The sequence below is a fragment of the Telopea speciosissima genome, chromosome 4, assembly GCF_018873765.1.
Source record: "Telopea speciosissima isolate NSW1024214 ecotype Mountain lineage chromosome 4, Tspe_v1, whole genome shotgun sequence".
NCBI lineage: Eukaryota > Viridiplantae > Streptophyta > Magnoliopsida > Proteales > Proteaceae > Telopea > Telopea speciosissima.
Window position 1 is genome coordinate 49,736,666 of NC_057919.1, and position 144,179 is coordinate 49,880,844.

Sequence of the window (144,179 nt, forward strand, 5' to 3'; positions counted from 1 at the left end):
TATCCAGGAAGTAGGCGTACGCCAAGCCCCCCCAATTGTAGCTGCGGCCATGTCAAAATGCTCAAAGAAGCGAACATATGCGGCGTCGGCTGTCACCGTACCCGTCTATATCGCGAAGATCACCTCCGCCACGAAGAATAGGAGGAAGCATCGAGCCTGCGATCTGAAGGACGGACGGCGATTGGTCTATAACAACCCTCTCATCCCAGCTACCCCTCAGGACCGACGCGGGGATCTTTCTCCCTGTAACGGCAATCCCCAACTGCTGCCTGTAGTACTCCAGGCGCTCTGCCGAGGCTATAATCCTCTCCTCCGGAGTCAGTGTCACAGGTAATCCACCAAAGGGGAGTCCCATGATCATGTAGAAATCTAAGGGGGTGACCGTCGCCCCACCAAAGGGAAGGTGAAATGTATGGGTGCTCAGCCACCACCTCTCTATCAGAGCCCTCATAGTCGAACTGTCCAACTCGCGAGCCAGGGACGAGGCGATGTGCCCCAGCCCGGTCCGAACAACCCGCGACTGTACCGCTGGGCAAAGTGTGTGGTACCACTCTGAAACTGCCTCCAGCCCACAATATTTCTTGGGCGAAGGAAGGGAGCTGCCCTGCAAAGAAGAATAAGGCAAATGGTTAGTCGAGATAGTGAAGACAACAATTAAACAAAAAAAAAAAAAAAAGAGAGAAAGAGGGAGAGGCTGTAAAAGGGGGCGTCACCCAGATTTGCGTACCAAAGGACACTTAGGGTAGTGTCGGATGGCCTCGCTTTAATTTACATGCCACGGGGTGCCTAAGAGGGTATCTAGAGGAGTTACCTAGATTTACGTGACAAAGGACACTTAAGGTGGTGTCTGATGGTCTTACTTTGATTTGCGTGCCACTGAGTGCTTAGGAGGGTATTTAGAGGCGTTACCTTGATTTGCATGCCAAAAGACACTTCAGGTGGTATCTGATGGCCTTGCTTTGATTTACGTGCCATTGGGTGCCTAAGAGGGTATCTAGAGGTGTTACCTTGATTTGCATGCCAAAGGACACTTAGGGTAGTGTCTGATGGCCTCGCTTTGATTTACGTGCCACTGGGTGCCTAGGGGAGTATCTAGAGGCGTTACCTTGATTTACGTGCCAAAGGACCCTTAGGGTAGTGTCTGACGGCCTCGCTGTGATTTGTGTGCTACTAGGTGCCTAGGATGATATCTAGGGGCATTACTTGGATTTGCGCACCATTAGGAGCTTGGGGCAGAGTCTAGGGACCTTACCTCTAATCTATGAGGTAAGGTATGAAGCTAATATAAATGAATGCATAAATTGAAAGGAAAAGAGTAAGAATACTGACCTGGCCCCATATGGAGCGGCAACCATGGCGGGCCGTGTCGACCAGGGTGACCCCTGAAAGATACCATACAACCCGTGCATCGCGAGCAGTGGTACCGAGTACTGGTTCCCGGTGAGACTTGCGTCCTCGTCGGCGGAAAGACATGGTGTGAGCAAATAAAAAGGGTTTGGATTCAAAAATCAAAAACAGCAGAGCTTCGCAGCAGAAATGGGAGTGAAGGAATGAGGGAGGGAACCCTCTATTTATAAATTCTCTATCGTGCCCACGGCGCCGTGGAATTCTCCACGGTCCCGTGGAACAGCGGCCCATGGCGTCCTGGAGGATGGCCCATGGAGCCGTGAAGTTTGGCACAGAGTCGTGCACACGGGGGCGTGCAAGCACGGTGCCACCCATACACTGGGCTGTGCGGACCCGCACACGGCGCCGTGGACCATAAAAAAAAAAAAAATTAAAATAATAAATAAAAAATATATATATATATATATATATATATATATAAGATATCCCCAGTGAAATCTCTCAATACTAACTTTCGGTCGAGTGGAACCTTATAAACCATCCAAGTTTGACTTTTGGTTGAGTGGTGCCTTATCACCCTCAAATTGGATCTTTGGGCCGAGTGGTGCCTTATCTAGATCTTCGGTCGAGTGGTGCCTTGTCACCCTCCAAACTTGATGGTTTCGGTCGAGTGGAACCTTATAAACCATCCAAGTTTGACTTTTGGTCGAGTGGTGCCTTATCACCCTCAAATTGGATCTTCGGGCCGAGTGGTGCCTTATCTAGATCTTCGGTCGAGTGGTGCCTTGTCACCCTCCAAACTTGATGGTTTCGGTCGAGTGGAACCTTATAAATCATCCAAGTTTGACTTTTGGTCGAGTAGTGCCTTATCACCCTCAAATTGGATCTTCGGGCCGAGTGGTGCCTTATCTAGATCTTCGGTCGAGTGGTGCCTTATCACCCTCCAAACTTGATGGTTTCGGTCGAGTGGAACCTTATAACCATCCAAGTTTGACTTTTGGTCGAGTGGTGCCTTATCACCCTCAAATTGGATCTCCGGGCCGAGTGGTGCCTTATCTAGATCTTCGGTCGAGTGGTGCCTTATCACCCTCCAAACTTGATGGTTTCGGTCGAGTGGAACCTTGTAGCCATCCAAGTTTGACTTTTGGTCGAGTGGTGCCTTATCACCCTAAAAAATTGTTTGAGTAATGCTCACAAGATAAAGATTTGGTTCTTTCGAGTTTTTCTTTTGAGGATTATCGAAAGATTTCATCGCGATTAACCGCCTGTTTTTAGCAACCTTCGCGCCTTTGAGCAAAGCGTCAGATATATGCTCTTGGTGACAAAGTTAGTTGGTCTTTTGTCTTTACCCTTGTACTTTGGCACGGTCTCGGCCAAAGAGGGGCAAAGCGTAGACGCTGATTTTTGTCACCCCTAATTGGCGATGATGACAACGGGACATGGACGATGGATGACGCACCCCCCTCTTTTCAGACCCAAAGATACCTGACCCATAAGACCAAGAACCATGCTGAGCACAAAATGGCCCATTTTAGGCCTAAAAACAAGGAAAAATGGCACTGCGCGCCCACGGCGCCGTGGACTCTTCCCACGGCACCGTGGGTACCTTCCCACGGCACTGTGGGGAGGTGTACCGGATTTCCACGGCGCCATGAGGGGGTGTGACATCAGCCTGCTGACGTCACCCACGGAGCTGTGGAGGACTTTTTTGGCCAGGAGAGAGAAAAGGTCCCTCCCTATAAATAGGAGGGTCCCCTCCCACATTTCCCAAGGAATTTTGGGTAGAGAGACCCTCCCCAAGTGATTCCTAGTATCTTTGTCTCCCTTTTCACCATCATTTCTCCTCCATCTCTCATGAGTATGTGAGTATTTGAAGTTTTCTTGAGGTGGACAGATCCTTCGATTGTCCCTCTGAGTATAGAGCGCTTTGGCTCCTTAGCTTTGGTATCCCGTCTGTACACGGATAACCATCGAAACTCCCTTGTTACAGACGTTATTCTGTCTGTTTACTCTTTTCCAAATCACTCAAAAGAGCCGTTACTCTGCCAAGAAAGAAGTAGCGTCGGTCCATTTGTCCATCTCCCCTGAGCCAGGGGCATACAACCATACAGGTATAATTATTGCATTTTTGTTGATTCAATGTAGTCCTTTCATATTTTACCATTTTAGTCCGCATTTTTCACATATATAATGTAGTTTATTATACTTTAGTTCAATTTATAGCATCTGAATGTAGTTCATAATATCCCCCATCCCCGTAATAAGAGAGAAACAACATTCGTCCTTATGTAGCATCTAACACAGAGAGACCGGCTTCGGCCGGGCGAGGTGGGTGCCTAACACCTTCCCACACTCGTAACCTGACCCCTTACCCAAACCTTTGGTCAGACCATATGGAGTCACGTAGCCCGATTCTGCTCACCACGGGTAGGGCTACACTTAATGGGTCCTAGGCCCTAACCCTAGGTGGCGACTTCTCATTATGTTAACATTTTTAATGCATGATCCCAATCCCCTATTCATCATACATTGACAATGATATCCACATCCATACACACACACATGTATCTCCCAAAACCCTATGTCACTAATACACCTACAAAAAGGGCTGAGGAAACCTTCGTCCCGAAGGACCGCGGTACTTACAATATCCCTTAACAATTTCTTTAAGATCAAAACCCGATATCGAACATGGGATCAACCCCCACCAATTCCAATCCGAATCAGATCAACAATGGTTAGAATTGTCCCATAATTGGCCGGAATTGAGGGTGATAATCAGTTTGGTTTCATGTTAATTGATTCGGTTCAAGATGTTATGGACCTAAACCAATTAATAATCATTTTCAACTGACCAAACCAAAATTGATTACTAATTAATGGGGGAAATATCATCCTCCTCCCCTCTAAGTATCTATAATATCAACCAAAACTGATTACTAATTAATAGGTGATATTTTAACACTGTTAGCCACTTAGGGTACGATTGATAGAATCTTTCAAAAGTAGGGGAGGGCATTATTACCCTTTAATTGGCTAACCTAATACTTTTTTTCTTCTTCTTCTTCTTCTGGTCTTCTAACCTTTTTCTTTTGCTTTCAACACAGATCTCCTCTTCTTCCTCTTTGCATTTCTTCTTCTTCCTCTTCCGCTAGCACCACCATCATTGCCACCACTGCCGCCGTGGATCCTCTTCCACCGCCAACACCACCAGCACCACCCAAACCCATTCAACTCTTTTTTTATTTAGTTGTTTATTGTTTATTTTCCATCAACCAACCAACAAGATTCTCATTAGTGGTCCATTGGTCATCGTCGTACCTTCAATCTTTTTCTATGGTCTTTCCCAGTGGTATTGGAAGTTTGAATTATTTTTGTTGGGTTAATGAGATGTGGTTAGACATGTCAGGGGGAGAATTCAGCGATCACATGATTCTATTACTATCGAATTCATCGGCCTCTGATTCCGATTTGGAAACACAGGGCACAAAGAGGAAAGGAATTAGGGATCTACTAAAGCATTTGGATCGAGGATTATCTGGCTGACGGTTGAGTCACAAGCATTTAGATAGGGATCCATCCTCTTTATCTTTAGATCACTCCCACGATGCTTCTAGCGATGGCCCCTCTAGAATGGGCATTGCTACTTGTAGGTTGTTTTCTCGGCCTTACTATCGGTCTCTTTGTCGTCGCATTTTTTTTCCGTTTATTTCCGCCTGAAACCCTTTGATTCCGGCATGAAACCCCTTACCCTATTTTAGTTTCAGAAGTAGACCTTTCCCAACTCACCTCTCCTGTCTCCATCTAAAGACGCTCCTCCAAGCAACTAAAATGGCGAGGGTGGGTGCATGGAATAAACACAAAGCGAAATTAAAAGGTGGAGGTGGGGGCAAAGAAGGTTTTGCAGAGTGGGGGAAGGGCTGGGGGCAGGGATTGGGAAGGGAAGAAGTTACAGGTGAGTTAGGGGTTCTCAAGATTGGGATTTGGGAAGAATCAAGAGCTAATTCAAGAAATTCCTACACAGATTATGTATCTACTTTTCACTTCTTCGTTGAAACGCGATCGAAGAAGGAGACAAAGGAGATACTTTCTGTTCTAGAAGCTGCGACTCCTCTCCAGTCCCCCTTTTCCCAGTTGTCTCTTGAAACAATTGGAGAAAATCTTAGGCCCCAAACCACCCCTAGGAGGATTGGGCAAGTGACCCAGAATGTATAACAACATTCGTCAAATCCCCAGGATCCAGAAGCAGTTAATATAACTCATAAACACACACCCATAACAATGGATAATAACTTAATATAGAGTGATGCGGAAGCTAAAGCTTTACATTAAACATTTAAGTATATGCATGACATTGTTCTTGTTCCATACCACCACTTGTTCAAATAGTCAATACCTTTCTAACCAATAGCTCTACGAAAATACAAAAGAGGCTACAACATCAAGAGCTCAAGTAAGCTATACAGAAGAAAAGGAGTTAGTAGATCCTATCTACCCAAAAAGAATCCCTAAAAGGTTAGATTAGTATGCTATCCATCCCTCAAGGATCATCCTCAAGGGTCACCCTGATCACCCGTACAAGAGGGATAACCTCCCTCGAGGTCCACACCCAGATAGTCATAATCACCATCAGTCTTTGTTGTGAAAAGAGTCTCCCAGCCTTTGAGCTGTCCACCTGTAGTAATATCTAAAAGAAAATATGTACGAGTGTGAATGAAATATAAACCATGCATACACATACAAGCACAACCATGAGTCTATATGCATGAAATTCATTGATATTTATTAAGCCACCTAGCAACAACATTAAGGCAGGTAGAAGTACTACTACAATCCCCAATACATGTATCCCTGGTACGGGCTTTTAACCCCTTCCCGCGATACACCCATTGAGTTGTCGGAGAAGACTAGTCAGCTCCAACATCCCTTCTCAAGGTCAGCCCAACCAGCCCTCTATGATTAGCCTATGATACCATCTTTCTTGAAGATGGGTACCCAATCGAAAAATACATTTGGTATTAGTTCTCTCACAGACATCCAACACCTTAACCCCTATTGGCAAGAGTTCATAGTATAGGTGATGATACCCTAACCATATGCATTCTATATGACATAGTACGAGTCAGATGGTGCCCCGCATCCCATTCTATGGGTCACCACCAACCTCGTTTCCAAGCCGACTGCGGTATCTAAATTAACAGGTTATGTTACGCCCGTGCCCAAATCCGAGCGGTGTTGTTTCCCTAATGTAGTATGTTTGGAAGCTTCTAATAATTGTAAACAATCCCTATTAAAACCCCTCTCAATCCCTACCTAAATACACTTGAAGTAAGCGAGATCATCAGAGTCAATTCAAATTCTGGTCTGCTATCAATGCACTACAATCATCTTTGAACCCAATTTCGAGGACCTTCCCTTATGATTTGATCAATGGTTTCTTCATGAAAAATGTAGCCCTTTAAGTTTAGTTTACAATGCATTTTTAATCGCATCATTTTATTATGTATTGACCGAGTTATGGCCAAAATAGTGGGCAGAGCTCTGCTGTATTTTACCCCGGGGGCTCATACTTGGGAAACTGGAGGACGATGCACACAGTCCACCACTGCATCATCAGCCTGCTGTAAAAATGATGTTATTTCAGTTTAATTTCATATTACCTTCGCCCAGGGCTTAACCCTTGGTTATTTTAGACCATTTGTGGCTCATATGGCCTAACTAAACCCTAAGAACACTAACCTAAGACCTATTTGGATTCTATTACGTTTTAAAACCCATTTCGAGCTCCAAACTAAGCCCTAACCAAACACACCTTAGAATCCTTACCAAAATAGGTGGAAACCCCTGTCTCCCTCTCATATCTCCCATCTCCAGCACCTGAGAAAGAACGGGGAACGTGGGAAGCAAGAAGGAAAAAAAAGAGGAGGAAAAAGAAGAAGAAAAAAAGGAGAAAACCATTGTTGTCCCAACTTCATTTCTAAGCCAACCTTTGCTCTACTCTCATTCCAGCACCTTAGGAGCTCACCCCAGCCAAGGAGCTTGTGGAGAAGAAGAAGATTGAGCCTCTCCAAGCTTAAGAACACCTCATTCAGCCACTTCCATCGATCTCCATTGTAAGCAGCCCCTTCCTCCCTTTGATTCCATTGATTTTTACTAGATTTCTCTTGAAGATTTCTTAATTAGGTCCCAAACCAAGGGGCTTCTTGCTCTAAGTGCTTTATAAAGACATCAACTATTGACCTAGAATCACCCATCTACAACCTCATGGCTTAGAGGTCATGAAACCCTCTTGAAGAACCTCTAATTTGAGGATTCCTGATGTTGGAACCAATCCAATCTTTAGCCAAATCATAGGGCTTATTGTTCTAATGTATCTAAGCCTTCTTTTGGGTGTTATTTATGTTGGTTTATGACCCTAATCTATTGATTAACCATTCCATAGCCAAACCACCATGAAAGCCCCATTGTAGACCTCCATTTCTGAGAATTTTGGTGCTAGGAACCAAATCCACCCTTTGGGATCCTAATTGGATCAGATTCTTTGACTTGGTAGCTTCCTTGGAGGCTAATGGCACCCCACATTGACCCCCTTCTGGCCCCTTGACCATTGCCTAAGGTTTGGAGGCAACCCAAGCCATTTCTTGCATTTACGGGCTCTAACGGACAGCAGGTGGACGGTGCCATCGTCCACCAGGAATACAGAGCATTGTCCATTAGGAATACAGAGCATCATCCGCCATTTTCTTTGAGGCCACTGCTTGCACAATCCGCCTGACTAGTGGAGGATGCAGCATGATCCTCCAATACATTGTCCGCCAAGGCCATTTTAGTACTGAATTGGAGTTTGATTTCGGACATTGAACCCTGACACTCTCTCACCCCTTGTACATTTGTATGACGACATGTTAGGCTAGCGTATGCATACAGAAGAGTGTACATTGTACAGAAGCCGAGTTTACCTTCAATTCGACAATTGTGAGTGGATTAGATACTTGAACTTAATTTATGAAATATTTTTGTGATGACCTGCGTTGTATGTCATTCATGCATGTATGTGATAATTGATATGATGATCTATGTTGATTTCAATGCATGATACTAATGATGGATCATGGTAAGGATGGTTTAAGATTATTATGTTGAATGTTAGAGAAGTAGGACATACAATTGATTATAAAAATATTGTGAATCTTATGATGTGGATTATAGTGATATTGGTGACATGTGAATTGGTGAATTGTGATGTGTGTTGGTGGTGTGAATTTGGGTTGGGATGTGACCAGCCGTCCGTGTTTTCGGTATCACACCCAATCTACTTGTATGCTCATGTGTAAGCTAGAGTGGACGAGAGGATAGCTGGGCCGATCGTGATTTCAGTACTATGGACTCAACCTCTGGCTTAAATGTGAGAGTGCACCATTCTTTTAGATGCACGGTTAGGATTACATATTCCCTTGTGCAACACCCCTTACCAACAGGGGGAAAGGTGTTGGGTAACCAATGGTAGCTTCTGATGGACTGGGGTGCCATTCTCAACAGACCACTGTATTTGGGTGAGAGCTTGGGTTATCAGATTTGGATTACGTCCAGGTGGATTGTACATTCATGATTGTTTGTGTATGCTTATATGATCTAATTGCTTATTGGGCTTAGTTGGAAGCTTATTCCTCGAGGGACCTCTCTTTTTAGATGGTGATGTAGGTGATGCTGTGGCAATAGATGTGGATCCTCCCCACCTGTGAGTTGATAGACTTGATATTCGGGGTGTTCCCTGTGAGAAGGAACGCGGGCCGAGGTGCACGTGCAAGGCTTGTGCATACGGAGTGGTGATGCGGGCATGACCCCTTTGGGATATTTGGCACATGTTGTTCAACTGTTAAGTTGTAATTAAATACTCTTTAATTCTCTTTATTACTCTAGACTTATATACTTATATACTTTGTACCTTTGTTAAACAATGTTATGATGGAATAATATTCAACCTACTTATATGATATCATCCTATTAGATTCCATACTTTGATAATTATGATTATGTCATTATGCTTCCGTTGATACTCTGATCAAGATAGTGTTGTGGGATCAGTGACCTTGGTACTGCAAAGTGTAGATCCTTGGGATTAGTGTGGAATACCAAGGGTATTCCAATCACATGTCGGTGTAGGGATCGGGGTGTGACAGATTATATGTAAGCAGTTGCATCAACGGTTTTCAGTATCAATCAAACTATGTATCCTATAAAAGTACCTACTCCACATTTTTTGTCAAAATTTTCAACTGATAAAAATGCCCCTGATCCACTTCAAAACTCTTTGCCCTCTATGAGAGAAAGAATTTTGGCATAGACTTTCTACAATGGCACAATGGTCCATCAAATCTATCTTCAAACATCACCATCCCAATTCCTCTCATTAGTGTCCCTTTATGAAAAGCTACAATGCTTAGGTGCTTCATCAGTCTCTTTCCCGTCATGTATCTACCCCTCCTTGACACTTCCACTTTCGTCGCTCTATCTTTGAGTCTCCTCTCTCTCACGCATCCTATGCTCCCTGATCTTCATCTCTCTCCAATGGAACCTGGAAACCTTATTCCCCGCTCTCTCTCATATGAACCGTCGCCCTCTATACTCCTAGATTTCTTTTTCTTTGTCGCCTTGGACTTCGACTCTGCAATCAACTAAATACATTATTCCTCTTCCTATTGCATGGTTTTAAAACTCCAACTGAGACCAAACTCAAATCTCACAACACTTTCACACATAATAAATTCCTTGATCATGGCATGCATATACCTTCAATCCGTAACAAAAGTCTTTTAAATCTCATGATTACAAGTCTATAAATCCTTTCTCAGCTCACTCTCTCTCCATAGTCTCTTCTCACTCAAGCCTTGGTGAAATAAACAACATAAATTATGTTCTCCTTTACTTAGTTTCAAAATGCCATTGGCACAATTGGAGTTTTCTCTCATTTCATTTGAAGTTCTCAGCATAATCTTCAAGATTCCTCAATCACTATCAAATCAACTAATAGACACTCATGCAATGCTACCAACCTTTTTCACTTTCATAAATAACCTTGGCTAGGATCTCAATTCTCTAAATAACCTTGTGCCACTTAAATTAAACCAAACCATGGTTCAAACTGAACATCATATAAACCCATTCAAACTAAATCTCTCAAATTGACCCATTTTCATGAACCAAATTAAATCATATAACCATAGACCACATTAATCTCTTAATCCAACATCCACCATTGCCTATAAAATATAATCATGGGTCATAAAAATGATATAAATAATAAAATAATCAATCAACCTTAAATCATGCTCATTACCAATAAAATATTAAAATATTGGCATCATTGATCAAATAATGGCTATAAATAGTCCAATTACTTTATGAATCATCATAGGCATACAAAATAATTGTCAAAATCACATAAGCATCGTAACATCAAAATGGCTTCCTCCTTCATAGCTTAATCATTTTGTCAGTATCAAAATAAAATAACATTAAACCATGATTCTAAGTGTGGGGTATTATATTACTGACCCTCTTTTCTTATGCCATTAAATCACTAGTCTATAGAACCTATTTAAACCCTCTGCTCTGATACCAAGGTTTGTCACACCCCCAAATGCATAGACCTAGTGGGGCCCATGTCACCATATTAGGCTGAGGTCGCACAAGAAAAATCAAACTCTAACATCCTATAGTAGAAGATATAAGAATTCAAACAAAACAAACATCAGAGTAATAACAACTAAAAACAAAAGATTTGATCTGATGGCTCTAACCATTCATATGGACATCTCTGTTCATGAATGGCTTCACTAAGGTAAGCCCACAAATATCACATAATATTTAAAATAAGAACTAAATTGTATCGACATTATTTTACCAAAAAAATAAAAATAAAAAATTGTATCGACATTTAATTACATTCTTTCTTCGGGCATAAAGCCCTCCATTAAAAGATACACATTACAAAAGTTGACTAGAAAGCCTAGCATCAAAGATAAAAGAATGTCTTCTCTACGTCTCTTCAAAAATCGCAACACCTTTGCCTTTCTCATGCCATTCTTCATCTATATAATGTAAACATTGAGGAGTGAGCTTAAAAGCCCAATGAGTAATAAAACTTGGGTAAAGCTGTTTGTCATCAATCCGATTACAATAGATTTTGTAACTTCTTTTTTCTAACCCTTTCCTTCTTCTGTTGAACAATTTGAAATAGAGACAAACTAAGTAATTTCACTTTTGATTCATAAGACTTAGCTTAGATAAATGGTTCAACTTGAGCCAAAGCCACCGAAAACATGGATGGCTTGACTTAAGCCAAAACCCCATGTATTCTTCTATCGTTCATAATCTGCAACTCAGTGAAGTTTCAAAAGTTAAACAGAATAGTAGGCGCAACCCCTCTCCATTGCAAGGCTCTGTTAATTCCATAGAGCTGAAGGTTTCCAAGAACCCAAAGAACAATGAAAAGAGCAAACACTGATTTCCTTTTCAGGCAGCAAATGCAAATCTTGCTAATAAGAGCAAGAAGCTTTTGTTGAGAGGGGTTCAATATTTATGGGTATCATTATTACTGAAGCCATTGCTATGATAGCCTCTAAAAACTGACGATTATTGAATCATCGTTTCTTTCAAAATTTATGGTGAGAGAGAGAGAGAGAAAGAGATTGAACAAAGCAAGGTTCAGGACCTGTTTTTACAGTTCTAGCTCATTTTCGTTCTGTTCTTCACAGGGGAATCAGAAAGCCAACTTTCTCTGTCTTGTCGTCAGATAAAAGCATACTTGGTGTGGAATTGGAAGGCCACAACTTTCCTTAGTAATGAAAGCCTGAAGGATTTCGCATTTGGCGATTCCCATGCAGCTCAATCAATATAAAACTAGAGTTTCTAATTTCTATTTCTTTGAGCTCAATAATGATAATATAATAAGCCATGGAGAACGTAACAGCTAGTGCTTCTACGATTAATCAGATTCAACCTTGATTATTTCATTTGAAGAATAGGTCGAAGCCTCAAAATCTAGACTTCTCTCGTTGAGACTTGTATTGGCCGAAGCCTCAAAGAACTAGACTTCTCTTGATATACTCCACCTAGTTGTGTATTGGCCATATCTCTTTATCAGTTCCTTATTCAGTTCTCTTTTCATTACAATTGTACATGCATCAATCAATCAATTTCCTCTTCATTCTCTTTATTCTAGCAATTCATTCTTGTCATTTAATTATGAACATACAGTTCAACATATATAAAGTTAAAGCATAACATGGTTTGGACATAGTCATATGTTTCATTCATCATATAATCCATCATATTATACTATGATCAATAATCAATCAATAGTATCATTCAATCATACATTATATCCATTACGTAATGATTAAGTTAGACCATTCACCTGTCAAAGACCACACTATGCTTTTAATTCCAAATGACATTTAAAGCTTTTAATCACTTAATCTCTCTTGGAGTCCTATAGGGACCAATACATCAAATTAATGGGTGGTTTTTTGATATACAAAGATTGACCACCTTGCTAAACATATCCCCAAAGTAAAACCTACCAAAAAGTCAAGTTTGGTGTTTGATGGTCGATCATAGCATTAATTGTCAGTCACAAAATGTTTGTCGATCGATCTGTGGTCAACCGACAAATAACCATTATGTGCCAGTCGACCATCAAGTTGTGTCAATCGACTATCACAGTGAAAATCTCTACTCAACATAGTAGAACATCAATGGGGTTGAGAGCTATTCAGAGGGGTTTCAACCTAAATAAAAAATACACGAAAAGAAATTGCAATAGGGCTCCAATTATACATGTAGAACCATTCTTGGATCTACAGAACATCAATAAACATAAAATAGTACCTCAAATCTCTCAGTTGTTCTTGAAATACTGAGTTACTGAGATTAAAATCTCAAATCCTCTTTCTCTTAAGTGCAAGCCTCACATGCAAAATATGATTTAGTACACAAAACATCTATTTCATTATTCATTCATCACATCAAAAAAATATCACCCAACCACGAAACAAATCATAAAATAGGAAGAACTTAAAATTCCCTGCATTCCTTGGAGTCTCAAAATAATTGGAAATCTTGGATTGCAAAAGTCTAAAGCTTCAAAAAAACCTCAACTTCTCTCTTTAATCAAAAGATAACAACAAGAACATCACTCTTGAAGGTTCTCTAATTCTCTCTATATTTTCTTATGCTTGTGTACAAGAAAGACTCTATGTACATAGCTTCACAAAAGTAATGGCAAAACTGTGATTATTAAACCATGAACATATCCTTATTTTCCCTCTCAAGATTTCATGATCCACTAATGTCTCAGCCAATAGGAGCACATGCAAACTCACTAAACTCTTTTCTTTCCAATTCTATCATTGGTTAACACCTCAAATCAAAACATAAGGAACCACTTAAAATGAACCATCAATAACTCTAGGTTGAACCAAACCAAGGTTGAACCAACTCTTCTACTCAAACTAGCCTTGAATCAAACAAACCATTGTTGAATCATTGCTCTAAATTGAACCCAATCAAATGAGTCAAACCATGACTTGAGCTTGAGCTAATCTTCTAATTGAACCCATTCTCTAAAAACAAACCATAAATACTTTGAATCAAAATAAGATATCATCCTCAAATCAAGTATATCCCAAGATATAATTCATGTAACTAATATGAACATATTTAAATAATAAATACAAACAAGCATTCAACATTACATTAATATAATATCGAGCATAATAAAATAATAATAATAAACTATCAAATCACACTATTAACATAAATCAATGTTGTATACTTATAGTATACATCCGCCAAAACATGAATCTGCAGAAACTTTGGATTACCTTGTCAACACCATAATTAAAAATAATAAATTAATAGGATCCAGATGCGGGACATCTCGCATAGGCCTTTTAAAATTGGATTCTTCTTTTCGGACCCACTCAACCATTTTGTATAAAGAAAATTTAGCTAACCTCCCCTGAGTTTTATCGAAATATTAAGAATCTCCCCTCCTGTTTCAAATATTAACATCGTACTCTTTAGTCTAACGGTATTAAATCTGGAACTAAAATGTCTATCTTACTCTTTGCCACTAAATAACCCAACCCAACTTAAGAGTACAGTTTGGAACCGAAAGAATAGAGGGACTTCTTCATTTCTTTATCCCTGCGACTACCAAGGCATACAAGCTCTCCGGTCACCTGAGATTGGTGCATCCTTCCGGCCACTTATAGAACGTGCAACTTTCGACGAAGGTAAGTTGATCAGATCAACAGTTTTAAAACTTATCAACCCTATAGAATGTTTTAAAAGGGGAAAACAGTTTTTCAGAACAATAGAATAAAAAATTAAAAATAACAGAAAAAGATTTTAAGTCAAAACAAAAACTGGAGTTATAACCATAATATGAGTTAACTAGTTTTCAAACCACAAAACTTTATAGTCTTCAAGGTTCAAAAGAAACTCAAAAGATCTCTTGGTGACAACAAGTATCGTAACACATAAGAGATTACCATTTAAAACAATAATTCTTAGTTTTTTTTTTTTAACCCGAACTTATGTGGGACCCGGGGCAGCCCCTAGAATTTTATTAGATAATTCCAAAAAATAAAGAATACACCGGGGGGGGGGGGACATTCCACCTTACCCCTAACCCAAAGTGCAGCTGCACTAAAAAACTCAAAAAAAACCATCACCCCAACAGGCTTAAGCTCTTAGAACGGGCAGACTTGCCCTGTCCTCATGAAGAATAGTCTGGATCTCACCCTCTGGGATGCATCCTAGCTAAAAAATGGCAGATTCCCCTACATTACATGCTGGATTAGCAAACCAGTCCGCCGCCCTATTACTTTCCCTGAAAGCAAACGTCACAGAAGCCCGTAGGGACAAAATCAAAGCTATGACCTCGCTGAACCAATACCAACCTTACCATAAAGAACACCCCCTCTGGTTAACCATCCTGACCGTGGCAGCAGAATCTGAGTTGACAATAACATCTAGAACACCCAACCCTTGACACAAGAGCAGACCATCCTTTAGCGCCCGGAGCTCTGCAACCGAATTGGTGCAACCATCATAAAAGTTAGCAAAGGCCGCCAGCACCTCACCATTTAGGTTTCTAATGACTCCCCCACCCCCTCCAATCCTTGGGTTTCTCCTACACGCACCATCCACATTTAGTTTAACAGAGATAAAAGGGATGACACCAATATACAGGAAGAAGAGGATTCCGAACCGGTGCTGGTGGGGTTATGCCCAAGAACTGCAAAATAAGGTTGTCCCTCATAGACCTCGAGCGACCAATCTTAGGGGGAAGATGACACTCCCTCACCCACGCCTTTATTTTCTCTATTATTGACCAAGCCGTGTGCCTATTCTCCCCATGCCTTCTATTATTCCTCTCTTTCCATAGCTCCCAGACAATCAGAGAAGGAAGGATACCTATGATGAAAGTACTCATGCTGTTTTTGTTTGCTAAGTTCTGCCACAAGAGGATTCTACTCCTGACATTCTAGTGTGGAACATAAGAGATGTCAAAGAGTCTGACGAAATAATCCCAAACTTTAGAAGTCGTACCTCTAAATAACAAATAATGGTTCGTCGTCTCCTGCTGAGGCCTCCCACAACAGATGCATTTAGACGCCAGGGGAATGCCTATTGACATCAAGGCCTCATCAGTGGGAATCTTGCCATTGAGAAGCTGCCAAGAAAAGAAAGCCACCTTCAATGGAACAGCCTGATTCCAAATCCACTTCTCGTAAGAGATCATATGGGAAGAGCTCCGAATCTCCTTCCAAGTTGGTTTGGTGGAGAAGCGCCCATCACTAGAGGGTGTCCACACCAAGACATCCTCACCCTCTATTAGAGCCAAATCATCCTGAGTGATGCTGTCCCGAACTGCCTCCGAATCGATATGTCCTAGAATGTCCTGTCTCCCCCAACACATCTCTAACGCACTCTTCTGTGCCTACGATAAGTCCATTGTCAACATAATCAATTAGAGGGCCAGCCCCCGACCAGTTGTCAAGCCAGAATGAGATCCTGCCCTAACCAATCAGCCATCGAGACCTCTCCAGGAAGAATCCCTTAAAAGCAAGAGTATTACGCCAAGACTTAGAGGCCACACCATGCCGATCCACCAAAGAAACATGGAGATTCCTAAAGAACTTGGCCTTGAAAAAAGAACTCCAGAGGGACTGATCAAAGAGAACCCTCCAAAGTCCCTTGATCCTGAGAGAAAAACCCATGTCTTCAAGAAGCCTGATTCCCAACCCCCCTTCCGATTACGGCCTATAGACTTTCTCCCAACACACCCAGTGCCTCTGGTTGCCCCACTCCGAGCTGCCAGACAGAAAATCAGCAAAAATCCTTCGAATGATCGCCTTTGGTGGGTCCAACGTGGCAAGAACATGTATGGGAATAGAAGAAAGGACATGTTTTATGAGAGTTACACATCCCCCAAAAGATAGGAGCCGACCCTTCCAGCCTGCCACCTTTTTCCTTATTTTATCCATAAGCCCATCAAAGAAGCAAATTTTAAGTCTTTCAGAGTGAAGGGGAGCTCCAAGATAGGAGATTGGAAGAGATCTCCAGACAAACCCAGTAACAACCCCAACCATTTGGGCCCTAGCCATTGAGACCCTGTCTCCCAAAATAAAGCAACTCTTCTCCTTGTTGACCAACTGCCCTAAGAAGTCTTCATACCTGCCAATGAAACCCATCACTTGCTTAAGTAATCCCTTCAGGACCCTTGTAAAGATAATAGTGTCGTCCGCGAAAAGACAATGTGATATTCCTGGGCACCCCCTTGGGAGCTTGAAGAAGGAAGCGTGCCCCTCCTGAAAGAGATTCCTGATGCCCCTGCTCAACACCTCCTCAGCCAAGATGAAAAGAGGAGACAAAGGGTCCCCCTGCCTGACCCCCTGGTGGAATTGAAGAAACCGGACTGGCTGCCACCGATCACAATAGAGAACCAACAATTTTCCACTATTTTTCAGACTAAGGCGATCCATGCCTCACTAAACCCGAACCTGGAGAGGACTAACCAAAGGAACTTCCACTCCAGCTAGTCATAGGCTTTAGCCATATCCAGCTTGAGAATCACATTAGCCCCACGGGTTTTCCTGTTCAGGTCCTGTGCTACTTCCTGGACAATGGAGATATTATCATGTATGCACTTACCCTGCACAAAAGTCCCCTGCTCTTCTGCCACCAAGGAAGGGAGGAGGACTGCCAGCCTGGAAACAACAATCTTGGCAATAACCTTATAAGAGAAATTGCAAAGACTAATGGGGTAAAAATCAGCCATTACCTCAGGGTTGTCCTTTTTGAGGATGAGCACTAGGTTGGCAGAGGTGAAGCTTCTTGGCAAAACCCCGCCTTCAAAAAAATCCACCACTGTAGCCTAAACATCCTTACCGACCACCTCCCAGTAGGCCGTGAAGAAATAACCCGAGAAACCATCTGGGCCTGGAGCACTATCACTCGAAAAGTCGAAAACAACCCCCTTTACCTCTTCAAGGGAGGGAGGTGAAATAAGGGCTGAATTCTCAACATCTGAGACCACCTGGGGAATAACTGCCAGCAACTCCTCATCAATCGAACATCCTTGGGAAGTTAAAATACTGGAAAAGTGACGCACTGCCTCACTTAGAATGGAACAGAAGAGTACAAACCAATTACATCGTAAAACTCAGTCAACGGTAAAAGTCAAAGAATATTTGAGCAAAAAGTCACAAACATAGAAAGAGAGTATAGTCACCTCCTTGCAGTCTTCCGTGGATTTAGATCCCCGATCACTACAAAGTGTCTTCGAGGATTCGCTGGAGAACAATGAGCATGAATTTAGTAGCAACAAAGATAAGGTAAGAAGACAAAAGCACAGAGCTTTGCAAGTAAAGAAGAAAGTTGTGAAATGACAATTGATGACAGTTTGATCAAATTCGTGTGCTCTTCCTTCTCTCACACAATCTTACCTTTTCGTAATATAGGGTATATATATAGACAAGAAGTATTTTTTTCCTATAATTAATTGCAGGGTAATAGAACGCTACCCAGCCATGCACCTTGCGTTCCTATAGAGATTTTTGTTTACCAATTGCAATATAAACCCTAAAACCAAGATGTGCATGCCTCAAAGTTGCAAAAATTGATTTAGACCATTCGAATTTAGTAGAGAGAATGGAAGATGGCAAAGAAGGTTCACCACTTACATTCTCATGGATTTATGGTTTCTCGACTGTCATCGGAGTTCACTATGATTTATTTGGTATCGACTTTTGATAGGTTTAAACTAACAATTTTTTTAATTCATAATTGAATGGAATGAAGATTAATAGTCAAATTACAATGAACAAATTAATTTTGATTTGATTTGATTCAACTTTAAACAGTCGATTTTGATTATTCTTTTAAGTTAACTTCGGACCCCATTATATACTTGTAGGCTTGGCAACTTTTTCTTGTTTTTGGAACCAATACTTTGCTTGTAGACTAAGAAACTCTTTACTTTTGTTTTTTGTTATCTTATTCCCTTCTTTTTTCTCTTAACCAAATAAAAATTTCTTTTTCTTTTGGACAAAGTTTTCCTCTAACTATGATAAAGGAAAACCACACATTTAACCGTCCTCATTTCTTTCTTAAGTCAAATGATCGAAACTACCATTCATTACTCCTAATACCCATCCCCAAGACCATGAGATCTTAGGATGAAAGGATTCTCATGTTCCCTTTTTCATTTTACAATAATAATTTATGAGTATAATCACCAACTTTTCTTTGTTTTCTATTCTCTTATTCTCTTTTTCTTTCTGCACCAATACTTTACCTATAGAGTGGACAATTCTTTCCTTTGTTTCCTACTTTCCTTATCTTATATAAATGGTTATTGAAGTGATCTATGTTATCCACAGGCCACAATCACAAGGTTATAACACTCCTGATCTACTCATAGCAGAGAGGTACACTCCCACTTAATTTGGCTTCCTTTCAACCATTTTATTCTATGGACTCTATTATCTATTTATTCCGCTCAGTAGATTTCCTAGGGAAGTGTATTAAATGCTTTGATTTGTATATTGTATTTTATATGTTTATCTACAAAAATTTTGCTGTGGAAGAAGAATAGATTACCAACTGATAGTGTTGTCCTTATTGTATATGATCTAATTGCCTAATTTGTTTGTGCTGATATGGTCGTGTAATTTGCATCATGTTAGTGGTAAGTTGTAACCAATCCAAAGTTCCAAACTGCCTTGCCTCATGCCAATTAAAGTAAAGTAATCGAGAATCAGATTGTTGAATCCGCTGATTAATATCAGAGTCGATTGTGACCGGTCCAACATGACTAATTCACACTCAAACCCTAGAAATTTCCATGTTTTTTGGATCTAGAACAGATTCTAGGGTTCTTGAAGGTCGATTCTACATTTTAAAACCTTGGCTCTTGCACCTGACTGACGCCAAGAACAAGGGTTTCACCGATGCCATCATGTTTTTCGGTTTAAGCCCTCATTTACATTTTGTGTTTTCTCTGTAGGGCTTGAAGAGGATGGAGTGATGTAGATGAGTAAAAGGAAAACAAAAGGGCTAGGTGCGGTTTTAATTACTTTTCGAAAGGGCATCAAAAGGGCATTTTTGGGTAAAAAATTGGCACAACTGACATCACCATTTCACAGTTTTTCACTAATGGACTAGGTGCGGTGTTAATTACTTTTCGAAAATAGGAGAGGTGGAGGTGGTGTTAATTGTTGAAACGAGAGGGGAGGGTCTTAATATTTTGATAAAACTCTGGGGAGATGGTGTTAATTTTCCATTTTGTTATTCACTGGAGTAGGTGCTATCTCAGATGTAAAATATCAAATTTTCAAGTGCTATTACATGCCATAGACTGGCCATTTGGTTTACCAAATCATTGTCGAAGGACTCAGATAGATGTGGATTCTGTACTCAATATCACCTTATTGTAGTTAAAATCGACGTAATATGCAAATTGGTAAATAGATGGGAGTGTGCATTAACCCCATAATTCATACATGAGTATTATATTTTGGAGAGGATATAATGGGGCTATCATCCTCCCACCACTTATAACGTTATCTGATATCCAGGTAGTGGGATAATTTTGACAACCAATCAACTGAAATTTGAATACTGTAATTATCAACAATCGCCATATGGGCTCGAAAGTTCACAACTAAAAAATGTTCACCTTTTAACGGCTTAATGAGTTGTAAGCACTTGACTAAACAAATCTGGACAAAAATTGGAGTGATAAATAAATGCAAGAAGAGATCATAAATAAGGAGAAAGCCATACTTGTATGCAATGTGATATGAAAGTGAACGATATAGTGATGGCAAGTCCCTGAATCTCCTCCTCTGTAAGTGTCTCTGGTGTTCCTTCTCCTCGTGAGTGTCTTCCCTGCTTTTCCATCCAATCACTCCCTTTCATGGCCCCTTCGCGATCAAGGAATAGTCGTAATAATCACCCCTCGAATCACCCTCCCTAGCAATCACCTGATAAGGAACCTCTACTAAGGGATCCATCGCAAAGGGATCCGCCTGTGTGACAGTCGTCTATGCAAAAACTCCATCTGGAAAGTTCTAATGAAGATGATGAAGCGATGTTGGTCAACGATAATCCTGAAGAAGGCGGTGCTATCTCATGGAACACTAAACTGGTCAGAGGTCTCGGAAGAGTTAACAACAACATGGCATACGAAGCATCTTGTCGATATATCCCTGCTGTCGAACAACAAATATTGCTTTCATTTTCACCACTCCACCGGCCTATAGAATTTCGTTATTGAAGGATCCTGGACTGTCTACGATAAATTTCTCCTCCTTGAGCCTTGACGTGATGATGAACAATTGAATTTTATCAGAGCTAATTTTGGGTGCAACTACAAAACATTCTTTTTAATCTCTTATCCCTTGAACTTGCGCTCCAACAAGCAGTAAAGCTGGGTACATTAAGTGTGGCGATGATGATTCAAGGGAATCAATTCAGGAAGAAGGTTCAGTACATGAGTTGTCGCCCGCATCAGTGTTGATATAATAAAACCTCTAAAAGTGAGCCTTCCAATCAAGCGTAGATCAGGGGCTCAGAGCATGGTGAAGGTGAGGTATGAACGACTTCCTCTATTCTGTTACATATGTGGCTTGATAGGCCATGAAGAATCTCGTTCTGAGGTGTATTTTGATTATAGGGAGTCACTTATCAATGATGGGTATAGAACAACTCCTTTTGTTCCACCGGAGTTGAGAACCTTTGGCCCATCCTTAAGACGATCGACACCTGACAGTAAACTTTTAGAACAAGCCAGTGTTCTTCTATTTGAAGATTCTTAGATTGGTAGACAAAGCTCCAATGGGATAGGTGATGTACCAGAATCCAATATTCATGTTAACCAAGGCACCTGTGCCGACGCCGGAAAAGACACTCCTCTATCAGGTAACGAGAACTCCCTATCTGTAGTTCCGTTATCATGTGTATTCTCTCATCTGCATCATTCATTTTTGTCGTACCATAATGGCTTTGCACGTCCTGACAGCCAGCTTTCACCTTTTTTGTTTGGTAACCTCCCTCCCTCCCCTGCCCTAACCCATTGCATTAATCTCCCATACACATGCAATATTCTCCAAAATAACCACCAGTTTATCGATACCCCATCACTGATCATTATGACCTTTTCTGTTAACACCCCACATTGGATCGCCTCCCTACTCACACAACTTAACAACCCAACCGACCCCTCCATCACCTCAACTCTTCTACTACCTCAAAGTGATCTATCAAAACTTCTACTGGAAATCATTACCCACTTATCCAACATGTCTCTTGTGGGCCCAAATCACAATTTACTAAACCAAACTAAGACCATTGACCCTGGCCCTTACCCTAACAACTGAAATTTCTGACCTAATAACCGAAACCCATCCCTTCAACATATTACTAATGACCCACAATCCCCAAGTCTACCTTTTTTAAGCCCACTTCACCTTGCTGAACAACCCTTTTTTAAATCCCCATAGTCACAGAATCCAACTTCAGTTACCCGCAAGCAAATCTTTAACCACCCCCCCCAACCTCTTCTATCTCACTTTGCTGAAGATAATGAGGAGCTGAACACCCAAGAAAACCTCTCTCTTTTGTCACAACCAAACCCTCCAATAAAACCAAATCCCTAAGATAAAGGTTGGCTACTTCATCCTTCTAGATGAAAATAAAGAGGAAGAAGCAGAGGAGCATAGAGGAATTTCGTCAATCCCAAAATGTCCTGCAAATGGAAGAGGACCAATTTTTAAGGGCCACCTCCGTGGACGCTACCAACTCACTGCAGGCCAAACTACAGTCCAGGGATCAAACCATGGTTCCCTAGGGAAACCAAGTAACTGAAAATTAGGGTTTGCACACCCTGGGTTATCCCATGGTGTCCCATGGGTGCCCCATTTTAATTTTAGGGTTTCCCATGGTTGCCCATGGGAACCCTGGTGCATCCCTATCAGTGTTTCTCCTTCCCTCATGTGTCCCATGCAATTTTAGAACATATTAGGGACAGAGAAAAATACATCTCTAGTCATCACATGGCAAGAGGGATCCATCCCATACTCGAATGCGCAGCGAAAATAAATCGATTCGAGTTTCTTTCGCATCCCATAAATATTAATAATTAATAACTGAAGGAATTAAACAAGAATAGCTAACCTGGTGAGCCTCAAGTGTTGCTCCTCCAATAGACAATGGTTCTTCCTCCAGTGAGCGCTCCAAGTAAACAGATTTGAACCTCCAATGGTGCTACCAAGGTTCTTCAAGCCAATCCCAGATGCTCTCAAATTCTTTAGCACAGATCTAGGGTTTCTCAAACCCTAACTCTTAAACACAGATGAGAGAAGCAAGAAGAAGAAGAGAGATCACAAGAGGGAGAGAGAGAGAGACCAAAAACATAGGAGAGAGAGTGTCTGCCAAAAACGTGGAGAGCTAGCTCTCCCTTCTGCGTTTTGGTCCCCTATATATATAAGCCTAGGGTTTAATTAAAAAACCCTGATGGATTAATTAATCCCAGTGAGAGTCATACTCTCTCTCTCTCTCAGTCTGGCAGTTCTGTTTAAACTCAAAGTGCCACACAGGTGAAGAAGCAGAATCTAATAGGGAAAGTATTAATTAATTACTTTATTTAATATTTAATGGATAATTACAATTAGCACCATATCCATTAATTAAATAAAGTACTAATTAAATTAGCAAATTCTAAATAACTCCCTATATGATAACTATTTATCATATACAACTCCCCTACTAATCAACACCATCATTATGGAATCTAGGGCATGTACACATGTACTACCAAACCCCAATCCATAGTGCATGTCCATATACAAGCGTCTGTGCACCTGATCGGGTCCCATAAAACTCGATAAAATACTTTGTTCAAATAATTATAAATAATGTATCATTTTATGTAAAATAGATTTTTGCAAAACCATTTCCAAAACGGCATTGGATCTAGATTCTGATCCGACCATGCATAGATAGTCTCTATCTTGGTGTTCTCCAATCGGGTAGTGGTGACCGTGTTGGATAACTCCTTCACTCACAAAGTGTTCACGCATTCCGAGAACACCGGCTTTGACTTGCTTGAGTCTCAGTCATTGATGAACCAAAGAATGCGATCACACTTTGCAATGACAGGATTCCCTCAAGTATAGGGTGTTGGTGACACATGTCTATCCCTTCCTACATCTGGCAGTAATACATGAGAGAATCGACAAAGTAGATTCTTTGCCAATGCACACATCAAACATGTGAGTACTTGCATTTGTACCCTGACATCACATGTCTAGGCATACCCAATGCGACGACCATATGATAAGGATGCCCAGCCCAAACCCTAGTCGCGACTACCATTTTAAGTATAACTTACGAACACATAATGCTCAAAAAGTTTATATCGCATGTGACAATATTAAACTAAAATGTATAAATGTTCAATACAAAGGTGAATCGGGTTGAACCGGACCAAACCAGGTTTGATGGACACACACTTGTCCAACACTCACATCACCACGGGTAGAAATAAAAATTATGAGTTGTAACTATAGAGGCTTGGTGAAGCCTTTGACCGTTCGATCCTTGCAACACCTCTCCAAGATTGATTGTCCATATATTACTTTTTTAATGGAAACGAAATGTGGCAGTTCAAAATAGGAAAAAGTTCAAAGAAGACTCAGGTTTAATGGCCTTTTCTCTGTTCCATTGGTGGGAGCTTCAGGTGGTTTATGTCTTATGTGGAGAGACCATTCCATATTCAGGTTCTCAGGTTTGACTCTAGGATTATAGACTGCGTAGTCTCTTCTCCCAATAATCCTGATTTTTTCATGACATGCATGTATGAGGACCCAATAAGGAATCAGAGACAGCGGGTATGGGATGCTATTGTAGATATAAGCCAATGAAGGGATGAGAAATGGATTTGTTTTGGTGATTTCAATTCATTTTTGTCGTGGCATGAAAAAGATATTGGTAATTACAAAGGAAGCAGGGATATCTTCCATTTAGAAATATGGTGGAAATGAGCCATCTAATGGATCTTGGTACCTAAGGCCCGATTTTTACATGGAGCAATATGAGAAGGGGAAAAACAAATATTAGAACTCACCTTGATCGGGTATTTTCAAATTTGGGTTGGAGGGTGGGTTTCCCCGAGGCATTGGTGTTCACTAGAGCTGTTGTTGGCTTCGACCATTCACCTATATCGGTGACACGGAAGGTAAACCTTTTAAAGTTCTCCGTTCGTTTCACTTTCAATCCATGTGGATGAGGCACCCTGATTTTGAATGGGTGGTTTTGAAGAGATGGAATGTATCGTGCCATGGTGTGCCATCCTCTATCTTACAAAATAAGTTGTCCAGATGTAAAGAAAAATTGAGTGTTTGCAAAAAGAATATCTTTGGCAATATCCAATCCTCCATTCACAAATTGAATCTCGAGCTTACTAATCTGCAAAGTTTGCCAACCACAATTGCTTCTCATTCTAAAGAACTTGAGATTTCTAATTTTCTTGAAGAGGCTTTAGCTCGTGAGGAGTACTGGTGTAAAAAATCGAGGATTGACTGGCTTAATGGAGGAGATAGGAACACTGCCTTCTTCCATACATCAACCATGCAAAGAAGACAGTAGAACCGTATTCTCAAGATTAAGCTTCCCACAGGTGAATGGTCATCATCCGAGAGTATTCTTTACAAAAACTTTGTAGCTCATTATGAAAATATCTTTCAAGTTAGAAGGAATTGAGGAAGAGGCCATATCTGTTGTGCTCCATACTATCGAACCTTGTATCACCAAAGTTGATAATGATTGGCTGGGTGTTTCGCCTTCTCTGAAGGAAGTCAAGTGGGCCCTCTTCATTATGTCCCCATTGAAATCTCTAGGTGTGGATAATTTTTCCCATTTGTTCTTTCAAAAATTTTGGGACCTAATCCATGTGGACCTCTATGAATTTATTACTGGGTTTTTTTTCAACAAGTTCATTTCCCACCTGTTACAATGATACACTCATTTGTTTGATCCCAAAAATGGGTAAACTTAAGGAGATTGATCATTTCAGACCCATCAGCCTGTGCAGAGTAGTGATCAAGGTTATAACAAAGATTCTTGCTTCAATGCTCAAGACCATGCTGCCAAAAATGATATTAACCTTTAATCAGCTTTTGTGTCGGGTCGTCAGATCCCAGATAATGTTTTTTGAAGCTTATGAGGTCTTCCATTATGTTAATAAGAAGAAGGGGAAAAAAGAAGTTGATGATTCTTATGGTGGACATGCGTATGGCATATGAAAGAGTGGAGTGGCCATTCCTCCAAAGGCTTCTAGCTCGGTTTGATTTCATCTCAAAGTTCATAAATCTGAACATATCATGTGCTACAAATTTGTTCATTATTCCCTCCTTATTAATGGGGCAGTTAGGTGTGAGATAAAACCTTCAAGAGGTATCTGATAAGGGGATCCCCTTTCCCCTGCTCTTTTTGTGATTTGGGTTCATGCCTTGAGTAGTATGTTGAACCATGGAGAGAACTCTAGTAAGATTCATGGTATTCGAGTTAGAAACAAAGGCAAATTTCTCACTTCTTATTTGCAGATTGCCTTATCTTTTCAGAAGCCGAAATGCAGGAGATTCATAATGTGAAAGACATCATTGATATGTATTGTAAAGCAAGTGGCTAATCAATTAACTCCAAGAAATCATCCATGAGCTTCAGCCTCAACACTCCCAAAATAAAGAGACTGTTCTCCAGGATTCTCAAATGTCCTTGTGGTAGTGGCCCTTCCAAGTACTTTGGGATTCCATCAATTCTTGGGATGAAAAAAACTGACCTATTCCATTATCTGAATGACCGCATTAATGGGAGATTGGGGGGCTGATCCAAGCATTTTGTATCCCATGATGATAGGGAAACCTTACTAAAGGCGGCGAAAAATGCCAATCTCAAACTATGTAGCCTCACATTTTAAGCTACCGGATTCCCACCATGTTCGGATTGGGCAACTAGCTTCTAATTTCTTTTTGGGTGATATCGAAGATACCTCAAAAATCTATTGGTTATCATGGGATAAGCTATGCCACTCAAAACATCAAGGAGGCTTAGATTTCAGGGACCCATCATTGCAAAATAATTAAGGTCCTTCTTACTAAAGCAGCATGGAGAATTTGGTATGAGTCATAGTCTTCTTTTGGTCTCCTTATGAAGAACATGTATTTTCCAAACAATAGTTTTTATGGAGGCCAAGTTGGGGAACAACCCTTCATGGGCTTGGAGAAGCATTCCATAGGGGAGGAAAATTCTTGAAGAAGGCTTAAATTGGAGGACTGAAGCTGGAAATAATGTCAATATATGGAGGGATAGGTGGGTTCTTGATCTACCAAATTTCAAAATCTCAGCCCCAACTGACTCGAGCATCAATGTTCAATGGGTAGTAGATCTGATTTCTCAGGAGGATAAAAAATGGAATAAAGAGTTGCTGAACAATTTATTTAGTTCTGAAGTTACAGAGGCCATACTCCGAATTCAACTTCCTCTCTTTGCTTCGGAGGATAAGTTAGTTTGGGGTGTTGAGAGATGGCAGATTTATAGTGAAATCTGCGTATCACTTGCTTTGTAACAGAGAGGATATGTTAAGAAGCCAATTTCCAGCCTCATCAATAATTGGGAATTGGAAGTCCACACCTACAGAAGCGTGGAAACGTATGTGGCATTGTCATACAATTCCAAATGTGAGGTCTTTCCTTTGGAAAGCTTCCATAGATGGTTTAGCTTCGGGGGAGAGTTTTAAGAAAAGAAGGCTTAATATAGACTCTCAATGCATGAGATGTAGAGAGCCAAATGAGTCTACTAACCACATTCTTCTACATTGTCCATTTGCTCAATGCATCTGGTTCGGCTGCCCTTTATCTCTAAAACCACTGTGTCAATCCTTGAGCCTCACAATGGATTTTCCAGTGGAAGAACTTCTACAGAGAAGAATCTGATGGGAAAAGGCATAAATGCTTCGTGGCTTTTATTTCTTGGTTTCTTTGGAAGGCCGCAACGACCTTGTTTTTGGTCGAAGGAATTGGAGTCTTGGGGAGGTCATTGAGGCAGCTATTTGTGCCAGCTTTGAGTTCTTGGATAGTTTTGGGCTAAATTATAATTTGCTGCGTAATCCTCTACAGTCAGATCACATAGGGTATCACTAGACTCCTCTTATCTCGTACCTAAAAATCAATTGTGATGCCTCTTATGTTGCAGGTAATAGTAAAGGAGGAGTTGAGTAATCATTTGTGACCAAAAAGGGAAATTCTTGCCTGGATAAATCTAAGGTGATCACTTTCAATAGCATAGCTGAAGGGGAAGCATGAGCAATTAGATATGGTCTCTTAGAAGGCATCACACTAGCTGCTAACTATCTACTGATGGAGCCAGATAAGCATGAGATTATTTCTTATGTCCAAGACCACGAGAAGTCAGTTCCTTTATCTCTGGAGGCTATTTTTGTGGATATTAAGTTTCTAAGCTCGTGTGTAATTTTTTGCTCTTTTTCTTATATTCCTAGAGAAGGCAATATGTTGGCTGATTCCCTAGCCCAGAAGGCACTGTCGTTATCGTGTTCGATAGTATGGCAAAACTCCACTCTGTGGCTAAAGGAAAGTTGTAATCCCTCAACCATGTGCCCTTCAAGTTTTAATCAATAGATATCCTTTTGCCAAAAAAAAGGGGAGGGGAGGGGAGAGGGGGGGGGGAGGGGGGGTTGCCACTGAAATCCTCACTATGTCCGGTATGGAGTAGATCAAGATCTTTTAGGGTTTCGACAAGAACAATGGGAACAAGATCAAGACCTCAATGATTTTTGGAAGAGCACCCCTCCTACCCAAACAAAGTAAGAAACGGGCTTTTCACCCAAAAAAAAAGAAGCAGGAAAAAACACAAAACACAAAGCGTTCTCACAGTTAACGTGATAGGCATTTTACCCTCATGTTGTCCTTCATAGGCATGAACAACAAACAAGATGTCAATACAATCTCTAATAAGGAGGTGTTGCAGTTGTCATCCCACGAAGCTCACGGTGTTGTGTATAATCACAATTCAAAGATGCTCAAATTATTGAAAGAAAAAAAAAATAACAAAAGATGGTCAAATTATCCCACCTTTTTATTTTTGGTAAAAAGAAATTCTATTCAAATAGAACATATGTGTTACACAAGGTTTCAAAAACATCTAGGTTTAGAAACCAAGGAGTGGAATATGGCTTGTCTTACATGTCATAGACGAGACCTTCCCGGTAGGGAATGAATACAACCATTAATACTCCTAGAAACGAAACTGGAAGTCCAGCTAACAAAACAAGAAGATATATTAAACATATCCTTCACATTTGGTAGAGCCACTGTGGGCATTGGAATGTCGAGTTTGACAATTTGGATCGACACATTTGCTTGATTGGGAATTTTGCTACCTTTTTATTCTTGCCAAGATAGATAAGAATTAAATTCACCTAAGATTTACCAATCAGAATCATAGGTTGTACTTAAAGCGACATTTGCTCCACTAGCCGTTGACCACAATGGTAATTGATAAGCACTAAATGTAGATGATTGTGGTGCACTAAATATAGACATTGGAGCTTTAAGCCGTAACTGACAAGAGATGGAGATTGATTACCACTAGGAGATGTGTAACCACTGCCTTATTGAACGGATTGATGAGCATTGATAGATGTAACCCCATTTTGTTATCCTGAAACGGATGAGGGGAAAAAAAATGCAATTCTTAAATTACTCATACATTGGACATACTTCAACATCTGCAAATCTAAAGACATGAAGCTTGGCAACAGGGCGAATCAGCTACCAGCAAGGTTCAACTTGTTGAGTCCACACACAGGTTGCAAGTTTGCCCCACCCAACACTTTGTTGTCTTCTTCCACCATGGAAGCAATTCATGAACTTAAAAGCTTTATCCATGGTTGAATCAAGGGGAAGGAAAGCAAGATAACAGAAGGCAATGTTTTCTAGAACCAAAAAAATAAGAAAAAGAAAGGTAAAGATTGTGTACTACAGAAAATAATCACCAATCAAGTATGAGAAATCAAAGAAAAAATAAGAACAACGAAAAAGACACCTTGGATTGATGTCATTGGAAGTAAAACTCCAAGTAAGAAAGAAAAACGAAGAGTTTAAGCCAAAAAAATATAATCCATAATAAAAGCAGGAAACAAATAACCGTTTCATTAGTTGATTGATGGCTTGTGGATTGTAGTGTATGCCTCCCAAGAGGTCAAGGGACCAACTCTCCTAGTTTGCATGTTGTGCCAAAATATAGCACCCCCATCCCCCTCCCCCCTCCCCCTCCCCCCTCCCCCAATTTGCCCCTTGGTAGTTGTAGGTTTCTGTTTGTCTTATCCTTCCCTTTTAGCTTAGATTAGAATCGACCCAAAAATAAATAAATAAATAAATAGAGTTGACTAGAGTCCAATTGGCTCTCACTCACCATTGACAAAAGCTCATCCATTGTTGACCAAAGAGCAACTAACATCCGATTTGAACCGCAGTCAACTGTCTTGAGAAGAATTCACCCGGTTTGACTCGGTTCAACCCGCTTGACTTTGTTAGCGGCATTTTTTTTTGCCATTCTTGAATCAAATCAGACTCGCTTCACAAAGAGTGCATATTTTGAAAAAATGTCATTTAGCGCAAGATTATCAAATTTCCTTACGGTAATCTACCTTTTGGTAAAATTGCTGAACTGAATTAGGCCAAGGAATTGGACAAAATTGAAAAGAAAGACGACTTCAAGCTTCTCATAAGGGCCGTATAACAGCTCTTCAGATTTGAGTCAGATTGGATTTGAAAAAACCCTGACAGTTCTTCAAGGTGGTTCGGGTTGGATTTATACTCCACAGCTCCTATCAAAACCCAAGTTTTAACCATATCTAAATCCACCACCCTAAACTGGCCAAAGCCGACTCCATATTCACCTCAATAATGTGCAACAGGTTACCATTTAATTCATCTCTTTTGCCATCCCTACTTGCTCCAAACTGGTCAAACTGACAAAGCATGGTTGAAATTGCTTGGATATAATATGATCATCTCAACTATGGGCAACCACATCTCTAGTGTGAAAATTACCAAAATCAAAACATTGGAAGGCAACAATGATGTTACGATTTGCTTGATTTAACAAAGTACAGAAACCACAAAGACCAGCAAAAAAAGTACAGAAAGCAACGACGATGGGACGAACAAAGGTTTTATGTTATTCTAGATGGTCAGTTGTATAAACACAACCAAGCAAGATGGAAGCTCCAACAAAAAAAACAAAGCAAAAAAGAAAAAAAACAGGGTGTAACATAAACATTCTACTACACTGATGATTTGCATTTGAATTCAAGCATGACAAGAAACACCATTCAACATCTTATGTATTGTGTATGACATTTATCATTGGTACAGATTCAAGATGGAGATGATTCCGCACCATCATGAAGTGCACAGCAAACAGTTGCCTTGTGATGCCCTTGGTATACTCTTATGGCTTCCCCAGTTGCCATAGTCCAAAGTCTTGCTGTTGTATCAGAGGATGCTGCAACAGTAGGGAAAATTTGAGACAACATATAGGATGCTGGAGTTAGGAGACCACAACGAATACAATCAGATCATATTTGGCCAGACTTTGGCAAGCTCAACAGGAAGCTGGGCCAATAATTAAATTGGGTACAATATGTCAGTGATGACCTTGGTACACTAATGGCTTCCCCATATGCCATTGACCAAAGTCATACAGTGGTATTAGAAGATGCTATGAGGGGGGGGGGGGGGAGGGAGGGGTAATTGAGATAAAACAAGATGCTGAGGCTTAAAGGCTCACAATTGGTTAGTCAAATGCAGATGGAATTGGGGAAAGCTCAAATTTAAGGTGACCAGAGTATTATTTTGGTAGAACAACCCATCCACCAGCTTGGGCATATGATCGTCATAGACTTCAGCATTTCTTTTGAACTATCAAGAAACATTCCCATCCAAGCATGTAAAAACTCCAAAAAAACTAAATTTACAAATTAGATGGTTAAAATCATCTGATCATGTAGGTTTTTGGCTTCGGCTATCTAATAGGTGGGTTACCTAAGCTGGGTTGAAGAGAGAGAGAGAGAGAGGGAGGGGGGAGACCACCAATTACCACCACTAGGAAATACATACTCTCTATTTCCCCATTTGCATTCTTTGGTTATATCCCTCACATAGTTTTGTTTCACTTCAATTCCCCACTACAATAAACAAAAAATAAATAAATAATATCATTTCTGTAACTGAAAGAGAAGAATTCCAAATAATTGTACTCTGAAAAACAGTGTAATTTCAAAGGATTTAGGGGAATGACACAAGTGTTTAACAAATTTAACATCCTTGAAAGTAGCCAATGAGAAAGGGTTTAACTGGAATGAAAATTTGAGATGTCAACTAATGCCCGGGGATATAAGTGATGTGAGAACAAAGGACCACAAAAATTAAATCAGAGAGCTACCCAAAAAAACGAATAAATTGAAATTGGTGGAACTACCTGTTATTAAATAGGCACCATCTACAGAGAACACACAGTCCCAAACCCAGCGCTGATGTCCTGGGAATACAAAATGGGAAATACCAAATAATAACAAGGTCAGTACAGAAAATACTAGTAATAGAACAGATGGTTATTCAGAGAGATATGGTGGCATTACAGATCCAAGAAAATACCAATTAGGGTTTTCTCTAAGGTGAAACCATCAACATTCCATATCTTGACAGTATGGTCAGATGATGCAGTGGCCAGATATCTAGAAGAAACAATTCCAGTGGATATAGATGTAAGATTTGACTTCAACAATAACCCTAAAAGTTACCTTTCATGCAAGCAAAAGAAAGAACAAAGACAGTAAGGAATTATACCTGTGAGGTTCACAGAACTCGGGTGACAGTAAACACTTCAGGATATAGCCATTGTGTGCTTGCAACTTATGAAGTGGTTCAAAGTTGGTCATTGTCTGAAGAACATCAAATTATGCAATTTGGTGACAAAAGATAAAGTTAGTACCAAAGAGTTGATTTAGGCCTAAGTAGTAACTTCAGGTATATGTCAGCATTAGATATGCATTTCTATTGTAACTCCAAAAAAAAAAAAAGGGGGTGGGGATAATATCGTCTTTTTTAATAGTTTTAGAACAAAAGGAGACTGGCCATTTGAACCAAACCAAGAGTTATGAGGCCCAAAAGGTCTTGGTGTCACTACAGGGGGCAGTCTGGGTATTGAATGAAGTTTTTCTAATCAGGAATTAGTTTTAAATGGGTCCACAGGAGCTGCCATTAGGTACTAGTTTGGTGATTTGTTTAGCATTAAAAATACGACTTCAAGTAAGTTTGGGATACTTTAGAAGCTGGTGGCAGGTTAGAAAGAGATTTGTTTTGAGGCTGATTAGTTATTTAAATTAAGTGACTAGGAGTCCTTATGAGAATCAAGTTCGAAATTTCAAAAGTCTATTTATATGTAATAATCTCCTCCCCCCCCCCCCCCATCGACCTGAGTTTTGAGTAATAAAATTTGAGTGCTCTTTAAAAGTTTACTGCTGTGCTGAGCATGTGTGTGAATAGTGATTAGTGAAGGCTTTCCTGCTGGCCGATATTCCGAGTTCATCACCTTCCTCTAGTTCTGGTTACTCCCTATGATACAGAAGCTAAGTACCAAGAGGAAGAAGAGGCTGAAATAAAGCCTGTGGTTCTAGATTCCTGACCTTACTAGGAATTCCAGTTCTGTTCTATAGTGGGGTTAATTAGTCAGCTCTATTTTTATTTTCTGGTCGCCATTAGTTAGCACCGTTCAGGGTGGAATAGGTTCTGTCATTACCAATCCTCATTCGCTTATGTCAGAGTCCTAGTCAGTTTAGGACACACTCCAATAGCTGGTCGATTGGAGGAGTTTGAATACTCGTTTTGTTTTTCTTTTCCCTTTCAGATCAGGTTTGAGTCCAGTCAGGAATTACTTAGTTGGTTTTTGGTGATAACTACAGTGTGTAAAGGGGTTTGCTTATCTTGGTATATCTAACCTTATCCAGTTTACTTATAAGTATGCAGCATGGTGTGTATGCAATAGCAAATGGCTGGTCAAGTACCTTGGCCTTCCATCAAAGGCTGACAACTCAACTAAAATCATGTGCCTTGTGTAAGATCAAGCAAATTGGAGATGTTCTGTGGATGAAGAGCTTCAGAGGGAGATTATTACTCATCAAGGACCACCAGAAAACATCTCTAGACTTAGGATTCTATCTTATATATGTATTATCATGCAAATCCTATGTAAGGTGATTCTCACATTAGACACTTAAGGACACTATACTCAAAAGACCTAAAAAGGCTAAAATGAACCTTATTGGCACTTGACTTGAGGATTCTTTTGGTACCTCGCCTCGGGAAGACCTTAACTTGATATGGTGGCTTATGACATAAATTAATTTGGAAAATTGCTACCTGAAGGAAGTTATCTTCTGGGCGACAGACTAATTGATGTTTTCTATGCCCTAGTTCTGCGTCACCACTTGGGATTTCTAATGCAAACTCGACCTCGAACTAGGGGAAAAACCAGTGGGAGATCGATTGCAGAAGGATCAATAAAATAAGGAAGAACAAAATTGAATAACTGAATTTTTTATCTCTTTTTCTTTTGCATATGAAAGAACATAAAATGGTATGGAAGAAGAAGGGGATATGCAAGGGGGATAGGGGACTGAGACCCCCGGCCCCTCATTGTTGTTGCATCCCACAGCCACTGCCTATCACAGCTTCAAGCCATAGCTCTCTATTTTCTTCAATCTTCAATCGTTGGAGGCCTCTTAGGGCCTTTAATGCAACCCTTACCTAGGCTACTTGAACAAAGGATCGGGAGAGTGAGCACAACTCAACTACAAACACGCTAATCTGGATAGATTCGCACTCTATCAGTAAAATGGTGATAAATCTCAACTCACAACTCAGTTTGGGGTGATTCAAAATGGAGATTTGAGATAGGAGAAAGGGTCCCAACTTTGATGAAGAAGGATTTCTCTGATTCTCAGTGTAGCTTATCTGAAATTGTTTTACAAGTAACAACAATTGCAAGGACATGAAAGTAACTTGGATGGAGTGAAAGGTAGAGTGACTTACTTCTCTTCTAGGATGCAAATAAACTCTAATGGTGGCCTACAACTCTTCTAGGATGTAGGTGAAGAACAAAACTCCTACTCTTCTAGGAAGGAAAGAAACTTCTTCAAGGGTTCTTGGTTGAACTCTTCAAGGTTCACAAAGAAGAACTCATCATGGTTCTTAACACATGCTCAAAGCAATTTCCATTCAAAACTCAAGCTCCATTACAAATAAGTTAAGTAGGTCTTTTATAGGCAAAGGAAAAGAAAACCTAAAAGTTCCTACGACATCTCAGCCGTTGAATTACATTGAGTTTCAAGGGTTGAAATTACATATTTATTTAGGAAAACTCTAAAGCTTCTTCTCCACTTTCTTGTTGGTTGTTCCAAGCATAAGTACAACGTATTGATTCTTGTATCAAGGTGCCTTGATTAATGTTTTGAGGAGTCTTGATGCTATCTTCAAGAGTCTTCATCTGTCTTCAAGAAAGTGGGTGTCACATCATCATCCACTAGGGTATATCAAGAGACATTGTCGAGATTCTCTAATAGCAAGGCTAATCTTAGACTGGTTCTGTTTTGGTCTAGTGTTCTTGGACTTGAGTTGGTCTTAACTAAGAACCAGTCTTGTTTGGGTTAGTTTTGTGATAGGGTCTTCAAAATGTGGGCTGGGCCAGAATCAGCCTTACATTATATAGACTCGAAGGCTGAGCCCAAAATAGAAAGTGTTTGCTACCAAGTAGCTTACAACCAAAATAAAAACTTTCTATAAATCTAGCAGCCATACATCAAAATAGAAACTCCTAAAAACAAAAATAGAAATAAACTGAAATTAGAAGCTACCTTAATGAAATAAAATATACTTTTTAAAACTGAAAAAAACTGAAAATAGAAACTGTTAGTGCTTGTGGCAGGGTTGTCATTGTTGGCAACAAGGTTTGGCAGCGGTGGTCATCAGTATATGGTTGTGGGTACAGTTTTCTGTTGGTCAGTCCAGAGGGGTATTTATTGGAAAGTATATATATTCCCTTAAAGTCACCGAAAACGCACTTTTTAGAGCCCGAGAGAAGAAGGAAGCCATGGAGAAGTAGTGTTCCATCGTTCTAGCGTGGTTCGAGAGCAGAGGCGCGAAGGAGATCATCTGAGAGCTTCGATCTGGTGTTGGCGATGGATTCGAGTGCTTGATTCGTGCTATTGAAGATCTCACAACACTCACTTGTTGTTGGAGGTTTGCCTTTGAGAAGGTAAACGTGATCACAAACTTCTCTGTTCTAGGTTTAGTTCCTGTTCTTGAATGTATTAGGTAGAACCTAGAGTGTAATCTGTTGTGCGTGGGGTTTGTGATTGAATCTGTTTATTTGGGTTGATTGATTGTAAGGCTAAGGCCATTATCTTATTGGGATTGAGGTCCTTGCCCTCACTGAGGTGAGAGGTTGAAGCAGGGTAAGGGGTATCCTGGCCGTAGGAGCGGCTTACTGTATTTTGAGTTGAGTATTGGGCATATACGAAACCCCGAGTGGTATTGCTCCATGGACGTAGCCTTCACATACTGTGAGGTGAACCACGTAAATCTTGTCTCGTTGCTTGCTGTTTTTGTTGGAGACTAATCCTTGTTTTGCAGAGTGGGTTTACAGTCTTGGTAGACCTGGCCATATTCTGGTGGTGCAAGGTGAGACTGTAAGCGACCGAGTTGTTTACAGGAAACGGAAAAAAGGGGAAACTGATTCACCCTCCTCTCAGTTTGATCCGGTACTTACAGAAACTAAACTGTGACAGCATGAGGATAGAATCTTTCTCCACTTGATGGGTCCAGAAGATCTTCTAAAAAGCATCCCCACACAAGGCAAATATGGCCGGTGACACTGTTCATGTGAACAGTGTTTTGGTCATGTTTTCTTCATATTTCAATGTACATCGATTTCATTGTGTTTTCTAGTCCACTTTGGTGGTGTTAGTGCCTGAGCTACCTTGTTTCAGGCCTAGTATGGGCTACCCAGGGAAAATTTTAAAAATAAGAAAGCAGCAAAACAACAAAAGAAATGGTGATTTGAAGAATGACAAGACGACATACCTGGTTACCACGCAACAAGCGCCATACATAACATGTTCCATGATTGTTTGCAGCAACAACCAAGCTCCCATCCCACATTACGGTGAGAGACCTGACAGCTGTATCAACTTCAGGAACCTGAATTAACACCAGGTTAGATGAGAAACAAAATATTATTACATACTCAAACAATAGTTGATCAAGTAAATGCGACAGTATAAAAGAAGGATTTTGATCTGGCAACACATATAGCAATGTTTCCATGCTTCTGGGATCACACATGAATGATACAGTTACACATAGGCATAGTTAGGGATTTTCTTTTTATGGAGGGTTATTTTGTCATTTGCTATTTATTATTAGTGTTTTTCCTGATAGCACCGTTGGGTTGAGTCAAGGAGTTGAGTTTGATTCAAACTCTATCTCCAAAAGAGAGTACAATTATGAATGGTTTAATTTCTTTAAATACATGTAAGTAGTCAATATAATCAGATTATTATTGGAATAGAATTGTTTTTCTAGTTGCTGATGTGGCTTGAATGTTGGTCGACCTTACTGAGCTCCTTCCTCTTCTTCATTCTCTGTTAAACCCATATTCTCAGGTTGGATTTCTTTTCTTCTGTTATACTATTTCTTCTATATTACCCTTATCGATTTTCTTCATCTATTCTAGTTGTTCCTTCAAGATTTCAAGACAGAAGTCTAACCTGTTGTGCAACTGGGTGGTACCCTGTTTTCAAGACAACTTTCCGCTAGAATAACACCTCCATATCTGATTATATACTGATCGGGCTGGCCCCAAATCTCATATCTGATATTTATTTGTCTTATTTCTCTTAAATTCTGGAGGAATCTCCAGTTTTTAAGCCAAAATAGTGCAATCTATTGTTGAGACTTTGTTTCTAGATTTTTTATTGCAACTACTAATCGCACCTTGATATCCTAATTAAAAGATTGTTCGCTGACCTGGAATATACCAAGTTTGAAACTGATTTGGGAAGTTACAGTTAATATTTATAAGTTCTTGTTTACCGTCTACTTATCTTTCTTATTTTTCTGAAGTTCAAAAATTATTTACTCATAACTACATCCCCAGCGTAAGGTTTGGTAAATACCTCAATAACTTAGTTTTTCCGCTCAAATTGCATTAATTTCTAAATACTACCAGTGGTTTCTATTTTTTCCATCAAGACATCACGTCATATTTTGTTTGTTAATCCAAAGGCCCAAGGGTTCTCAGAAATTACAGAGCTGACACTACTCATTTAAACTGAGGTATTTATCAGTTCAATGGGCCCATAATGATCCACATTTAAGGGTTCAGTACCCAGGATTGAATCAACGATACTGATTTTTCTTTTAGTGAAAACCTAAAACATTGCTGGTAAACAAGAAAAATTTTTACGGAGAACTCCACCTCATAGCCCTGTCATGAGAAGGCTCTCAAGATGCCTGACCACCAGTCCACTACTAGCCCAAATGGATGGTGGGACTTGGGGAACCCACTATTGGATGGGTTGGATACATTGCAAAAAAGCAATATGAGTCCCATCTGATGCAGTCGCATTAGACATTAATCCCGTAAGGAGATCTATGCACAAGCTTGGGAGGCCCCAAAGGCGTTGGTGGTAGTCCAAGGAGGTGAAATTGACCTTTGGGTAGTTATATTATAGGTTGGCGTACAAATCCCAATTTCTTCTCTTCTTCTCTCTTCTTCCTCCCAAGCAAATCGATCTCATCTCTTTTCCCTCTCCTTCCATTGATCTGATTTCGTCACTTAACAATAAAGTTGCTTCCTTTATCTTAGATCTGATCTGAGCATAAATTTGATTATTGAGCCTACTTGCATCTGAGATGCATAATCTTGATTTTTATATAGCATTATTTGGAATCAAAGTCCAACCTGGACATGGAACCTTACATTCTCAAGATTAGGGTTCATTTGCCTAACAGGAAAACTGCTATTTTATTCATCGATGAGGGGCAAAGCAACAATTTCACCTCACGGTCCGTGGAGTAGATGTTATCAGAGACCAACGAGTTCATCATCGAGTCTGAGGAGGATGTCTTCGTCGAATTTTTCATTTCCCAACATTATGATGTTGCTTATTGAGAAGTGTTTGATTCTTCTAAGTGTATAATTAAGGTGGGTTGAAAATGGTTGGAAGCATTAAAGAACGTTTTTGATCGCGATAGTTAGTTGTGCATCCTAAAGCCTTCTCATCTACGACAGACGCTTGTTTTAAAAGGACTAGTTGAAGACATATGCTCAGACCCAAAGAAGGCAGCACCAGCAAGCAATCACAGGAAGAGCCAAAAGGGTTGACACAAGAGGAAGACCGCTCTGAAGGCAACACAGTTATTGTGGGTGAGGCAAGGCAATAATAGACTCTACTAGACTACTACAACAACAGGTGTTCATATTGAGAGTGCTATTCCCAACATATTTCGACACAAATGCAACATCGAAGCTTCATATTTTAGATTTTGCTCAAAATATAGCCGGGGTTACAAGCATGCTGATGTAGATCGAACCATGAAGAAGAGAGGAACCAAATAGAAATCAGTAAAAGTTACTGTTCATGTGAAGAGTACCTGAGCTACTGTTCCCGTGAACAGTGTCACAGCCATACTGCCTTGTGTGGGAAAGCTTCTAGACGACTCAAGTTGAAGATCAAATCTGTCCTCTTATTTGTCTTATTTAGAAATCAAGTTGGCACCAAGGAGGGGAGATCAGATACAACTTCTAGAAGGCTGATTTGTTTCTATTTTTATTAGCTTTTATTTTTATTTCCTGTGTTGATTGTTTAACAAACAAGCAAGTTAGTTTTTAGTAAGTCTTTGTTTTATTAAGTTGAAGTTAGGAAAGTAGTTTCTTATTTTGAGAACTTTCTAATTTTGTGTTCTTTCCTTTTTTCTTTTAAGTTTCTAAATTTCAATTTTCTATTTTTTAGAAGTCTGACCAATCTATATAAAGGGGCCATCAGTTGTAATATTATATAGTTTAAATCAATGAAGTTGCAGTTTGCTTGATTGAAATCTGAGAGAGATCATTGTTTCAACAGCTGAGATAGCTGTGGCCTGTGGGTGAGAGGCCCAAGGCTGAGATAGCCATCTATTCCCAACCCCCTCCTATCCTTCTTCCCCTACAATCCTTCGTTACTATTTTATTGTTCTGCAACAATTACGTTTCTGAGGAGATCCATAGTACTGTTCTATACTGCTGAAGCTACTGGTTGAACCATTGAAGGTTATTCCATCGAGTTCTGACTGCAGATTCAAAACACAACCTGGAGGTTCTTCTAGGTGGTGCCCTATTGCAGCAATCTTCAACCCCCTGGATTCCCAGATCTGTAATCAACCTGAGCCCAAATTTTGACAATATAATACACTCCATATAGCCTTCCTATTATGGTTCATCCAATGGTCTGATGCTGCTACAATTGTGAGTTTTTGGAGATTTTCTAATTCTGAGATTTAGTCCTCTTCAGTGTTGCTGGAACTACTGTTTAGACCTACTATTTTGTCAATATATCGATCCTTCCTCTAGGATAGGTCTGCATCAACCTATCCCTACATTAAACCCGGTAAAATGTTCATATTCCTACAGTTCTACAAACTAGAGAGATTTTTTCTCAATACTGGGGGAACTGATGCAGTTGCATTAGACATTAATCTTGTATGGAGGTCTATGTGCAGGCTTGGGAGTCACATAAGGTGTTGGTGGCAGTCTAAGGAGCTGAAATTGACCTTTAAGTAGTTTTATAATAGGTTGTGCCTTCTATGTTTTTGGGTTTCATTGTAATGGACCTAATTAACAAGCCCATGAAGTGGAGATAAAGTTAGTACACAAAATTAGTAGTTAAGTGTTTGAATTAGATTAGAATACTTAATAGCTAGATAGAGTTATGTTTCAAGTTTAGTTACTTTATTAAGTCTGTGAGTGTGATTAAGACTTAAAGAGTCCTTTTTTTAACCAATTTTGGAATTTTAGGTGGTCTTTACATATGTAATACACCACCATCAATTAGAGATGGTTTGATTAAAGAAAATTAGTTGTTTTTTTTTTTTAAATGCTGCGTACAACCTCCCAGACCCTGCAGTAGCAAGAGCCTCGTGCACTAGGACACTCTTTTAAAAGTTTTGGTACTGTTGAGCAGTGCATACAGGATTGGTATCCCATACCTGATTTCTTCTCTTCTCTTCTCTTCTCTTCCTCCCAAGCAGATTGATATCCTCTCTTTTCCCTCTCTTCCTTTCATCAATATGATTTCTTCCCTTATCAATGCAGTTGCTTCCTTTATCTCAGATCTAATCACAGATTTGATTCTTGGGCATGCTTGCATCTGAGATCCATAATCTGGATTTTTAGATTGCATTACCATCTTAACCAAATGGCCAAGAAGTTAAGAAGAGAAATACCGGAGACTGATTTGGCTTGTCAGAGGAGACAGAGGCCCTTTATTATTTATAGATGGGATACGGATTACAAATATGGTATGCTTAGCTAGCGCTGAGTCACAATACAGTCAGCATCCTTAGCCTCTACATACAATGAATCTAGATAGGTAACCAGTATCCTTAACACTCGCCCCTAGACTTGGTGCATAGATATCTTTCATGCCCAACTTGGACACAACAGGATGGAATGACTTAGATGTCAATCCCTTAAAACATCAGCAAGTTGGTCCTCTGAAGTGACGAAAGGAATGTAGATCAAGCCTTCTTCAAGTTTTTCTTTGATATAGTGTCTATCAATCTCAATATGCTTGGTCCTATCGTGTTGAAATATATTGTGGGCTATACTGATTGTAGCCTTATTGTCACACTAAAGACGCATAGGTCCCCTGATGCAGAAGCCAAGCTGTTTGGCAAGCAATACAAGAGGGGGACACATGGGAGAAGGGCTGGTCCACTTCACCAATCGGTGGACCAACCCAATGGGCCATAGGGCCAACCAACTTAAAGTTGGGGAGTTGCTGGGTCTCTCAAACCTAGAATCGTGGGGGCATACTTGTCCAGTCAATGGCAAGATTTTGTAATACCAGCGAGGACCAAATTAGTAATTGAAAGTGGTCCCCACTGGGTTAGTTAGCTAGTTACTATTTCCTAAAATTAGTAGTTAGTATTTAGAAATTACTATTTCTAAATAAGTCAATTTTTATTGCTAAGACATTAGTTTCTATTTTCTGTTAAGTCAGTTTCTATTTTCTGTTTTTTCTTGAGGAGCAAGCTTTGCCCTCTATATAATGTAAAGGCTGTTCTCAGCCATCCCCACGATTTATTGAATGAAGATTGAAAATATTTGCTCAGCAATTTGAGTCTTTCTCAGGCTAGTACTGAAGGGTCGAGAGACCCGCAGAGAGTGCCAAAATATCTTTATCCCTCTCCCCTTCTATCCCTCTGTTCCTTTCCCTGTTCGAGTTCTTTTACTGCAGCCCCTGTGAAGACTTTCTCCTTGTTCAGAAGACCATTCGAACCCTGCTGTTGCTGCCCTTTTGCTGCTGCTGTTGGATGTCTGCTGTAGATTTCAAGTTCTCCTTGCTGCCTGTGTTTCCAGATTTGAAGCTGCACTTGAGGAACTATTAACTCTCCCACCAGCCATCAACTTAGGCTTTCGGCTGGCTCGTGTACAAAACAAGGCTCTTCTCTTATGATTAGGCTGGAGACTTTTGACTGAAACTCATTCGGTTTGGGCTAAAGTTTTAAAGGCTAAGTATTTCCCTCACACTTCACTTTTTGATCCTGGTACTCGTTTGAAGAGAGGTTCCTGGGTTTGGAATAGTATAACCAAAATTATTAAGCCCCTTCAATCCTTCTCGTTAAGGAAGATTGGAAATGGAGCCGATACTTATTTCTGGACTGACCCTTGGATACCTTCAATCCCACAATTTACTCTTAAACTTTCTAAATCCCAGAGGATGTACCCGGAAAGGGTTAATCTCTTCATTAATGCTACCACTTGGAATGAGGGGTTGCTTAGAGGCACAGTCCCCAATTATGTGTCTAATATCTATAGCATCCCCTGCTCTAATACTGCTGATTGTTGGTGGTGTTCTCTGACTAAAGATGGGCACTTCAGCACAAAAAAAGTGGCACATTTTCTTTCCTGTTCTTCTTTAATTGATTTTTCTTGTACCACTTGGTGGAAAATTTTTTGGAAGCTTAATATTCATCCTAAGTTTAAAATTTTCTTCTGGCGTGTATTACATGCAGGGCTTCCAGTTAAGGATTTTGTTTCGAAATGGAATCAGGTCGATCCCACTTGTGCTCTCTGTGGCACTTGTAATGAGACCCTCTGGCATATCTTCCTCTCTTGTGATTGGGTTAAACATATCTGGGCAGCTGATCCACTGGGTCTGAGGACGGAATTCATTTCTTCCCCCTCTATCGGTCATTTGTGCATTTAGACTTTCCTTAGCCGCCGGCTTGATAAGAACTCTCTTATTTGGTTCTTCTCTATTTTCATAATAACTTGTTATGTTGTTTGGTATGTTAGAAACAATCTTATTTTTAATGCTGTTAAGCCTGATCCCCTCTCGCGGAAGATTGAACACTGGCTGATGGAGTTACATCTGGCCCCACCTCAAATTAATTTGGATTCTGTACTATGCAGTGATAACATTATCTCTTCTTGTCATAATATTTGTTTACCTACTTTAGGACTCTCCTATTTTGTTATGCAGGGTTTGAACCCAGAGACATAGGAGGTATAGATTACTCGGGCTGGGCTTTTTGCATTTTGCTACATGGCAAACCCTTTTTGTTGGCTGCAGGGCCGATTAAATCTAGACATCCTCTGGAACCAAAATTAAATGGAATCCTCCATGGTTTGGACCTTGCCACTAAGAGAGGTGTGAAGCTGAAAGAAGTTTGGTGTTCCGATCCGGTGTTACCTGGACTTCTTCCAACTCCATCCTGTTCTCCTTGGCCTTTGGAAGTTCTGAGCCTCTTTTTGCAAATAGTGGATCGTATCCTGATCCTTCTTTCCGTGACTGGTTAAAATGTTATAGTAAACTAGCTCTTAGAACTGATACTTGTGCTCTTGTGGACTCCTGTCTTTCACCCTCATAATTTATAAAGTTCTCTTTTCTTTCATCAAAAAAAAACAAAAAAAAAACTCTCCCACCAGCCATCAACTTAGGCTGATTCTTGGAGAACATATCCACCCCACCAGCATCATCAATCGATCTCCATCTTCCTCCCATCTCACTGTCTCAATCTTTCATTCTCACACACTTTTTTAATTTTCTTTCACCTTCTATTTTCATTCCATCCTTCCATTTATCAATCCACCCATCACAATCGTGTCACCACACCAAGTACTACTTTCGGTTGCAGCTGGGAACATCCACAGCCTATTTTGGAAGGGTTTTTTTTCCCTTAAACCTTCTATTTTGGTGTTTCACTGATATCCTCACATCAGACCACCAGAATTGATTCGAACTTTGAAGGCAACTCTTCCTTAGCACTCTCTACCTTCGATCCGAAGGAGGTGTCCACATCTGTTGTCTGGTGTGACTAAACCTTAAACCTTCTAATTTCTGGCCTAGTTCTATTCTGTATTTTGTGGGGTTTTTGGGACTGGTGTCAGTCTTACATTATCCCCATGAGTCACTCCAAAATCAGAAAGTAATACTTAGAACCAGATGAGTTAACAGATACCCTGTGTCATTGCTCTGTACTCAGACTCTGCACTTGATCTGGATACTACAGATTGTTTCTTACTTCACCATGTAACCAAATTACCTCCAAGGAATGTGCAATATCCTGAGGTTGAACGATGATCATCAACAGAGCCTGCCCAATCAGTATAAGTAAAGGATTCCAACTTCATATTACTATTGTTGGAGAATATGATGGCTTTTCCTGGGCTGATTTTAAGTACCTCAGAAATATACTGCCTCAAGATGAGCTGTCTTTGGGTCATGTAGAAATCAGCTTACAAATCCCACAACATAGGCAACATCTGTTCGTGTATGGGAGAGGAATATCAGTCTTCTTACAAGACACTAAGGACAATCAAGGCATCATTAACCAACCAATTTCCATAGCAAAAGGCCTCAGTAGGCATAGGGGTGTCAATAATGAGGTACCCCAAAAAGTAGTTACCACGGATGGTAAGGAGACATGTGCGTGACCATGGAAGATAATTAAGTCCATTCAACTTGGTAGGTCATGGCTGAAGCGAGCGGTGATGAGGAGCGCCAAGGCGGATAAAAGGCCTACCCCCAGTACCAAGGCTAGTAATAGAATCTTCTGCCATTTAGCCAAGGAAATAAGCACAACAAGTGTAGGAGAAAAAATAGGGCGATCTAATGACCAGCAGTATGCATAAGGGCCAAGCACAAGGGCTGAGTTGGCCTGAGAAGGCAGCCGAGAGAAGGCGGGAGGCTTGGCGAGAGCTAGCAAGGGCTTGAGAGGGCAGGCGGAGGGCCTTAAGGGGTCAGCAAAGGTAGTAGGGAGCCAAGGGGGCTGCGCAAAGGACGAGGCCTTCTGGGCAGGAACCAGGCGGGAGTCTTGGAGGAACCAGGCGGGAGTCTGGAGGTGCCACTGGCAGTAGGCAGGAGGCCTGGGATGGTGGCCAACAATGGTTGGGACTAGCAGAGGGCCGACCTAGAACCCTACATGGAAACAGGCAGGGGTCTGGGAGTAGTGGCGGCGTCGGTGAAGCGGCAGGGATGTCCATTGTTAGCGGTCAATGATGTTAAACATGGGGCGACATGCCTTACCATACTTTCAGTCATCCATGCTAAACACGGAGGAGAGGCCGAAGCCTCGGCGACGGCGATTAAAAAAAACCTTTGGCGGAAAATTTTTTTTTAACCCAAAAGTGGATTGGACTCTGGTACCAAGTTGAGATGAGACATACCAGAGAATGATTTGGGTTGTCAGAAGAGACACAGACCCTTTATTATTTATAGATGGGCTATGGATTACAAATATGATATGCCAAGCTAGGGTTGAGTCAAATACGGTCAGCATCCTAAGCCTCTACATACATTGAATCTAGACAGTAACCCGTATCCTTAACACAACTTTGTATCAACTTTTATCCTAGTATTTCCATGAGTTGAGCCAAACCAATTTTCAACCAGTTTTTAGAGATTTAGATCTTCACATGGGAAAATGGGGTTTGGATGAATCTCACCAAGTGGACCACTGGCCCATGAAATTTGAGCACGAATGGAACTGCCACATTGCAGAAATTTTAGCCATCATGAAATAAAGCTCATTACTTAAACTAATCGCCACTGAGCAGTTCCAAAAACAGTAGCTGCAAGGAAACAAACTTCTAGCTGCCGCCCAATGGGCCTCTCTAGTGGTGACCTTCTCCATAACAGCACCAAGAAAATTCAACAAATCACTGAAAAGTGTTGCACTTCTTTCTTCACAAATGCACCAAATATTGCAAGAAACATGCCCTTCCAAAGGAAGTTGACTCTATTCCAAAGGGCACAAATTGCCAAAACCATATTAAACCAACAATATCTCTAGGGAGCACCCAGTCTACTTGAATAAAAAAGGCAACATCTGGGTTCTCAGACGCACAAGACCCGAAAACTTGATTTATGAGAATTTCCCCTATGGGGGTATTTTTATCCTTCACAAACCCCCAATGGAAATCTGACATTATAACTTTAGTGACTATAATATATATAATTGTAGTGGAAAAGGAATGTTATCAAAGGGCAGACCTCGGCACAATGGTAAGGTTGCTCCATTGCGACCTAGTGGTCACGGATTTGAGTCGGGGACAAGGTTCTAAAACTTAGATCTCGGTACCAACTCGGTTCTTGGAAAAACCGAGTCGAGTCGAGATCTTGGCAAGATCTAGCCGAGTTGGTGCATTTTTTTTTCCCGACTCGAAGCCTCATCTTGTTGGGTTTTAGACCTAGTTTGGGTCTGAAACTTGGTATTCAGCCTATTTTAGGCCATTTAAACACAATGGCACTACCAGATTTTGCAAAAACAAAGTCCAAATATGAGTTTCACTTCAGACCATAGGTTGGTAGGAGTCGAGGGCGACGACGTACTAAAATGCCCTACTCTACACATAGTTTAGTAATAGAAAGCAATCAAAACATTCAATTAATGTAAAACAACTTAAATAAGCATTAAAAATGTTAAAGTGTACAATACATCAATCTTTAAACAAATGTTACATAAAATGTGATATGTTAATATATTCAACCCCAACCATGTCCACATAGAATTCTCATGCCATAGTGTTGTTGTGGTTTTGCACATAGTTTGCCACAGCACTCATATAAGTGTTGTCATCAACATATTCCAACCCCCCTATCCTAAAGTATAGAAGAGGCGGAGGTGGTTGATTTGAGGCGTGAGATCCACTGCTACTGTCATATTGAGGCATGTACGGGTATGGCTAGTTTGGGACTAGGAATATTGGCCCAAAACCAGACCCAATGCTTTGATTGTCAAACTCATGTGTTGATTGCCCAAACTAACCATAGCCACTATATTCGGAACCAGTGCTCTCCTAGCCATAATCATAGTCATGATGAGGCTGAGATGAATGCCACGACACTCACTAGTAGTATCTATACTTATGCTTCCGAAACTTGCAAGCATGGTGTTCATACTCATGTCATCATCCTGAGCCTGTGATTGTTTGTGACCCTTCTTTCTCTTGTACATAGCGTGGCCACCATGGTCTCGATCCTGTGTGGTATGCATAAAATGAGACTCACCTGTGTAACGCGCAGGTTCCGCCTGCGTTCCCACATCATATTGGTACCGCTCGCGCATCCCCTCATGACGATCATCATAATAACCACCACTTCGCATACCACCACCACTAGCAGGATCATCACCATCACCACCATTACCATTACCATCACCATCACCATCACTATCACTATCACCACCACCACCATCACCACCATCACCATCACTACCACCATCATCATCAGCAGCAGCAGCAACACTTCCTATTGCAGCCTCAAAAGGTCTCGGTGACTCCGAATGTGCATGCCCCTCTTGTGACATATAGTCCTCAACATCTGTACCAGTTACGGACACAATGGTGGGGTTGGGCCTACCCCTAGGTTGATCCATATCTGGTGTACCACGATCCCTCACCCACTGGAATAGGGGATCCTCATCATCATCAGAGTCCTGGGAAATGTTGGCTAGTTCGATGGGTTCTTTATCATTGGTATCCGCCTTCACGTATGTACCTCATCCATAGTCTCATATTGTAATGCACATACACCAGCTGCTCCAGTCGTTTGCTACCCAATTTGTTCCGCCTCTTCGAGTGGATCAATGAGAATGTACTCCAATTACGCTTGCATCCGGAGGATGAACAAGTTTGTGAGAGCACTCTCACTGCTATCTTCCTCAGGTTGGGTGAATTGTACCATAAAGCACCTACCAATCGGCTGCATTACAAATATAGAATATTAAGAATATGTACATTCTAAAGGGATAAAATTATAATTCATAAATGTAATGTCATACCACTTACTAGGGTCTAACTGTTGTCTACCCTCCACTACAACTTTTCGACTGAAACTTGCTGAAGCCTCTCCGAAGTTTTGGATCTGCTTTCATTTCAAATTTCAAACATTGTTAGAGGCATTTGTATTTACTACTTAGAATTACATTCATTTACTTACTACCAAAGTACCAAGTCCCATACTCTCACCTCATCATTGCACTCAGCCTGTGTCTTGGCATTAGGTTCCATCTCGCCGAGAAATTGCACTTTTGAGAATCGTATGCCATCTCGTCTTAGTTTCTCAGAAAACCGAGAAACTCGTCGAGATCTCGCCGAGTCGAGACGAGTTTTAGAACTATGGTTGGGAAACAACCTCTCCGCAAAGCGGGGGTAAGGCTGTATACATTATGACCCTCCCTAGACCCCGCAGTGGCAGGAGCCTCATGCACTGGGTACGCCCTTTAAAAAGAATGTTATAAGTAAATCTTTCTTCCCCTATACGAAAGATAATAAAAAAGAATTATGTAAGACAATGTAGCACAATCAACAGAGCATTTTTGGTGAAAGATATTGATAGTTAGAGAACAGGCTTATCACATGGTGGTCCATGTAACAGAGTTTGGTTTCAAAATTTAATGGACAGGTGATATACATGGTCCCGCATCTAACCAACTATCAGAATTGCCACATCAGCTCTTTAGTGATTCAAATCACAAGAGAAAATCTATTACGCAGTGTGACGCAATAGAAGATAGGTGGGCCAGATATCGTTCTAGCACAAACGAACCTTGAATCCACAAGTAGAGAAAAGCGGAAAACTTCTTCTATTCCTAATGTAAACGGGATACAAAAGAGAGTTCAAAGCCCCTTATATAGAGAGGCTTGCTTACAGAAGAAGAAACAAAAGTTCGAAATTCAAATTTCAAAACTTAGGCGGCAGTTTCGCCTTCGAAACACACGAAAACGGCCAAAAAATGCATACATCAGAACCCTATATTTCTTAATACCTCCGACCAGTCCAGGTGGACTTCTGCTGATCGAACCTGCTCAAGAACTCATCTGATATCTCCTCTACATCACAGTGGCCCATATGGTTGAAGTGGCCAAAATATTTGACATGTTGACAGTCCAGTTTTCATGTATACACCGATCTGAGATCAGCCCATTTAAAGGCCAATTTCAAGTCAAGTAGCATGAGCAGCAAGTCAAATACTGCTTTCACAGCACCACTCCAACCCACTTCTCAATTAAGATAAAACCTGTAATTCCTCTAACTTCAAGACCTCCTTCCTCAGTTATGTGAACCTAATTTAAAAAGTTCCTCAGACCTCAAAGGTTATAGGATTTTGATGAACCTAACATCAAGGATCCTTCCTAAGACATGGTACCTTCAGTTGCATGCAAAAAAGAGTTGTGCAAAATAACCAATATTAGTGGGAAATTGTTAATGTCTTGTGGGGTCCATCCATCATCTGCTCCATGGATTTCCTAATAGCGTAAACTCTCTCCTCCCAGCAGTGTTAGTTCTTGTATTCTCTCCCCGATGATGTATGGAATTTCAGCAATTCATACCAATGAAAATTGAACCCAATTTGAATATCCAAAACACCAGCCCAGGGAGTGTTTGTGGAGATTATCGAAGGAGTAAGAGGAAGGGAGATGAAAATGGGAAAGGTGATTCAAAATATTTCATTCCAGATCTTACTGTCAGATTAGATACCAAACCACTGTTTTATGTCCAGAAGCTGTTCCAAGACCTCCTTCTGAGGAAGAGCAGAAATAGTTTCTGAAAACCCATACCCAAAAGACCCCTCAAATCAAAATTACGAGATCTCCCACAGATAAAACAATTCCTGATGTAAAGAGTTATGAGCATTAATTCAAGAAATAAAATTGCATATGCTGAATCAGATGTCACTACGTACCAACTCACAGCTACAAGAATTTGCGGTCAAATCCCACACACGTATATTTCCATTTTGATCCCCAGATATTAGTTCTGTCTGCAAGCCACACACAACTAGGATTTATAAATTTCAACTTCACAGTAACAACCAAACACCACATAATATGATAGTGAACTTTTTATAGTAGAGGTTATTATAGTAGGTGGGATATCCATAAAAGATACAATTATGATTGATCAAACAAAATTAAGGCAGTCAAGATCTCAAATGTCATATCTTCATAGTTCAAGAACCTGAAAGACTTAATATGACTTTCACTTAAATAATAACATTCTTCTGGACACCAACCTGCCAAGTTGATAGAGTAACTCATAAATAATCTCAAAAACAGACCTCAGTTCATCTAGAACTTGCATGAATATGCCTATGTTCAAAGGACGGATGACAAAAGAATATAGGAAGATGAGTAGTGCATTCGGCATACCAAGCCAACAACTCAGTTCTTTTCAGCTGTTTTCACTTGTTATGACATGGGAGTTAATTATATTTTCCGATAGGATTAATAATTTTATTTTCTATGCACTGTTGTATGAGGTGTGTTCATGTAACCAAGTTTGTAGGATGCTGATCACTTTGTGTGTTCTCTCTATCTTATCTCTTCTTCTTTCTTTCCTTTCTGTTTCTAAATCAGATTCTCAGGTCATGCTATCACTACATATTAAATCAATAGGTCAGTCATAGTTACCAAGGTGTTTAGCCATATCGGCCTTCGCAACAGTACAACCCAATATGCGACATGATAAATAAAATAAAAAAATAAGCGTCTTGGGTTGTATTGACCCGTATTGACCAAGATAGATCAATATGGATTGAGACAAGCTGAGACACCATGAGACATCTCAAGACATTATTGCCAAAAGCAGAGGCCACCATCACCGCCACTAGAAGCAGCAGCAATACAGCCACAGAAAGGAAGACGAGAAGAAGAAGATGATGATGACGGAAGGAGAAGGAAGAGGAGAAGAAAAATTCACCACCGGTAGCGGCAGCTGCAGTGTCAACAACAATGGCAATGGCAGCAAGAGCAGTAACAATGTCAGAAGCAACGGTGGAGGTTTGTCCACCAACCCATTCATCCCCCCTCTTCCTCTTTTATGGTTAGGTAACCTTTACTTTGGTCTTCCATGCACTGTTACCTAATGTGCCACATGGAAGGATGATTTGGCAAATCCAACCATTAAATAGTGAAACAATATCAGAGGCAGGTGAAGCAGATCTGAAGGTTAGGAGAAGAGAAGAGATACGAGCCTATGGAGAAAACTGGATCTCGATTAGACAGAACCTAACCGAGAGTAGTAAAATATCTCTATGAGGAGAATATAACCCAATTATAAGTATACCCCTGACTGACTATAAAACATTTAACATAATAAAGAAATACCCAAACTACCCCCTACAGTAGTACTAAACATAAGAATCTCCACACTCCCCCTTCAAGCTGAAGCATATACATCATCCATGCCTAGCTTAAAGGAGCCCTCAAGAAAGGCTGAACAGAACAAGGATTTAGTGAACATATCACCAAGTTGACTTCCAGAAGTAACAAACGTAGTAGAAATCCTTTCCTCATTACTGCATCACGCACAAAACGACAATCAACCTCAATGTGTTTAATCCGCTCATGAAAAACTGGATTACTGAAAATACAAATGGCAGTTTGATTATCACAAAACACATCTATAGGTATAGCAATCTGAAAAGCAAGCTCCTGAAGAAGTGACAAGGTTACCACCTCTCAGCACTAGACCTCACCACCATAGTCTGCTTCTCGCTCCTCCACGTGACAAGGTTACCACCAGTTAAAGTACAATATCCACTGATAGATCGATTGATTGAGGGACCCTAGCCAGTGAGGGAGATACGTACGGGAATAGTGATGTAGGACAAAAAATGAAGAAGAAGAGGCCAAAACACTGTTCACGTAAACAGTGTCACAGACCATATTTTCCTTATGTTGGGATATTTTTTAGAAGATTTTGTGGGCCCATCAAGTGGAGAAAGATTCTATCCTAACGCTGCCATAGTTTAGTTTCTATTTTCAGTTTTTGAAAGTATATTAGGCAGTTTCTAATTTCAGTTTGTTACTGTTTTTGTTTTGTTCTCTAAAATAGGAGTTTCTATTTTGAAATAAGGCAACTAGATTTTTAGGAAGTTTCTATTTTGGTTGTAAGCTACTTGGTGGCAAGTTACTTTCTATTTTCTATTTACTCGAGGGGCAAGGTATTGCTGCCTCTATATATAACGGCTCTTAGTAGCCTCCAGACGATTTAATGAAGTTGATTATTATTGCTTTGAGCAAGTCTCTTGTGTGTAAGGATGAAGGGTGAGAGGCATGGCTGAGAGAGCCGAAACCTTGAGGCTGCTGAGAGCCTGGCTGGTGAGAGCTGAATCTCCTTATCCCCTTCTCTCTTCTTCTTTTCATTGTCTTCTCACCTCAATCGAGAAAAACCCCAGCTGTTACTTTGAGACATCAACTGTTTGCTGCTGCTGCCATCGAAGGTGATAATTGGACTGTTCCAGACCCCTGAGGAGACCACTCAATCCCAGTCTTGGGCTCTGTTGTTGGCTGGATTGGCCTGCAACTCTACACTTTCTATTTTTTGGAGTTACCTTGTAATTCCAACTCCAGTTTAGATCCCTACTTCTGGCCATTGGAGTTGACTGAAATTTGGGGCAGAGATTCTCTTCACCATTATTTCCACTCGACCTAAGTTTGACACAGTTCTACAGGCTGGTTTGATCTCTACCTCCTAAGTTACTAATTCTGGTTTTATTGCTAATTTGATGTTCTGCTGAAACCTATCATCATTCCTACTGTAGTGGTTCTTAGTTGAACCCCTTCTATATTAAATAGGTTTCAGCATTAACAGGTTCAAAAATCTTTGATGCAGGATCCAATCTAGTAGCACTGTAGCAGGGCCTTTCAATGAAGCCGTTGATGAACCAGCCCAGCTCACATCAGAATAGCCAACCAATTCAATAATCTTATTAGGTCTATTAACAAGACCATTCCCTGGAGCAACCTTAAGGTACCTCAGAATCTGACAAGCAGCTTCCTAATGAACCTTCTTAGGCATTCCCATAAATTGGCTTATAAAACCAACACCAAAAGATGTCTGTCCTGGTAACAGTAAGATGAATAAGTGTACTGATGTTTATCTGCAAGCTCCTCACCATTATTAGCTTCAAACTTCTTATGTGGATCCATATGGTGTATCAATCGGGAAAGAGCGAACAATTAAAAAAAAAAATAGTTCAGCTTGGAACAAAGAAATCCAAAAAATAAAAATAAAAATTAGAGCTGTATAGATTGACCAAGACCTCATGGAATGGATAGGAACTAAATTAGGGTCCAACTACATTCCATTGCCAGAATCCATGTTCTATATTTGAAACAAGTTGACCTCCTTCCTTCTCTCATGGTACAATCTTCTTCCCGCCAAGCCCCCCCCCCCCCCAATATTGATTGAATTGTCCAAGCACTCAATCCGAGACTCCCCTGAGTCTACTCTTCCGCCCCTTCCACTACTATTAATTTTGTTACCGATCGGACTATCCAATCTAATTCAAGACTCAGTCAGTAGACACTGCACTAGTAGTGGAGGAAGGTGAGGACGTCAAGTCATCATGCCCCTCATGCCCTGGGCAACATACGTGCTACAATGAACGGGACAAAGGGTCACGATCCCGCAAGGGTGAGCAAACTCTAAAAACCCGTCCTCAGTTCGGATTGCAGGCTGCAACTTGCCTGCCAAATCAATTCGACTATGATTTAAATCGTTTATTTATTCTTCCTTCCCGAAAAAGAAATTGGATGCTAAGTTGCTAACATACGAGTTTTAGACAAAAGGTGAAGCACTACTTCCCTTGAGAGAGACTAAAACCTTTCTTACTCCGAACGACTTCAATTCCAAGAAAATATCTGAGAGCACCCAAGTCTTTCATCTATAAATGTTGTTGTAAATAAGATTTCACTTTTGCAATACCAAGTGAATCATTACCAGATATAATAATATCATCCACATACACAATTAACACAATCACCATGGAGTCCCAACAACCTACAAAAACTGAATGATCAAAACAACACTATTTGAATCCATATAGCGTAACAACGGAGCTGAACTTATCAAATCAGGCCCTAGGTGACTGTTTCAAACCATAAATCACCTTATGAAGTTTGCACACTTCACCAGCATTCTCCCCCTGGGAAACATACCAAGAGGTTGCTCCATGTACACCTCCTCATGTAAATCTCCATACAAAAAGGCATTATTTATATCCAACTAATACAAAGGCCGGTCAAAATTAACAGCCAAAGAGATAAGCACACGAACAAAATTGAAATGAGCAACAGGCGAAAAAGTCTCAAAGTAGTTCACACCATAGGTTTGAGTATTTCCCTTAGCTACAAAACGGGCTTTGAGCTGCTCAACAGAGCCATCAGGGTTAATAGTATATACCCAACAATACTTCACTAATTTCTTACCTAAAGGTAATCTGCAAAGCTCCATGTCCGGATAGTAGATTTCCACCCTGGTTAAGACAACGCTTCAAGATAGGTTTGAGGTAGATTATGGGAAGATATAGATAAAGCAAAGCTATGTATGGGAGATGGAAAATGAGAAATAGTAATAAATTGGTCAATAGGATAAGCATCCATGGATTTTTAAGTACACAAACAGGGGTACGTTTACAAAATGCCACTGGCAAGTCATCAGAGGTTGTGACAGGAGCTGCAGATAGGGAATCAGACTATGTGGAAGGTGGTAGAGAATTGGGTACAACAGGCATTGATGGCTGGAACAGTGCTAATACACTTTCAGTGGCGGTTGTGGAGTTGTGGACTGAGATTCAGCAAAAGGAATCAATGGAGGAATAGGAGGGAAACAAACATTGCAGTAGCTCGGGTACACCTATAGTTTGGGCCATTACAGTAGCATGTGTCTTGCTTAGTCACCCTGTTGGCGCACTATGATATTCTTCTAGGGTGACCTTGGCAACAATAGGCTGGTATTCTTTACGATGGTTCAAGGAACACCATCAGAGTTAAGCAAAGAGGCCATACATACTTGATGTTGCCACATGCGTTATCAGACACACCTCGCTGACGACAGTATCCTACTCTAGTGATACGTCAGTGTACTCTCCCTCTTCATGGATTTCCGGGATAATTGTCACGGCGTCTAGGTGACCCAAGGCATTGGGGGGGTCGACACAAGGCAACACCACCACGGTGCCTGGAAGCTTAGGCAACTCCTTGACAAATATGCATTCGGTCACCTACCTCGTAATTTGGGCCATCTCATCAATAATGATTTACACGGGTATCTTGGGAGCACGACCTAACTGGAAGGAGTCAAGTTCATTTAAGGGCAGGGGAGTTGATGCAAGATCGATGGCTAGGAGTTGTTAGTTTCCCTTTTTTAATTTTGGTTTAACTTGTGGTCTAGTAGTTTGGGTCAGTTTTTATTTTAACATTATCCCTTTTTTAGTTATGTGAGAGTGAGAGTCCAAGTTAGCTTGGAACTTTATTTTCAATATTAGTTTTTTTTGGAATTTTTCTCTCTTTATATATTTGGTTGTAACACAAGATGAGATTAGATTTTAACTGGAATGAATTTTATTTGAGTTATTACGCTGCTGAAACATGGCTGCCTTCCTTTTTTCTCTGCTTAACTCCAGAACTGATCCTTTTCTCCAGGAGTGCTCATCCCCACTCTTCTTTCTATTGTTCTTCACTTATTTTCTTCTCGTTCCTCCTTTTATTTTGTATATCTTCTCCCTACTGTTGAGTTTTGAACAATCATTTACTGCTATCCTCTGTTTCTGGTGGTACTGACAGTCCAAGAGATTTGAATCAAACACTATTGATTCTTCTCTTTTCTGCCCGAGATTTCATGTGTTAGTTATACTCAAAGGAGCGACTTATCCTGCCCAGTTTGAGTCACAAAGAACATCATAGGGCTGAGAAGTAAACCTGCAAACAGGGCTGGAATTGAGTGACCGTCAGGAGTAATTCCAGTGGATTTTATCCTGTTATTTGATCCCATATTGGGTTGATTACTGCTTAGATCTGGTAGCCCGAAGGGTTTATGACCTTCATACAAAGTTTCAGATCCAAATCAAGTTTGCTCTCTGTTGGTTCTATCGTGAATCAGTTTCAGCAAGAAGAAGATATCTTCTTATTTGTTACTAAAGACCCATCTTGTGTAATTTACAAAATACCCCTCTAAATTCTAATTCCTTTATGCTTTGTCGCCACTCTTAATATGTAATTCCAGATTAGCCCTATTTCTTCACTTTTAATTACATTTCGATCCCAAGGACTGTTTGCCTTCAAAAGGGGGTCCCACACTTCAGTGATATTGCCACTGTTTTTTTTTTTTTTAAGCTTGGGTGGGTCCAGAGCAAACCCGAACAGGGTTTTTGAACCCCGGGATCACATCAGTTACACAGAGAATAAATGATAAATTCTATGGCAAAGCTTTCTCTCGTGTGGGAAGACTAAAGAGTTTCCCTAGTCTGAAACACCAGTTTCGTGCTCATTCTTTCCAATGGATCACATATGGGAGAATAGTTCCAATTCCAAAATCTGGAAAAATATAGAGAACTGTCTTTGCTCACATGTCTCAAAGAGCATTTGCTTACCAGCTTCTTCAAGAAGAACAATTAATTTGGTCAACCAGCTATGAAAAAGCTTACCTACAAAAGGACTGGTGCCACTACTAACTACCAGAACTCATACAATAAAGAAATAGTGAGAATGAACATTCAAAACTCTATTATTGTGAAACGCTTTATTTTCTCCTGCATCACTTTATCACTATTATAACCCAATGTATCTTCACTACCATCCAAGAAGTGAGAATGCCTGACCTGATTTGGATGTAGAACAACCGTGTTAACAGCTGCACGACTTTCGTATTCCCTTTGACAGCCTGGAGCCCTGAAAGTGATAACCAATGAGGATAAAATTAGACGGAACTGAGGAAAAAATGGCATGATAGAAGAGCGGCAACCACAAATTCAAAAAATTTGAGAGAAAGAGATAGTAATACTAGTAGTGTCTAAAAAGCAAGAAACGTTTTCACAAATTTGTCAAAGCGTGAGAATTAATCATGTGCTAAATTAGAATTAGCGCCATTGCTTTGGTAACCAAATCATAATAGCAATGACTAACAATAACAATAGTAGTAGCAGCAGTAACAATACTTACGATGAATCCTTTCTGCATGGCCCATGTTGAAAGCCTTCTCAACACAGCCCAAATATTGTGGCAGATCAGATGGGTCCACATACTGTGGACAGTTAGACTCCAAGATCCCCTATTCACATGTCAAAATTCAGCCTAAAGGGACTATGCCAAGTAACAAAACAGAAATTTGAAAGACCAAGACGCACTGTAGTGGTCAGAGTGCCATAGGCGTGCATTGACATACATGGGGGAATTTGATTGAATTTGAGTTTAAAATCCGACACATGGTTAATCCAGACCATTTCTTATCTATGCAATGGTCGGAATAGCCACATCTGTTCATGCAGCACAATGAGGGTGGGCCCTGTTGAGAGGCCACAAGACCATTTAAATCAGTTTTTTCCCTACTAATATAAGTACGTTTTTTCTGGAAAGGACCTATTTCTGCCACATTGCAAGCCTCGGATGGGACTGAAATTTTGCGGACACGTAGACCCCAAGGTCCCCTACTCACATGTAAGGTTTCAGCCCTAGTGGAGTCGGTCAAGTGCCAAAAATGAAGTATTGGCAATTGAGGACTATCAAGATGGTATCACGCCAATGCTTGGCCTACCGAGAGGTGCATGCCAATACATGAGACCGTGAGAGGGTATATGATTATATGATTGAATCTGAGTCTTAATCTGAGTCTTTTATTCGCTTGAGGTTATTAGAACCCCAACCTATCTTACATTCTAAATTTTCAGAACCTGGTTTTGTCGTTTCTTGTACAAGTTTGACCTCTACCTTTTGATTTGTTATTTTGGTCTTGCATTGTGTATGTTTTTGCTGTTCTGATGCAGCTATTCAAAAGCAGAGAGTGAAGGTCAAGCTATTTTATTAGGTAGCTATCGCTTCTTGGTGAATCAAAGTAGACTTATTGCTCACCTTACTGCCCTCATGTTTGGTGGCCTTGGATTTCCTGAGATAATTAGCTCGTCAAGACATCTCTCTTCTCTTCTTCCTCTTCCATATATTAACTCTTACTGCACCTGTCTCCATGATGCGGTAGAAGAAGTGAAGAAATCCTAATTACAATAGGATAAGGAACCCCACTTTTACTAAGACCTGAACATGAAATCAGAAATTTCAAAAGAATTAAGAGTCAAGAATCCCAATAGGACAAGGTAAACCTACTCCGTACAAGGAAAGGATTGTGATAATCTAGTTGTAATTTAGATGGGAATAAGAGAACTGAAACAAGATCTAATTCTGAAATTTTAAACTAGAATCGTAGAGGATATAGAAAAAGATCATAACTAAGGTAATGGCCTGCAACTTAAACCAAGAGCCTATTATGGTTCATACAAAGGTATGGTTGAGGGATTGAATCTCTCATTGATTCTCCAGGTGCAATGCAACATCATTGGTTGCAATCCAGAAACCCAAAACTCAGGAATGGATTCTGATATTCATTGAATGGACAGAAGAATGCAACAGAATAGAAAGAAAAAAAATGATGATAAACGGAAAATAAAGTAAGAGCTAATATGCAGAGAAAACAAGAGCAGGTTTGAATAAGATCTCCCATAAAATCAGTTATAAATCAGAGATAATCAATCAAGGACTTGCCTAGAGACAAGAATATTGACCTAAAACATGCAAACAAAGCAGGTTTGAATAAGATCTCCCATAAAATCAGTTATAAGTCAGAGATAATCAATCAAGGACTTGCCTAGGAGACAAGAATATTCGACCTAAAACATGCAAATAATTCTGCATTTTAGACGAAACATAACATAGACTGCACATAGATATGGCAATAACCTGCATAGTTGTCACAGCGTCATGGCGATCCAAGTCGGTGGAGGGGTGTCTGATCGATATATCGACACGTCGCCCACCATGGGGTTGCCATGGCGATCATGTCGACCATGTTTTATTTTTTAATGTTTTACTAGATGTATACTCAAGCCATATTTTATTTTTTCTCTATTGTTTCTTAAGTTTTAAGGATGGCAATCTTGTAATTAAGCAGAATCTAAGAAAGGGCATAAAAGGGTTTTGATTTAATGACTAAGGATAAACTTGGAGGGATGTGTAAAGCATGGACAAAGAGGAATAAAAGAAGAGGAGGGTACTTTAGGAAAAAGATAAAAATAAGGGTTTGTAATAACCCACGATCAGATTATGGTTGTCTTCAACCTTATGACTTCAGCCTGGGACGGAAAACGGTGCAGTACGAAGGAGATAACTCCTTCAACTCTTCTCGGTCCAGTCTAAATCTTCAGGCGAAGCATTGCCACATCATGTTCTATCAATTCCAGCAAGAACTCATCACAGAAATCAACTAAACAAGGAGTATTTAATCCCTGGAATCAGATCTGGTGACTTAGTCGCAAGTAATCTTCAAAGGTTTGAATCTCAGGGCAAGGAAAGCTTTTGGGTGCGAACCTCTCAGGTAAGGATCGCCCTAGGGTGGTGATTCAATGCACCAAAACTCAAGCTCAATCGACTCTCTCTCAAAGGGTTCAAAACAATTCTATTGAGGGTTGCAGTCACCACCCAACAGAGAGAACATCAAAGGCATAACAAGATGAAATCGAAGAGGGAAAGAGAGACAGGAAGAAGAAATCAATGAGGGAAAGAGAGACAAGACGCCATGGTGTAGGTCGATATGCATGCTTCTCCAGCGCCAGGACGCCATGGCAATGCCATGACAACTATGATAACCTGCTCCATGGTTTTCGAAAGATAACTTCTCTTTCTCTTGAAGTATGAGCTGCACAACTTGTTGGTGGATGAGCTTGCTAGAGGTAGGACAGTTAAAAATCATTGTATTTAGAACCAATTCCTACTGATTGACCTTGTCCCCTTGGTGGGAATGTACCGCTTGCCTACTATTGTTGTTGTTCTAAATTTCTAATTACCATGAATTATCCTCACTTTTCTTGAGAAATAAAACTTACCCATAAAAACATAAAGAGTTTAATAAAATTACAAGAGTGCCTTTGCACTCTAATGGAATCTGGTGGCATTTCTGTAATTCCCTGTTCACTTTGAACTCAATATGAGAACATCTGCAATACTTGTTTTCAGCTGAAATTGACCAGTGAGATGGGTGTGGAGTCCTGTATTACATAGACCAACCAACCATCCGTCCTCTTTGCCACATGGCAAGTTAGCGATGATGAAAAATGTCATCAACCCCTGATACACCACTTGAATCCTACTAACAATAGAATTCTAAGAGTAGATTAAGCACTCTTTAATGCAAATCAATTAGACCTCATGGATCTGATTGGCCAGTGGCTAATGGACCCAAAGACAGATCTAAGACTGATTTGTTGAGAAAGAAGGGCAGCAGATCTGGGAGATTATGCTGGACAGATCTGGCCTTAGATCTAATGGTCAGAATTCATGGAGAGAATAATCCAGATCTGAAGGCCAAATTTTATGGAAGATTGACAAGACACTAGAAAATGTGAAATCGATAGAGAAGAAAGGAGGAAAAGAAATTTGTGTGCTGTACAAAAAAGAAAGAAAGACAGCAATGCAAGAAGAGAGAAATATGGGAGTCTATAAAGTGCAACTGGGAGGAACAAGGGGGGAGAGAGAGAGAGAGACAGATCTCTTACCTGATAGAGAGAAAAGAGCGAAAAGCCTGCATTATTGTACCAAATAAACCAAAAAAAAATTCCATTCAAATTCCAAAAATCATAGAGTGGGTTGGTTACATAGATGTAGAAAGTAGAAACCCAAAACCAAAAATAAACTCCACTAAGGACTCTTCATTTTCCTAATAGGTTGAAACTAACTAGTAGACTCCAAATAAAATAAACTAACAGTATCCTATTGATTCTCTTGTCAGTGATAACTAATCATCTTAAACTAACCTGCTCTACAAATTCATTGTCAAAATCCTTTCCAATCATCTCATGTTGGTAGTGGATTCTCTTGTCAGTGATAATCAATCAGCTTTCATTCCTCGCCGTTGTATCTCTGACAACATTCTCCTCTATCACAAAATTGTGAGAAGTTTTGACCATACGAACCAAATCCCCCATTGCCTTGATGAAAATTGGCATCACAAAGCCTTTGACTCCCTTTGTTGGGACTTCATTGTCAATGTCTTGAATAAGATGTGCTTCCCCCCCCTGCTTTTACCAACTGGGTTTCTGCTGCATTTCCTCTCCCCGCTTTTCTGTCCTTGTCAATGGACTGCCCTGCTGGTTTCTTTGCCTCCTCTACTAGCATCCGGTTACCCCCTCTCCCCTTACATCTTTACTTTAGCCATTGAAGTCCTCTCCTATAGTATCCAATTACCCACTGATCAGCAGCTCATCTCCCCCCTCACTAATTGCAAAGTTCTTAATCTCACCCACCTTGCTTTTGCCAACGACCTAATGCTTTTCACCAAGGCTGACCTCTCTCCATTGCTTCTTCCTTGTCCTATCTGAGGCAATTTGAGTGTACGACTAGGTTTTGTATCAACCTCTCTAAATCCCTCCTCTTCTTATCTGGGGTACCTGAAGAGGTTAAGGCCAACCTTTTAGAGTTATCTAGTTTCTCCCTTGGGTCACTCCCGGTCAAATACTTGGCCTGCCTTTGATCCCCTCTAGGTTGACTGCCCATCATTGTACTCCCATGCTGGATCTCATGCGTAAAAGACTGCAGCTTTGGAAGGAAAAGTTATTATCCTATGCGGGGCCATCTTGAGTTGATCAGATCAATCCTCCAATCCACCTAAATTTATTGGTCTGACATTTTTGGCCTCACTAAGGCAGTTATTGGGAAAAGCTTGAATCCCTTATGTGTTCCTTCCTCTAAAAAGGATCTCACAGCTCCAAGTTTCTCCATCCTATCTCTTGATAATGTAGTCCTAGATTAGTAGGAGACCAACTAGGAGCTAGACAATCAGGATCTAACTTGAACATGTAGTTCGGTTAGGTCAAAATAGGTGAAAATTGTGAAATTAGGGTTAGAATTTGATGAAAGAGTTAGGTCAAGTTGATGTAGGGGAGTCTATCAATAAAGGTTTTAAAAAGTCTAGGCCTTTTAATTAGTATCGACAGCAAGGTTAGGGTTAGGGTTTTGGGTTTTGGGTTTTTGAAAAGAGGAAAAGATGGATTTTTAGGGTTTATGATAGTAAGATGAGGGAGCAACTTGGATCGAGTTTTTCCCTAGTATGAGAGGAGAATTCGATCAAAGTTTGATGTGATTTGGATGGCTGGTTTGGTCTGGGCAGAATGTAGGTATTGGGAAAATTGAAAACAAAAGAGGGGAATTTAGGGTTTGGGCTGTGAGAGGATTAGAAGAAGAATTGTTGGGGATGAGGATGATTCAAACTCACTGTTGTTGCAGATTTTCTTTGGCATCAGCTTGCTTGATTATAGATCTTAAATAAAAATCAAAACTTGAATTGAACTTGAAAGTAGGGCTTCAAAAGAACAAAGAGAGCATGAGCGAACCACCCGGGCTTCACACCGCAAGGTGTCGATTGGAGCAAACACCAATCCCACCAGCATTGATCAAACTGTTGAATAATGTAAACCAAAATACCGTGAGGGTATTCTGGTCTTTTGGGTTTTATTTTTATGTTCTATGTACTACTTAGCTAAGTCGGCTAAGTTAGGGGTCTTTTGGTCATTAAGTTGTAATTCTTAAAGCTATTAATTCAAGGCTTGATTGATCAATTCGATCATTCAAGCATTCCCCAAATTTCCTGTTTTGCAAACATGGCATTAGAGCCAACTTCTCTGATCTAGGTTTTTAAAACCCCATCCCCTCCATCGTTTTCCTCTTCCATCCCCTTCCACTCGATCTTCTTCTTTTCTCTTCCTCCTTTGGTGGTTCTCTTCACTCACTAGGGCAGCACTAATAAGGTGATCATACGATCTAGATGCTGCCCTCACTTTCACCTCTTCAATAGATGGTTTAATCAATCCTCAAGTTCGATAGCTGCTGCTCTTGGTCTTTGCGATTTTTGGGATTCTCCCCTTTTGAAGATCGAGCCCTTTTTTATGATAGGAAGCTGATTTTCCCTATTGGAGATCCACCATAGCAGTATTGGACAGCATCTAGCACAGACATCTCAAGTTTTTTGAAGCCCTTACTCAATATCGATCTCCTTTCAGGGTTTTGCAAAACCCTGACTTTTATCGATTTTTGAGTTTTCTCTTTTCTGATTTGGCTGAGCTTTGGAGATCTGATTCATATTACATCAAGGCTCACTCGACACTATTGGTGCCCTCTTCTCCTGAAGTTTTTTCCAGATTTCAAGTATTGCACATCCTTGGATCGAATTCAGGTTTTGCTGTTTTTTGACTCTCAGCTGTTGCATTGTGTTTGATAAAAGGTTGCAATGGATGGGGTCTGATGTTACATCTGCTACTTCTAGTGTTGAAGGACAACCTAAACCTGATTATCTTCCTTATGCTTCAGCCATCAAACTTGATGGGACAAATTATCTGATGTGGTCCCGTTCTACTTACTTAACTATTGCTGGCTGTGGCCTTACTCGGCATCTCCTTGGCACTTCTGCTGCACCTTCTGAACCTGGTCATCTTCGTGATCGATGGATGTCTAATGATGCTATGATTATGGCAAATCTGATCCACTCTATGCAAACTGACATCTCCAGCAATTATCTTTTATTGGAGACTGCCCACCACATATGGAGTGCTGCCAAGGAGACCTATGGAATGGTAGGGAACGATGCTCAAGTGTATGAAATTTGAAAGAAAATTCATGACACTATACAGAAGGAGTTACCTGTCTCAAAAATACTATGCTGCCCTTAAGGGTCTATGCAGCAACTGGATCATTACTCTGCTTTTCAGCCTTCTACTCCTACAGATATTGTAGCCTATAAGAAACATGTGGACAAAATTCGGGTCTATGACTTTCTGGCAGGTCTAAACATTGAGTATGACCCTATTCGTCAGCAGGTTCTTTGTAGGGTTCCCTTCCCTACCCTGGAGCAATCTTTTGCCTTGTTTCATACTGAAGAATCTCGGAGAGCAGCTATGCTTCATCAGACTCCTGTTGAGTGTTGATAGGTCTGCCCTCTAGGCTGGTTCCAGCCCTGCTACTCCTACAGATGCTTCTCCCAATGCTGCTACTTCCACCAAGGAGCCTGTTAAGTGTAAGCACTGCAACCAACCTTATCACACTAAGGATACTTGCTGGAAATTACATGGGAAGCCTGCAGATTTTGAAGCCAAACGTGGTCGTGCTAAAACTAAAAACAAAGCCAATCACACTGAAAGTGTAGCTGCAGCCTACACTACTGACAATGGTCTCTCCCAGGACGAATTACAGGCTTTCAGGCATATGTTTTTTTGGGTGAATAAAAAATTCATTACTAAAAGCAGCCCTCAAAAAGGAGGGAAGAAACAAGAGACAAGGACCAGCAGAAAAGGCTCAAACAGCGGAGCCCGCTAGCGTAAGGGTAATAGAAGAAAGGCCCCAGGATACAACAATGAATCTGTTCCTTGGGGTGTCAATACAAGTAGAGGGAGCAGCTAAACTAATTTTAGTTTTGATTTCAAAAGAGATGGAATCCCAAATCTGGTTGGTAGATCTCGATTTGGAGGTCCATTTCCTAAGATTTCTCTCCATCCAAATGTGGTTGATAGCGCCGAGAAAGCCGATCTCCCAATCATATCACAGATAGTAGAGCCACCAAAAGTCATATCAACCCAAATCCACTCACAATCAAAAGGAAGAATCCTCCTGTTTGACGGCCAGCATTTGGAAAGGATGCCTTTCCAGATAGAGGGAGTGAAGGGGCAGCCAAAGAAGAGGTGATTTGTATCTTCAGTCCCATTCCAACAAAGGCCACAGTTGGGGGAGACCATAATGTGCCGGTGTCTGAGGAAAGCTTGCGTTGGGAGGCAGTTGGATAAGACTCTCCAGACCGTGAAGCTGTGTCTTGGAATGTGGTGCTTGTACCAGACAAGTTTCCTCCAAGGGACAAGCGGAAGGCTAGATCTGACAAGGTCCCAAGCTGATTTAGTGCTGAACTTTCCCGAAGTGCTAGGCATCCAAAAGACACAGTCTTCCCTGATGAAAGGTCTTCTGGAGATTGTAGGAAGGAGAGCCCAAATAGAAGTAAGAGTAGGGGAAGTGGAGTCAGGGGGGTCCCATCCATCTTCATTTAGAATATCAGCCACCAAAGCATTTCTAGGAAGCCCCGAGTCATAAATTATTCTAGGGGTAACCTGGTGAAGCAGAATGCCCATAGGATGCCAGTGGTCCAGCCAGAGCAAGGTGGTATTCCCATTACCAATGTGAGAACATATAGATCCAAGAGTCAGAACTCTATTCTCAAGAATCTTGCGCCAGGTCCAAGAAGCATCTGAATGTATTTGGACCGACCAAATAGAGTCTGAGCGGAGAAGACCTGAATATATCCAATCCACCCAAATACTTTTGGCCCTAGAAACAATCTTCCAAAGAAGCTTGATAATGCCAGCAGAATTCACATCTTTGATCCTTCTAATTCCCAAACCTCCTTCCTCTAAAGGATGACAAATCAAGTTCCAGCTGATAGGCCGGAGGAATCTAGTGGCATCAGTGCCTTTCAAAAGGAAAGAAGCTATGAGGGTCTCCAAAGACTGAATGGTGGACTGAGGCAAGCCATAGATACCCGACCAGTAGATGTAGGAGGCGTGGAGAACAGACTTGACAAGAACCAATCGGCCTGCATAGGAGAGAAGCTTGCCCTTCCAGAGTTGTAGACGCTTCCTGATAAGATCCAGCATAGGAGTGCAGTGATGGGGTGAAAGTCTTGCTGGAATCATAGGCAGGCCCAAGTACTTCACTGGGAGATGACCAATACTGAAGCCACAAATATCCTTCAAAGCAGCCTTGAAATCATCCGAGACACCAGCTACGAAGAGAAGGGACTTATGGGGATTGATGCGGAGCCCCGATAAAGCTTTAAAGTCTGCAAACGTTCATGATGGACTCAAAAGAGGTGATGGAGGCCTTGAGAAGATCATGAGATCATCAAAAAAGCCAAATGTGAGAGTTTGAGGGTTTTGCATTTGGGAATGGGAGAGATGAGATTCTGGTCAGTGCAAAGCTGAATTTCCCTGGATAGGAATTCCAGGGCTAAGGTGAAGAGGTAGGGACAAAGAGGACAGCCTTGTCGAATCCCTACAGTGGAGCCAAAATAGCTTGTTGGGCTGCCATTAATAAGAACTGAGAACTTTGGAGTGGAGATGCAGCAGTGGATCCAATGAATGAAGACTGCTAGAAATCTCATTTTGTTCATGACATTTGCTATAAAATCCCATCTCAGAGAGTCAAAGGCTTTGTGAATATCAATCTTCATAAGAGCAGCTGGGGAATGGCTTTTCCTGTCAAATCCTCTGACAATCTCATTGCAAAGAAGGATGTTATCACAAATACTTCTACCCGGGATGAAGGCTGACTGGTTCTCACTGACTAGCAGATCCACCACTTTCTTGAGCCTGGAAGCAAGGATCTTAGCTATAAATTTGTAGATCAGGTTGCAGAGGGCTATGGGCCTGAAATCAGTCATCAATGAGGCTCCTTCCTTCTTAGGAATGAGGCAAAGAAAAGTGTGATTCACCTCGTTAATCTGGCTGGGGTGGAGGAAAAAACTAGTGATTGCTTTGATAAGATCATCCTTGATGATATCCCAAGCAGCTAAGAAAAACCCCATGCTGAATCCATCTGGCCCGGGAGCTCGATTCAGCTTGGTGGAATGAATTGCAGCAATAATTTCCTCCTCATTTGGAATGGCATTAAAAGACTGAATGAGTTCATTTGGGATGAACTTGTTGAGCACATTATCAGGGACATGTTCAGTCTCATCCAAAGGACCCGAGAAGAGATTCTTGAAGTAATTCACAGCCATATCTTTGATACCATTCACAGTGGTAACTGGAGATCCATCAGGAGCAGCTAGCTGAATTATGGAGTTATGATTGGTTCTTGATTTCAGAGAACGATGAAAATAAGCTGAATTGGAATCCCCAAGTTCAAGCCACTTAATCCTGGATTTTTGCTTCAGGAAGCTTTCTTCTTGATTGAGGAGCAGAGATAATTCAAAGGCAGTAGCTTTCTCATCGGTAGCCAATTGATCATTGAAGTTGTCCATCTGAATTTGATTCTGAATACTTGCAAGCTTATCCTGGTAGTCCTTGACATTTTGGGAGACATTTCCAAAGATGCTGAGGTTCCAGGACTCGAGAGTATTTTTTACATTCCTGAGCTTCCTAGCCAAGGCTAAAAGAGGGGAGGAGAAAGCTTGCACAGGCTTATCCCAAGCATCCTTGATTGTGGACAGGAAAGAGGGGTGTTTGGACCACATATCAAAGTATTTAAAAGGTTTTGGGCCAAAGGAGTTATAAGGCTGGATGGGTAAAGCTATGGGGCTGTGATCAGATATACCAGGGGGGTCAAAATTTGCAGAGGAGAAAGGAAAGGAAGTCAGCCAAGATTCATTTACTAAAATCCAATCCAATTTGTAGGCTATTCTTGCAGGACCAGCCCTTTTATTGCTCCAGGAGAAGGGGGGACCTGTCCATCTGAGATCATCCAAGCTCAAGTCCTCGATACAATCATTGAAAGCAGCCATTGATTCAAGATCCAAGTGGTCACCTCCCTGTTTTTCATAGCCATATCTGATGACATTAAAGTCACCACCAATACCCCAAGGGAGAGAATCTATGGAACCCGCAAGGTTACGGAGGTCTGTCCAAAGATCTTATCTCAGCACAGGGCAGTTGAAGGCATAGGTAACAGTGAAGAAAAAGGAGAATTGGTTTAAGCTATCAGAGAAGCTTAGATGGAGGAATTGGGCTGAAGAGGAGATCAGAGAAATTTTGATTTTAGAGGGATCCCAGATGATCCAAATACGGCCATCAGGATGGTGGGAGTAGTTGGAAAGAAAGGACCAACCAGGGACTATGGAATTTGAGATTCGAGCAGCATTTGGTTCTTTGACATGAGTCTCAAGTAAGCAGCAAAAAGTAGCATGGAGATGTCTAATGTGGGAGCGAACAGCAGCGTGTTTAGAAGGAGAATTGAGACCCCAAGTATTCCACAAAATGCCAAGATTCATTGAGGAGAATTTGAGGATTGCAACTCAGTCCCAGAGAAACGGGATAAAACACTAGCGCTGCGAGAAGCAGAGGAGCTGCGATGCCTTCGATTATAAGAGGATGCAGGGGGTTTTGATTTTGCAGAGATCGAAGGAGCAGGGGAGATGCAGGAGTTAGAGCCAAGAATGTGCTCGGGTTGGGACGAAGGAGGAGAGAAGAGTTTGCAACAAGATCTGGGTCAGGTAAACAGTTACCCGACCCGGCAAGAATAGGTAAAGAGTTGGGTGAGAGGGAAGGGTGGGCCCCAGAGAGGGACGACTTTTTACGTTTCTTCTCTTTCTCTTTCTTTTCTTTCTTTTTGGATTTGCCTTTCTTAGTGGAGGGCATAATGGGTAAAACAGTGATGGTTGAAGGAGAAATGGATAAAAGGGGATCTGAGTCTATCAAAGTGGGAGAAAGGGGAATAGCATTGGGAAGGGAAGCATTGGGAAGAGCAGAGGAAAGCAGGAGAGAAGGGGAGCAAACCAGAGGAAAGGCGAGATCCTCCGCAGCGATTCACGTGGTAGCCGACTGGATCGTGTGCAGGGGCGTAAAGCCGACAACGAGGCGGCCGGAGGAGGTTCGGCCCGAGGATCGAGGTAGCAAAGACAGCCATCTCCACCTAGCGACATGCAAGAGCGACTTCGAGGGACCGCAGAGTTGAGGTTCCGCACGGTGTAAGGGCCAAAGTCCGTATGGATGTCATCTCGCAGAGCTGCAAATCGGTTTTGCCCAATGGACAAAGGGGGAAACCCAAGAATGCTGCCTTGATTTACTGCCGGAGCATTCCGGCGCAGGCGAGCTCTCGACCTGGTACGACCCCTTGGATGAGGCAACTCAGAACTTTGCTCCTGGCCAGTCTCCGATGGCTGTGAAATAGCAGTTGGCTCACAAAGGGATGAATCATGTCCAAATTTCTTGCAGACTAAGCAATGGGGAGGCTTCCAATCGAAGTGAACTTCCTGTTCAAAGTATGATCCTCCCCGTCGTCACGATAATAAACAATGGAAGAGGTTCCTCGGCAGAAACTTCAATACAGATACGAGCGTAAGCCGGTCACTTCCTCATGGTTCGCATATCGGAGAACAGAGGTTTCCCACACAGAACCGACAAGACTAAGTCCTTCAGACACCGAAGTGAAGGGGAGACCAGGGAGCGACACCCAAAGAGGAATGGAGGAGAGATCAACACGGCGAAGGCTGCAGTAGCGATGCCACTGTCGAAGAAAAATTGGTTTCCTTCCAACTTGCCAAGGCCCACCCTCAAGCACTCGGTTTTGTCATTTTCATCGAGAGAACTTGAAGATGAAGAAGCCATTATCCACAGTAAACGTCAAGAGAGCCAAGAGGTTTCCATTGGCGGGAGAGAGAGGCTTTGACAATGTGAAAAGAGGGTCTGGATCCTAAAAAATGGCCCACTAAACAGGATTCCCAGACTTTAGCTTCATCATCTAAGACATCCGGAGAGCAGGCGGCACGTTTAGAAGATCCCACGATGATTGGGGCTACAAAGTACAGAGGGAGACCTTCAGTCGAAGGGGAGGAACTGCTAGGAGAAGTGAAGAAGGAGTTCCAACGGGGTAGTTCAGAGGGAGGGTCAGGGCAAGAGGGAGGGTCAGGGATTGAGGGTGGAGAAAGGGAAGGCATTCTGTTCGCCGGCAGGCTACCGGAAAGAGCAGATAGCCGAAAAGTTCCCTTAGCTATCTTATATTAGCATGGGAAGCCTTTCAAGCGTATGTTTCAAACTTCCGCTGCCCCTACTACATCTCTTCCTGCCAGTTACTCTTCTCCATCAGGTTCCCACTTTGCCTGTTCAGGTATTTTCTTTGCTGGTCATTGTGCATCGGTTGTCTCTACTCCATGGATCATAGACTCCGGTGCCACTGACCACATGACAGGTTCCTCTAGCCTTTTCCATACTTATTCCCCTACTTCTGGCAAGGATAAGGTGAAAGTGGTTGATGGTTCCCTCTCATCTGTTTCCGGGAAATGATCCATTAGTTGCTCCCCTTCTCTTACCTTGTCTTCTGTTTTGCATATACCAAATTTCAAAACTAATATTCTCTCTATTAGTAGTCTTACAAAGGATTTGAATTGCAAAGTGACTTTTTTCCCAACTCATTGTGTTTTTCAAGAACTGGACTCGAGGAGGACAATTGGATCGGGTAAAGTGCATGGTGGATTGTACCTGCTTGATGATGGCCACCTTCCTTCACAAGGATTACCATCCACGTTATGTCAGTCTTCATCTTTCTCCTCTGACCCGCGCCAATGGCATTCTAGATTAGGAACTTTGTCCCATTTATTTCCAGCTTTAGTTAACAGTTGTAATAAGGAAGATTTTTATTGTGAGGATTATGTCTTGGCCAAACAGACACGTTCCAACTATCCAATTTCTAATAAAAGATGTTCTTCCTTATTTCAATTGGTTCATTCTGATGTGTGGGGTCCTAGTCGTAAAGTGTCTTTGTCTGGTCATCGGTGGTTTGTTACATTATTGATTGTTATTCACGTTCAACTTAGGTTTACCTGATGCATACTAAAAATGAGGTTTTTTCCTGTTTTCAGCATTTCCACACAATGATTCAGACTCAGTTTAATGCCACACTCAAAATTTTGAGGAGTGACAATGGGATAGAGTATATGGAAGGTCAGTTCCAAAAATACCTCTCTGCCCATGGAATTTTACATCAGACCAACGGTGTTGACACTCCAACCCAAAATGGTGCAGCTAAGAGAAAGAATCGCCATCTTTTGGAGGTGGCTAGAGCAATTATGTTTGCCCAAAATGTCCCTTCTCTTTATTGGAGTGATGCTGTCCTTACTGCAGCTTATTTGATTAATAGGCTGCCTTCTCAGGTTATTGACTCCAAGTCCCCTATTGAGCTCTTACATGGCTCTCATACTTTCATTGTTCCCCCTAGGGTTTTTGGTTGTGTTTGTTATGCTAGGGATACTAGATCCCCTAGTAAACTTGAGCCCCGTGGTCTCCGCTGCATTTTTTTGGGCTACTCTGCCACCCAAAAGGGGTAAAGTGCTATTATCCTCCTGCACGCCGTACCATGGTTAGTATGGATGTTGTCTTTCATGAGAATCTCTCATATTATTCGTCTCCACTTCTTCAGGGGAAGAGTGTTAGTGAAGATGTGTTGACTATAGAACCTCCCCTTCCATATGTCCCCAATGAGTCTGTTCCTGTTTCCCCTACTCCTAGTCCTCCCTCTGCCTCAGGGGGAGAGGTTCCTATACAGGGGGAGACCATTACAAATAATGTTGACATTCCTATTCAGGGGGAGATAACTCCAGTCCAGCAAACCCCTGTCCGGCAGTCTGCTGTCCAGAAAACCATTAGTGAATTTCAAAGGAGGATCAACGCTTCTAATGTGCAGACTTATACAAGCAAACATAAGCAACTTCAATCCACTGCAGCACCAGTACCCATCCAATTGCCGAACCTGGGTCCAGAACCTACTTCTCCACCTGGTAATACTTCTTCTCTTGATCCACCTATTGTTGTTCGCAAAGGTATCAGGGCTTGCACTAAGCACCCTATATCCCATGATGTTTCCTATGATTCCCTTTCTCCATCTTTTGGTGCTTTTGTTTCTTCTCTTTCTTCTGTCCGTATTCCTAACAATTGGCAGGAAGCTCTATCAGATGGAAAGTGGAAGGCAGCAATGATGGAAGAAATGGAAGCCTTGAAAAAAAATAACACTTGGGATCTTGTGGTTCTTCCACCAGGAAAAAGGACTGTTGGATGTAAGTGGGTATTCGTGGTGAAACAAAAGATGGATGGCACTATGGATAGATATAAGGCACGACTCGTGGCAAAAGGGTTTACTCAGACATATGGGATCGATTACCAGGAGACCTTTGCCCCTGTTGCAAAGATGAATAATGTTCAAGTATTACTATCTTGTGCAGTAAATCTTAGATGGGATCTACAACAGTTGGATGTGAAAAATGCTTCCTCAATGGAGAGTTTGATGAGGAGGAATACATGGACATTCCACCAGGGTTCTTGTGTGACAAAAACAAAGGTAAAGTGTGTAAATTTATTTATCCACCCATGTCCCCCTTTGGATAGTCCGCCGTGTTAGAATTCCTATATGATATACATATTGTTTCCTCCCTTTCTTACAAGGTCGGCCTTTTAGAGGAAGCGGTTCCAACATGGTATCAGAGCAGGCAAGAGTCACGATATCGAATCCCCCTGGGAGCGGGCAGTTGTCAAAAAATTATTTATCCACCCGTGTCCCCCTTTGGATAGTCCGCCATATTAGAGCTCCTGTATTATATACATATTGTTTCCTCCCTTTCCTACAAGGTCGGCCTTTTAGAGGAAGCGGTTCCAACAGTGGGCTACAAGCAAAGTAATGTTGATCACACTCTTTTTATAAAGAGGGTTGGTGGAAAACTTATTGTTCTTATAGTCTACGTGGATGACATTGTTGTCACAGGCAAATGGTGATGAGATCAGCCGGTTGAAGACTTTTCTTGGACAGGAGTTTGAGATTAAAGATCTAGGGCAGCTAAGGTACATTCTTGGGATAGAAGTTGCCAGATCTTCTAAGGGCATTTTTCTATCCCAAAGGAAGTATGTCCTAGATTTGTTGGGTGAAATTGGTTTGTTAGGGTGTCACCCTTTGGATACTCCTATGGATGCTGGTGTTCGTCTCAAGGAAAAAGACGGTGAACTTGTTGATAAAAGCCGATACCAAAGATTAATAGGGAAGTTGATTTATCTCTCACACACACGTCCAGACATTGATGTTGTTGTGAGTATTGTGAGTCAGTTTATGCATGACCCCTACTCTTCCCATATGGAGGCAATTCTTCGCATCCTTCACTATTTGAAGTCTTCTCCAGGGAAAGGCATTCTCCTATCTCCTCATGATCACCTACGAATAGAAGCATATACTGATGCAAATTGGCTGGCTCTCCTGATCGCAAATCTATTTCTGGGTATTGTTCTTTTGTAAGTGGCAATTTTGTCACTTGGCGTAGCAAGAAGCAGAATGTGGTGGCTCGTTCTAGTGTCGAAGCAAAATTTCGTGTTATGGCACAAAGTATTGGTGAGTTGCTCTAGTTGAAAGGTTTGCTACAAGACCTTGGTATTCCTATTCGTCTTCCTATAATGTTGTACTATGACAACAAGGCTGCAATCAACATTGCACATAATCCAATACAGCATGATCGTACCAAGCATGTCGAAGTAGATAGGCATTTCATCAAGGAAAAATTAGAAGAAGGGCTGATTTGCATTCCTTTTGCGAAGTCCACTGATCAGCTTGCTGATATATTCACCAAGGGACTGCCTGGAAAGATGTTCCATCCTAATTTGTCAAGTTGGGCATGTTTGATATTTTTGCTCCAACTTGAGGGAGAGTGTTGAATAATGTAAACCAGAATATTGTGGGGGTATTCTGGGCTTTTGGGTTTTATTTGTATGTTATATGTATCACTTAGCTAAGTCGGCTAAGTTAGGGGTCTTTTGGTTATTAAGTTGTAATTCTTAAAGCTAATACAAGGCTTGATTGATCAATTCGATCATTCAAGCATTCCCCAAATTTCTAGTTTTGCAAACACAAACACAAGACAAAATCTTCATTGGCGAAGAAGAGCAGCAAAAAGCTTTTCATTAATGTCAAAATTTGTGTTCCAATGGATTTTAAACTCCGTTTTTTTATGATCTAATTTTAAATGATAAATAAAGAAGTGTGAGAAAGACGGGTTTCCGTATAAAAGATCTAATATTCTGACAAATTCACTATTTTTTTGGAGTTTGTTCTTTCTTCGATGGGACCATATACTTGTCTCCCCCCCCCCCTAAACCTTATATAAAAGACTTAAAAATAGACTCCTACACTAAAAAAGAAAGTCCTAACCCAATCCTTAACCTATCAGGTAACTTAAATTGACTAAGAAACTGAAATAGACTCAAAACAGAGTCCTAATCCAGCCCCACTAAACACTTTAAAGAAAACTACTAAAATCACTTAAATTGAACTACTGGTTCAAACTAGTTTTGGACCGGTTCAATTTAGAAAACTAAAACATAAAAATAAACTAAGTACAGAAGCTAATCCTGTTTGCAACCTAATTACCTATACTTTAGGTCCATAAAAGTGACCTATTACATTGAAAACCCATGGGATTAAAGGCCCAACATGTATATAACCCAACCCTAGACTTATTCCTAAGCAAAGAAGCCCAGTTTGGTGATAAATCTGCATCACTTGGTCTTTTGGAGGAGTAGCTCTCTTTTATTCTTTTTTTTGGGTTGTATGGCTGAAGAACAATTTCGGGCCTTTGAGCCCTGTAATTATTTTGAATGCTTCTTTCCATTAATGATATCCAATCCATATTTGGAATTTTAATCATTTAAGTACATGGATAGGTTAAAATATGATGTGTGAATGTATGTATGGTGTGGCATGGTCCATCGTGACCCTAGAGTGTAGGTTGAGATGTCGGGGCGGCAGGGACCCACTGGTGCAGTGCGGACTGCCCAAAGAAGAGGGAGGTTTAGGTCTTAAAACGCATCAAAGATGTTAACTCAGCCAGTATCCTCAAGTTGACCTGGAATTTAGCTACAAAGAAGAAAGGTATTTGGGTTGATTGGGTCTACTACAGGCTTCTCTGTAATGACTCTATCTAAAAGGTTCCCATCCCCTCAGATGCTTCTTGGGTCTGGAGAAAGATCCTAAAGCTCAGACCTCTTGCTTTCAGATCTATCTCTACTTTGATTGACGATGGTTCTTCTACCAAACTTTGGCTCGATCATTGGCACCCTGTTAGCATTCTCATTTAGTTGGTAGGTGATAGATCCATCTACAGTTTGAGTTAGACTAGACTTGCCATGGTCTCTAATAATATCATCGACGGTGTTGAGGCTCCCTAAACCACCTCTTCCATCCGGCTGAGTCTTATTTGGTCATCCCTCTCTAATATCCCTAGGAGGGCAATTGGTAGGGGTGATTTGGTTTCTTGGACTGCTTCTCCTTTGGGTCTTTTCAGTTTGAAGTCTGCTTGGGATCTTGTAAGACCTCATGGCCCCCTATTCACTGGTGCCACTTGGTGTAATTCAAATCTCATATTCCCCACCACAACTTCACAACCTGGCGTCCCTCTCTTACTGCATCCCAATGCAGTCTTTCCTCATCTGGAGGCATATCCCCGTCCCCCCTCCTGTGTTCTTTGCTGGAATTCCACTAAAGATGTTGATCACCTCTTCTCCGACTACCCTTTTTCCTCCAGGAGTTTTTTTGGACTACCCTCCTTTCGCGTTGCTAGCCCCGCAGAAGAAGGATCTTGCCCTTTTAGCATGAGTGGATCTGGGTTGATATGACTTTTGGAGGCTTTTCTGTTTGTGATAGTGTAGGTAAGCTTGTGTTTGGCATCCATTCACCACTTTGTGACTCCATCTCCTTTGATGGCAAATGTAAGCCTCCTTCTGTGCCTTTCAGATGTGTTGACTCCCCTAGAAACCGGTATTGGGCTGGCCATGCTTCTTGCCTTTCTTTGGGCCTTGTGCCTTGTATATTCTTCCCCTTCAGGGGCCCTTCGTTTCTTCTTTCTTGGTAATGAATTACTATTTACCCAAAAAAAAAAAAAAAACTAACATAATAACAGAAGACTCTTTAACATTCTACGAGCAGCTAACAAAATCCAATTAATGTAGCTCTAGATAGGAGAAAAATCCCACTAGAGGCCAAGCAATAGGATCTAAAAAGGGCTGCTGGTTTGATTGGGCAGAATTAGGGTTTTTAGGTTAAATTCTAGGGTTAGATATGGGGGAAAGGGGTAATGTATATCTGATTTTAATAGGCAGGCTTAGGGGAAGTTATTAAAACAGATTTTAACAAGTTTTGAAACAAAATTCAATTTCCACAATTTTAGGGTTAGGGTTTGGGTTTTAGGGTTTAGAATCTAGGCTGAAAACTAGGGTTTAGGATGGGATTTTGGGGCTGAGCTTCTGGTCGAGTTTTACTGGCAAGGAGAACAAGGTACGATCAAAGTTTAGGCCAATTCTGATGGTTAGAATAGGCTGTACAGATTTTAGATTATTTTAGGGTTTTGGGGTGTTAATGGTGGTAGGGGAAACTAGGGTTTGGACTGATCAGAATGGGCTGCAGATCTGGTCGAGTGGAGGGATTGGTATGGGGAGGCTGTGATCTGATTTTGGTAAAAAATAGATGTAGGATGAAGGCTGGACAGGTTCTAGAGTTTCACAGAGACAATGTCAGATTAGGATTTATGGGGAAAATCAAATAAAAATAAAGGGGGAATCGATTGGGGAGGGAGGATGAATGGAAAACAAAAATTAAGATCCAACTTACAGCAGAACTCCACTGGCAGGAAGTCTGAATAAGGGATGAAGGATAGAGCCACCTTCAAAGAGAGAACCTCCCAGCCGTCACGGCGTAAGGAGTCACAGGAGATCCACCTGTCCTTCTTCCTTGATAAAGCCACAAGGCAACACTCCAAGGAGGAGGAGCAGCAGCAACAGCAATCGGCAGCCAACAAACAGTCTTTTTTTTTTCAAATTTTCAATTGTGGGGGAGCCTGCACAATTTATCTTATTTATAATATGGCTAATGCCAAATCCTAATACAAATTAAAGACTTCTCCTTCACAAAATCGTGGAAGGGAGAGGTTTAAATCTAACTTAACTAATTAAAACAGTAAAATGACTAAGATACCCCTACTAACTTAAGAAATAATTAGCTAAATAACTTAAATTGGACCACTTGAACCAATTGGATACAACCAATTCTAAACCGGTTCAATCTAAAAACAGAAAAATTAAACTAAGTATGAAGAATACTAGCAAATAAACCTAACCTATGGCTCCCTACTTAAGCCCTAAGTTCAGGACTTCTTCTTCTTCTTCTTCTTCTTCCTACTTGGAGCCGCATCACCAATAAATGAGACCCACCCAATCTTATCCATATACTTAATCCCGGTACAGGATTGAGGCCCCAAATATGGGTCTAGCAGTACATAAATAAACCCAAAAATAAAAATCTCAAGACCTATAGAATTCATCCATGGGCCAAAATAAAGTCTTCCAGGGCCCAATTGAACAATCTGAACAGCATCAATTCCCGGATGTTGAAAAAGACTTTGTCCACTAAGTTTTAAAGTGGGGGGGGTTAACTTCACACAAAATCAACATCCATAATCATCTACTTTAAGGTGAGGATGATCCTACGCTTCTCATGATCAAAATCAGCAATGATCGCCTTCCTCACATCCAGGAGGAAGAAGAAATTCAACCATCTCAATCTCTTTATGAACAGCGCCAAGTTGTGTCCATCCAATAGGAATATGTTCTTGGGGCTCCACATCTTCAATCTGACATTGATCAATTCATCTGCTTCAACCTCGGTCTTGGCCATCTCTTGAAGATTTTCAAATACACCAGCTGTTGGATCTTCTTGCTGCTCCTGTAGGATTAGCTGAAACTCCTTTTCGATTTCCAGCTTTTTCCTAGCATATTTTGTTCACTCTTTTTTATTGCATCAGTGCTTTCATGCCTTGCATCCAAATCTGCAACCCTACCATCAATTCCATGGTTTGCTTTTGCATTTCGAGCAGCTTAACCATTGGGTTATTGCAAGAAGAAGAGCTCTCTGGTTGATTGCCAGCAGTCATAATCAAGGGGAAAACCCTGGCTGTGAGACCAACTCAAGTAGTGAAGAATTAAAGGAATCTAGCCACATAGATCCCTGAAGCCGAATTGATAAGTCTGCAAAAATGATCAACAACTCTGCTGCGTTTGCATCAAACTATAGAAAATCGAATAGAATTGGCATTACACCATACTTATAAAGTCACAACTCTAATCCAAAAGAGAGAAAAACTCGAAAAATTTAAAAAGAAAAAAAGCTAAAATAGGGTAAGTAAGCCATAGTTTCAGCAGTCCTAGTTATGTTAAAACTCTTGAGACCAACTCTTCTCAAAATCAGGACCTATGCAAACTTAAAAACAACACTGCAGGCTAAGCATCACTTGACTACTGCTGCTACTTACAGGAAACAAGGAAGATTCAGTTGTGAACAATATTTTCTGTTTCTGCTACTGCTAATTGCAGATGACTAGGAGGTTTGAATCTGCCCATGCTATCTAGCTAAACATATCCAGTCTCTGCTATGTCAGGGGGAAGATGAAAGCAAATGGGAAGAACAAGAGGTTGGTTAAGTGGCTGATGTCAAAGAAACATTAGAATATGCCTTTAATGGGTGAATAAATCACCGACTTCAAACTCAAAACAGAACTCAAACAGGGTTGATTTTCCTAGGATTTCTTAACGACTGAACCTATCCATTGTGTCTATTCATATTCATAGTATTTTAAACATCTATTTGTCCTGGGAACAGGGGGATTAAATTTTCCAGATAACAAAGAAATTATATACAATGGAGTAGCAGATCCTATTATCGACAGCCTTTCAGTTAGTATCTAATAAAATTTGTGCTTAGTACATGCTCTAGAAAAGTAGAAATCACTTCAAGGCATAGTTCAAGATTTTCTATTTCAACCTAGGTCAAAACCGAAAATTTTTTTATTTTGATTGAAATTCGATCAAAATCTGGTACATTTTGGTGGTCAAATGGCCATATTTTGGCCCAAAACTTCAGGGAAACCCTTTGAGCCTTTAGATTGTTTAAAAAAAAAAAACACCAAAATGATAGTTTGATTTCAGAACCCAGAAGAATCTCTCAAAGTGCATCACAAGTTCACAACAGCCCTATAGATGGACATTCTGAAATATAAAAAATTTTCGCCACACGTAGAAGTGGATGATGCTCCACAGTTGACCACCAAGTCTTGATTCGGAAGCAAAATAAAGGACTCTGCCAAAAAATTGAGGTTTTCTAGTAGTTCTAGAGTTCTCAGGCGTAAGGAGGCAAAATCTTGAAATTTTGCCGAAATAAGTTGAAATGACCGAAATTTCTGTCAAAATATGGTATACCTGTGGAGTTGTGACCCCTGTTTTGTTTCAAGGCTTCTCAAAACTAGAATATTTCATGTCATGCTTCAAGGTCAAAAGATTCAGCTAATAAAAGAACTGTTCCTAATAATTGATATAACCGATTCATCAAGAGGAAGCCTAATGCAAATTACGAGCACACAATATTTCCACCGTGAGAAACATTACCTCAAATCCCAAATCTTTACAGTGCCATCTTCAGAACCTGAATACATCCAATTTCCATCACATTGGAACCCCACAGCCATAACATTATTAGTATGTGAATCATAGCTTATCACCTGCCACTCAACCAAAGAAATAAGGTTAATGGACTAGCGATAGTAAACAAAATAAACCCAATGAAGAATGATATTAATAACTTGTAAAACGAACCGGTTGAGGACTGTTAGAGTTAACTTCAAATAATCGAATATGAGGATTTCCCGCAGCAGCAAGGTACTGTTTATCTGGGGTGATTTCAAGCCGATTAACTTGCTGCACAAATCATATTGGTGAATCAGGCTTGACAAAGAAAAGCGATAAGATAATAAAACAATTACCTGAAAATCAGAGGATTCTCTTTGAAATTGCCTTTGTAATTTTCATGAGTTATGCCCTTGATTTATAAGTTACTGTCTTATTTTAAACTCTATGGTTCATTGAAGATGAGTCATACACAAGGTTTTAAATCTCAGATTTGAGCTTCACCCAAAAAAATACATTTCTGAAATTTCACAAGAGTTCTTAATTCTTGCTCGTATAATCACCCATCACATTACCCATTGTCTTCCATATCTTCCTTCCCTTTCTTTTTATTTTCTAGTTATGTTCTCTTTCCTTCCTGTTTAAACATTCTCTCACCTCTTATACTTGATGCACAGAAAAAAGAAGGAAATCCCAAGAATTTCATAAAAAATGTAAAACCATGATCTTATCACAAGAGACATACAAATACCAAGAAATGTTTATACCCTTTCTAAAATCCTCCCAGTTTCAATAAGCCCTCAGTACCTCCTCAAAAATTGGGGCTTTTTTGGGGTGCTAATACTCTGTTGTTAAAGCATTGACCTAATTGAAAGCCAAATTCCTCCCGAGTCATTAAGACTAATCAAAACATAAATCATCAGATATACTATAATAAGTAACGTGAAACAGCATAGTACCACACAGTCATGTAAAGCATGTAAGATAAACTAATTCAGGAGGAATAAAAGATAGTTTCAGGGATTTACAGAATCTGGGTACTGAATAGTTCGATAACATCGTCCACTCTTAGCCTCCCAAAACCGGATGGTATGATCATAACTTGCTGTCGCGAGAATCACTGAAGGTTGGTGACTCATCTTGATTAATCTCCACCAACCACGCCAAATGAAGAGATGAAACAATGAAACAACTAGCAAAATCCAGTAATAAGCAGGGGGAATAATGTTAATTGTTTAACTAGAAAATCCATGAAAAAGGGTTTAGCTAGGGTTTTTTCCGGTGCTGCCGACCTGACGCACCAATGTTAATTGTTTAACTAAGAGTAGAAAATGAAACGAAATAGCATACTAATACTGTAATACATAGAAGTTGAGACACCTACAAACAAAAAGAAAAAGGAGGGGAAACTCGGATTCAGGATTTACAAAAACAAACAAGGAAGAGAAGTCAATTGAAATCTGATATGGGACAGAAATGAGAAATTAGCGAAGTTGGGGAGATCTATGGGTCTAAATGTCTAATCAATGGGAGACAAATCAGCAAAAGTTTTTTCTGAGAAATTGTTGGAAAATTAAAGAGCAAAAGAAAAAAGGATTGACGGCGTGGAATAGAAGTTTAAGTAGAGGCAGGTAGCAATCATCACTTTTCTCCGTTTTGTGAATGGTTTTATTGCACGGTATCGGATGGGGTATCGGTCGCCTAAAAATAGGGATGTAAACGGATCGGATTCGGCTCGGATAGTGCTATATCCACATTCGCATCCGATTAGCTTTCGGACAGATTCGGATAGTGCTAAACGGATATGGACACGGATACAGATCGGATATTTTATCTGTTTACATGTAAATATAGTTTTTCAGATAGCTGTAGCCTATCCGTATCTGTTTAGCTTTCGGACGGTTTCGGATAGTGGTAAACAGATACGGACACGGAAACGGAAATGGATTTCGACTATTCATTTACATCCCTACATACAAAGCCGATATGATACTGATATGATTTCAGCATGGATCAGTCGTGTCAGATAAGTTTACCTTTGGTTTTCCTTTAAAAATAGGTTCTTTGACTATTTTAGCCCTTCTTCGTACCATTTCACCAGTACGGCATGGTCAGGTATCGACATCGATATCAGTCAACCCTCCTTCCCCGTTAGGTGAGGCACATCACTCACTTAATCACACACACACGGTTTATTTAGAGAGCATATTCCATTATTCACAAATATCATCTCATGATTACTTCACTCAATTACAAGGATTACTTCACTCAATTACAAGGTAATCCACATTCAACAATGTCATTCACATCATTTCTCATATTTCACATGAATAGGACTTTCACGATCCAAATGAGCTCTGACGTGAGCTTGAATTGGTTTCAAGTAAAAAGTGAATAGGACTGTCACGGGTTTTGTCACATCCCGCTCCCCAACACCAGGATCTACTCTTTGCAGTGCTAGGAACACTGATCCAACTATATATTCTTGATCAGAGTATCAACGGAAACATAATAACATAACATAAATATAAGAGTATGGAAGCTAATAAGGTGATATCATATAAGTAAGTTGAATCTTATTCCAGCATCACAAGTTTGTCAAACTGTACTAAATACAATTAAGTTTAAATCCAATATAGAAAATGAAGAGTATATAATTACAACCCAAATGTTAAATAAAATGTTCAAATAACCAGAGGGCCTCAAGCCCCACTGCTCCACAAGCAAAAGCCTCGCATGCATACTCAAGTCTATGCTCCACCTCACTGGGAGCACCCCGAGTGTTCAGTCCATCAACATATGGGTAGGGAGGATCAATGCCCGCCCCTACAGCATCTCCTGAATCCACATCTTGAAAAAAGGGACCCTCGAGGGATGAGTTTCACTAAGCCCAGTGAGCAATTAGATCATACAGGCATACAGATAATCATGAATGCAATAAATGTATAAATGAGTTCATTTTATTATTCTCCACCTAACAATCAGAATGCCTAAGTCCTTGGGGGTAAAGTGCTACTACAACACCCTAGGTAGCATCCCCCAGCCTCTTGAGTCATAAATGGATGACTATCTGGCAATAGCAACCCGAGTTGCGGTTAGAAGCCCACGGCACTGGACCCCTCCATGGGTTGTCCGCAAACCTTTGATATAACCCTAGACCTTAGCTCTCACTCGATTCTAGTACCTCATCTGGTCTCGCTCGACACCGATCTTTTGAGAATGGCACATCCAATTCATCGGATGTCACCATCGGTTACCCAACATCTAACCCCCTATTGGTAAGGGGTGTAGCACTAGGGGAGGGATCATCCTAACCATATGCAGCTAAATGAATGAAGGTGTATGTATATGTATAGGCCAGAGGTCGAGTCCATAGTACCGAAATAACGGTTGGCCCTCTCGCCCCCTCTAGCTTACACATACACATGCAAGAGTACGGTGGATGTGATACCGAAATCATGGTCGGCCGGTCACACCCATTGATTATTAACTCATGGCAATCTCAAGTCTGACACCCACTTACACATACACATGCAAGAGTACGGTGGATGTGATACCGAAATCATGGTCGGCCGGTCACAAACCCATTGATTATTAACTCATGGCAATCTCAAGTCTGACACCCACTCACGGCACTTGGATCCCAACTTTCACACTCATCTCATAAACATCGTATATCCAACACATAATCGTCATTCACATCCACATCTCATTGAATAACCATCATAAAACCACATCTCATATTCATGTCTCAACACATAACCAATATTCACATTCACGATAACAGTTTAAGTATAATTGTAAATTTCTAAGCAACTAGTATCCAACATGGTAGGTATCTTAGGATGTCTCACTTGTTCTAGCATTCAATAAGAAATCAAATCTATCTAACTTTCATAGTGAAAATAGCATCTAAACATGTTAAGCATGGCATATGCATGAATGGCATTCACAAGCGATGAGAGAAACACTCCGAAATTAAGTTCAAATATCTAATCCACTCACCTTGTTCTTCGAACCGGTGATTCTAACCAAAATCGATTCCCACGCGGACTCATATGACCTCTCCGGATGGTTGTGTTTGCCTAATTCAATATGTTTAGAAGATGTTAATAGTTTTAGACAACCTTCATTAAAATCCTTCAAAACTCCTACTTAAACATCCTTGAGTGGTTGAGGTCACCAGAGTAAATTCAATTCTACTAAAGGTGTCAATGCACAACAACCAGCTTTAAAGCCACTTTCGAGAGACTTCCCCTCTGATTGGTCAAAGGTTTCTTCATAGGAAATGTAGCCCTTTAAGTCTAGTTTACAACACATTTTGAATCGCATCATTTTCTTATGTGTTGATCGAGTTATAGTCAAAATAGTGGGCAGAGGTCAAACACTCAAACAACAACATTTTAGTCCCCACGGGCTGTCACTGCAGTTGATGTCTGTGATTGACCGCAGCAGCTTATTTTACCGTTTTTCAGCAAAACTCAAGGGCTGTGGGGGGTCGTCGAGCTTGGGAGATTTAAGGCTTCAATTGGGCATATATCCTAGCCTTCTAGGGTTACTAATTAGCATAGCAACCTAACCCAATTAGGGTCTAATCATAAATTGGAGTTTCCAATTAAGAATCCTCCAATTTCAAGGTGCTTTGATGGGGCTTTCATGGTGGATAAGTCAAAGGGGCTGGGGACTAGCAGTTGGCATTAGGTGCTTCCAACACTCAATTGAAAGGTTAAAAGTGTTAGGGCAAGAAGCCCTAAAGTTTGAACTTGAATTGAAGAGCTAACATCTAGAATTTAGAAGAACTGAATGAAATTCATGTAAGAGAGGTAGCTTACAATGAGGAACCAGCTAAGACAGCAAGAGGGAATACTTTAGATCTAGAAATAGATCAAACTTCTCTTCTCCCACGATCTCCAAGGTGAGGGATGAGTGCTCAATCGGTTGGAGTGAAGAATGAGCTAAAGAATGGCTGAAATGGGGGTTGGAATCTCTTCCTCCTCCTTCTTCTTACTTCTTTCTTCTTGCTTTCTTGTTTTCCACATTCTCTCTCTTCTCTCAGGTGTTGGAGATGGGAGAGATGAGGAGAAGGCTGGGGTCTTACCTAATTTGGCTAAGGATTCAAGGGCTTGTTTGGTTGGGTCTTAGATTAAGGCTTAGAAAGTGTTTAAAATACATTTGGATTCAAATAGATCCTAGGTTAGGTGTCCCAAGTGTTAGGATAGGTCAATTAGGTTAAGAGGGACCTAGAAGTACTTGGGGTCAAGCCCCAATCTCGGGCATGATGGAACTATGAGCTAAAATCTCAATTCTTGGCCAATTTAACCTTGCAGTCGATGTATTGCATCGACCACAGGCTGCCCAAACATCATCCACAAAGAGCAAATCCTATAGATTTGAACTCCAAATGCAATGGGGTTTTCTCCGGGGTCTCCGTACATGCAAAGGGGTCTATAAATACATATTTTGCAAGGTATAATTTGTTTAAATAGGCCATGGATAAATTTCTCAATTTTATTTCTTGAGGAGGATGGGCGATGGTTGACCCATCAGCGACACACCCGAGGAGGGTCCTGAAGTATCTAAGGTATGGTACTTTAGTAATCATTTCAACTCCGATTGACCTAGGATTGTCTCCAGTACACTTGTACATACTTATAGGCACCAATGCTATGATTGTTGGATATGTCTGTCCATAAAACCTGGTTCAACCCGGTTTGACCGAGTTTATTATGAATTAATTAATTCATACATTTTTGTTTAATATGATCACATGCGATATAAACATTTTGTGCAATGTATGTCCATAAGTATTACTTTAAATTGGTAATCAAGATTAGGGTTTGGGCTGGGCAACCCTTATCATATGGTCGTCGCGTTGGATATACCTAGACATGTGTGATGTTGGGATACGAATGCGAGTACGCACATGTTGATGTGTGTATTGGCAAAAAATCTTACTTTATCGATTCCCTCATGTATTACTGCCAGATGTAGGTTTGGGATAGATATGTGTCATCTTGTCACTGCATGGCGTGAGCGTTTTCTTTGGTTCACCAATGACTGAGAGGTTCAAGAGAACTAAAGCTAGTGTTCTGGGAACGCATAAATAATATGTGAGTGAAAGAGTCACTCAACATGGTCTCCACTACTCGATTGAGGAACATCAAGGGGAGTTAGATTGTGGATGGTCAAATTTTAATTAGGATATTGTACCATTTTATAAATGGTTTTGCAAAACTTATTTTCACATAAAATGACGTATTGTACTTATGCATTTGATTAAATTTTTAACCGTGTTTTATGGATTCCGATCACATACATAGACACTCTAATACGGACATGTACCATGGAATGGGGTTTGGCAGTACTAGTGTACATGCCTTAGATTCCATGATGAAGATGTTGTTTAGTGGAGGGTTGATGCATATTTGTTATGCAGGGTATTTCTGGGATTTGTTAATTAGTATTTAATTTATTTAAAGTAGTATAGGCTTGATGCTATTTATTTAAGGCCCATTAATGTTTAAATTTATTAATTACAATTCTTCACTTTTAGATTATGCTTCACACTAATTAGAAGCCCATCAGTGTTTCCGGTCAAACTTGAGAAGAGAAAGAGTTTCAGACTCTCACTGGGAATGAGGTTCTAAATAGAACCTCATTTATTTAAACACACAAGGAGTGGGGGATGTCCCATGCTTGGACGGATTTTATTCCCCCCCTCTAGAAATCGTCTCTCACTCTCTCTCTCTCTCCTCTCTCTTCTCCCTTGCTCTCTTGCTTTCTTGAGCTTTGGGGCTATTTAGGGTTTTTGGAAACCCTAGGTTTTTGGGATAAAACAAAACAAATCTAGAGTTTGAGCTAGTTTAGGAAAAACTTTCCAAAATTAATTCAAATCAAAGATTTATTAATAATCTCTTCTATTCTAAATAGGAAACTATGAAAGCTTCCTAATTTGTTCAAAACACCACTAGAGAATCATCAGCTAACCTCAATTGAAGGACCTTCAAACAAGGCCTCCATTAATGGAGCTAAAACAAGAATATGGGAGAAGACAATAACCAAAATCAAATCTCAATCCCCATACCTCCTCTTTTTTTTTTTCCTTTATCATTGGTTGCCCCACGCTCACGCAAGGTAGCAGCCTGCTGCTCATGCGAGCGCGACAAGCGCAGCATTGCTCGTGCGCGGCCGGCGGCGAAGCTCCACGCACCGTGTGAGCAGCGGCGCGAGCTGGCTCGTGTGAGCAGCGAGCTCGAGCTCGCTGCGATGTGAGCACCGGCGGCAGCTACCTTGCTCGTGTGAGCAACGGCATCGAGCTGCTGCTTGTGCGAGCACAGGCAGCAGCCTGTTGCCCGTGACATGCAGCACCATGCTACCGCCCCCATACCCTCCTCGCCTTTCCTCCTCGTGCCTAGCGCACCTGCTGCCAGGCGCATAGCGACGAAAGTGACTGTGCTCTTGGTTGCGCCACTCTCTTTCTCTTTTTGCAAAGACGATGCCCCATGTGGGGTGTTCGAATGCTTGATTTTTCTTGTTCAAAACAGAAAAATCCTATGGGAGAAAAGATTAGAAAAAGAGGAAAAAGATCGAGAAGAACATGGAACCAAAAATAGAATCCCAAAACTATGATATAGATTGTAAACAAGAACATCTAAAATAATCAATGAAGAACCATCGCTTTGATGCCAATTGTTAGCGGTGGTAGAAGCAAATCGATTCAAAATCAAGTTCAAAAATTTTAAGCACAAGGATCTCATTGAATACATGAACATCATACTAACCTTGATGGAGATGGAATGGTCACCTAGAACACACAAGTGGCGTGTTCCTCCAAAGCAATGTAGCACAAGGTCACGAGCACCGAAGCTTGCTTTGCTCTCCAATGGTCAAAGGTTGAGGTGAAGAAGGAGACTCTTCTCTTTTCAACTCTCAACTCTCTAAAATTATTAGCAATTAAGAACTAACGGTTAGTTCTTAAAATTTACCTAAGCCTTCTCTTTTAAAGAGAATGCTTACTTTGGAGATTACAATCTAATGGTTCAAATTGTCCCAAGTGGTGTGATCCTAAAAGGTAGCTCTTTAAGCTATCCATATTTGCACATAGGAAATCTCTATAATAAAGTTTTTTTTAATTGCATAAAAAGACATCTCTATAAAAGGTGTAACCTAAAAATCTCCAGTCGGTAGATGTTTTATTACACTTTCTCCCTACACTACTAACAACCATTATAGACCCCTGCAATCATCGAATAAAATTCACCGCCACGATTCCGATCTACTAATTAATCATGAGAGTATCCAGGATTTTGAATGCCCGAAAAACATTTGAAAACTATTTTCAAAATAATTTAATTTAATAATAATAAAATAAAATTCTCTTTTGCAAACACTTCACAAATACCAAGGCCTTGGATTTGGCACAATCAAATCCGACAACTCTCTTTTGGATGTTCTCCCTATACGGGCAATGGAAACCCTATTGAGCATCATATCAATTAGTATCCAGATTGCATACATTAAGTGACCGATATATAGTCAATCCTTCCGGAAGACATCAACCATTGACTCACCATAAATGCACACAACACGAATACAATTGCAAGTATCTCTCAGGTATGGAAAAAGTACTACCAGAGATTCCCGTCGCATATTAAAACACGACGGTGAATAATCCAAGAATCTCTGTGGATCAATGTTCAACACTAGATGTGCCTATATTTATATTTTGGCCCAATCCCTATTGAACGAATGTACAATACAGCAACCATAGAACAAATTCTCCAACTCTGTCCAAAGTTGTGAACAACAACTAGTATAAATTGGGTAGTTGCACTAAATAATAATTATGACAAGCACATAATATATGTAAATCAATTAATTAATTTAATCAAATTAAATCGGGTTTTATGGACACATAACAATATGTAACATATCCAACACTACTTGTTCTACAATAGATAGAACTTCTATTATGTTGATTTAATGTCAATTGATGACCTCTATTGGCTGGTTCCCTAACCCATAGCTAAACTGTAACGCCCCCAAACCCGGTCTAGGTTTTTTAGATATTAACGGTCCACAAGATTAATATATCTTAGGAGATATGAACCGGAGTAGAACCAAAACACAAGAGACATATAAATGTGATAGGGGATGTCCTTAAATTAAATTAAAATCTGTAATTAGTTACAAGTCCTCAAAACTTAAAGTTAAAATCTGAATTTAATTACAACCTCCCAAATTAAATAAATCAAGAGTATAACATGTTCTCTAAAGTAGTAAAATATAAGCAAATTTCTAGTAGTAGTTATCCTCATCATATCCATATGCTTTGTCTTCCTGAATCTCCACATTAGCCTCATCACAACCATCCTCACACTCTTATAGCTGCTCATCTGAAAAGTAATGAAGGGTAAGCTTTGGGAAAAGCCTAGCAAGTAAACCAATACAATAGTACAAGTTTGAAACACAAACACATGTGAACAAAAACGAAAGATATACATATAAGTATAATTTGTATAAGACCATAATGAAAACCTGATCATAACCACATTCGCTAAACATCACCACCGCAATGAAAAGTGTCTATGGTAATTCTCATCAATGAAATAAATAAGTAAAGAATAAAGTAAAGAAAGACATCACTCCCTGATAGACTAGTATGAGCTAATAGCATACACTAACCAAGGCCCTCATGATAGTAGCTCTTAACTACAGCTATGATCCACCACTGCACACTGTCCCACCTCACAAACAGAAACAAATGGAATGCTAGTGATCAAGCTTCCCATTAGACCGAGTCATGCCCCCGAAGGTTTTACCAGCCATGCCCTTCTAAATGGTATTATTGATCATCTCCCTCTTTCTAGTAGTCCTTATAGTTCCAATAAGGGTAAGCCCGTAGCTCAAAAACCCACCGACTTATCCTTACCCCAACATATATAACCAATGTCGGTAATGTAAAAGAAAAGAACATCCATGCTTATACATAAAGCTATACAATAAGTCTAGAACTTAGGGGCTGCAGCTCCCCATATTCCAAACAGTAACAACGTTTAATCAAAGAGTTGTAAAAGAAAGAAAAATACTTAGAAATAAATAGAGTTTTATCAACATATCATGACATAGAGTGCAATACATAAATCAAGAAGATTTGGCAAAATCTTCGCACAAAATTGTCAACAAGCATCTTCAATTTCAATAGAATATAAACCAGTAAATCTAATAAAAATCTGATTTAAATGCATCATAGAAAAACATCATGAAAGTGCTTGAATCGAGAAGATCATTCATTGAAATTCATCATGCTATCAACACACGTTTATTAGATTCATTAATTTATAATCATGATATTGTTAGAAAAATTCTGCACACACATATCTTATATAAATCATGAAGAATACAAAGATTCTTCTCATGCTATCATGTGCATACATAGATTCAAGTTTAGAAAAAGTATTTAGGATGATTTTGACATGATAAATCAAGATTTAAATCATGGTTTCAGATTTTAAAAGAAATAAACAAAACAGTTTTTATTTTGGAGAAAATAAGCATGTAAAGTTGTGTAGATTCACTCACCTTCTTCAAGCTATGTAAACCTTCAAAAGTATCCTCCTCTTATAAGGTTTACAAGCTTTAATGAAGTCTAAAGAGTCAAGGTAATGATGAAATCAATTCTAAGGTATTGCTTAAACTCGGATTTGGGAAACACAGGTTTTCGACAGAAAAACTTACTTTTAGTAAATCCATGATATCTTTCTTCTTTGATATCTGATTGGGGTGATTCTAGCTGGGTTGCAAAGCTAAGAGATGAGACTACATTTTATCATGAAATAGAATTTCCTCAATTCGGCTTAAAAAAGGATCGAAATTGACCATCAAGTGACTGATTCTACACAACCCGAATTTTCGTCTTCTCCTTCCTTCTTCTTTTTCTCTTCTTCTCTTCTTCCTCTCTATAGCCCACAAATTCTTCTCCCTCCCTCCCTCTGTCTCTCTCTCTCTCTCTCTCTCTCACATTTTTGCTAGGGAAATATGGGAGCTTCCACTCTTTTTTCTAGATTTAAAATCTTTTAAATATCTGATCATATCCCTTTATGATTCTTCCTAAAATCCTATTCAAATTTTGATTTATTTTCCTCCAATAGAATTATTTCAAAAGGAATCTTTAATTTGAAAATTTTAAATTAAGAATTAGATTTGGTAGTTTTAATCTAACTTAACTTCTTTTTCTAATCCATGAAGATTTTTTCTATCCTTAGAGGAAAGATTCTCTTAGTACAAGTCTCCCCACCAATAGGAGATTGCCACCTCACCTCAATCCTCTCACCCAAAAAATCAAATAAAATCTACATAGTCTACATAAATCGTTCAAGCATAAATCCTTTAAAATAATGTTACTTTATTAAGCTGGAATAATTAAATTGTATTTTTTTAACCCACAAATGTTAGGCCCTGTTCACAATAGAACTAGACCGGTTTAGGTTTAGCCCAAATTAGGTTAAGGTCTGTTTGGTGTACTAATTAGAAATTAATGTATTATTCAAATAGTGAACATTTATTAAATTACTTATTGATTTAATTATTAAATTATTTATTGTAGAAAATTCAAATAATACCCTTTTTTATTTTTCTCTCCAGAAAATCTTAAAAATGATATTTTTACCTTTTTGGTAAAACTTCCAGAATAACTCCTGGGAACTAACCTTGACTATGTACAAACTTATTTCGGCCTAAAAGCCAGTAAATTTTAGGTGAAAGTACTTACCTCTGATTGGTTGTCTCAAGGCCAAAGTGCTCTTAGGGCTTTCCTAGAAAATTTTATCATCCTTCCGTTACTTCTATAGGATCTACATAACAGATCACGCTTTAAATTAATTCCTCCATTATTCCAGGATATTGCAATCCACCCCCTTAAAAAAAATTTCGTCCTTGAAATTAACATATTTGGATCTCCCATTAAGCCGGGATATTACAATCCATCCCCCTTAAAGAAATTTCATCCTCGAAATTTAAATAACTGAATCTCTTAATAGTTGGGGATACTTCAACCACATCTCATTTTTTTTTTTTCACAGTCTCTTGAATAGAAAATTGTTATAAATGAAATGATGTGGTTATATAGGACTTGCTCCTTACAATCCAAAACAAATAGGTGTTTTCTCAAAATCTGAGTCACTCTCTCTGACTGTCCATCCATTTTTTTTTATCAAGACATCATACTTAGAAACTTAACCAATTTACTAGATCAGACTCCCAAAATTCGACTTTGATCAGACTAAATCTATTAACTGATATAAATTATATCCAAAATGGTCTACCCAAAGAGACCAAAATATCAACTTTATTCCTGGTTAAAACATTAAGTCACTTAGCTGAACCAAAAAATTAATCCTATTATTCTTGAACCACTAAAGTAATATGCAAACCTAGCCAAATACATCTTTAAACTTCCTGGGCCTTATCTCTATACCATCATGGCCTATATAAAAGGTTCAAAATAGGTTTGGCTATAACTAAACCACTCACAGTTGAGCTAGACTAACCAATAAATTGAACCAGCATTGACTTGGTCCACAACCATTCAACATTTATCCATATAGAATCACACAAGCTCAAACCATTCAACTTCTTTTGTGTGAACCAACCAGAGTCATGAATCACCTAATCTCGAATAGATGCACCTCACAATATAATTCAAACCGTTTTTACCTTAGCATGTACCACTATTAAGTTTCCAAATTTTTTTTTTCCAGGGTATCACATAAACCACCATGAAACCCCAAGCTAAAACCTTCCAAATTGGGGATTCTTGTTGAATGGAACCCAAAACCCCATGGGAATCCTGAAAGGATTGAATCCCTAGGATTAGTAGCTCCCATGGAAGGTAAGAACACCCCTCATGGACCTCTTATTGGCCCCATGGCCATTGACCAAGGACTGGTTCGAGCTCAAGCCAAAAACTTAATAGTTTTGGCTTGAGTGGATGAAACAGTCTATGGACGATACATCGTCCGCTCTACCTCATTGGACTTGCTGCTTGCATAGTCTGCTGGCTTGCGAAAGAAGCACACAGTCCGCTCTATCCCATCGTTCGCTCAGGCCAGTGAATGTTGGCTTGGAGTTTGACTTCAAATTTGATGCCCAGACCTTCTCTCACCAATTGTATGATTTTTTATGAACATGTTGGAGTAACGTACACCTACGGCGGAGGGCATGCACTACACGGAACCCGTGTATGCGATGATGTGCACGTGTCCAAACATATGCTTCGTTGTTGGCATGGTTAGCCGTTATCAGAGTAACCCAAGACTAGTTCATTGGTAGACAGTAAAGAGAATCCTTCGATACCTACGTGGGACTATAGACCTCTTGCTCATCTTCAGTGGTTCAGACTTGAGACTGAGAGGCTATAGTGATGCTAATTGTGCTAGTGATAGAGACGAGCATAAATTCACTTCAGGGTATGCATTTGTCCTAGGAGGCAGAGCTGTTACATGGAGTAGCAAGAAACAAACCTGCATCACCCTAGCCAGGATGTAGTCAGAGTATGTTGCATGTTCAGCAGTAGCTCAGGAGGTCGTTTGGCTCAGAAGGTTCTTGCAGAGACTTAGTGTTTCTGCTCACTCATACGACGTTGCGCTTATACATTATGACAACACGACAACACTTGCATTTGTGAAGTACCCTAAGTTTCATGGTAGAGCCAAACACATTGACATATGATACCATTACATTTGAGACATGGTTGTACAAAGTGAAGTCGTTCTAAAACATATCTCCACTGGCAGTATGTTGGCTGATCCTTTGACAAAGCCCATTGCCAGAGATGTTTTCCTTGTTCATGTCAGGACATTGGGACTGAGATGGATTTGATATGCACTTTACTTTGGAACACTTTTGTGGATGGATATTTATTTGTATCTCTCATTCATTTATTTATCAGATATATTCGTTTGAGTGATACTGTCTGTACACATTCATTTGTTATTATAAAGATGTCACCAGGCACAGAGTCAACCCACTCACACGGGTGACTCTCTTGGTGCTTGTAGATAGCGAGCAAGATGAGCCTATGAGCATTTGTGCTTTATGGCACCTTAGTTTGAGCTAAGATGAGACCTTATCTGGTCCAACTTGGAAGATGCCACCCTTCTACGTGGCTTGTGGAAAGCCAGATTCAGGTAGAAACCATGAGGGTGACTGCGCTAAAAACTCAGGTTAGACGCTTGGCGTAGCGACTAGACTAAGATCTGTATGGCATTTTTATTTTTCGAGAGTGACATGCCCACCTCAGTGGAAGTTATGCCATAGCATACATATCATACTATATGTGCTTATACCGACCAATAGTGAGAGTGATTGAATGGATTCCTACTTCGTCACTATGTGAGTCACGTGGATTATATTAATACCTTAGTACCCTTATTACTTAAGACAACGTCATGAAGATGATGCTCAATGACGCTACTTTGACGTACTCCTTAGGATCATAGATGATGTGGTCCAACGAGACACGATTGGGAAAGCTGTTGGGAACAATCGGATTGACAGGGGCTCAGGGAAAACCATCCAACATTACACCTTACTTTTATGATTCATTGCCCGGGTGACTTGTCGTATTTGTGATCGACGTAGTCATGAGTACATTACATACAAAGGATTGACACTGCTCATCGTGAGGGATCGAGAGTGTTAGAACTGGTGTAATTGGATTGTTTGGGGTATTTCGAGATTGTTTGTTAGTGATGTGCTATATTGATTAGATGGAAGTTTGATATAGCACTCCTACCTCATATTATCTTGTTAGGTCACACACCCCATTTCTTGTATGAAGAATTACACAAATTGAGAGAAACTTGGATGCATAGTTGATCTATTGCGTCCATACATGGGCGAGTGGGAGATGTTCATCGGATCCGGGTCTTGGACCCGATCCATGGCGCCCATGTGGGGCGGCGTGACGCAACTCGTGTGCAAGGGGAGGGAGCCATTCACTTTAAGTGAACGACTCCCTCTCCCCCTTTCCTATTTATAGTGAAAGACTGCAAAGGGGGGACTTAGGGTTTTGGCTATAAATAGATGCTTAAACCCTAAGTCCCAGAATAACATCAGTAACCAAGGTTTGTTTCTCTCTCTCTTCACTCCAAGTAATTGTGTGCTCTTGGGAGTCCATCTCTTCCCAAGGATTTTTAGTGTGGAGTTCTCTGTGGAGAAACCTGACAAGATACTCGAAGATCGTGAAGGAGATCGTTCGAGTTCATGAAGCTTGTAACCAAACCTATACGAGATCATCTTCTGATGCGTTCCCATCTCCGTTTAGGTAACACCCTAAAGGGTGATGATTTATTTAGATAATTATTATTCATGGGATGTAAAACAAAACCCAACTCAATCTCTTTCCATTGCGCATCGGGTATGGAATGGTTTCTTTTTTCCATGAGATGGAAAAAGATGTTTTTTTTTTTTTTTTTCTTATCGTCTTTTCCCTAATTGTTACGAGATAAAGGAAGAGATTGGTGTGATAAATTTTTGTCTTACCATAAATCCAATTTTGATTGATTTCTCCATCCACCCGGAATGGGATGGACCAACCAATTTTGATATTTCTCAAAATGGAATCTGTTAATATCAATATCATATACTTCTAACTGCTCCTATTTTAATTTCAAAAAAGTCTGCAATGGCAAGCCTCAAGCCTCTTAGGTTGTTTGAGTGGTGACTAATCATGGAGAAAGAAAAGCATGAGCGTCCTTACCAAAAAAAAGCATGAGCGTGGTTAATGCCACTGGGGATCCATTTTTTATGTTTTTAGGTAGGTGAGCTCTTCACTATTAATTGAACTCTGCATCTCTTAACACAGAATCCCAAGTCCTAGGAAACAGATTCCATGGATTCAAACCAGAACCAGATCAAAGCCACCATGGGACAGCAGCAGCAGCAATATGAGGATGAGGAAGCTTGTTTATATGCAATGCAATTGGCAAGCTCTTCGGTCCTTCCCATGGTTTTGAGATGCGTTGTCGAGCTCGGAATTCTCGAGATCATCAACAAAGCTGGTCCAGGAGCAGAAGTCTCACCTTCTGAGATTTCTTCTCAGCTTGCCACACACAACCCAGATGCCCCCGTTATGATTGATCGTGCCCTTCGACTCTTAGCCAGTTATTCAGTTCTCACTTGTTCACTGAAGAGACATGAGGATGGCCGGATTGAGAGGCTCTATGGGCAGGCCCCGATCTGCAAGCTATTCCTTAAAAATGAAGAGATGGGATCGTTGGATAAGTTGATGCTTATGCACCAAGACAAGGTCCTCATGCAGGGCTGGTAAAGATGAATCCCCCTTAGTTTAGCTATGTTTATGCTTGCTGTTTAATTTGATTCTTTTTTCTACTTCTGCTTATGCGTCTTAGAGCCTGTGAGCTTTGGAATAGCTTAGGCTATATTTGGATGTCAAGATCCTTCCAAGAGTGATAAAAAACAATCCCCTCCGCCCCCCTCCCAACCCAAGAATATAAGACAAGGCAATAGCATAAAGAAAAGGGAAAAAAAGGTTCCCTTCAGTATCTCACAAATTATTTTGATTGGAAAAGTTCCAATCTTTGTCGATTTTATTCCCTTCATTGATTGTTGAGTATAATAAACAAGGTAGTACTTCAACAAAAAATAAATAAATAAACTAACTAGGTAGTACCAAAAAAAAGTACACAAAATAAGTAGATAATTAAATAAAGGTTCCTGCCTTGTAGCAAAGGCTACATGGGTAGGTGAGAGCCAATGAGCGGCCCCATCTGTTTAATAAATAGGGGTAGAGGGGTCATTTCCTTTTAATATAGTCTTTTTTCCCGACGATTTGACTAGGGGTTTTCTGTTGATGGCATTACCCAAGGTGGATCCTTTAGCCAAATAGTTTTGTCTTGCGCTCTGTTGATGGCCATGGTGAATGTGGGGTTCAAGTCAATTTGTATTTTTCTTTCGTTCTAAGAATGCCTTGACAGAAATTTTGTACATCTTTTATTCTAATATATATTTTTTACTGATCTTTAGTTAGAGAGATCGAGAAAGAGAGAGAGAGAGGTCAATATATACTTTTAGGTGGAATCGTGATTTTGGTCACCGTGGCCAAGGCCATAATGAATTATATCAAATCACAAAATTTGGCTTAACAAGGTCTAAATCATGGAGTCTTTATCACAAGGTAGCCAATAATTTGGCTGAAGAAAGATTAGAATATTAGATAAATTCCTTGTAGGTATTCAACTGTTTTCTTGTTTTTATTGTAGGTTTCATATGAAAGAGGCAATTCTTGAAGGTGGAATTCCATTTAACAAGGCATTTGGAATGTCAGCATTTGAGTATCAAGGAGTCGACCAGAGATATAACATGCTTTTCAATGAGGCAATGAAAGGCCAAACCATCATAACTATGAACAAACTTCTTCAGACATACAAAGGGTTTGAGGGCCTAAATTCAGTGGTCGATGTTGGTGGCGGATTTGCAATTGCCCTTAAAATGATCACTTCTAAGTACCCATCAATCAAGGGTATTAACTTTGATTTGCCTTATGTTGTTGCAGAAGCACCATCCCATCCTGGTAATATTTGTTTTCTTTTTGGTCTATATTATTTTATTTTCAATCAATGCAGTGACAAGACCCTTTCAGGTTTTGGGTCTTGATGACATTTCTATCCCAATCTTACATTTGGCAGTAACACATGAGGAATCGACATCAAAAGATTCTTTGCCAAAACACATTCATTTATGTACTCACATTTGTATCCTGACATCAACATGTCTAGGCATATCCAATGCGACGACCATGTGATAAGGGTGTCCAACCCAAACCCTAATTGTGACTACCATTTAAAGTATAAACTTTAGGACATATAACATTCAAAAAGTTAATATCGCATGTGATAAAATTAAACCAAATGGTTCAATTTAAAATAAACCAAGTTTGATGGACACATAAATCCAACACTTGTATTGTTGCAAAAGCACCATCCCATCCTGGTATAATTTTTTTTTTCTCTACATTATTTAATTTTCAGTCAATGGATTTAGATGAATAACTTAAGATTTACTTAATCATTTTGGTGAATAGGTGTGGAGCATGTTGGAGGTAACATGTTTGAAAGTGTTCCAAAAGGGGATGCCATTTTTATGAAAGTGAGTTTTAGATTTGTCATTAGATCCTTCATCAAAAGCAGCTAATAGATTGTGTTTTCTGACCTATTCATTTATGTGTTTGTTTATACATGAACATCCTTTAAACATGAACATCCTTTCAGTTGATATTGCATGACTGGAGTGATGAACATTGTTTGACAATTTTGAAGAACTGCTATGAAGCATTACCAGATGGTGGAAAGGTGATCATCGTTGATGCTATTCTTTCAGAAGCTGCCGAAACTAACCGTATAGCTCGAGCTGGATATCAAATTGACAATTTAATGATGATGGCAAATCCTGGAGGAAAAGAAAGAACTGAGAAAGAGTTTCAAGACCTTGCCAAGGGAGCTGGTTTTCGTATTTGTCAAGTGATTTGCCCTTTAATTAACCTTTGTGCTGTCGAATATGTAAAGTAAGACATGCAAATTTATCATGTATCAGTGATACTTTTTATTGCTTGTTTGGGTGGAATATGCATCCATTGCTTGTTTGTGTAATCTTTTGATCGATGATCCTTTTATTGTTTGTTTGGCCAATCTTTTCATAGATGGTGATATTAATATTATCTTTTATCATCGTTTTTAGAAATCCTGGCCTAAGCCACATAAGCGCCCACTTGGGGATGATGTGGGGCCCATGATCCATTAGGGTTTGGGGGCCACTAAGTGGTCCCTCCCTCTATATAATAAGATGGAGATAAAGAGGCAGCAAGTGATATGCGATCACAATAGTCGCCTAGTTTCTTATTGACGTATCACACAAGGATAACTCACATAATTATCTTTCACGTTAAAGAAGATTATCTTTTTTGGGTTTAATAAAAATATATATACTTGAATGAAAAACAAGAATAAAAAAAGACAAAGAAAAGAAGAACAGTCTTCCCTCAATTCAAATATCAATCCAAGTAATAAAGCAAATGAAAGAGAAAAGAAAGACCCAAAAAGAAGAAACTAAAGGAAAGACAAAGAAATATAGGAATATAACCAACCAATTGAGAAGGAGGAGGAGATTGACGATATGTGGTGCCGTTGGGCTCCAGAGTCCAATCGGCCTCGCGAGCAAGTGAGGCGAGGACGTGGTTCATGTCGGCATGGGTGGCGAGGGTAAAGTTTCCATAGTGATGGAGACTTGCGAGCATACGACTGGTGATGGCCCGACGGTGACGCTCACAAAGCTTTGTGCATTCTTTTTCTCTTTCTCTCTCTTTCTTTCCTTTGCCAACGGAGGACATGCCTAGGGCTACCACCGTATCAGTCATAACAACCTTCCATCTTAGATCTTTCTATTATTGTCATTGCTTGAGTATCAACGTTACAGTTTGGCTTATTTTGACTCGAACCCTAACCCGAATCCAAATGTAGATCCGAAACCCAAAGTTTTAACCTTATATTTTTTTTTTGGAGTATTGATTTGATGTTCGAACGGGTAGAAAATGAAGAAGGAATCCTGGTGGTAACATGTCGCTTGCCGGCAAAACGACGCGTACCTCCCCCATACAATTTAAAAAATTCACAATCTAATGTATAAATCATGGTAAGCGACTCTAATCATGCCTTGGGGTATTTTGGGAATATGAATAATGTTGGAAATGTGTTTGTGCGTGAAAGCATCGATACTGGGGATGTTTCGACACATGGACAGCAAGGAAAACCCACTCTGGCTGATCTCTCTGGTTGACTACTACATCGACCAGTGTTGTTGTCATAGTAAATCTTTGTCCCAGGAGTGCGGGGCCCAGTGTCTCGAATCGGAGTTCTCACCGCCGCATCCCAATTACCTTGTAATATTGTTCCCCGATAATTTTTTATACGTGGGACCCGCGTATCGCTCCTCGTACACAAAATCGGCTTAAAAATCTATTTTTGGGAAAATAGCCCTTAGCTAAACAGCCCCTAAGACTTATGTCTATATAAACAAATCCCTACTCACTATTCACCTCTCTACAACCTAACCGACTGAAACAAAGAGAAGAAGAGGAAAAAGAAGAGAAGAAGATTTAGGAGCTCTATTGGGTAAGATCACCTCATGTTCCTATCATTCCTTCTTCTTAAATTGAATCTCTTCCTACCTTTTTGTTGGACCATGCTCCATAACCCAAATACCTTGATGTTTGGAACAAATCCGTGGTGGAATTTACCCTATCATCTCTGTAGAACCTAATCAAGACCAAACCCCCAATTCCTAGGCTCCTTCTATACCAAAATTCATGAATTGAATTCTGAAATAAAGTTTACTATGTTTCAGTTCATGTTCTTATGAAATTGAGTTTTAGATCATTGAATTGGAACCCAAAACCCACATGCATGTTCAAATCCTAAACCCTAACCCATTGTTAGCCTTATTACCAACCTATTCACATCTCTGATGTTTGAATTAAAGTAATTGATTCATGTTTCAACCACACAAAATAGTTTTATCCAAAGTTAATTCATGAAACTCCATTCATAGCTGTATTCACCTTCAAAATCTTAATTTCCCATTCAAATTGATCATATAATGGTTCCAATTCATGGTAATGATCATGTGAACATCATCCCATGATCAATTGGGTGTAATTCAACCATAAAGCCCATCAAAACCCCTGATTTTTGGCCCTGCCATGTTGCTACAAAATCTCTGGTGGAAGTTCTGGTCGATTACTTTATCCACTAGAGAATGCAATCTCAGTCATGTTACCCGCTGCTATCTCAGGATGATGACCCGGTCGACTACTTCATCATCCTGAGTTGCTGTCAAACTTGGGTATGAGTCTTGGACCTTACCCAACTTAACTATAAAGTAACCCTAGGACCCCACAAGTACTTAGACACCTTATAACACTTGTGTATGATTAAATAATGATAGGACTTAGCCTTTCGATCGTTGATCCGTACCGACAACCGACTCAAAGAATAACCTGACTTCACAACTACAATCACAACAAGGTAAGTGGGGATAGACTTTGATTTATTTTGGGAATATTTATTTCATTTAGAATGTTTGTTAGAAATCATGCATATGAATGAATGTTGTTTTTATTCGAAAATGATCTTTTGGTTGATGGTTATGGTTTATGGATATGGAAATGTAGAGTGAGGTTGATACGATGGTTTGAAATGTGAATCTTTGTGTTAGAATAGATGTCGTAGTCGGCTAGGAAATGAGAGGTATAGCGTACCGTAGTATGGGATGTGGGAGCACTGTACACCTCGTACTATGCCATTTAGATTGCACATGGCTAGGAATGTCACTCCCTGGTGCTACGACCCTTATCAACAGGGGTCTACGTGTTGGATAGTCCTTCTTGGGGAAACCAGCGTTACCAATGGAGGTACTGGGAACTCCAATTTCTGACTGAGGACCAGAACTGTGGTAAAGGACTAAGTCTTGGGGGTTTGCTGGGTAGATCGGCGTTGCCAACAGAGGTATTGGGACCAGCGATGTCCGATTGGGGATCGGGACTGGCAGGCTCCCAAAGCAACTCAGGTTTGACATCGCCAACGGAGGGGATGCTACCTAGGGTGTTGCTGTAGCACAAGCTTAGAGACTTAAATATTTTTTATAGGTGGAATTAAGATTAAAATTGAATCCATGCATCTAGGATTTTGCTTTGTGTGTGGTTTATCCTTTACTTTTTGGGCTAGGTGGAGCTCACCCCTGTGGAATATTTTCTTTTAGATTATCTTGCAGGTGGATGTGATGGTAGCAGAAAGGATTACTTTGAGGTAGAGGTTGATGACTACTGTGAACGTGCAGGTGCATACCCAGAGGGTTGTGACCCCAATCATGCAGACGATTAAGGTGTCCTTGGAGAACAAGGACGGATGACATGGTGTCATCTTTATGTTTTCTTTTGCTAAACACCTTCCTTTTTGGTGGAAGAGTTTCCACTGTTATATTTTAGAATAGTTGTGTATTGATCCGATGGTCGTAAACTTGAGAATATCGAGCTGTTGGAACTTTTAATGTAAATAATATATATAGGACTTGTAAATATTTTCTTTCCGTGCACTCTGATCAAGGAAATACTTGTTATGTCGATATTGTGTTGTGCTTGTGACGTGTAAATACTACATTTGGATCCTGGCGGTCTTCGAATACTTTGGGTATTTGGGTCATCCATCGAATCCTCCCAGGGGGTGGGTTTGGGGTGTGACAGAATAGTATCAGAGCGTGATGCTCTAATTACACTCACAAGTGACAGAAGTGCAAGTAACAAGGTTTAGAGCTAAAGAAATTAAATAAAAATCAAATAGCATAAATATAAATGGGGGTAGAAGAATACCATAGGAGACTAGCTAGGTGTAAAAGCTGACAATATATCATAATCCATGATCATAAGCTTTTCCATTTGGATTTTCTTGCACATAATAAAAGGAAAAAGAAAATACAAGTAAAAGATAAGAGAATAAAATGCAAACATAAACTGAGAAGTCCTAAAATCCTAAAACCTAGATCTAGTCTTGAGCTGGATGTTAATGCATATACTAGATAACTTTGAAGTGAGTATCCCAAAAGTTCAATCTCCATTCAATGGTACCCACTCTACCACCCAGATCTGAAAAGCCTTGTTGCATCATGGTGGTGATCTCCCCCAGCTTGGTCCTCATGTTGTCAAAACAAGTCATCATCTCCTGCCAATCAAAATCTCCAACTGACGGGTGTGGTCCCTGTGATGATGAGGCCCAGTATAGCCTCCAGCGGTAGTATCAAATCTCAACACTGTAGCATCCATAGGCTCATCCTCTACGTCACTCTATGGGAGTTCATGTATCTTCATCCTCTTGAGGGAAGCTTTGTTAATTGACTCTATTCCCTCTCCACTTGTCGCCTTCCCAGTGAGATCAATCCTAAAGTGTCGGAAGATTTGGGAGAGAAGTCTCCTATAGGGTAAATTACCGTCACTTTGATTCTGGGCATGACACATCATATTTTTTATGATAAAGAAGGGCAAACAAATCTGGGGCACTCCCATACCTGCTTGATACAAGCAATAAGTAATGTAAACCCTTTGTATAGTGACACCACTCTTATCGACCAAGGACCGACATAACTAAAATAAGACAAGAGTAGACAAAGCATATACAAAAGAAATACATCAATGTTTGTAAAATTAGTGTATAATACTAAAAATAAAATTAAAAATTAAAAAAAAATTACTTATAACATTATAGTACATTGTAAAAAAAAAAATGTATATACAAGATATAACAATGTAAGTAAAATATTAAGACTTAATGTTATAAGAAATGTTGGGTATGACAATAGGAGTAGTAATACTATTGATATACGTAGAGTGACATAACATAGATATATATAGGATGAGAACAGTGTAAATAAGATGGAATGTGAATAAAAATAATAAGAATAAATTGAATAAAAAGATCAAGGGTAAACATACAAAAGAAAATAGATATTGTTGATAGACAATGCATATGCTACAGTTTCACACTATACAAGATGGTGACAGTAATGACAAAAAAAAAAAAAAAAAAGACTTATAAATATAAGGTACACGTGAATATATAAATACGATAATAAATAGAATAATAAATGAAAATTTTTTTATGTCGTAATCAATAATCATATGCTTAAACCCACACAGAAGATGATCATGGCTGGAACAAAGGGAGTGAGTGATAACTCTAAAAGTTTAAGTTGGTAAGAAGTGTTATAATGGGAGTAATGTAGCCAAGAAGCTTTTCTTAAAAAAAAATAATAAAAATGTAGCCAAGAACAATCGAGGACAGAAAGGAACTGAAACTAAAAGATTTTTAACAGAACCTTACTCAGCAGTAGCTATGAGTGGAGTAATGGGTCACCGAATGTCCCCTCCATTATTATGAGTGAACAGTAAGGATTCCATCAGTATTCCAATTCATTCTAAAGTTGAGTCAGGTGTTAGAGAATCAAAAGTGAAAGTCTTCATTAGGAAAGAGCCACGTAAGCAAGATAGTATAAATTAATACTACATGACCCAAAGATATGAGAAATGTAGATTAGTGGGTGAAATACGCGGGAGTAGTTTGATTAGTTGATTTCTTGAAATATAAGTAGGATTTGTTCTCCCTTTGGGCCTTTATATTAAGTAGAGCTTTAGGTCAACCAAACCCGGATGTAATATAGATCACTTGAGAATTGAACCTTGGCAGCCCAATCAAAACAAAAGAGTCATACCAATATGAGATAAAAAGATACTATGAAGTAATTGCATTGAATCGAGGAATGCCTGAGTGACAAAAATATGAAAAACGGTCAAGATATCCTCATCTATACGGATCCCCAGACAAGCTAAATTTCGATGACAAAATTTTGTAAGGTGGGGAGAATGTTACAGTTTGGCTTATTTTGACTCGAACCCTAACCCGAATCTAAATGTAGATCCGGAACCCGAAGTTTTAACCTTGTATTTTTTTTTGGAGTATTGATTTGATGTTCGAACGGGTAGAAAATGAAGAAGGAATCCGGGTGGTAACACGTTGCTTGTCGGCAAAATGATGCGTACCTCCCCCATACAATTTAAAAAATTCACAATCTAATTTATAAATCATGGTAAGCGACTTTAATCATACCTTGGGGGTATTTTGGGAATATGAATAATGTTGAAAATGTGTTTGTGCGTGAAAGCACCGATACTCGGGATGTTTCGACACATGAACAGAAAGGAAAACCCACTCTGGTTGATCTCTCTGGTAGACTACTACATCGACCAATGTTGTTGTCATAGAAAATCTCTGTCCCAGGAGTGCGGGGCCTAGTGTCTCGAATCAGAGATCTCACCGCTGCATCCCAATTACCTTGTAATATCATTCCTCGATAATTTTTGATACGTGGGACCCGCGTATCGCTCCTCGTACACAAAATCGGCTTAAAAATCTATTTTTGGACAAATAGCCCTTAGCTAAACAGCCCCTAAGACTTATGTCTATATAAACAAATCCCTACTCACTATTCACCTCTCTACAACCTAACCGACTGAAACAAAGAGAAGAAGAGGAAAAAGAAGAGAAGAAGATTTAGGAGCTCTATTGGGTAAGATCACCTCATGTTCCTATCATTCCTTCTTCTTAAATTGAATCTCTTCCTACCTTTTTGCTGTACCATGCTCCATAACCCAAATACCTTGATGTTTGGAACATATCCATGGTGGAATTTACCCTACCATCTATGTAGAACCTAATTAAGACCAAAGCCCTAATTCCTAGCCTCTTTCTATACCAAAATTCATGAATTGAATTCTGAAATAAGGTTTACTATGTTTCAATTCATGTTCTTGTGAAATTGAGTTTTAGATCATTGAATTGGAACCCCAAACCCACATGCATGTTCAAATCCTAAACCCTAACCCTATGTTAGCCTTATTACCAACCTATTCACATCTCTGATATTTGAATTAAAGTAATTGATTCATGTTTTAGCCATACAAAACTATTTTATCCAAAGTTAATTCATGAAACTCCATTCATAGCTGTACCCACCTTCAAAATCCTAATTTCCCATGCAAATTGATCATATCATGGTTCCAATTCATGGTAATGATCATGTGAACATCATCCCATGATCAATTGGGAATAATTCAACCAAAAACCCAATCAAAACCCCTGATTTTTTGCCCTGCCACGTTGTTACAAAATCTCTGGTGGAAGTTCTGGTCGATTACTTCATCCACTAGAGAATGCAGTCTCAGTCATGTTACTCGCCGCTATCTCAGGATGATGACCCGATCGACTACTTCATCATCTTGAGTTGCTATCAAACTTGGGTATGAGTCTTGGACCTTACCCAACTTAACTATAAAGCAACCCTAAGACCCCGCAAGTACTTAGACACCTTCTAGCACTTGTGTATGATTAAATAATGATAGGACTTAGCCTTTCGATTGTCGAATCGTATCGACAATTGACTCGAAGAATAACTCGCCTTCGCAACTGCAATCATAACAAGGTAAGTGGGTTTAGACTTTGATTTATTTTGGGTATATTTATTTCATTTAGAACGTTTGTCAGAAATCATGCATATGAATGAATGTTGTTTTAATTCGAAAATGATCTTTTAGTTGTGGTTATGGTTTATGGATTTGGAAATGTGGAGTGATGTTGATACGATAGATTGAAATGTGAATCTTTGTGTTAGAATAGATGCCGTAGTCGGCTTGGAAATGAGAGGTATAGTGTGCCGTAGTATGGGATGCATGAGCACCGTACACCTCTTACTATGCCATTTAGATTGCATATGTCTAGGAATGTCACTCCCTGGTGCTACGACCCTTACCAACAGGGGTCTACGTGTTGGATAGTCCTTCCTGGGGAAACCAGTGTTACCAACGGAGGTACTGGGAACGGCAATTTTTGACTGAGGACCGGAACTGTGGTAGAGGACTAAATCTTGGGGGTTTGCTGGGTAAATCAGCATTATCAACGGAGGTACTGGGACCGACGATGTTCGATTGAGGACCGGGATTGGCAGGCTCCCAGCGTAACTCGGGTTTGACATTGCCAATGGAGGGGATGCTACCTAGGGTGTTGCTGTAGCACAAGCTTAAAGACTTAGACATTTTTTATAGTTGGAATTAAGATTAAAATTGAATCCATGCATCTAGGATTTTGATTTGTGTGTGCATGTGCTTGTGTGTGGTTTATCCTTTACTTGCTGGGCTCGGTGGAGCTCACCCCTGTGAAATATTTTTTTTTAGATTATCTTGCAGGTGGATGTGATGGTAGCAGGAAGGATTACTTCGAGGTGGATGTTGGTGACCACTGTGAACGTGCTGGTGCAGACCCAGAGGGTTGTGACCCCAATCCTACAGACGATTAAGGTGTCCTTGGAGAACAAGGATTGATGACGTGGTGTCATCTTTATGTTTTCTTTTGCTAAACACCATCCTTTTTGGTGGAAGAGTTTCCATTGTTTATATTTTAGAATAGTTGTGTGTTGACCCAATGGTCGTGAACTTGGGAATATCCGATATTGTGTTGTGCTTGTGATGTGTAACTACTGCATTTAGATCCTAGCGGTCTTCGAATACTTCAGGTATTCGGGTCATCCATCGAATCCTCCCAGGGGGTGGGTTCGGGGTGTGACAATCAAGCATGCAATCCTTATCTTTCTATTATTGTCATTGCTTGAGTATCAAGCATGCAATCCTTGTAATCTCTATAATCTCTCAATCATATCTCTCTCTATATGGTAATGGTTATTGAGTTTACAACTTGTGGATTCCTCTCATCTTTACCTATATATTCAAAATCTTGTAATCTCTCTAAGCTAAGGGAATAATATCAATATCATATCTCAATATGGTATCAGAGCTTCTAGTTCCAAAGAGCAAGAAACGATCCCACCTCCCTTCTCCATTGATTTTTTTTATCCATGGCCTCTCCTCCTTCAACTCCATCCCAGACACCTACTCTCAATCAAATTCTCTCTCACAAATTGACATCTAAAAATTATGTTTATTGGAGGACTCAAATCATTCCTTACCTCAAAGGCCAACAACTCTATGGTTATGTTGTTGGCTCTAATCTATGCCCCACAGAAGAATCAAAAGTTGAAGCTTGACAAGAAAATGATGCCTTAATCATGAGTATCATTATCTCATCTCTCTCCGACGAAGCAATCCCCCTTGCCGTCAGGCATGAGACAAGTAAAGAAATCTGGGATGCTCTTCATGAGGCCTTTAGTTCTGCCTCTACAACCCGTATTCTCTCCATTAATGTCGCCCTCCAGAATCTTGTTCAAAAACCCGAGGAGAACGTCATTCAATTTCTCCATTGGGCCAAGGCCCTTTCTGATAAGCTATGTGCTGCTGGAAAACCCCTCCCCATGGAGGATCTGAACATCCATATTTTTTGTGCACTATGACCAGAATTTGAGTCTGTGGTCTCCACAGTCATGGATCACAGGGAACCAATTTCTTACACTGAACTACATGGTCTGCTCCTCAATCGTGAATACCTCATTGCGTCCTGTCAAGCCGTGTCGGATCCTGCTGCAAATGCAACCGCCAACCTTGCTCAAATAACTTGTGGCCCTCCTCCCAGCCTCATGGTCGTGGTTGCCCCACTGGCAGTGGTCGTGGTCGGGGAGGCCGTGGTGCTCCAAATGGACCTCTAGTGGGTTTGGGTGCTCCAATGCCTATGCCCATAGTCCTTGCATGATTTGTGGTAGGACCAATCATCAAGCCCAGACATGCTTCTGTTGGAACAAGCAACTTGGCCAATCTACCCAAGCCCAATCCTACTCCCAACCTGTTTTGGCCTCTCCCAATCCCTCCTATACACAATCTTCTGCCTATCTAACCATGCCCCACCCACCATTGCTGCCCACGCCTCCCACCCTATACTATTACCCCCACACCAGTTCCATTACCCACAACCCCACCCACCACCCACCACCCACCCCATCAACCTTGCCATCCGGCCTTACCCATTGGCTCCCTGATACTGGTGCAACACATTATGCAACGCCTGATTTACAGTCTCTGTCATCTTTTACATCATACAATGGTAAGAATAGTCTTATGGTTGGTGATGGTAATTATGTCCCTATCTCAAATGTTGGGTCTTCTTCTCTTCTATCCAACTCTCGCTCTTTAGTTCTTTCCAATATTTTACATGTTCCCTCCCTTACTACTTCATTGCTTTCTATTCATAAATTTGCTTTTGACAATAATGTATTTTTTAAATTCCATGCTTCCCATTTCAATGTGAAGGATCCGATGTCCAATCAAATCCTGCTTACAGAATGGTCTCTACTATTTGCCATCGGTACCACCATCTTCTCCATCAACTAATCTTGCACACCTTTCATCCTATGATCATTGGCATCAAAGGCTTGGTCATCCTTATGATCGTTCTCTTCGGCTCATGCTGCGTGATATCAAGCTTCCTTCATCTTCTCATTTGTGCCTTGCCTGCCAAATTGGAAAGTCCTACCGTTTAACTCTTCGAGAAACTAATAGTCGTAGTAGTTTTTCTCTTGATTTAATTTTTAGTGATATTTGGGGATCAGCCCCTACTATTTCATCTCTTGGACATCGTTACTTTATTATTTGTGTGGAGGATTTTACAAAGTTTATTTGGTTTTATCCCCTTAAGGCTAAATCTGATGCTTTCCATATTTTCAAGCAATTCCAAGCTCTTGTTGAGCGCCAATTTTCTAGGCAAATTAAAAATATCCAAACTGATTGGGGGGGGGGGGAGAGTACGCTCCCTCACCTCCTATTTTGCCAATCTTGGCATTCACCATCGTATATCATGCCTCCATACCCATTAGCAACAGGGCACTGTCGAAAGGCGCAATCGCCACATTGCTGAAACTGGGCTCACTCTCTTGCCCCAAAGCTCTGTCCCAAAGGCTTATTGGGATTATGCCTTTAAAACGGCAGTGTATTTGATAAGTCGGATGCCCTCTCCTATCATTGGGAATATTTCTCTTTATTTGCTTCTTACAAATCATGCACCTGATTACAACTTTCTCAAAGTTTTTAGGTGTCTCTATTTTCCCTTTCTCCGACCGTACAATAGCCATAAAATGGATCCAAGGTCTACTCCTTGTGTCTTCTTTAGGTATAGTTATCATCACCATGGTTACCATTGTATGCATCTTGACTAGGTAAATTTATATTGCTCGCCATGTTAGGTCTGATGAGCTGTGGTTTCCCTTTCAGGAAGCAACCACCCTTTCACCCATCCCCCACTCCCCCGCCCCTACCCATCACACCACCACCACCCCTACTCATCCAAACCCCCCCACTAATATGGACTCCATCTCTCCCTCACCTAGTCCGTCCCCCACACCATCCTTGACACCTCATACCATGCCTCTACTTCGCACCCGCCTTCCTAGTGACCTCTATATGATCCCTCCACTGCCTTGCATACCATTGTCCATCCCTCCATCCCCTCCCCATCTCACCACACTGAACCCACCTGTTATACTCAGGCCGCCAAGGACCCTGAATGGCGGTTGGCCATGTCTGAAGAGTTTGCGGCCCTACTACAGAATGGCACTTGGTCTTTATTGCCACCTCCTTCTAATGTAAATTTGGTTGTCTGTAAATGGGTGTACATGATTAAGTGGAAAGCAGATAGCACGATCGAGCGTTATAAGGCCCACCTTGTTGCTGAAGGGTTTCATCAGCTGCAAGGCCTTGATTATGATGAAACCTTTAGCCTAGTTATCAAGCCCACAACAATTCGCACCATCCTCACTATGGCTATATCAAATGGTTGGGCTGTTTGGCAGCTTGATGTCCAAAATGCCTTCTTACATGGCATTCTTAATAAAGAGCTCTACATGGCCCAGCCTCAGGGATTTGAAGACTCCAGTTGGCCCACCAATGTTTGCAAATTATATAAATATTTATATGGGCTTAGATAGGTCCCTCGGGCTTGGTCTAGCCATCTCTCTCAGTTCGTGCTTGGGACTGGTTTTCTGGCATCATAAACTGATCCATCTTTATTTATCTACAAATAGGGCCCAACTGCCACTTATGTTCTTGTTTATGTAGATGACATTCTGGTTACCGGGAAGCAGCCAACACATATAACCACTCTCCTCCAACACCTCGCTTCAGAGTTTTTAATCAAGGATCTTGGCTGCTTGAGCTTTTTTTTGGGTATTGAGGCTACATACAAACCAGATGGAGTTACTCTCTCTCAATCCCGGTACATTATAGATTTGCTACAGTGGGTTGGCATGGCTGACTACAAACCGGTTCTCACACCAATGGCTACCACCTTCAAAGCCTCCTTTGCAGGGGGTGTCGCTTTCTCAGACCCAACTAAGTATAGGTTTATAGTTGGTGCGCTCCAGTACATCACCCTCTTTCGCCCTGATATAGCCTTCTCCGTGAATCGGGCTTGCCAATTTATGCATAACCCAACTGAAGATCATTGGTCCATGGTGAAGCGCATTCTATGCTATCTTAAATACACGATTAAATATGGACTTCACATCACCAAATCATCTTCTTAGGATCTTCAGGCATTTATTGATGCCGATTGGGGTGGTGATGGTGACGATCAAAAATTGATCTACTGGTGGATATATAATTTATATGGGCCAGAACTTGATCTCTTGGGCATCAAAGAAACAAAAGACTGTTGCCCGATCATCTACTGAATCAGAATATAAGGCTCTTGCTAATGCATGTGCTGAATTGACTGGCTCCAGTCTCTGTTTGGTGAACTTGGTCTGTCCATGACACACGCCCTCGTGTTATGGTGTAACAACATCGGGGCTACTTATCTCTCCACAAACCCTGTCTTTCATGCCCGTACCAAACATGTGGAGATCGATTTCCACTTTGTGCGTGATAAGGTTTCCAAAAAGGATCTTCAGGTTCGATTTATTTCCACAAAAGACCAGATTGCAGACATTATGACCAAGGGGCTCGGCATGACACATTTTTCTTTCCTTTGGGACAAGCTGAAGATTAGATCTCTCAAATCTTCATCTTGAGGGGTGTATCAGTTATAACAGCCTTCCATCTTAGATCTTTCCATTATTGTCATTGCTTGAGTATCAAGTATGCAATCCTTATCTTTCTATTATTGTCATTGCTTGAGTATTAAGCATGCAATCCTTTTAATCTTTATAATCTCTCAATCATATCTCTCTCTATATGGTAATGGTGATTGAGTTTCCAACTTGTGGATTCCTCTCACCTTCACTTATGTATTCACAATCTTGTAATCTCTCTAAGCTAAGGCAATAATATCAATATCATATCTCAATACATTGTAGCAGCAGTGGTGGCGAAGCTACGGGGATGACGTTGGGGTTGTAGTTAAGATTTATGAATAGGTAAATACAAGAAGTAAGGTAAGAGAAAGGTGAAGAAGAAGAGGAAGAGAGAATAAGAGAAGAAAGTTTGGAGAGAATACGATTATGTGTTGAGTGATATCTCAACACACATATTAACTTCATTAGTAACTTCTGGAATTACACTGACCTCCCTAGGGAGGTAAATGGAAAATAAAGAAAGAAAAAGAAAAAATACAACTTAAGTTATGTCTTATAACAAGACAGTGATAGAACTACCCTTATACAAAATACTAACAACTTTAACCCTCCCCCTTAAGCTGGAGAATAAATGTCATACATTCTCAGCTTGCTTAATAGGCTACTGAATAGACTAGCAACTAGACCCTTGGTGAAAACATCTTCTATTTGATCACCTGTCTTCACAAAAGGAGTACAAATGCAACCAGAATCCAGCTTATCTTTGATGAAGTGTCGATCAACCTCAATATGTTTGGTTCGATCATATTGAACAGGATTATGGGCAATACTTATAACAGCCTTGTTGTCACAATAAAGTCTCATTGGGCCTTTAGTGTTAAAGCCCAAGTCTTGAAGTAGTCTCTTCAACCATATAAGTTCACATACTCCATGAGCCATGGCTCTAAACTCTACCTCCGCATTGGATCTAGCTACAACTGGTTGCTTCTTACTCCTCCAGGTAACAAGGTTACCACCCACAAAAGTGCAGTACCCAGAAGTAGATCTCCTATCAGAGACTGAACCAACCCAATCAGCATCTGTGTAATCCTCAATCTGCAAATGGTCATGCTTGGCAAATAGAAGACCCTTTCCTGGACAAGATTTCAAGTACCCAATGATACAATACACTGCACCCAGATGTCCGCTCCTAGGGGCATGCATGAATTGACTCACTACCCCAACTGCATAAGTGATGTCTGGTCGAGTCAAGGAGAGATAGATTAGTTTCCCAACTAATCTTTGATACTTGTTTGCATCTATGAGAGGAGAGCCACATTCATCCCCAAGCTTATGATTCGGATCAATGGGGGAAGTTGCTGGCTTGCACCCCATCATGCCTGTCTCTTTCAGAAGGTCCAAGACAAATTTCCTCTGACAAATATTGATTCCTTTCCTTGATCTAGCAACTTCAATACCCAAGAAGTATTTTAGGAGTCCAAGGTCTTTGATCTCAAACTGTTTAGCCAGATAAGACTTCAATCTGTTTATCTCAGCCACATCATTCCCAGTTACCACAATGTCATCAACGTAGACAATGAGAGCTGTAACTGTGCCAATACCTCTCCTGATAAATAAGGTGAGGTCTGTTTGACTCTCATAATACCCATTCTTTAGGATGGCTTGTCTAAATCTCTCAAACCAGGCCTTAGGAGACTGTTTGAGGCCATATAGAGCTTACTTCAAGAGACACACTTTCCCTTCAGTCGAGGAACACTTGAAACCAGGTGAAGGCTGTATGTATACTTCTTCTGCTAAATCCCCATGAATAAATGCATTTTTCACATCTAATTGGTACATTGGCCAATCTTTGTTGGCAGCTACTGAAAGAAGAACCCTGATTGAGTTATGCTTGGCTACAGGGGCAAAAGTTTCCTGGTAGTCAATATTATACACCTGACTATACCCTTTTGCAACCAGCCTAGCTTTGTATCTTTCCACTGTACCATTGGATCTATACTTGATTGTATAAATCCATCTACATCCCACTGGAGTTCTCCCCCTGGGAAGATCAACAAGTGTCCAAGTATTGTTTTTTTCCAGAGCCAACATTTCCTCAGACATTGCTTGCATCCATTTTGGATCGGATAGGGCCTCTGTGATATTTTTGGGAATAGAAGAAGACTCAAGGGCAATGGAAAAGGCAATACCTGTAGGAGAAATAGAGTCATAGAAAACAAATTGGGCTATGGGGTTAGTACATGCTCTCTTCCCCTTTCTCATAGCAATGGGAAGATCTAATTCAGAAGGAGAAGTATTACCTGACTGAGGAGGATGAGACTGAGGATGTGGATCCAAAGAGGGATTTTGGCAGGGTTCCGTTCCCTTCATTACATACCATGGTTGCTTTCCTCTTTTCTTTAACAAGCATTCACCTCTTGTGAATACATGATCTTTGAATCTTGTTCCCTTGTATTCTTTTTCCATGCTAGCATCACCACCACTACTAGCATCAATATTAACAATAACTTCCTCCACTTCTTTGTACTTTCCAATATCAAATAGGAATGGGGAAGTAGAGGTAGGTAAGGGAGATAGAAAAGGAATAACATCGGCGTCATATTCACTGCTAGCATTCTCCCCCTGAATAGGATGTTGAGTGGAAGAAAAGTAAGGAATGGACTCAAAGAAGGAGACATCTTTGGAGAGAAGTCGCCTTCGGGAAGGGGGATGGTAGCACTTATAGCCTTTGGTTGAATCAGAGTAGCCCAAGAAGATGCACTTAAGAGCTTTGGGATCAAGCTTGGTGCGGGCTGATTTGTTGACATGAACATAACAAACACAACCAAAGACTTTTGGAGGCAAGGAGAAAACTGAGGATTGAGGAGAAAGAAGAGCCAGGGGAGATTTGGAGCCAAGGAGTGGAGATGGCATCCGATTAATGAGAAAGGCAGCGGTTAGAAGTGCATCAAACCAAAAAGTCTTAGGCACATGCATACCAAAGAGGAGACCCCTAGTTATTTCCAACAAGTGGCAGTTTTTTCTCTCAGCCACCCCATTTTGTTGAGGGGTGTCCACACACGCCAGTTGATGGATGATACCATTATCAGTAAAGAATTGTTGGAGCCCCCCATACATGTACTCACCCCCCTTATCAGACCTAAGAATTTGGATCCGAGTACCAAATTGAGTACTGATAAGTTGATAAAAGTCCTTAAAAGTAGTATAAATATCACTCTTTTGTTTCAACAAAATAGTCCAAGTAGACCTAGAATATTCATCCACAAATGAAACAAAGTAACAAAAACCAGACACAGAAGTAGTAGGGGAAGGGGCCTAAATATCAGAATGAACAATAGAAAAAGGAACAATGGATCTATTACCATGATAAGGATAAGATGTTCGACAATGTTTAGCAAAAATCCAAGATTCACATTGAAAAACATAAGAAGAAGGAAAAGCAGTAAACAAATGAGGTAACTATTTCCTCATAACAGCAAAAGATGGATGACCCACGCATTGGTGCCAAAGCATTACAGACTCCAAAGTACTACAGTCACTCTGACCACAAACATAAGCTGCAGTAGTAGATGGCTTCGGTAACAGTGGTTCACGATATAGTCCTCCTTTCTCAGTCCCACTGCCAATAACCCTCTTTGTCTCCAAATCCTGAAAAAGACAATAGGCAAGGAAGAAGGTGACGCAACAATTTAAGGATTTTGTTAGGTGACTCACAGATAATAGCTTAGTAGCAAAATCAGGGACATGAAGGACAGACTCAAGGGAAATAGACGGGGTAACTCTTACATTACCCTTACCAGAGACAGAGGAAAGGGAACCATCAACAACCCTTACCTTATACCGACCTGAGAAAATGGAATAGGAGTCATAATACTGTGACATACCAATCATGTGGTTAGAGGCACCTCAGTTAATAATCCAAGTGGGAGCAGTGGATGGGGCAGACGAGACCTATAAAGCTGAGGCAGAAGAAGCTGACCCTCCAGAGGCAGTACTAGTGGGGGACCCTCCAAGGTGAGACGTAAGCCGGCGGAGGGCTGTAATGTCATCCTGTGAAAGGGAATCAGAACTAGGCTGGGAGACAGATGTCGCAGGCTCAGATGTGACAGAGTGTGCTCTACCTCCCCCTCGCTTGCCACCACGGGCACCAGAAGAACCACCACACATATCAAGGGGCTGTCCATAAAGATCCCAACACTTGTCCTTGATGTGTCCCAGTTTTCCACAGTGATCACATTTAAATCTCCCACGATAATCTCCATAAGTTGGTCCTTGGCCTTTCCCCCCACTTTTCCAGTCTTTGTGGGAACTAGAGACAAGAGCTGATCTCTCAGTAGATGGTACAGTGTCCATAGTTGTTCTCTTGGTTTCTTCACTTTGCAAGTAATTGCAAACTTCATCCAAGCATGGAAAAGGGAGCCTCCCTAAAATCTACAGACGAATGGGCTCATACTCTAGATTGAGACCACCAAGTAGAGAAAAAATCCGCTCAATTTCCTGATTCTTGTAAACTTTAGCTTCATCTTCAGAGTTTTACAGCCGAAGATACCTGTAGTGATCATATTCTTGCCATAGGCCGATAACAGTGTTGTAGTAGTCTGATATGCTCCTATCACCCTGCTTCATATTAATGACCTTTTGGTGAATTTGGTACACTTTTGCATAGTCACCAACTCGATCAAAGGTCCTGGTAACACTATCCCACATCTCCTTGGTAGTATCCTTGTCCATAAATCTCCTACTGATCTCAGGTTTCATGGAGAAAACCAACCAAGTCATAACTGTGGAGTTCTCAGTCTCCCACTTCAGATATCCTGGATCAGTAGTGGCAGGCTCCGTAACAGAGCCAGTGATATACCCCAACATTCCCCTACTTCTAAGGGACATCTTCACAGAACGAGACTAGTCCAAGTAGTTGGTATTGTCCAACTTTACAATAGAGATTTGGGTATTGGGGTGATCGAAAGAAATCATAGTTGGAGAAGCACTACTTGGCTTGCTAATAGGTTGTCCAATGACCTCAGTTGGTCCAGTGACCTCAGAATCATTCCCAGTCATGGTGGGCGTGGTTCTAAACAAATGCTCAACACAGCAGAATGGTGACTTGCACAACTAACAAATGGGGAGAAAAAAACTCTACCCAATCACAAGGAAACAACCAAGTAAACAGTCCAACTCAAAGAAACAGGTTGCATAGTAGTTCAACCAACAACCGAAGGAAAATCCACACTCACAAAGCAATTCGGTTCCATTCCATAATAGTCAAGTGCACTGAAATAGGTAATACTACCAAGCAACAAGAGTCACCTATGCTATTTTTGCCAAAAAATAACTCATAGACATAAAAAATAGATTCTACCGATAACTGAGAACCAGCAAAGGATCGAGCTATGCTCCTCAATCAAGGACTTTTGACAATAGGCCTATTGGGGGTCTGAAGAGGACCCCTAGGCAATCCAAGCTGCAGTTCACATGCTAAATGATAGAGAGTTGAGGTGAAGATGAGCAGAACACTCTACAGCTGGCGAAAATGCTCTGTCCAGCTTCTAGGGCTTCAAATCCATTCCATGAGCAAGAGAACTCCATCCATTACTATTGGGTTGAAAGAAGCAACTCCAAAAAATGCTGTATAGTTGGTATTTCACATAATACAACCTCTAATGGAACCCTCTACTTTTCTAGGGTTCCAAGAAGAGGTAAAAGAAGGTCAACCAAGCCTCAGTTGAATCTCAAACCAGTGAAGGATAGCTCTGATACCAAGTTAAGATTTATGAATAGGTAAATACAAGAGGTAGGGTAAGAGAAAGGTGAAGAAGAAGAGGAAGAGAGAATAAGAGAAGAAGGTTTAGAGAGAATACGATTGTGTGTTGAGAGATATCTCAACACACATATTAACTTCATTAGTAACTTTTGGAATTACACTGACCTCCCTAGGGAGGTAAAAGGAAAACAAGGAAAGAAAAAGAAAAAATACAACTTAAGTCATGTTTTATAACAAGACAGTGATAGAACTACCCTTATACAGAATACTAACAACTTTAACAGTTGTGGGGGCTGGAGGTGTTAAGAGAAGTGGTCGGAGCTATAGTCACTATGTGGATAAAGCAAAAGTTGCTTTAATTCTTAAACAAAAGGTGTTTTATTTAAAAGGAGTTTTTTCTTTTTGTATGGCACTTGCTCTCGGCCATGCCCTTGTCCCTGCCTCCTTTCTCGGTCTTCCGCACACCGTAGTACCAGCAGCGGATTGTGAGCCGGTGGTGATGCTGCCATGCCCAGCTAGCCACAAAGGGCAGATTTGAAGTTCTTTTAAATTTTGTTATTTTATGGTTTTCGGGAAGAAGATGGATGAAGAGAGAATCTCTTCAGCCACCATCTTTTTTTTTTTTTTTCTTCTTCCCAAAATTGAGGCATTATTGCAAAGGATGGGCCTTATCCTTATTAATGGGTAGAGTAGTGTGCATGTATAGTGCACTATGTTCTCTTGGATTTTAGAAATCCATACTGGGCTTAAGTCTTGTGGGCTTAAATTAAATTCTATTTTAATGATCAGCCTGTTGTGTTTTTTGGTACTGCAACTGTGTGCAGCCCGCGGCCCGTGGCTGTAGGATTGCTTTGGAAATGTGCATTGCTTGCATTTTCTTATATTTTATTTATGATGCTTGATTGGTTCATCTTGCACATATTATTATTCCTTTAATGTGTTTAGCATGTATCTATGTATGTTTTGCCAATGCCATCGTACCCTCTCATGGCAGTTATTGACTTATTTGACTCGCTCCACTTGCTGGGATGTGTAGTCGATCTCCACCCATTGGCCTATGTATGCTTATGCATGTTTAGGGTTGGAGATCATGATTGGTATTTTACATTAGTCATGTTCCTAAGTAAGTGCACTAGAGTTACTCTTCATGTATGATGTAAAGTACGGCACTCCCTACTAAGTAGATTGATATAGTAGGACTTTTGAAAGATATATAATTATTGGGAAAATGTAATTATATTTTTGAGAAACCTTGTAAAGGGTTAGCACCTCATACTGTATATCATACGCTTCACTACCTCGACATGTCACTTTAAGTACCAATCGGGTTCATTTGTGGGACCCATGCGCACACGTATGTATGGCATAATTTGTGGATAAGAGATGCCCATTCCTCTTTATATTTGCTCAAAACCGGTTAAAATTATACGTCCCTAACCCACACACATGTGAGATTTGATTATGAGCTTCACAAAATTTTTGATCTCATCATATGGAGTTCAGAATCATTAATTTTAATCAGGATTTTTGGAGTAAATTTGTTTTTTATGTGTACCTAATGTTTACCTTGTGCATTGTTGTGTAGTGATCTTGTCATACCCCGCAACCACCCCTAGGAGGATTGAGCAAGTGGCACGGATGTCTAAAAACATCCACTAAACCTCCAGGATCTAGAAGCAGTTTATATAACTCACAAACACACCACCCATAGATAAAAATGGATAAAGATATACAGAGTTCACCGAAAAGCTAAAAAATTAACCATATAGATTAAATATTTACGTAATTGTTGTTTTGTCTGCGCACAATAGTCGGTACTTCACTGTATTTACATTCCGGGACTAAAGCTTTACATATATATATGAAATGAGCTGGTACAGCAAAAGAGCCTAAGAGAGCTTTACAAAAGAACGGGGGGGGGGGGGTTAGTAGACCTATCTACTAAAAAAGAATTTCTATAAGTCAAAAAGATAATTTTTCCATCACTCAGGGCTCATCCTGAAGGGAAACCCTGATCACCCTCATGAGAGGGATCACCTCCCTCGGAGTCCACACCAAGATTGTCACAATCATCATCAGTCTCTACCTCGAGATAACTCTCCTAATCATAGATACATCCACCTGCAATATCATCTAAAAAGAAAGATTTCCACAAGTGTGAGCTCCACCGAGCCCATGAATAAAAATAAACCATGCATGCAAATGCAACACAACATGATCCTATATGCCTGAGGTTCAATTTTATTAATTATTCCACCTAACAATAAAACTAAGTCCAGGTAAGAAGGTACTACTACAATCCCCAATACCTGTGGTCTGGGTATAGAATCACATTCCATACTCGTTAACAACCATATTGAGTTGTCGGAGAAGACTAGTTGGCTCCAGCATGCCTTCCTTGGTCAGCCCGACCAGCCCTCTATGATTAACCTGTAATACCATCACCCTTTCAGAATATGGGTCGCAGACCAAGTAATGCCTTGCAGACATTAATTCTCTTACAGGCATCCAACACCGTAATCCCTATTTGCAAGGGTTCGTAGTATGGGTGGTGAGAATCCTAGCCATACGCATTTCTACTTGACATTGTATAAGTCGGGTGGTGCCATCCGCATCCATACTACAGGCCACCACCAGCCTCATTTCTAAGCCGGCTACGACATCTAATCTAACAGTTCATATGCAGTCTTGCCATTAACCGTACCATATCTCAAACAATTTCCAATTGAATTCCATAACAATAATAAGAATTAAGGAAAAGAGTAGCAATGTTAATTATCCATCACATCACAACACAACAACCATGTTACACCTACATGTATGGCATATTCCCACTCACCTTAACTAATTCCTGTTTGTTCCTTCGATTGTCAGGTCCCAGTTGGACTTTTACACGTCTCGTCGCACACGGAATTATAACCTATGATAATTGGATCATTAGTATGTGTTAAATAATGTTTGAATAGGTTTAGAGTCCTAGGGTTCCCTTAATCTTAGGTTAGAACTAAATCCAGACCCAAAACAAGGCAAACAATAACTCTGGATGATTCTCTGGATCATCCAGATGGTCCAGAGTGGATCGTCTAGACACGAAAAATGCAACAAAAGTGAGGGATTTTTGGGGGTTTCTATGTGTTTCCACTCCAATGGCCCTAGGGAATAGGTATAGGGGTCTCCAATTGGTTGGTTCAAGATTTGGTCCTAATATCCAACTTTGGACCTTTGTGCTGGATCTTCTAGATCAGCCAGAGTGGATCAACCAGACATAGGAACAACAGCATGGTTACAAGAATTAAAGGGGTCTTATGTTGTTTAGTCCCATTGGCCTTTAGGGACATTGCTCCGGTTCACAGGGTGTTTGGATCCAATTCTGGTTCCAAAAACCAACTCTGGACGATTGCACTTGTCACCCCCTTATCCCAATAAAGAATATAATATACTAAAGGGTGTGACTAGGATGACATGTGTCATCCCAATAAGTCACCAGGATCACAAATGCAGCGTCCCAATACACAGTCATAAACTAATATTAAAACACAATAATATCAGAGTGCAAAAGAGGAAATGTTATATTCCACAATAATCAAAATAAGCAGAAGCGTTTACAGTAGTAGACACTCCATGTTCAACTTGCTAAATGATACATATAGTCCATAGTATTCATCGTGAGCTGACCATGGTATAACTACACAAAAATATAAGAGTATAATAGAAAATGTTTATACAAGGGCACATAACCCCAAAAAGAATCAAAAGGGAATAAATCCCAGACATCAGTATGCCCCGTAGGCACAATCATCATAAGGGCATCCATCGCCGTGCTCCTCTATCACAGCCTCCGGATCCTTGGTGTTAATAGAGTCATACTCTGAGGACTGGACTTCGAGACCCGCCAAATATCCACCATTTGCATCATAGTATAAAAAAAAGTGTATACAGGGGGTTAGCTCCACTGAGCCAGTGAGGGGATGGGGAATGCATATACAAACAATTCACATACAGTCCATGATGCATGTAATTATTAGTAAATTTCCCACCTAGCTAACAGTTCTAAGTCAGTAGGTATATGCTACTATAACAACTTAGGAGACATAGTGGGTCACTTATATTATCACTACAATGAAACCTTAATTATTATCATGGGGCCCGCGTCAATCGTAGCCCCATACCATTTAGAGGCAGACCCTGATGACTAGTGGTCATCCCTGACTTGGCCTCTCTCCCCCATAGGCAGTAGGGAGCCTTGATCACCGAATACCTAAACCCTATTGGTAAGGGTTGTAGCATAGGGAACGAAAACCTAACCATAGTAATACTACATGAATCCTATCGGGTCGAGAGGTATTCCGGGTGCGTCAATGTCCCATACCATCTAGCATCCGAGTACCAGCATAACACGGTGCTTACAAATCATCATGGCATGCAACAAAAGTTCACATATTCCTGGGGTTCCGATGCTAGTACTTTCGAGCACCGTAACCCGATATAGGTAATTGAAGCACAATTCACAACAACATCCATATGAGTTCATCAATCAAGATATATATTGCAAGTATGCAATATGCTCGATAATGATGCAAGTAGCATGATAGATATATGTTTAGTATAATCAAACCTAAGAAGTTACCCAAAATCCACTCATAATGGTTTACGTATCATTTGTTGTGTTTGTTATCGATCGCCGTAATACACGTTCCCCCATAGTAGTTGGATAGCCAAGGAGTACGTGAACATAGTGTTAGGAGGTGTTGGAAGGGTCTATGAAGGGTCCCCAAGGTTTAATGTTCACAAAATAGTAAAAGAGTGCGAACGGATTTTTGAACGTAACTCACTCCTGTGGGATCGTTGGTAAATCCGTTCTCAGTAAAACAACATAGTATTGAAGGGATTCTCGAACGTAACTCATGTATTAATAAAGTGGGTCCCATGGGTCAATTTGCAATTAAATAGAATCCTATTTTAATTTGGACTTTCCTAATCAAGTTAGGATTCCTATTTAAAATCAATTTCCATTCATGAGAGAAAATAGTTAGAGTTTGATTCATTCATGAGAGAAAATAGTTAGAGTTTGATTCCAAATAGAAAATCAGAATCTCACTCCTTTTAAATTCTCATTATATTGTGAGCAATTTAATTAGATTTAGATTCCTATCCAAAATAGAAAATTAATTCAAATACAAGTTTCTTAATCTAATTAGGCAATCTTGCTCACAAATCCAACTTTCCTAATCTAATTAGGAAACTTTGCTAAAAGTCCTATTGTATTCAAAACACAATTAGAGCATCTTCAAGCAATCTCCATTAAAATAGCTTCAACTAGAACTCCATTAATGGAGCTTACAAAATGGAATTTGACATAAAGACGATGAATTTTTTAAATCTACATCACATGCACACATAAAAAATTTCAAAAATCATCATATTCCCCAACCCCCATGGACCCTTTTTTTATTTATTTTTTAGATGAAAGGGCCCTGCCCATGCGGCGCACGACAAGGCTGCGCCTATGCATGACCACCCGCCTCACACCTACTGACAACCTGGCCAGCAAGCATGGCTTGCTTGTCGCGGCTGCCGGCCGACGGTTCCAACTGGTGTGGCCTCTTCTCCTTCATTTTATATATTGTCAACTTCGAATTTTGTGTACAATACTCAAAATTCAAAAAACTCAAAACACAATAATGGAGGAAGAAGAAGAAGATTGCAAGTTGATTTTGACATGTGTTTAATGAAGAACCTATGCTCTGGTACCAATTGTTAGTGGCAGCGGAAGCGATGGGATTCTCATGTGGTCACAAAATTTTATGAGCATGCAAGGATCTCAATAAACACATTAATGTACTAACCTCAAGGGGAGAGCAAGGTCACCTAGAACACTCAAATGGTGTGTTCCTCCAAAGGAATACAACACTTGAAGAAGATCTCCCAAGCCTGCTTCACCTCCAATGGCCAATAGTGCTTGAGGAAGAAGAAGACTCTCTTTTTCTCTCTCTAAGCTCTCTCACAATTTTGTGCAAATTGTTCTAATGATTTTTTATCTATCATCATAAATTATCTTTGGCCTTAAGTGTCTTTATATATATAGAGACCTAATTGAGGAGGTGGCAAACCTACGGTCCAGATCTAACCAAGTGGTGTGATCCTAAAGGATAGCCCATAAGATTATCTTAAATTGCATATAAAGATAAAATTTATCTAAAATTATAGTAAAGGACGATCCTACCGGGGCGTAACCTAAAAAAACCCCTTTGCGGTAGGTAATTTTATTACATTTTCTCCCCACACTACTAACACCTATAATGGGCCATTGCAACCATAGAATAAATGTCACCATCACAATTCTAGTCCATTATAATTTATCACAAGAGTATGGAGGACTTTGATTGGACATAAAACTCGTTGAAAAATCTTTTTCAAAATACATTTAATTTAATAGTAATAAAATAAAATAAAATACTCTTTACAAACACGTTAGAAAATACCAAGGCCTTGGATTTGGCACAATCAAATCCGTTCACTCTCTTTTTGGTGTTCTCCTTTTACGGGCAGTGAAAACTTTATTGAGCATCACATCCATAACTATTTACATTGTGCACACCGAGCAACCGATATTTAGTCAGTCCTTTTGGTAGACATCAACCATTGACACACCACAAATGTACAGATTATAAATAAAATGACAAAGTGTCTCTCAAGTACAGAGAAAATAACTATCGAAGATTCCCGTTGCAACTACAACTTGACGATGAATAATTCGAGAATCCCCGTGGATCATGTTCAATACGAAATGTGCCTATATTTATATTTTGGTCCAATCACTATTGTACGAATGTAAAATATAGCAACCATAGAACAGATTGCCCAAATCTATCTGTAGTTGTGAACAAAACGGTTTGAATTAGGCAGATACAATATACAATTATGATAAGCACATAATTAAATAAAATTAAATTAATTAATTTAATCACATTAAATTGGGTTTGATGGACACATAAACGTTACATCCAACATTAACTTGCATGCCTTCCTCTTCAGAATCTCTAAGTTCTCTCACAAGAATTAGAAACCTAGGACTAGAAAGCTTAAAACAAAAACTAGAAACTAGAGATTGAAGAAATTACATCCACAATTGAAGAACACCCCTTGAATTAAACTTGCATTAAAAAGAATTACAACCATTGAAATAAAAATTCAAAAAAAATAAACTAGAAAACTAGAAGCCAAAAATAAGAAGAAGACTAGAATTCTCATAGCAATGAACACTTCAAACAGCCTTAACCCCCTTATGTATATATAGGGAGAGGAGAAGGAAGAGAGGGGAGGAGGGAATAGCCTCCACGATTTTGGGTGGGTCCCACCTCCAAAAATTGTTGGAGGCTATTGCTCACTCAATCTAAGATTCTCTCATCTATTCTTCCCTTTTACATCAAAGCTTAAATCCCAAGAAAAAAAAATAGAAAATAGAAAGTAGAAAAGATACAAATCCTAGTTCAATACACCTGCTATTTTCTAACAAGAGAGCTTTCCAATTTGACTCTTGTGTTACATTTTTCTTGCAGGTGTCTTCTCCAAGTTATGTGAACAAGGCTATCCCAATCTTTGACTTTTCAACTTTCCAAGGATGAGAGAATATTCCTTACAAGATATCCATCACTAGTTAAATTCCCATAATGCCCTTGGAAATTTGGTGGAGAGAGAGAGAGAGTGTGTGATGATTGGGATTCCTTTCAAGAATTATTAAATCCCCATGGGTGCTCTAAAAAAATCTGGAAGGTGAGGTCCCATGTGTAGTTGGCAGCCATTCTCTCTCTTCAAGCAATAAAAAAGTGCAGAAGGGGTCTTGTGCTGGATGAAATCTCAACCCTTGATCAAAATCACCTTCTTTGATGTTAAAAATACCCTTGGAGAAATGCAGACTGGCTTGGGCTTGCATTCTAGCTCATTTCTGGCCCATTATTCTTTCCTAGCCTAAAAAGAATAATCGCTTGCATGATGGCCTAAACGAATGTGTACTTGACATGCATCACATCCATCTTGCTCAAAATTCAGTCCTCTTTACAGCTATGGAAAGAAATATGGTGGCTTTACGTGTAGATTAGGAGATACAACTCCCGATAGCCCAGAATAGCATAAAATGACCTAAAACCTGAAAAATACAAAAAAGTACCCGAGTAACTCTATTTAAAGTGGTAAAATACATGCTTTATGCCCTAAGATTTCACACATAAATGTGCTCATTAGATTCCCCCACACTTGAACTTTGCTTGTCCTCATGTAAACAAAACAAAAAAAAAACTATCCTAAAATGCAAAAATCTTAACTCACTTTCTTAGGAATCACAGTCGCACGTAGCACGTGCAACAAGCCTTTAAACCCCTAGGTTACCCCTAGTGGACGAGTTTGTCTCATGGGTGGTTGCAGTGAATGTACACCCAAAATTCTATAAGTCCAAAAAATGTTACAAATTCTAATTATGGCATAAGTAGGATAATGCACACAGTCTCTAAAAATGCTCAACTAATGATCAAGGAGCCACAGATTCCCCCACACTTGAATTTTATTACCCCACATCAATTCAAGCAATAAGCATGCATCAAGATCTCCTCATATCTTCTGAACACTACTCACCTTCAGGTAAACCACTAATAGCATCGATGGAACCAAAGACTCAGGCTTTGAGCATTTTTTACCATACTTTCCTTTCAGGCATTAAGGTAAGAACTTTTCTTTCTCTTCAAATAGTGAACTCTATTTCTACTCCACTACTGTTCCCTGAATGACATGGTGGAGCATACAGTAGACACCCAAGTGCTTAGTAACTTCGCTTTTTTGCATATATCTATAAAGACATTGAGACATTGATGCTAGAGTTTTTTTTTTGAGTTTCCTTCCAAGGAATTTCGAACAAGTCACCCCACTTCCTGAGGCACCAGTGCCCTGTCTAGTTCCAAGGAGTTCCACTTTCCTTTCTTGTTTCTTCTTTTTTTTTCTTTTTCTTTTTTTTTATTCACCTTCATGCCCTACCACAAACAAATTGGTCTCAGCTTCTAGCCAAAAGATCAAAGGGTCCATAAAACACATAGAGAAATCTAGCCATCAAATGAAATGGTGCTCATATTTTCTAACTCAGTCCCCATCACCGGATACGTACTAATTACCATCCTCGAAAAGGGGATTTTTTATTATTTCGCATGCTAGGGCACCTAATTCCCTCTTTCTCTTGCTTCGCAATCAAAGAAATGTATGCACAAAACTACCACTACAATCAAAACTCACCAATTAAGTTCACACACCCCCCACACTTAATTCATGCAGTGTCCTCAATGTGGGCAGAAAATAAAGAATAAGGACATGGGAGGGCAAACATGCCAGTAGATCAATCATCAAGGTAAAGAGGCTAATGGAGGTCCATGATCTCTTCCACAACTGGAACGGGCATCTCAATGTATGGCTTCAAACATTAGCCATTCACTTTAAAAGTAGCGCCTGTACTTGGATTGGAAACATCAACAGCCCCATGAGGAAAAACAGTTTGAACAATATAAGGGCCATCCCATCGAGAGCTCAACTTACCTGGAAAGATATGCAAACGAGAGTTGTACAACAACACTTTCTGACCTACCTCAAAATGTGCTTGTCGTGGAAGGCCTTGGTTTTTGCTGTAAATTCGGGCATTCTCATATGCATCATTTCTCAGCTCTTCCAACTCAGATAGTTGGAGTTTTCTATGGACACCTGCAGTAAGTAGATCAAAGTTAAGCTTTTTAATAGCCCAAAAGGCTTTGTACTCTAGCTCAACAGGTAAGTGACACGCCTTTCCATATACCAGATAGTACAGAGATTGACCAAGGTCGATCTTAAAGGCGGTCCTATGGGTCCACAAGGCATCTACCAAACAATTAGACCAATCCTTGCGGTTCGAGTTGATGGTTTTCTCAAGGATTTGCTTTATTTGCCCATTTGAAACCTTAACCTAGCCACTGGTCAGAGGATGGTAGGGCATGGCCAATTTGTGGATGACACCATACTTTCTCATGAGAGCCTCAAAGGGACAATTACAAAAATGCTTGCCCTGATCACTAATGATAGCGCGAGGAGTACTAAAACAGGAGAAAATGTTCTCCTTTAGGAATTTTATAACCATCTTGTGGTCATTGGTCTTGCAAGCAATTGCTTCAATCCACTTGGACACATAGTCTACAACAAGTAAAATGTACAGGTTACCAAAAGAATTAGGGAAAGACCCCATGAAATCTATACCCCATACATCAAACACCTTAACCACTAGTATTGGATTGAGGGGCATCATATTTCTCCTGGAGAGATGCCCTAAGGATTGGCATGAAGGACATGCCTTACAATAAGTAAAAGCGTCTTTAAAAAGACTAGGCCAATAGAATTTGCACTGTAAAACCTTGGCCGCTATCTTATTGGGCCCAAAATGGCCTCCACAAGCCTGATCATGACAAAAAGATAAGATAGAGTGTTGCTCATGATCAGGAACACATCTCCGGATGACTTGATCTGGACAGGTTTTAAAAAGATAAGGATAGTCTCAGAAAAAATATTTAACTTGAGAAAAGAAACGATTCTTATCTTGGGTGGACCAATGTGCAAGTGTCACACCCGTAATTAGATAATTAATAATGTTAGCGAACCAAGGTTACTAGACACTGCCATCAGATACTCATCAGGAAAATTCTCGTTGATTAGAGGATCACCAGTCAAGGAATTTGGTAGCTGGGATAGATGGTTTGCAATCAAAATTTCACTACCCTTCTTATCCCTAGTTTCAAGATCAAATTCTTACAACAAGAGTACCCACCTGATGAGGTGAGCCTTGACATCTTTCTTCTGCACAAGATATTTGATAGCTGCATGGTCAGTATACACAATCACATGTGAGCCTATCAAGTAGGTCCTAAACTTCTCTAATGCAAATACAACAGCTAAAAATTCTTTTTCAATAGTGGTATAATTAAGCTGTGCATCATTAGAGTCCTACTTATATAATAAATGACATAGGGTAGTTTATTGATTCTCTGCCCAAGAACAACCCCTATAGCAAAATCAGAGGCATCACACATAAGCTCGAATGGCACTGTCCATTTCAAAGCTTGAATAATGAGTGCTGAAGTCAACTATCTTTTTAATTGCTCAAAGCTCTTATGACACTCAGGGGAGAACTCAAAGGGGCGGTCTTTTGCCAATAAGGTAGTTAGAGGTCTAGCTATCTGGCTAAAGTCCTTGATGAATTTCTATAGAAGCCAGCATGACCCAGAAAAGATCTAATATCCTTCACACTCTTGGGTGGTGGTAAATTGACAATAAGGTCCACCTTAGATCTATCAACCTTAATCCTATCTTTAGAAAGAATGTGACCAAGAACTATGCCATGTTTCACCATGAAGTGGCACTTCTCCCAGTTCAAGATCAAGTTCCTTTCTATGCATCTTTTAAGAACCAAGGAAAGATGGTGCATGCAATTAGAAGAAGTAGAGCCGTGAATAAAAAAATCATCCATAAATACCTCTAGGAAGTGCTCTACCATATCAAAAAAGATACTCATCATGCATCTGTGGAAAGTAGTAGGGGCATTGCAAAGCCCAAAAGGCATACGCCGGGGTAAGCAAAAGTTCCATAAGGGTATGCAAATGTGGTCTTATGTTGGTCCTCTAGAACAATAGGGATTTGGTTATAGCCAGCATATCCATTAAGAAAGCAATAATATTCATGGCCAGCTAATCTCTCTAACATGTGGTCAATGAAAGGCAAGGGGAAGTGGTCCTTCCATGTTGCTGCATTCAGCTTCCTATAGTCAATGCAAACTCTCCATCCTATTCAGATACGGGTTGGAATCAGTTCATTATTTGTATTTTGAACTACAGTGACTCCTCCTTTTTTAGGCATAACCTATACAGGACTCACCCATTGGCTATCAGAAATAGGAAAAACTATGCCATGATCCAAGCACTTTAGGATCTCCTTTTTAATTGTCACTTTCATCACAGGATTAGCCCTTCTTTGGGATTCCCTAGAAGGATTGGAACTCTCCATCAAATGGATATGATGCTGAATAATGGAGGGACTAATACCCTTGATGTCTGACACAGACTAACCTATGGCTTCCTTATGTTCTTTTAGAAGCTTGATCAACTCTTCTTCTTGACTAGAAGTCAGATTAGAAGCAATAATGACAGGAAGAGTTTGATCTTGTCCTAGGAAGGCATACTTTAGGTTGGAGGGCAACACTTTTAACTCTAATGTGGGGGGCTCAATAATAGAGGGTTTAGGAATGGAGGTGGATAGGAGTCCAAGGGGCTCTAATGGTGGTTGGATGCTCTAAACCTTAGATAAGATGGTATCATCAACACCTTCCAATTCCTCCATATACTCCTAAAATTCTGAGTCAAAATCAATCTCAAAGAAAGTCTCAACATCATTGGGGAATGCTTGAAGCATATGCACCTCCTCATCTATATCGGGCTGCTTGTCCAACCTAAACACATTAAAGTCCATATATGTATTGCCAAAAGATAATTTCATGAGACCATTCTTGCAATTGATTAAAGCATTACTGGTAGCAAGGAATGGTCTACCCAAGATGATAGGGATTTGGTCCTTAAAGTTTGCAATAGGTTGGGTATCCAGGATAATGAAATCCAAAGGGAATACAAATTCCCCAACCTTAAGTAGGACATCCTCAACCATCCCCTTAGGAGTTTATACCGATCTATCTGCAAGCTGAAGGGTGATTCTCGTGGGTTTTAGCTCTCCCAATCCCAATTATTGGTAGACATGAAAAGGCAGTAGGTTCACACTTGCGCCAAGGTCCAATAAAACATGATCAATAGTGGTGTTGCCTATAGTGCAAGATATGGTGGGGCTTCCAGGGTCCTTATGCTTGGCTACTACTGGCTGTGGGATGAGAGAATTAATGTAAGCAGCCAAGAATGCCTTTTTGGGCATATTGGTGGTCCGTTTCTGGGTACACATGTCTTTGAGGACTTTTGCATAAGTGGGGACCTGGGCTATAGCATCCAATAAAGTTATGTTCACCTGAACTTGTTTAAAAACATAAAGTATTTTCTCCACAGAAGGATATTTCTTGCTAACCAACCTATTTGGGAATGCGACAGATGGAGTATACACTCTTTTTGGGGTGGTTCCTTTAACTTTCTTAAAATATCATTTTTAGTTTCCTTAACCAAATCATCTTGAATTTCTTTAGGCTCATCAGACAAACCTGGAATAGAAGGCACTACAACAGCCTCATCAGTAGGGGTAGAGTCAACAGGAATGTCAGATGGTAAAGACTGAGGGGTACGAACCTATTGATATTCACGGCCACTCCGTAAAGCATATATGACATTAATCTGGCTAGAGGGCCCTAGATGTTGTTGACCTTATGCAACATTGAGTTGAGGAGCTTGGGTTCCTTACTGAATTAGAGCCTGATGTCTAGGATTCGGCTCAGGTTGGCTAGGCAATTTCCCTTTTTCCCTCTTATGCAAGATTATAACAAGTTGGGTGAGTTGCTTCTCCATGGTATTATGGCTTGTCATGAGAAGGGTCGTGTTTTTCTCTAGCCCACTTATCCTTGCTACCTCTCCAACATTGGTAAACCCAGGGGGTTGCTGATAAGGTACAAGGAGAGGTGGCCTTGCAAAATTTATTGGAGGTTCTAAATGAGGATGAGGGGGAAGGGGATGAGGAGACAGACTTGGGTTTTGTGGTGCAAAATTAGGCCTTTGGAGACCAAGCTGGCCTTGATGGTGAAAGTTAGATGGGCCTACTTGGTTCTCTTGATTCTAGGAGAAATTAGGGTGATTTCTCCATCCTGGATTGTAAGTATTGCTATATGGATTATTCTGATAAAGAGTACTTACATTCTCAGTATTGGAATTACCCGCAAAGGTGTTGGGGCATTCCTCCATAAGATGACCAGGTGTATGACACCAACTGCACATGGAGACATGGTTGACTTAATTAATCGGGACAGGCTCCTTAGGAACTATGGATTCCAACTTTTTGATGAGGCTATCTAATTTGGCTTCTTTGGCTGGAACACCCTCAATGAGATAACCCTTAGTGGTCCTTTCAGCCTCTTGGGTGGATTCCCACTCTCTAGTCTTATCAGCCAAGTTGGTCAAAAATGTCCAAGCCTCATTCTTATCAGTAAAAGAGATAAATCCGGTATGACACATAGACTCTAAAAGTTGTTTGGTCTGAAAGTCAATGCCCTCATAAATGATTTGGCAAATTTTCCACAAGTCAATACCATGGTGAGTGCATTCTAACAGGAGATCCTTAAACCTTTCTATGAATCTAGAGAAGGACTCATGTGGTTTCTGCCTAAATTGAAGAATGTCACTCTTGAGTTTATTGGTTTTGTGAAGAGGGAAAAATTTTCTCAAGAAGACAATTGTAAATTGATCCCATGTAGTAATGGAATTAGTCGACAGTCCATAGAGCCACTTCTTGGCATGGTCCTTTAGAGCAAATGTTATAAATCATAGTCTAATTGCATCATCAGATAAATTTTGGACTTTAATCAAAACACAAACCTTCTTAAATTCCTTAAGGAAGAGATAGGCATCTTCATTGGCCATCCCATGAAAATGGGGCAACATACTAATGAAGTTGGTCTTGAGTTCATAATTATTTCTTGTAGCAACTGGTAGACTGATGCAAGAAGGCTGTGCAGCCCTGGTAGGGTAGAACCTATCCTTAAGAGTCTTAGGCTGAGGTTGGTCAACCATGGTCAAAGGTGGTGGAGGTGGTATTCTAACAAGACAGTTGGTTGAGTCACGGGTCCACACTTTAGCCAGCTAAACAAATTAAGAAGTCTCCTTTATTTATTTATTTATTATAAAGAAAAATAAAAAGACTAGAAAAAACACTAAAAACACGAGGGAGTTCAAGATAGTTGGTGCATCTACCCCTCAAAGGTTGAAACAATGATTCCAAAGCTGTAAGGTTGCCATGTAGGTTGACAGAAAGGGAATCCGTATAGTCTTCACTAGCCACCTACGTGCGACTCCAAGTGGATTCTGATGTAGAGTGGAGGACTACTATACTTTTTTGTTTCTAAACAAAAGCACTCACTATGTTGCTTTCCTGTTATCAAAGTTGGTCACCTCCAGAAATAGGTCACATGCCAATCCAAACCACCCAAACAAATCAAGGGGTAGCGTCATAGGTGATGAAATTCCAAGAGGTACACCAAGATTGGTTGGGTTTGGGCATATGAAAATTTTTGGATATGGATCGCTTTCTTTGAAACAAAAGAGAAACAAGATGAGGTTTTCTTTTTTTTTTAAAAGAAAAGGAAAAAGAAAATAAAACACCTCAATTTACTTAAAAATAAGAAAAACAAAGTGGACAATTATCTCCCCGACAACGACGCCAAAAACTTGTTTGTCAAGAAATAATACCGCAAGTGTACGGGTTAATCATAGCTACGGGTCGAACACAAGGAGATAAGCCACTCTATCTTACTCATTTAAAGCGACACGAAAGTGAACCAGATTAAGATGATTAAACTAAATTAACGGTCCTACACATGCATCTACCGAATCGATGCCCTAACCATTCATCATCTAACCTATAAAAAATTAATGCGGATTATGAGATTGATGGATTAAAATCACCACATCCACACAAATAAAGAAAATAAATCCAAGAGATTAAAGAAATAAAACCCGAAGATTGCTTGAACCGGACTGAACTTGATTAGCTTCCTCTACCACACTTAAATTCGCATCTACCAAATTTGAAAAATAAAGTAAAAATTATTACTATAAGAACTTAACATAAGACATGATGATGAGAGTAGACAAAAAATAAAATCCTAATAGAATGAAAGAAATAGAGAGGATGAGAGTGAGAATTAAATAAAGAGAATGCAAGAGATAAGAGAATAAAAATAAAAGAAAGAAAGAAAATAAAATTAGGATCGATACTCCCTTCTACCAAACAAGTAATTGAATGTGTTAAATGAACATTGGATGAAAGTTGTTGATGAAGCCTCAAAAGCTTGAATTAACTTGCATGCCTTCCTCTTCCAAATCTCTAAGTCCACTCGCAAGAATTAGAAACCTAGAACTAGAAAGCTTAAAACAAAAATTAGAAACTAGAGATTGAAGAAATTACATCCACAATTGAAGAACACTCCTTGAATTAAACTTGCATTAAAAGAATTACAACCATTAAAATAAAAATTCAGAAAAACAAACTAGAAAACTAGAAGCCAAAAATAAGAAGAAGACTAGAATTCTCATAGCAATGAACACTTCAAACAGCCCCAACCCCCTTATGTATATATAGGGAGAGGAGAAGGAAGAGAGGGGAGGAGGGAATAGCCTCCATGGTTTTGGGTGGGTCCCACCTCCAAAAATCGTTGGAGGCTATTGCTCACTCAATCTAAGATTCTCTCATCTATTCTTCCCGTTTACATCAAAGCTTAAATCCCAAGAAAAAAACAAAAAATAGAAAGTAGAAAAGATACAAATCCTAGTTCAATACACCTGCTATTTTCTAAAAAGAGAGCTTTCCAATTTGACTCTTGTTTGACTCTTGTGTTTCCTTTTTTTTGCAGGTGTCTTCTCCAAGTTATGTGAACAAGGCTATCACAATCTTTGACTTTTCAACTTTCCAAGGATGAGAGAATATTCCTCACAAGATATCCATCACTAGTTAAATTCCCATAATGCCCTTGGAAATTTGGTGGAGAGAGAGAGAGTGTGTGATGACTGGGATTCCTTTCAAGAAGTAATTAAATCCCCATTCTGTCCTTCAAAAAACGTGGAGCATAGGTGCTCTAAAAAAAAGTGGAAGGTGGGGTCCCCATGTGTAGTTGGCAGCCATTCTCTCTGTTCAAGCAATAAAAAAAAGTAGAAGGGGTCTTGTGCTTGATGAAATCTCAACCCTTGATCAAAATCACCTTCTCTGATGTCAAAAATACCCTTGGAGAAATGCAAACTGGCTTGGGCTTGCATTCCAGCTCATTTCTGGCCCATTATTCTTTCCTGACCCAAAAAGAATTATCGCTTGCATGATGACCTAAACGAATGTGTACTTAACATGCATCACATCCATCTTGCTCAAAATTCAATCCTCTTTACAGCCATGGAAAGAAATATGGTGACTTTACGTTTAGATTAGGAGATACAACTCCCGATAGCCCAGAATAGCATAAAATGACCTAAAACCTAAAAAATACAGAAAAGTATTCGAGTAACTCCATTCAAAGTGGTAAAATGCATGCTTTATGCCCTAAGATTTCACACATGAATGTGCTCATCAGTGATTTGTAAGCACTAAGCACTAAAAGGATTTACATTCCATCCCATTACCAGTGCTTGGTACCTGTAATGATGAATGGTGGAGGATGAGTTACTAACTCTTAATAGACTTATAACAGATTTTGTTGAGATGTTGTTTTATAGGGCATCTTTGATAAGCCTACCTAAGTGAGTGAGAAGTGGGGCCGCTTCTTGTGAGTTTAGGGCTTAACACTAAAAGCACTCATGATACCACGATATAGACACATGACCATTAATGTGTCGGCTTTTATAGAAAGGTTTTGAGATGAAGTCGTATGTGTGAAATATGTCCGGCTAATCGTTATAGGGTTGCTAGTTCAAAGTTTATCTATTAGATTATCCTGACTTGCTTTGCTATGTTCTCACTAATTGGAGGTTCAAGTCGAGAGACACCTACCATTTATGCATAAGGCTTCCTGGATTGTTAAAGGTCATGGTTTTCATTATATTGAAAAAGGTGGAGGATTGTTGGAGGTTTTTCAACATAATGGCATTGGGAATAGTCCCACATCGGAAATGTAAAGTTGATTACTTGGGTATATTTAATAAAGCTCTGTTTGTTGTTTAAATTAATAAATACGGTGAATGCTATGGTGTATGTGCGAGGACTTTTGTGGGCAATGGGCTTCGAGCGAGATCCGATCTGATCTGGACCGTTCCTTTTGATCCAGTGGTCCAATTTGAATCTTGATAAGATCAATGCATACAGTTGATCAATAGTTATGATTGTTATATTTTTGGACGGTTTAGATCGTATATTTACGATCTAATGGACTAGATTCAAAGATGGAAGAATCCATCTGTTGGGAACAGGTGCTAAGTGGATTATTAATACCCAAATTTATTTTAAGCCTGGACATATCCAAAACATTCTTCTCCTCCCTCATTCTCAAAGGTGATCTTGTAGGGAATCCGTTTTGCTACAGGAAATAGATTTCTCTGCTACTGGCTTTTCTATTTTTCTCGAAAGTCTTTCAGGCATCGATCTTGGCTTTGTTTGTGCAATACGTAGCCACGATAATCAACAAGTTTGGACTTCATTGTATCCTGGGGGACAATTCATCTGCAACCTATTGGCATCTGGAAGTGGGGATGAATTTCATCTTAAGGAAAGCGACTCTGTAATGCGTTTTGAAGATTCAAGCCAATTTTTGTTTTAAAATTCTAGGTTTTTGGATAATGAACCCCAGGATAGCAATGAGGTTGTAAGGGGGTTTCTTGAAGTTGTAATTAGAAGGCACAACCATACAATGGGTTCCAATGTCCTACCAAGGTCATACCTTGGGTTCCAAATTCAATTCTAACCCTTGCTGTCAAAACACATTAGCCAGGTTTGGGCCCGATTTAGAGGACCTTTCACTCTAAGTTGGTCAGGTGTTTCTTCATATTAAATGTAGCCCTAGAAGTCTAATTTATAATGCAACTTGAATTGTATCAATATGATGTGTATAGACCAAGTTATGGTCAAAATAGTGAGTAGAGGTCAGGCATTCAATAACGAATAGATTTACGAACGGATTCACTTAAGTGGGTCCGGTCATGAGTCCGTCGCAGACTGAACATGGGGTTTCAGCCCAAAATCCATCCAAATTGATCCCCAAGGCCATTAATGACCCCAAGGACATATAGGGAAGGTCTCTAAGGTGCATTGGGGGTCCTATAAACCCGAATGGCACAATGAATTCAGGCATCTATGGTTCATACACAATCACCAAACCCAAACTTGGGTTTTTCCCCATTACTCCTAGGTTCCTAAGTCATGGTCTCATCAATGGGGTTGGGTCTTGAATGAGGGATTAAATGGAGTTACCATAGGCTTCAGCTACCTCTAAATGGCAGCATTTAAGCCAACTTTAATGGCACTCAACATTTGTTGGTGAAACCTCATAGACATAGGTAGAAAACTTCAAAATAAAGTAAAATGAAGGGAAGGAGATGAGGTTTAATGTGAGCTATGTACACTCACATCTAAGGCATTGAAGCTTGCCATTAATGCCCTGCACAATAGATTAGTGAAGCATTCATGTCATGCTCCATCCGATCCATATCTAAGCTTAAAACAGGGAAAGAGAGAGAGAGAGAGAGAGAGAGAGAGAGAGAGAGAGAGAGAGAGAGAAAGAAATGGAAGATCACCCACCAATGTAGGGGAGCTGAGCTTGGATCCCACTTCTCTCCTCCTCCTCCTCCTCCTTCTTCTTCTACTTCTTCTTCTTTTATTTCTCAGATTTGGCTGGGATTGTAAGGCTGAGAAATCGGTTCCTTATAAAGAGACTTAATCTCTTAAGGCCTGTTTGGTTTCTCATTAAAACCTAAAGTGCTATGGTCCTAAAGTCTTGTTTGGCTAGGCCCTTAATACTATTCACTCCATGTATTTAAATGGCCTAGTTAAACCCTGTAAATTTATAATTTAAATAGTATTTAAGGTACTTAGACCTTAGTAAATCCTAGTCTAGTTTAGTGTTAAGTAGAGTAGGTAGGTCCTACTCGGCCTAAGTAGCATATACGCATACGTCCCGATTAACAACCCCTATAAACCTTCATTACAAGCACCACTTAGGGTAAGTTTACCTTAATGCCCCTAGACCAGGTTAGCATCAAATAGGGGTGGGTCCTACTTATGGTTAGGTGGGGTCCATAACCATTTAATTTAGTTTTTAAGGCTTAAATGGCCTATTTTGACACGGATTGAGCCAAAACTTTCTCTAACACACTCATACACCTCCAAGGGCATTAATGCTATGGATCATACGCATCAAATGTCATTAGCTATCATGCTGGTTAAAGTTGATTATTCATGGTTAACTACTTACCACTAATTATCCGAGTGGGGGTTCAGGTTCCCCTCCCAACTGACTCCACACCATGACACGTACATAGAGGGTAGCCGACAGTTCTACTACAGTAATTTTATTTCCCATCCTTTTTGTCAATAATTCTATCCTTGACTGCTACAGTCCAAGGTCACAGGTGTTGACAGTTGGCAGCGTCGCAACACCAATCAATGCAAATTCAATTTAGTCCAAAAAATTCGGGTGTATTTTGGGTGCAAGTATAACATTCCCCCAACCTTATAAGAAATTTTATCTTTAAAATTTGACGTGCCTGGGAATCCGAATGGTGAGGATACTTCGATCGCCCTATCATCTCCTCGTTAAGGCTTAACCCTGCTGCTCCTTGATCGGAGACATTGTGATTGTGGAGATTGTGCTCATTGCACCCCATAACCTATTCAGGTCCCTCTTCATAGGCAGTGGCGGCAGCAAGCTGAGGTGATCCTTGATTTGAGATATGAGTCGAGTCCGGGATGTTCTCCTCAACATCAACACCTAGAATACGTTAGGGACTCCTGCCAAGAGGTGGGGCCGTGCCAACTTTGTACGCCGGTGGTCAACGATTCTCGGACTCTAACTCTCTTTCTTATTGAACTGTATCACCCCTTTGGTTGGTGATACCCAAAGTAATACATCGTCTTCTATGGCGAACTCCAGGTCCTTCCTTTTCGTAGCAATATAACCCTTTTGTCTGGATTGAGTTGCCTGGACTCGGATTTCTAGCAACATCCACCTCTACTAATGTAGTTTAAGATGATCCTGGGCTCAATTGCGTTAAAGGTCAACACATATAAGAGCCTAGGGAGGTTCGATCTTTGGACACAAACCTCAAGGAAACAAAATGTCCAACTAACCCTCTGTACCACACCCAGTATTATACTTCCATTATTTAGGTTGTAAGGTTTTAGGTTTGTACTACATTTCTTACAAGGCTTTTGCTCTGAAGACTTTCACTTCTGATTCTCTAATACCTAACTCAACTATAGAATGAATTGGAATATTGATGGAACCCCCTATTGTTCACTCCCAATACGGAGGGAATGCATCGGAGATCCATTACTCCACTCATACCTATTGTTGAGTAAATTTTTATTAAATCATTCAGTTTAAGTCTCCTATTCTATTGGCTGCACCAGGTTACACTAACACTCGATACAATGCTTCACAACCATTAGACCTCCCAAAAACAACACTCACTCTTCGAGGATGCATGGGACCATAGACCCACCTAAAGGTACCCAAGACCAAAAAACTCATAAACCTCCTGGCGGTTCCCAAAGAACCGGGTTACACATTGAGGCCAAAAGAAAATAGGAAAATAAAATTCCCCTCTAAAACGTTAGACTACGAGAAAGTCCTTTGGTGAGTCTCTCACCAACAGTTAGACTAAGTACAAAGAGATTACTACTAATGATGGTGAACAACTAAATTGGGTGCTAAACCCCAAGATCGACAATACAAGCGTAGGTCAAAGGTCGGTGCTTAAGATACCTAACATAGTAATATCTACACTAATGCCATGCTAGCAATGTAAAGAAACAATGAATGCCAGGCATTAATGAGTTATAAAAGGTACATGTCATTGAACCCGATGGTGACTCTGTCCACTCTAGAATCATGGTGAGACGTTGCCTTGGAATCCACTGCCCTGCCGTGGCTTCTCGGAATGCAAGACATTCAATATGACACGTACTTGGCCTTATGATAGGGGCAAGTCCTAATCATGTGCTCCCACTTGCTACAGTCCTAGCAAATAATATTCGGATCACAAGCCTGAGGGGTATCTATGGATCATGACAGTTGGTTATACGGAGTATTCCATCTCCCTGATTGTATCGGATGGAATCAGGATAGGCCTCTTTATAATCCTTGTTGGGCCCCACAGGTTCTTGTGGACTTGTAGGTCTCTTTTTGGACCTTGGCTGTGTTATGCATTCATCTTCTTGCCTGTCTTTCCCAGACTCATCAGGTACAGGTGGCATATAGAACACTGAGGGAGTCCCTCGTACAGCCTGTGACTGCTGCGCAGCGTGGAACTGTGCGTTTATACTAGTCATGAACTGCTACTGCTGATGTTGCACTACAGTAATTACCTTGTTCATGAATAGTTGCTGACATTGCTGAAGGTCTTTTAGCATGTCCAAGAATGTATCCTTCAGAAATTCGTCTTGACGTTGTAGGAAGCTTCCCATCGTATCATTCACCATGGTGGTGACATCGTGAGGAATGAGGAGAGGTTGAGCAGTAGGTTCAGGAGGCACTGACTGACATTCTCTTTCTCGTATTACAGCTTGGAATTGAGCATTCATAGTTTGCATGAAGGCCCGTTGTTCCTATTGCATGGCTTTTAACATGCTCCTTAACACCACAACTACATCCGCATAGTTTTGGACTATAGGGGCTTTTGGCAAAGCTGTTTTTGAGGAGTCAGCGCCCTCCTCACGGGGAGGGGATGCGTTGTCGCTAGAACGGTATGAACCATGATTGGTACTTGCTCACAATTAACAATTGTCATGCATAATTCAAATTTTTAAGTGAGAAGCCTTGTCAATTTGAGTTCTCACACAATGCATACGCATGGCAGGTCACAAATTATGAGGAAGATGCCATGGGGGAAAGGAAACACATGTCAAAGAGAATAGGTTGAAAGAAAACAATCCAAAAGCCATCTTCAACCCGAAAGGTTCCTCGAACGGATTCACTTATGTGGGTCTGTTGGTAAGTCCATTTGGAGAAGAAAAAAATAGTGTCGAACGGATTCCCGATTGTTGGGTCCATTCGTGGTTTCGTTGGTGAAATTTTAACTTAAACCCAAGCCGCGAGTTTAAAACTCATTTACCCTTTTGTTTCAAATGGATTCTCAGAGAAGGGGAGAAGGGACTCAAGTCTGTTTGTGATTTATAGAGTATTATGTATATAGGTTTCCCCTTCATTCATTTGATTTCTCAACCATGTATTTAGCTTAGGAATTGGATAAGAAGATTCAAATTAGGTCGAAATTCCTCTTTTCCGTTTGCCATGTGTAAATGAGCAACATTTATGATAATGAGATGTCATTTAATTCATTTGTTTGGAAATTGTTTAGGTTCACACACACACTCCTGCTGTTATGCTTGTATTATTTTGTTTGGTTTGTGTATGTGAGCACATAGTTTTATTGTCTTCCCCCCTTTTCCGTACAAGTTTGAGTGCGTTACTAAGTATCATATTGAAATTTGTTATTTGGGTTCTTTGTTTGCATTTACTCATGCCCAATCTCACATACCCACAGTTATGTTTTATATTTCATATGTTTGGTTGTATAGATGATTAGTTTCTCATAGGTTACATCCATGCCTAACATAGTGTGAGTCTTTGGGAAGATTTAGGTTTGGGGTAAAATCCCATTTGGTGCTTCAATTTTGATCATGACACACACACAAGATGTTTCCTCTCAATTGTTTAGGGTTCAACTTATTCGAATTATTAAAGTTCACTATGCTTGATCACAATGTGTTATGTTTTTACATATAATTAGGCTGCTATAACCATGGTTGAGTTGTTCAATTTGTTTATAGTGTATACATTCTCAATTTCCTTAAGTTCTTAGGCCTATCTATGATTAGTCAAAAGAGTGAAGGTTCACAATTTTTTTATTTTATTTTATTTATTTATTTTTTGATTTACTTTGGGATTTTAAAGGGGAGCAACCAGTGTAGCCTCTTGGTTTCAACACCATTGTAAGGATGAAGATTGATTTTGCTACCTATAATGATGGTGAGCTAGTCATCCCAAAGGGACACCATGAAGAGGAGATTTAGTAGGAGCTTAGCACTGAGGGTCCTTCAACCTCAGCTGTCCCTATAGGAGGCATGGATATGAGTACCATCATGGCTGCTACTAGACAGTTGGGCACTAGTGTGTCTCAATAGACTACTAACATGGCCCGGCTTAACATTGACATGGTGTAGGGGTTCGTCGAAATTCGAGGTCAGCTTGCCTCGTTTGACAGGCGCTCGAGAGGTTGGAGAAGGAGATTCATGACATAAATGCTTATTCGTACTATTAGGGAAACAATGAGGATGAGTACTGGAGTAGCAATGATGTGATGGAGGACTAGTTCCCACAACATTGTTTACTTCTTTTGATTAAATGAATATTTTTGTTTTTTTATTTCATTTTCGGCTTATGTAAAACTTGAAGTGAATTCGGCTGAGATTTTGGGGTTTAGATTAACTTTCTTTTGTAATCGCCTCTGAGGGGGTCACTGTAACCATCAGCTGGAATTATTAATAGAACCTAACTTTCTTGTCACTATGTACTGTTCTCCTATTATATGCTATCATTGTCGGCTTTCACACCTAGTCTAGTCTTCTACCTATGATTGCACACACAACAATAATTCTCTTGAATTTAAGTTAGAACCTAGTTGCGTAGAGTAAATCAGGTGGGTTTACCAACTGTTATTCGTGTAGAGCATCATGCTCTAGTACCATGCTGTCAGGCCCTTATCCTAATAAAGAATATAATACAATAAAGGGTATGACTATGACGACATGTGTCATCCAAATAAGCCATCAGGATCATAAATGTAGTGTCCCAATTCACAGTCATAAACTAATATTAAAACACAGTAATATCATAGTACAGAAGAGTAAATATTATATTACATAATAATCAAAATAAGCGGAAGCATTTACAGTAGTAGTCACTCCATGTTCAACCTGCTAAATGATACATATAGTTCATAGTGTTCATCCGGAGCTGACCATGATATAACTACACAAAATTTTAAGAGTATAGCAGAAAATGTTTATACAAGGGCACATAGCCCCAAAAAGAATCAAAAGGGAATAAATCCCAAACATCAGTATGCCCCATAGGCACAATCATCACAAGGGCATCCATCATCGTGCTCCTCTGTCACAGCCTCCAGATCCTCAGTGCCAATAGAGTTATAGTCCGAGGACTGGACCTCGAGACCCGCTAAATATCCACCATCTACATCATAGTCTAAAAAAAAGAGTACACAGGGGGTTAGCTCCACTGAGCCACTGAGGGGATGGGGAATGCATATACAAGCAATTCATATATAGTCCATGACGTATGTAATTATTAGCAAATTTTTCACCTAGCAAATAATTCTAAGTCAGTAGGTATATACTACTATAACAACTCGGGAGACACCCTGGGTCACTTATATTATCCCCACAGTGAAACCTCAATTGTTACTATGGGCCCAGGCCGATTGCAGCTCCATACCACTCTAAGGCAGACCCCGATGACCAGTAGTCATCCCTGACATGGCCTCTCTCCCCCCACAGGCAGCAGGGAGCCATGATCACCCAACACCTAAACCCCTATTCATAAGGGTTGTAGCATAGGGAACGAAAACTAAACCACAGTAATACAACATGAATCCTATCGTGTCGAGAGGTATTCTGGGTGCATCAATGTCCCATACCATCTAGCACCTAGGTACCAACACTACACAATGCATACAGATCATCATAGCATGCAATAGAAGTTCACATATTCCTGGGGTTCCGATGCCGGTACTTCCCGGCACCGTAATCCGATACAGGTAATGAAGCCCAATTCACAACAACTTCCATATCAATTCATCAATCAAGATATATAATGCAAGTATGCAATATGCTCGATAATGATGCAAGTAGCATGATAGATATTTGTTTAGTATAATCAAACCCAAAAAGTCACCCAATACCCACTCATAATGGTTCGCATATCGTTCATTGTGTTTGTTATTGATCATCGTAATACACGTTCCCCCGTAGTAGTTGGATAGCCTATGAGTGCATGAGCATAGTGTTGAGGTGTAGGAAGGGTCTATGAAGGGTCCCCGAGGTTTAATGTTCATAAAACAATAAAAGAGTGAGAACAGATTTTAGAACGCAACTCACTCTTGTGGGTCCGTTGGTAAATCCGTTCTTAGTAAAACAAGATAGTGTCAAACGGATTCTCGAACATAACTCACTCATGTGAGTCCGATGGTAAATTCGTTCAGGTAATTACTTCAAAAAGTGATATTTTGTATTGAAAGAATGCTCGAACAAACTCTACTAGGTCCGATCGTGAATCCGTTCGGGGCAAACCATAGGTTTTTCAAGTCTTTACCTCCCCAAACCATTCTTTATAGATTTTATAGTTTTAGGGCTTAGGGGAGGGTACCTTAAGGTCTCCTAGGGCCATGTTATTGACATTAACTCATTGGTCATAGGGGGCTCAAGGGATTGAATCCCTAATGATCAAAATTCTAGGTTTTTTGATAATGAACCCCAGGACAGCAATGAGGTTTCAAGGGGGTTTCTTGAGGTTGTAATTAGAAGGCACAATCATACAATAGGGTCCAACATCCTACCAAGGTCATACCTTGGATTCCTAGTAGAACCCTAGGTTTGAGGCCACCAGGGTAAACAGATTCAATTTTAACCCTTGCTGTCAAAACACATCTGCTAGGTTTGGGCCCACTTTGGAAGACCTTTCACTCCAATTTGGTCAAGGGTTTCTTCATATACAATGTAACCCTAAAAGTCTAGTTTACAACGCAACTTGAATCACATTGATATGATGTGTATGTTAGATTTAATATATATTTTAT

At 40.2% G+C, this 144,179-nt stretch overlaps 2 protein-coding genes across 4 annotated transcripts; one reads left to right on the forward strand and one right to left on the reverse strand.

Moving 5' to 3' along the window:
• Positions 1-31,320: 31,320 nt before the first annotated feature.
• LOC122658916 (target of rapamycin complex subunit LST8) lies at positions 31,321-102,094 on the reverse strand. 3 transcript variants are annotated; one of them, XM_043854070.1, is made up of 12 exons: positions 102,084-102,094; positions 86,975-86,986; positions 81,068-81,188; positions 80,229-80,330; positions 80,022-80,134; positions 57,438-57,507; positions 50,517-50,594; positions 37,146-37,262; positions 32,853-32,947; positions 32,661-32,740; positions 32,485-32,544; positions 31,321-31,509 (listed from the first exon to the last, which is right to left on the reverse strand). In XM_043854070.1, exons 3-12 carry the CDS (start codon positions 81,176-81,178, stop codon positions 31,382-31,384), a joined length of 954 nt encoding a protein of 317 aa, XP_043710005.1. In that variant the 5' UTR covers positions 81,179-81,188; positions 86,975-86,986; positions 102,084-102,094; the 3' UTR covers positions 31,321-31,381. The 3 variants fall into 3 exon arrangements, with proteins under 3 accessions (XP_043710005.1, XP_043710006.1, XP_043710007.1); XM_043854071.1 differs by lacking the exons at positions 86,975-86,986; positions 102,084-102,094 and adding an exon at positions 85,891-85,902; XM_043854072.1 differs by lacking the exons at positions 50,517-50,594; positions 86,975-86,986; positions 102,084-102,094 and having other exon boundaries at positions 81,068-81,332.
• Positions 95,909-98,626, forward strand: LOC122658914 (caffeic acid 3-O-methyltransferase-like). Its single transcript, XM_043854068.1, has 4 exons — positions 95,909-96,365; positions 97,322-97,632; positions 98,143-98,207; positions 98,330-98,626. The coding sequence occupies exons 1-4, from the start codon at positions 95,932-95,934 to the stop codon at positions 98,624-98,626; spliced, it is 1,107 nt and encodes a 368-aa protein (XP_043710003.1). The 5' UTR covers positions 95,909-95,931.
• Positions 102,095-144,179: the final 42,085 nt, after the last annotated feature.

Bases quoted from the DNA above. Each gene is read 5' to 3' on its own strand.
- LOC122658914 (XM_043854068.1), top strand. From the start codon at position 95,932: ATGGATTCAAACCAGAACCAGATCAAAGCCACCATGGGACAGCAGCAG. The intron at 96,366-97,321 runs GTAAAGATGAAT...TTTTTATTGTAG, and splicing joins AAGGTCCTCATGCAGGGCTG to GTTTCATATGAAAGAGGCAA. The intron at 97,633-98,142 runs GTAATATTTGTT...TTTGGTGAATAG, and splicing joins AGAAGCACCATCCCATCCTG to GTGTGGAGCATGTTGGAGGT.
- LOC122658916 (XM_043854070.1), bottom strand. From the start codon at position 81,178: ATGAGTCACCAACCTTCAGTGATTCTCGCGACAGCAAGTTATGATCAT. The intron at 57,508-80,021 runs GTAATGTTTCTC...TATCACTTTCAG, and splicing joins GTAAAGATTTGGGATTTGAG to GGCTCCAGGCTGTCAAAGGG. The intron at 37,263-50,516 runs GTACGTAGTGAC...GTGTTAATTCAG, and splicing joins ATTCTTGTAGCTGTGAGTTG to GTTCCTGAAGTTGATACAGC.